General features: G+C 38.7%; 1 protein-coding gene across 2 annotated transcripts; it reads right to left on the bottom strand.

Annotated features, from left to right (window-relative positions):
- Positions 1–41,083: 41,083 nt before the first annotated feature.
- Positions 41,084–136,647, bottom strand: LOC134804103 (inhibitory POU protein). 2 transcript variants are annotated; one of them, XM_063777044.1, is made up of 4 exons: positions 136,321–136,647; positions 76,437–76,493; positions 57,454–57,633; positions 41,084–42,819 (listed from the first exon to the last, which is right to left on the bottom strand). In XM_063777044.1, the coding sequence occupies exons 1-4, from the start codon at positions 136,441–136,443 to the stop codon at positions 42,115–42,117; spliced, it is 1,065 nt and encodes a 354-aa protein (XP_063633114.1). In that variant the 5' UTR covers positions 136,444–136,647; the 3' UTR covers positions 41,084–42,114. The 2 variants fall into 2 exon arrangements, with proteins under 2 accessions (XP_063633114.1, XP_063633113.1); XM_063777043.1 differs by having other exon boundaries at positions 41,084–42,834; positions 136,321–136,646.
- Positions 136,648–142,631: the final 5,984 nt, after the last annotated feature.

Here is a 142,631-nt window from a genome sequence, read left to right as displayed (position 1 = left end):
CATTGAAGAATTTTCTTGGTCTAACTCTATTCATTCACCAGTCAAGCTAACATGTAGATACAGGGTCAACCAAAAATCCAACCAAAAACGCGAGCGCAGCGAGCGCGAAATTTTTTGTTAACAATATCGCAAGGCCGGGTACCGATCTTCACCTGGGCCTAAAAGTCCGAAGTGTCCCAGTGAGGCGAACTTTCATGCGAAGTCAAAGCCGTGCTTCAGGCTTCAGGATAAGTAGTTGAGCACAGATTTCAACCATTGTCCATTGTATTAAAAAGCGAGACCACAGGCCGAGCATGGCGCAGCGAGGCCAAAGGCTAAGCTGAAGTAGAGGACATGTGGAACATGACATACATACATACATACATCACTGGCTCAGTGACCCAAAGAGGATCTTGGCCTCTGACACAAGAGAGCGCCACTCTGCCCTATTCTGCGCCACTTCACGCCAGTTGGGTATTCCGAGGGCGGACAGGTCTTTTTGGGCTTCGTCACTCCAGCGGTATCTGGGACGCCCCGACGGACGTTTTCCGCCCGGGTGCCCCACATACGCTTTTCTCACAGCACGATCCTCCCCCATCCTCTCCAGGTGACCGAGCCAGCGGAGTCGTGTGGCTTTGATCTCGCCAATTATATTGGGCATCGCAACAAGCTCCTCTAGCTCCCTATTTTTCCTTCGCCTCCAAGTCCCATCTTCCTCTCTGGAACATGAACCAATGGTAATTTGAGGTAAAAAGTGAGGCTAAGGTCGAGCATTCGTATGAAAAACTGTACCTACTGGGGACACTTTTAAGGGTTTTTCTTCATTTTAATCAATAGTCAGCTGTTCAGCCTCGCAAAATATTAACTATTGAGAAAATCAACTTTGCGGCACTAGTTGAGCGTAGCCTTTAGCCTCGCTTTTAAAATTTGCCATTAGAGGTAGATAGGAAAATGACTGAATAAGTGAGTGAATAAGAGCGAAAAAGACATCGTTCGACTCGGGCCGAGCTGATACTCGGACAACTGCTACGTGCGACAGTGCTATCTCATTCACTCCGATACAATTAGACAGTGTGCGCGTTATAGGTGTTGACAGCCTCTTAAAACTGCGTCGACCGTCCAATGGCGCCCTCATTAGTGGAATTGTGTTTTATAATAAACTAATTAATTTCTGTACCTACATGTACCTACTGTACATGAATCAGTATATGCAGGTATTAATATTGGTGTCCTACTTATTCCCCAACTTTTGGTCTTTATCCGAAGTACCATTTCGTAGGTTTCGGCCCGGCCGAAAGGTTCGGACGTTTTTAGGCCGAAACCGAAACTACAGCCGAAACATGATTTTTTGGCCGAAACTGGCCGAAACCGAAACCGAAACCGAACCTTCGGTCGGACACTAATAAAGAGTAACCCCTTTATTCATAAACGCGCTACAAACCTCAATTAGCTAATAATCGTTTGTCTTTATCTGTCATTTTGACTTGTGTATTTGTAAGAAAGGGACAAAACATAATTTAACTAAATCAGGCCCGTGAAGTTTTATGAATAAGGAAGTAATATAATATGCTTAGCTTAGTGCTAGTAGCACTCTCACCTAATCTCGAAGTCACAAAGTCCCCCGCCGCGTCTGTCTGTTTGTGTGTTTGTATATTTGTTCGCGATAAACTCAAAAACTACTGAACGGATTTTCATGCGGTTGTCACCTATCGATAGAGTGATTCTTGAGGAAGGTTTAGTGTATAATTTGTTAACCCTTGCGAAGCCGGGGCGGGTCGCTAGTATTTGTATAAATGGAAGAAAAAACTCAGACAAAATCAAATAGTTAATTTTATTATACACCGTGTTTTTTTATTTCCGTTAATTTCAAGGGTGCATTCCTGAGCTTAAATCAAGTAACTTTTTCAAAGACACCGATATTCTAATTAACTCCATTTCGGAGATAATCAATATTTTTTTTCCTATAAGGCCTCTACAAGCTGGACACTTACCTTAGGACCGGTTTACATATTGATTAATGTTTAGAATGAGTTCATACATTTGCTACTAAACTTAAGTACAATCTCGGTCGATCGATGTTCGAAATAACATTGATATGTCACAGATTTCAATTGTTTGGTTGAGTTAAATGTAATGCTCGTGTCACAAACAATTTAATTACTTTTTAAACTAAATTTTTTTTTACAAAAAAAAGCAAAAAAACATAATTTTTTGAAAATTAACTATGCCATTTAGTTCTTTTAAACGTACTTAACCATACCCCGAAGTTAACGGAATTCAATAAACCCACGGTGTATTTAGTTACGTGTAGAAGTTGTAGATGATAGTTGTGCCTAGTGGACTATAGTCGGTGGTTATGAGTTAGCTAAAATCAAAACAGTCCGGCAAAACATCACAAAATACGTCACTAAATATCCATCCGGAAAAAGTGTTAAACCGACCGACGAACAACTAATTATTTACCACGCAAACAAATTTGTAACAACAAAATTAGCGAATATCTCACTGTCCAACACGGACCAGGGACTAGCAAATATTCACGACTAGCAACGGATAGAACACTGCGTTCCTTGTCTTTTTACTTCCATACTGTTTTTCCATTTTAACTTTCTACGTATACAATCTGTTACCTACTGCTTTGATGACTTTTAAACGTAAAATTTGACTGTCATATGGACACACGTATAATTAAAGCATAATAACGTTTAGTTTGACATCTTCTAACTACACTAATTAATGGCGCCATCTAGTTTTAAGATATTTAAAACTTTTCTGAGGGCTTAAAATGCTTTATTTAAGATTTAAATCTACTTTTGTGACTCCAATATAGTTAGTCAAATCCAATTTTATGTTTGGAAATTATAAATAGGTTGTTTTAATCAATTTAAGCAGGAGCGTAGAAGCTTTCATATTTTGATATTATGCAAATAATATAATAATAAAATAAAAAAATAATAATTATAATATAATTAATTTTATTATGTTAATTTATGTGTGTCAAACGTCCGAATTTTATAATGTAAATATGTAAGTGTGATATGAGCTTGAAATAAATGATTTATTATTATTTTATTATAACTAAAGTATAAAAATAACATCTACAACATTGACGATTTTTGCGTCACTACACTTTATCGACCGGGATATGAAGCGTGATTAGCTTTTGTATTGTTTTCGAGCTCCCGATATTTCGCCGCAGTTACATGCATCTTGTTTATGGGTAACTGAAGATAGCGGGTGGGTGTCAAAGTTGTGTGTCGAAAACAATACAAAAGATAAATCACAGTCCATATCCCAGTCGATATAATGTAGTAGTCCTTGTTTATAGGTAATAAGATTCAAGTATTCGTTAGAAGAGGCTGTTACAACTTAAAAGTGCAATTTAGAAAATGTATAAGTATTATAATATCGAAACCTAAGTATAAGTCAGTAGTAATAATAACCAAAACTGTGAAATTGTGAACCATCAATTTTTGCTACACCCTTTCTAGGGTCCAATGTATATAACATCTGTACTATGTATGCAAATAAAGATCTCTTAATCTCAAATAGAATCTTACATGGTACAATAAATGTATTGATAAAAGGAAATAACACCTTGCTGTATTATGATCATGACTACAATGAAATATAAGTATAGAATAGAATAGAATAGAAGAAATTTATTCAGAAAACGCTTAAATTTAGGTATTACATGAGACAACAGAACTTATTTATTATTAAACGTCACTGAAAAGGTCTCCACTCAGCGCAATGTCAAGATACCATCTAAGGATCTCGACGCTGGTCTTCCGTGGAAACCCTTCTGAGAGAGCGCAACTACATGCTAAAGTACAAATTTTATATAATGCAAAAATTTCAAATAAATTAATTAAAGCTCAAATTATTATTCAATTAAAAACTAAAGTAAAACTAAAATAACAACCTACGGTACCTAAACAGTCATTAATTTGGTTTATCTGGCATACAAGGTGAAATAAATTATTTAGCAGGCGTTCGTTCTAGTAGGGATGTCACAGGAGTAATAGGAGTATATATACCCAATAATTATATTTTTTGTAAGATTAAAATGTGTTTTTTGAATTTACATTTAAATGAACCAATTGATGGCGAGTTCCTTATAGGTGGAGGTATATTGTTCCAGCACTTCGTGGCAGAGTATTTAAAACTGCCACGAAATGCTGCAATGTCTAGGGCAAAGAAGACGTATGGCTCCCCTAATATGGCGTTGTGAAAAAGTTAACTTTTCATAGAGGTAGGGGGGCGTCATGGATTTTATAATGCCTAGTATAAAGTCTAGTGAAACTAACTGTGAATCATTCAAAACTGATTTTTGCGTCGTTGTATAGGGGTTCTCAGTCTTCTTTATTAACTAGACTCTGCCAAAACGAAACTAAAACTATCTCGCCGAAAAACCCATCCCAGTATTTCTACCAGTTTACTTTGACCTCGCGTTTAAGGGTAAAAAGGTCGCAGCAAAGTCCCACTTTGCTGGTCGTAGCGGAAAAACAGAGTGCTTAATCTAAAAGTTTGGTTAATTGAGGTAACGAAGTATCTCCCTCATCGTATTAAGGCTCGAATTGGGTGAAATCCGCGTGATTATGTATGCTCAAGGGGATTGCTGAAAAAAAAAGTGTAAATTTGGCTGTTAGGCTTTGCGCGTAAGTACGGTTACAGTACAAGTTTAAAAGTAATGACGAGATGAAGTAATCAAATATTAAAAATGACATTAAATTGGTTGTGAAATATTATTGTTGTTTGCAAGTGGCCTTGGTCACTTATATTGTCTATTTGAGTGTACATAATTAAAAAAATAAATGTTACATAAGAAGTATTTAAAAAAACATTGTAACATAAGTAACTAAGTAGGTACATAGGTAACAGGTATGTATAATTTGAACTGTCAAATGGAAAAACACCTAACATGAAATATGTAATTCTTGCTATTATTACAATTATTCTTTATCTTAACTATTCTTTAGTGCGACCGGTAGTAGGACGAACGGTCTGGCCTAGTGGGTAGTGACCCTGCCTGTGAAGCCGATGGTCCTGGGTTCGAATCCCAGTAAGGGCATTTATTTGTGTGATGACACAGATATTTGTTCCTGAGTCATGGTTGTTTTCTATGTATTTAAGTATTTATATATTATATATATATCGTACCCACACCACAAGCCTTCTTGAGCTTACTGTGGGACTTGGTCAATCTGTGTAAGAATGTCCTATAATATTGATTTATTTATTTATTTATTTATTCTTACAAATACGCTTAATCTTCATAGGTACCTACTTTAAGCTGACTATGTTGAAACAGTCATGTTGGCATTAAATGCTCCTACTAACCTATTAAAAAAATCGACTCATCGTAGGTATAATAATTTATCGTATCGACATATATTATCGGGCTAGGCAATACCACCACAAAGTTTATTAACTAAACCTTCTTGCACCCCCACTCAAAAAAACTTAAAATCCGTAAAAAAAAATCAAAATGGCGTCGATAGCGTTAAATAAATTACACGCCAATGCGACTAATTAAACTTAAAAAAGCCACTCAAAAAAGAAAAGTGATTAAAATCGTTGGACCAATCAAACTGGGCATAAATTGGTGAATTTTGTAAATTCTCGGCTCAGTGGAGTCGCCCGGGGTTTTTTTTTAAGTGAGTGAAGCGCGAACTGAGCGCGCGGCGGGACCCGCCATTTTTAAATAGGTATTTTTTTTTCGTCGGTGGCGTAGGCAAACACTAGGGGGCCTACTGCGAAAACCGAATCTGGCTGGGATCTTTCTCTTACTACAATGAAAACGTAATAAGAGTGACAGAGAAAGATGCCCACAATTTGCGAACTTCGATTTTCGCGGTTATAGCCCAGACCATGGTCTAATAAAACATGGTCTTCCATTCCCAGAGTGACACGGGCCTATATACGTCACAATAACATTGCCACTTTATTTCAACATAACATGTTACATGGGTACATTATACCTATGGTTAATAAGTTAAAATATTTCTTTATAATTTTATAATTTTCATTTAAGTATATGTATTTTAGCTTAAATTTTACAATAACACGTCATTTTTAATTACTCGTTAGCAATATCTTCCGATTCACGAAAGAAATTTCAGACTTTCGGGTAATTCTGTTTATACTACTGGCAACACAGGATAGCGCTGTGTACATTTGACAATTCGGATCTAGATAACTTCATGCCCTGACCGTCATCCTTGTCGAACGCGTGTTAATTGTTATTTCCTTCTCGCTCAGTGTCAGCAGTCGCAGTGTTTTCCAAACTTTTCACGCCGTAAGCTTGGTAATTAATGTGTAACTGTGAATTAGTTTTTCAAACGTTTGTCTTGTATAGATAAATAAAGTTTAATTTAATACATTAGATTTGTTTTATTTTACTATGTTTCTACATGAATAACTTAAAATTAATGCCGTTAAATAATTTTCACCGTTGGTTAAAATTCTCCCACATTTCAAAGTTCGAGAACCTGTAAACAGCATGATGACGTAGGCGCGTGTCAGTTAGGTCATACGCGAATCTCGGAATGGAGTACCAGGCGGAGTATATTATTATACCATGGCCCAGACCACATATCGCCTGTCAAATATCAAAGTGCGACCAAAATCGGAATTATATTATCTGTAATGGGGTTGGCCGGTGGAAGTTTTTAGCAGATGGCGCCATCATAGCTTGCCCTGTCAATCCCTAGAATTGTGTCAAATTTTTGTTTTTTTAATACCCTAGCTGGATGCCAGCCCTTTAAGCCAAATCTCATAGAAAAAGGGGCAAGCTATGATGGCGCCATCTATGCAAACCTTTGACAGTTGCCAACCCCATTGGAAATTGGAAGCGATCAATTCAGTAGTAACTAATAATGTGAGTGCGTAAATTATTTGATTATGTAACAGTAGGTACCTATATATGTTCCAAGAAATACTTACCTAATCACTTACCGTATCTCCTAATACCTATTACAACTTGGTATGTTCTAGTCCGCTAACCTTACGTGTTAATACATTCAAGTGGCCGTTACGTTAGCGCCGTTAGCGGCCGCTATGAAGCTCAAAAATGGACACGTTTTTCATTTGTAGTCTGCCTCTTCCGCACTCATTAAAATGTTCATATACGTGATGGCTTCCCTTTTGCACATTTCAATTTCTAACTTTAAGCGTAAGCGTCATTCCACCCCTGGGCACAGTTAAGTAATATACGGGTGTGTGGCCAGTACGGCTACCATAAGTTTGTCACTGACATAAACGCCGTCGAGAACGTAATTTACTTTCTATACATCCCGTTTGCACTAATATGCGAGTGCGAGCGAGATGTATAGAAAGTAAATTACGTTCTCGACGGCGTTTATGTCAGTGACAAACTTATGGTAACCGTACTGTAATGTAACACGAGCAAATAATTAAAACATAGATGGCACTCCTCAAACGGTGACACTTTTGTTCAACAACTTTTAAAAATTATGAAGTATTTTGACTCCCTATTTTTCATACAAAATAAATATTATCTGCAATGGACGCCATCGCCACGCCGTATCATTGTGATTGACGTTGCTTGTCACGCCTTAAACATAACAAAATTTGCAATACTTACATTGCGTCTTAGAATAAACTTTAAAGTGTATTAAAAATCAAACCACAAGTTATTTTTAAAAGTCGCTGAACAAATGTTGGTCAGTATGAGGAGTACAGCCTACAGTTTAATTTTTTGCTCATATTACAGGCCACACCCGGTATACCTATAGTACTACCGTACAGAAAGGACTTCCTACAAAACCGAAGTTTGACAGCGATTCAGGGTCGAATCATGATATCCCTTTCCAACTTATGGCACTATCCCTTTCGGATATTTGTCAAAAGGCAAGTCTTTATCTTATTTGTGGTCGAGGACGCAAAGGGACGTCAAGTTGTGTCAACCCTAATAATTGCTCGGAGCAATGCTGAGCCGAACCGAGTCAAGTTTACCCGAAGTCCGGAGTTTCTCCCCACTGCCCTGGGGGCTGTCCATAAATTACGTCATCGATTTTTGACCCCCCCCCCCTCCTAAAATCATCCAAATATCATGCTTCGAATGACCCCGTTTCCTCCTACGTCATGCTACCATCATCCGATGTCCAGACCCCCCCCCTAATTTGAAATTACGTAATTTATGAATAGCCCCCTGGGTGCGTAGACAAAATACAAATCGTCAATGCTACGTAGCGTAGCGTAGTCATATCTCTCTATCACTCTTCCATATTAGTGCGACAGTGACAGTTGCGTGTCGTCCGCTATGGAGCGTTAACGATTGCACAGAATAAATAATAGTACTAGGTACAGAAGACTCACTCTCTAACATAACGCGTCTGTTACGATCAGCACAGATATGGCCGCTGCGTTTGCACTAATATGCGAGTGCGAGCGAGATATATAGAAAGTAAATTACGTTCTCGACGGCGTTTATGTCAGTGACAAACTGATGGTAACCGTACTGTAGCAAAGCGACGAAATCGCGGAGTGAGCCACGCCGGCATCTTATTAGACGTATTATAACAAAATAAATTATTTATTGGGACATTGTTGCACCCAGTGGTACCTACCTATATTCAAAAGTGCGTGTTGCTAGGCATGACTAAAGAATTTTTGACTTTGACTTTTTAAATTGTTTTCAAACTTTGTCTGCCCGTCTGTCACAGGCAGTTTTTTTTTTACGGATCCCTAAAAATATAATTAGACCGCTACACCCTAATGAAATTATAAAAGAGGGGGCCAACTCCGTAAGTGTCGTAAAGATGGGAAAAAGAGCTTTTTTAATCCCCCCCTCAAGAAAAGTCTTATAATTGTGCGAGAGTTGAATGAAATCGTAACTTGTGCCATAAAAAATGTGTTGATGAAAAAAAATGCTTAAACCTTATTTTTGCGAGTTATCTAAACATTGAATAAATGAATCATCATCATCTTCCTCGCGTTGTCCCGGCATTTGCCACGCCATGAGCCTGGGGTCCACTTGGGAACTAATCCCGAAAATTGGCGTAGGCACTAGTTATTAAGAATGCGACTGACATCTGACCTACCAACAGGCTAAACTAGACCTTATTGGGATTAGTCCGGTTTCCTCACGATGTTTTCCTTCACCGAAAAGCGGGGCCTAGTAAACAACTAAACATCAAATGATATGCTGATAGTCATATGAAATGATAAGTTCCGAAAAACTCATTCGTTCGAACACTTTGAACCCGCGACCTCCGGATTGAATGTCGCACGCTCTTACCGCTAGGCCACCGGCGCTTATACCTATACCTATACGTCTAGTTATACATTGAATATGAATATGAATACAATACAATTTTATTTATCCAATTTTATTTATTTATCCAAATATGTAACTTAAAACCAATGCAATTTTATCAATCGTAGCTTTAGTCCTATAGGATTAATAGAATAGTAGAAAATATATTTATTTTATTACCCCTCGTGTTTTCATACAAAGAAGGTAAAATTTACAAGCCTCGATGGGGCGATTTTTATTTAGTTTTTATTAATGTTTCGATGAAATTTGATGGATATATAGAGTTCCCTATTCTGTACAATACAGATCAGAGCAATTTCACCGTATGTCCTTAAAAATCATCGTCTGAGTCACGGAAACGTATTATGGTTTTCATCTTGGGATTTAGTATTGATTCCGCCCAGAATTAGCTCTTCAAACCCACCAAATTGTATTCAAAATATCTGGGAGACCAAGCTTTGCTGGGAAAACATATAAAAACTCAAAAATGCGCGATTTCCTAAGATAAGACCTAGCTAGATCGATTTTTCGCTCTCGAAAACCCCCATATAGCAAATTTCATCGAAATCGTTAGAGCCGTTACCGAGATCCCCGAAAAAAATATATATACAAGAATTCTGTGTACTCGTCTAGCTAAGTCTTAAAAGTGTCTCCACTCAATAGGTCCTAAGATATATAACCACATAACCTTAGACATTAAAAGTGCGACTAGTAATAGAGGTTTCGTGAATAAACTTAAGGCTAAACTTATGTCTGAAGCGTACTACTCTGTTGGCGAATTTTTCTACGGCGTGCACTCTTTTAACTGGTTCACAACACAATTTAACCGTAGAGATCTTCACACTCTTTCTCTTCTCTTTAATGTTCTTTTTACACCTTCTTCTCCTTTATACCTCACTCAAAAATTTCAATTTCTGGCTGAAGGCAGTGGCCACCGTCTGCGTTCGAGCGCGAATTTATCACTTGCCATCCCTCCTCACAAATCTCGAGGATACAACAAGTCCTTCGCAGTGCGTCCAGTGAAGCTGTGGAATGAGCTGCCTGTTTCGCTCAGGCAGGCACAATCGGTTGCGTCGTTCAAGGAGAGGTTAAAGAAACTATGGTTATCTGATCTGACTGATTAATTTGTCTATATTTCTATTGTATAGTTGCTTTATATCGTTCTAATTCTTTCCAATTTTTTGTGTATTACCCCATTCCTTTTTGTGTAATATATGTATGTTTATCCTATAAATTTTGTATGTATTTATATCCTTTATCTTTCGGGTACCTTGTTGTACATTTTGCTGCATTTGTCACCCTCTTTTCACTTTCTCCTCTCATCTACTCAAAGGTTAACTGGAAGAGATCCCTCAAAGGGATAAGTTCGCCTTTGTACTTCTTACTAATTGTATGTTATTTTTAATATGTCTTTTTGTACAATAAAGAGTTTACTACTACTTAACTTGTACCCCACATTTATAATTTGAAAATGTATCATACCTTATACCTAATATTAAATATAGTGATGTGTTATGTTATGTAATTTAGATGTAAATAGTTGTAAATATGTAATACTGTAATTGACATGTAAAACTATGTTTTATAAAGGAATAAATGAATGAATTGCTCGTTGAAAGTTATAAGATGTAACGAATACACAAAATTTAATCGGCCCCAATACACCTCCTTGCGGGACTCCTCTAATCCTTTTCCGCCAATAAATAATCTGGTAAGATTCCGTGGTATCATTCAGTTGTGAGCTGAAAACCGGTTAACACAGGTTTATACCGGTTCACGCCGGTTTCTATAAAGCGGCTTACGGGAATCTAGATCTGGATATTGAGCCGGGATTTATTCGATACAGACCGTTTCCTGATTGAACAATTTTCTAAAGAGGAATCAAGTTTCAACAAGAGGCTCGGGTTTGTAAAAAGCCCGAGCAGAGTCGCCGGCAAATACCTTCACCTTCCCATACAAAAGTACATAATTATGTATATAAATATATCAGTAGGTACACCTTATAAAACAAAGTCCCCGGCCGCGTCTGTCTGTTTGTGCGTATATATGTTCGCGATAAACTCAAAAAAAAAAACCGGGCAAGTGCGAGTCGGACTCACGCACGAAGGGTTCCGTACCATAATGCAAAAAACGGCAAAAAAAAACGGTCACCCATCCAAGTAGGTACTGACCCCGCCCCACGTTGATTAACTTCGGTCAAAAATCACGTTTGTTGTATGGGAGCCCCACTTAAATCTTTATTTTATTCTGTTTTTAGTATTTGTTCTTATTGCGGCAACAGAAATGCATCATCTGTGAAAATTAATACAGCCTGGTGACAGACGGACGGACGGACGGACGGACGGACGGACGGACGGACAGCGGAGTCTTAGTAATAGGGTCCTGTTTTACCCTTTAGGTACGGAACCCTAAAAACTACTGAACGGATTTTCATGCGGTGTTCACCTATCAATAGAGTGATTCTTGAGGTTTAGGTGTATAATTTATTAAGGTTTTGTGTAACCCATGCGAAGCCGGGGCGGGTCGCTAGTTTAAACTTGTTTCCATAGTTTTTGCCTGGGGTGTAGGAACTATCATGTCCGTTAGCCGGACGTGTACGTACTTCTTTCACAATACCTAAAGTTTTGAAAGAAAAGAGCCGGCGCAGACAAGTTCCAAGTTGCAGTGGAAGAGATAGTGGTGGGACGCTGTCGATACGTTACGTAAGTTGTCGATACAGATGTTGTGCATAATTGTTTTCCATCGTATTTTCTCAGACACGTTCGTATTTGTCATGGTATATCAGTCAACCTCAATAATTTTTGTACCGAGACTGACTGAAATAGCAAGACACGGTCGGACGTTTCCGTGAAAATACGAAGGAAAATCATTATGCACTACATCTGTAGTTAGTTGCGAACGATAGAACAAACCCAAATAAGCCAGTTTCCCTCAGAGTTAAAGGTTTGATGGCAGTCGTTTTTGTAAAAACCAGTGCTTGCACCATTTTCTGGTTTAGACGGTCAGCTGGTTGTAAGATGCAAAGATAAAGACGTTTTTGGAACTCAGAGGTGAGATCCTAAGTTATAAAATATACAATGAAATTCACTCGGTATTTTTTTAGACTTAGGTTCATTCAAAGCGCATTTTCATTTTGCTTTTCACCACAACAAAATTAATAACCACCCAATTTTATTTATTTATATTTTATAAATATTAATTGCACAAAAGTAAGACTATTATATTAGGCGAACTTAACTCCATAAGGACGCCCTAGGGCGAAGCTCAAAAGCTTTTTTTTCTGTTATTGTATTCTGTGTTTTTTTTATTTTATTATTATAGTTTTTTTTTACGTAATTCGACATTAAGATACCATATACATCTCTAAGTATTTGTAATACGTTATATTGAAATGGTGGTTGCAGTTATGTAGGTAGTTGTATTTTGAATGAATGAAAACATTTATTTTCAGGCAACAATTGGCCCATATTGGCATATTGGCATCTTATAATTGTTGATGTATTATTATTATTGGGCAACGCTTAAGTGGCTCCTGTGATGTTGCTTATGTGTCCATGGGCGACGATGACTGCTTCCCATCAGGCGGCTCGTCTGCTCGTTTGCTGACTATTACATAAAAAAGAAAATCTATTTTTGCTTGTATTGGAGAAATTCGCCGGAGCAATTAGGAAATCGCTAATATCTACAAAACTTGAAGTATTTCATACTTTGACAACACTCAAGCTTTTGTAAAGCTTATCAATCTTATCATGGCATCCTGCTCATACTGTTGCTACAGTAGAAAGTGTCTCTAGTTTAGCAGAAATGTGAGATTTTCAAAATTACCCCGTTTTCGGCGTGCAAGGTGCATTGCAACCTGGAATAGGGTTCGAGGTACCGAAATGGGGTTAAAAATCCTCTAATTAGCATTTATCGATAGGTATACAACTGACCACTGCGTCCCCTCCCTATCTATGAAACTTTGATCGCTTCGCCTCATTACCAGTTTTTTCGAGTGAATTCTTCAGTAGGCTTGCCAGTGATTTTCTCGACGCTTTGCGGACTCCGTACCAACCTACAAATGCATCAACAAAACTTGTTAACACACCTTAAAACAAGTGAATAAAGACTAGTTTAGGTTACTTCGATCTTTAGCGAGCGCAAATGTAAAAGAATGGGCGCACATCACGCGATTGTAGTGCTTCAACTCTACAAAGTTATATTTGCGGGTGGTTACAACGATACTAATTCGGTTTGGTTGTTTCTTTGTTCTGTTAAGCGACCGCAGCGCCTTTGTGAGCCGCATTTTATAAGTTTGTAAATTTACGTTGAAACTCAACGGTTTTGTTATGGTCGTTTTGATGACAATAGGATTTCGATACATAATTTTTATTGATATAATTAGATAGTAATAGCTTCCTTCCGATAAGGTGCAGCGGCGCAATTTTGACTGAGGGATAATTTCAACTAATTGAAATATCTTCCATGTTTTCCATTTTTAACTAGAGTCACACACAACACATCTTTTTCGCTATCTGGACATATATTGGCACTCAGGTTAATAATGTAAAACATAGAAGATGGGTATTTCGATTAGTTGAAATTATCCCGCAGTCGAAATTTCGAGCAAACTCGGCTCCTTTCGGCTCAGCATTATTGCTTCGATCAATTATCAGGGTTCAGGGTTGGCACCACTTTGCGTGCACACCACAGATAAGATATCTCTTGAATTTTGACAACCCTAAATAGCCGAAAGGGATAGTACCATACATTAGAAAGAGACCGCATGGATCGTCCCTGAATCGCTGTCTAACTTCGGTTTTGTAGGAAGTGTCTTTTCTGTACGGTTAGTACCTACTAGAGATGCCACGAATATTCGGCAACTATTCGGTATTTGGCCTATTCGGGCACTTTGCCGAATATTCGGTATTCGGCTGAATCTTTTTACTATTCGGCCGAATACTGAATATCTGTTGCACCTACCTAAAAAGTAAATCTACGCAATAAAAATAACCAAAAACCGGTTATATTTAATATTTAAAATGTATTCTTGGAAAGTTGTTAAATACGAAGGCCCTTTTTTGAACACTTATTGATTACAAAATATTTTGTTTTTATCACGGGTCTGATTTGATTGACAATCATATAACTCATTAATTCTGTTCAACAAAAAATATATCATAGCAAACATTGTGCTTTGTTGGCGAACAGTTTTCATAATAATTGTGACTCAAAATGTTCGCATGTCATGCCGAATATTCGGCCAAAACCACTATTCGCATCTCTAGTTATTATTTATTCTGTGGTAACTGGTTACGTTATACTTTATATATGTCTGGTGCTACTTAGTTTCGTTATTTTGCTAGTTTCGTTGCTTATTATTAACAACGCCAAGTTCAAGCCAAGTGTCATCGTAATTTCTATATGAACTTTTTGGCAGCGGGTTCGTGTAACGTGAGGTGTGAGCACTACACCTTATAAAAGTTATAAAAACAAAGGCACACGCCGCGTCTGTCTGTTAGTCTGTATGTATGTTCGCGATACACTAAAAAACTACTGAACGGATTTTCATGTGGTTTTCACTTATCAATAGAGTGATTCTTGAGGAAGGTTTAAGTGTATAATTTGTGAAGGGTTTGTGTAACACGTGCGAAGCCGGGGCGGGTCGCTAGTTCTTAAATAAGTATTTGTATATTTACATAGCAACAATATACTTACACATATCACAGTGGACCAAAATATGGACGGAATGTTGGCCGCTTTCGGATGAAAGAAACGCCAAGCGTCCGTTGGTGGCCATTCGGAAGCTTGCTTGGCCATTCGATGGCACCCAATTGACCACTCCTAATAATAAGGTTTATATTGGATCTGATTATTAGGAGTGGCTACTTACTATTGAGTGGCCAATAACTATAGCAGTCACCGTAGCTCAGGACCGGGACAAGTGGCGTACTAGAAGAGAGGCCTACGCTCAGCAGTGGGCGATAAAGGGCGGTTTATGATGATGATGAAGATAATCAAATGACAGCGGACTCTTTGCGATGTCCGTTCTTTTTAGGGTTCCGTACCCAAAGGGTAAAACGGGACCCTATTACTAAGACTTCGCTGTCCGTCCGTCCGTCCGTCCGTCCGTCTGTCACCAGGCTGTATCTCACGAACCGTGATAGCTAGACAGTTGAAATTTTCACAGATGATGTATTTCTGTTGCCGCTATAACAACAAATACTAAAAACAGAATAAAATAAAGATTTAAATGGGGCTCCCATACAACAAACGTGATTTTTGACCAAAGTTAAGCAACGTCGGGAGTGGTCAGTACTTGGATGGGTGACCGTTTTTTTTGCTTTTTTTTTGTTTTTTTTTTTTTGCATTATGGTACGGAACCCTTCGTGCGCGAGTCCGACTCGCACTTGCCCGGTTTTTTAATAGATTATTCCAACATATTATAGATACACAATGTAACTTAAGTATACAACACACATGTATCCTCAATGTATTAATCAGGGTATGGCACAATGCGCGGGCAAACCCGGTGAGCAAACACTAGTGTTCCAATTAGGCTCTGTTAGATTAGCTAATATTGTTTGTTAGACAATAGGAGCCCAATCTGAATGCGAATAGTAGGGTAAAGAGGTGATACGCAGACGGGACACTACATATTAAGAGGGAACTAGGTATGAAGTAGTAGGTAGAGATGCCCCGAATTGTAGTTTTGGCCGAATACCAAATATTCGGACCCTCTCTCGGCCGAAGCGTTGAATATTCGGTCGCCGAATTTTTCTAGAATGTGCTGCAGGACATGTCCTGGTTTTACGCTCTTTTTAGAGACCTCCCACACTAGCGTCGGCGTCTAGTCAACTCTATGGCTGCTGCTCGACGCAACGTTGGCAGCAACGATATTTTCCATAGCGCTGACTAGAGTGCAGGGATGTTGCGAACATCCGCATCCGCATCCGCAACCGCGGAACATCGCCGCTAAAGACGTTCCTGCACCGACTTGGTCGACATCCGCATCCGCATAAGCTCTGCAACGATTTTATACGGATGCGGATGCAGATGCGGTTGTCAAAAAATCTGCATCCGCAACATCCCTGCTAGAGTGACTAGAAGCCGACGCTCCAAAGACGGTAGTGCGGGGACTGTGGTGTGGCAGTTAGGTAAATGGAATGTGTCCACAACTAGGATCCTGGGATTGTCCCTAATCAAATGTTGACGCGTCTCTCTGTTTCTAAATATTCTTACACGGATACGGAGCCAGGGTGCCCGCGGCTCGCAAACAGCCTCCGATATACGTCCGCCCGTCGTGGCCCGCAGGTATTAGGTATTTGGCTACTCGATACATATAAACGTAAATAAGTCTTCTTCTTAAAAAAAACGGACAAGTGCGAGTCGGACTCGCCCACCGAGAGTTCCGATATCATAGTTATGTTCTAGGTCAACGAGAAGTACGTTATACATCAATTTTGATTCCCTTGAGAGTGTCGAAATATACGTTTTCGGCATAAACGGCCGTATATATTTTTACGTTGACTTAATAGTTTTCTCTTTTTTACAGCTTCAAGGGACTGTAGACCTGAGTATATGGTTTTAATTTCAACTCGATACCTCCACGCGTTCCCGAGATACAGGGCCTTGACAGACAGACGGACGGACGGACGGACAACAAAGTGATCCTATAAGGGTTCCGTTTTTAGGGTTCCGTACCCAAAAGGTAAAACGGGACCCTATTACTAAGACTTCGCTGTCCGTCCGTCCGTTCATCCGTCCGGCTGTCTGTCACCAGGCTGTATCTCACGAACCGTGATATCTAAACAGTTGAAATTTTCACAGATGATGTATTTCTGTTGCCGCCTATAACAACAAATACTAAAAACAGAATAAAATAAAGATTTAAATGGGGCTCCCATACAACAAACGTGATTTTTGACCAAAGTTAAGCAACGTCGGGCGTGGTCAGTACTTGGATGGGTGACCGTTTTTTTTTTGCATTTTTTTCCGTTTTTTTTTCATTATGGTACGGAACCCTTCGTGCGCGAGTCCGACTCGCACTTGCCCGGTTTTTTATCTTTTCAGGTACGGAGCCCTAAAATGGCTTCCATCCATGATGACTTCGCCAATGCCAATAATGTGCTCATACGTGGGCCATACTGAAAGTTTCTGGATTCTGATATATGAGACAACGTTCCAGAAATTTTCAGTATGCCCTAAGTATAGCATGACATTGTTCGGTAGCTGATTTTGGTAAAGTGATGGCTGCGGCGGTAGCAGGGTCGCATTTTTATCGCTTGTCACCATGCCTGTCACGTTCTGACAAGTATGTAAGTGCGAAAGTGACGGGCATAGTGACAGGCGATAAAAATGGAACCATGCTGCGCCCGCTCGACTTTGGAAATGGCCACGATGGATTGCCGGGTGTCAACTAAAGCGCGCGATTGTTGTTATGCGATAAACAAAGATAAATAAAAAAAAGAGCGTACTCCCATCTTAAAGGCCGGCAACGCGTTTGCAACCCTTCAGGTGTTGCGGGTGTCCATGGGCGGCGGTAATCGCTTACCATCAGGTGATCCGTCTGCTCGTTTGCCTCCTATATCATGAAAAAAAAAAACGCAGCGTTGAACGCATGCGATCAACGGAATGTAGGAAAAATGATATTTTACGTTAGATAATAATATATATAATGACCCTATATCTCGGAGTCACTATATTATTTTACGCGGTAAACGCAGCGGTAAGCGCATTGTCGTTTTTAGGGTTCCCAAAGGGTAAAACGGGACCCTATTACTAAGACTCCACCGTCCGTCTGTCCGTCTGTCCGTCCGTCTGTCACCAGGCGGTATCTCAGTAACCGTGATAGCTAGACAGTTGAAATTTTCACAGATGATGTATTTCTGTTGCCGCTATAACAACAAGTACTAAAAACAGAATAAAATAAATATTTAATTGGGGCTCCCATACGACAAACGTGATTTTTTTGTCGTTTTTTGCGTAATGGTACGGAACCCTTCGTGCGCGAGTCCGACTCGCACTTGGCCGGTTTTCATACATTCCGTTAACGCAAGCGTCGAACGCTGCGTTTATCGCATAAAACAATCGCGCGCTTAAAAAATAGAAATGCGTTTCAAGATTGATTCTTCATTAACTGCACAATCCACGGCATAATATCATATTAAGGATGACTCACGTTAGACCGGGCCGTGTCCGGGCCGGAGCTTCCGGAGCTTACTTTTCTATGACATGACAGGCGATCACGTGATGTTTTCCATAGAAAACGATGCGCCGGAAGCTCCGGGCCGGACACGGCCCGGTCTAACGTGAGTCATCCTTTAGACCGGGCCGTGTCCGGGCCGGAGCTTCCGGCACTTACTTTTCTATGCTTTTATGACATGACAGGCAATCACGTGACGCTTTCCATAGTAAACGATGCACCGGACGCTCCGGCCCTGACACGGCCCGGTCTAACGTGAGTCATCCTTTATGCAGTACCCCTAGTGTAAATTTCATTCGATACCGTGATTGTATGAGATTTCTAAAACGTCCCGCTTGGCGCGCTGTTCAAAATCCCATATAAAAATATAATATCAATATTAAACAACATTCAAATATGAAACTTTTTCCTTTTTTCAGCTGCCAGCTCCATATCCAGCATCACATGAGAGAAAAATACTGTTTTCACTTCTCATGCTCAAAAAGTGCACCTTTACGTCGTGCGTAGACGACGCTATGCGACGTATGCTCTAGAGCATAAAAGTAAAGTTTTCTTCTAAGACTAAGGTAATCGGTCTCAACAGCCAAACAGTTAAAACATATTGCACAATTTTACTGAGCAATAAAATTGTGTAGATGACAAAACTTGTTATATTATTTTATTTTTGCTACAATTTATTTGAAATCCATATTTTCTGTCATTAAATTTAGTAGATCACATAAAATAGGAGTCGATTATCGTTCATAAATGCTCCGAAATGTTTGACTTGGCAGAAACAATTTCAAAATTTAATTTCACAATTTGAAAAGAAAAAAAAAAGTTAGTTGGCGGGAATTGGTTATGTATTATGTTCTTTCGCTTTACGACAATTTCGTGGTGTAAATTGCCGTGAAAAATATAATTATTTTCCTCGCAATCGAAGTGAAAAGCAGAGTGTACAACAAGGGCATAAATGTCCATTTTTACCCTCGTCTACTATTTTGATCTTCGCTTCGCTCAGACCAAAAAATTGCCTCGGGTAAAAATGGGTCACTTTATGCCCTTGTTGTACAATCTACTATTTTTCAATCAATACCTGATTGAACATGAAACTGGAGAAAGCGATAGAAATGCCTCGAAGACGACTGATTTTTCGGAAATAAACTCTACGCTTAGGTAAAAATAAGCCGCTTCCTAAGTCTACCCGTACATTTAGAAAAGTAGCGACCCTCCCCGACTTCGCACGGGTTAACCTAAACCTTCCTTAAGAATCACTCTATTGAAAGGTGAAAACCGCGTTTTCTTTTTTTTCGCGTATGACGATGTACGATTTTCATCTTGGCTATTACTGCTATTAGGATCCGCGGCAGGCGTGGCTTACTCCGCGATTTCGTCGCTTTGCTACAGGTAGCTATAAATAACTACATCCGTCCCACACCAATTTTGCTGGCTATTAGCCATAAGCCGCGCGTGGTGCTGTCGCCACCTAGCGGCCATATCTGTCCTGATTGTTACAGAAGCGTTTTGTTAGAGAGTGAGTCTTCTGTACCTAGTACTATTATTTATTCTGTGTACGTGGTGTTGTGACGGTACAAATAAGAAGCATCCAGCTATCGGCGCCTAAGTGCCATACCTGGTACCCGTAACACGGTATCGTATAAATCAACCAATCCCCAAATCTGAGACGCTACACTAAATCACGCTTATTCTGCCCTCTATTTGATTATACCGACTTTGGATGGGGGAGGTTATTGTATTGTATTTATTTAAATCAAGCAACATACAGGCACATAAAAGCTTGAAAACATACTTAAAATTACCTCTAATTCTTATTTACTTAACTCATTTTTATGCGTTTAGTTTGCATTTTCCTGCTAATATTATAAATAAGTATGTCTGTTTGTATGTTGCTTCTTCATGCTTTAAGACGAAAGGGGACGAAGTTACGTGACCTCTTCACGATACAAACGTAGTTCCCATTTTCCTCTCTGGATATTATCATTAAAGAAAAGATTTTTTTACGCATTCTGATTAATCACAACAGCTATGCCCTTTCATTGTTTTTTTTCCATTTTTTCAATTACCATTGAGTTCTGAGCTTTTATTTTAAGAATTTCGCTCCCAACTCTTATAATAATCAATAAAGTCAAACAAGGGGGCAAAGCTATGGTTAATATGCAATAAATTGTCTAAATTTTTATTCCATAATGTCAATATGCAGGGAGTAAAATGGAGACTACGTTGTTTGTATGGAGAAGTGATCGTAACAACTCTTGTGTTTACCTTGGTGCTGAACTGATTTTAACGAAATTTGGTATGTACACAGTTCGAGCCCCTTAAGGGAATAAAAAGGGGGTGGAAATTACTATGGAAGTGGTATAAGGATTAAGGAAGGAAGGAAGGAGGAAGGAAGGAGGAATTATTCTACACCATTGTTCACAGGAGAGAAAACTGTATAGTTCTGACGAACACACAAGTTTTCTCTCCTGTGGGCAATAGTTAACAGTTTGTGGGCATGTAGGTAATGATATTGTCAAGGGGCCCACTGATTAACAGTCCGCCTGACGGTATCGGCCTGTCAGTTGTTCGGAACTGTCAAAATTTTGTTCTAACTGACAGGCCGATACCGTCCGGCGGACTGTTAATCAGTGGGCCCCTTAAAGGAGTACCTTTATTCATGTGGATAAGGGTTAAATAACAAAATTGCCCTTAACTTTTGAGTATGTCTACAGAAGAGACGTGAACACACTATACTACAACAAATTGATGTAATTAAATTGACCAAACACCCTAATAAATAATACCAAGGGTTGATCAGGTACCTGCATAGATAACTTATGGATGCATTATTAAACTAGTACCTATAGTGGAAATAACTTGTAATATAGTGGAATTGCTTCTATCTTCTATTCTTAAGAAGGGGCGTAAAGAGGGAAATTTGCGACGGAGGATCCCATTCCGCGGGGTTTGACACAATAACTCTGAAAGTGTATTTCTGTTTAAAATTTTGCTCGTCAGTACCTAACGTTACGTTACCTACCTAACAATACGCTAACGTCAACGGTATTTTACTTTCTATACATCTGGTTTGCACTATTGCACTAATATGCAAGTACGAACGAGACGCATAGAAAGTAAGTTACGTTAGCTATAGCGTTTATGTCAGTGCAAAAATGGTAGTCACACTGATCTCTCTTAAATTATAAATTTAACGAGTATCTAAAATAAACGATCACGTAAATTAAAGATACTCGATGAACGCTATGTTAAGCATAAATAATAAGAATGCAGTAAGGTTGACTGCGACAGTTTCCAATAGGGAATATTACTGCAATGTTCTGCCGCCAGAGTGCAGCACTACCGACTCAGTAAATTCATAGACTAACTTATACATACTGTGCCTTAAACTGTTTATTGACAAGTTTTCACAGACAATAAAATATGACATTGATGCATCAAGGCGGTTTATTAACAAGGGCCGGCCGGTAAACGCGAAAATCGAAATTTAGTTATTGCCTCTTTATCGCTCGAATATGCAAGAGTGATAGAGATATTAGATAACGAAATTTCGATTTTCTTGTTGCGCGGTAGGCCATGTGATTGACGTGACGTGTGATGTGTCAATGTGGTTTGTTTACTGTATGTTCCACAAAGGTGCCACCTACGCAGAGCTTTGCCTAATATTCCCTATTCAAATCTGACTGCTGGTTCCACTCAGGATGCTCCCATTTGGGCTGTCTTCAGAATCAGCCAGGAACCAATCCATTAAACAGCTGTTCGAGTCATTCAAATAAAAGTCACTGTATCGCAGCCAAACATACTCAAGCATATAGTAGACCGGCCAGCGAACGAAAAGTCATCTAGAAATCGATTTTCGCTCATGTCGTCTTGGATATGGGTGAATATGGTATCGATGCATTCAGTGTAATGCCATGTACGGATATGATGGTCGTTCTTGTCTGCGTAACAGCGTGATAAAACGGTGTCCGTCACTTTCTATCCCATGGTGTTAAAAAGTGACTGTTATTTTATCAAGTGGATAAATATGGATAAATCCTCCTCCTCCTTATGATAAATGACTTACCGGACACAATCAGTGCTGCTAAATGTCTTCTTTTCGCTGATGACCTGAAGCTGTTCCTAGGCATTCGTAGTATTAGCGACAGCGCAGAGTTGCAAGCTGATATTGATGCTGCTGCCAGGTGGAGTGAGAGAAAGCGACTTCCCTTTAACGTAAAAAAGTGTAAGGCGATAACTTTCTCGCGTAAACGTTCTGCTCTTCAAACTGGGTACAGCTTAGCGGGTTCCTCCTTGGAGATAGTTAGCGAAATTCGAGACCTGGGTTTAATATTAGATAATAATAAATTTGACTTCCATTCGCATATCAATAGTATTTGCAAGCAGGCCAGTAAAACCTTAGGATTTGTAATGAGAATATCCAAGCAATTTCACGTTGGAGTGGCTAAGGTTCTCTATAACGCATACGTGCGCAGTAAGTTGGAATATGGTGCGGTTGTCTGGGATCCATATGAGGACAAGTATTCCCTAATGCTTGAAAAAAATACAACGAAAATTTGTACGTTGGTTGTATAAAAAAGCCTATGGATATTACCCTTACCTCTACCCTTCCATCTTTGTCTCGGGGATGGTTGGGCTAGACACGCTCGCATTGAGGCGGAAGTTGTTGCTCTCCTGGTGCACTATCTCTCAATCATTCACCACCAAGTTGATAGCCCTGAGGTGTTAGAGAAGATAGGGTTGTTGGTTACTAGGAGGATACCGCGGGATGTGGACGGGGCGGTCGCGCCGCGTCGCCGGCCGTGTGTGTTGCTGCGGCCGTCCGCTCGCACATGTTACGCGAGGCACGCACCTACCACGCGTGCTTTATCATTTCTACATATTATGCTCACTCAACACGTTGACGCTGACATGTTCGCCGATCGTTTAGCAAACTTGTGCAAAACTGCTAGACAATTTTTAAATTTTCATACTGCATGACATTGTATATGTGTGTATTGTAATCTGTTTTGACATTTAATTTACTTTATTTTTATTGTTTTACCCTATTTCTGATTTTAATTTTTTGTTTTCTTAGAGTGTACGTAAAATTATAATTATAATTTGTATGACATTTTTTGCGCATGTATTTATATTTTTGTGTTTTTAATGGTTACTATTTTGACAATGTATATGTTAGCGTGTAAGTGATTTGGTCTGTAACTGTAAGCTTACATTGTGTTCAATAAAAAAAAAAAAACATCCATAATACGCCGTCTGAACACATATATTTGATATGACAAGCGCGAAAGTGGTGGGGGTAGTTGCTGTGACGTCATAAAGTCGGCAGTACAAACTTTTTTACGGCCCTCTAATAGATTATTTCAATATCGTGTCGATGACTCTGTCGTGCCGGTCGTGACCTCCCTTTTGAATCAATTTCTCTCTCACGATCTTCCTCCGCCAGTTTCTGTCCTTTGCGCCTCCCCTCCTCCCCTAAATCCCTACCTAAATATAATAAATACGAAAGTAATTATGTGTCTGTCTGTTACCTGAAAATTGGTCAGTATTCGCAGGAGTAGGTTAGAATAGAAACGCTCTACGGCTACACCGCGAGATAATACCGTGTATATAGCTTATATAATTTAATTCTGGCGTGTCCTACAGTAAAATGTATAGTTTGCTGTCCGGGCCCCTACGACGAGTTTAACTCACTAGGAAAGTCGACACCAGCAAGCAGCTCACACGGATGAACTATGTATATAATTTACGAAATATAAGTAGTTTTGTATGTAAAACTTCTTCTCGCTCTAATTTCTTTGTAAAATGTAATACAGTTTCTAGCAAGAAAAACGAATATTACCTACTTATACCATATATAGAGAAATATAGTAAGCATAGAGTGCTTACTCCATACATCGGTTTTGTTATAAAAATGACTATTATTTTCGTAGACGACATCTAGCATCGAGTAGCGGAATTATCACAACTGATGTATGGAGTAAGCACTCTATGTACTTTTTTCTCTATGCTTATACATAGATATATGTATATTACTAGATTCTGCCCGCGTCTTCCTATGCGTGGAATGATGTGTGTGAACTATGTCTTTCCCGGGCTTCATGTTTTCTCCATATCAAATTTAATTTAATTCGGTTCAGCGGTTTAAGCGTGAAGAGCTAACATACAGACATATAGATTGAATACATTATTTTTCATCGTGTGAAAATTAAGGGGAGAGGCCTTTGCCCAGCAGTGGGACAATCAAATCGGCTAGTAAAAAAAAAAATTCTTTTTCCATCATGTATGAAATAAAGCACCGAAGATTAATAGAAAAACGTAGACAGCAGTTATTTTTAGACACTCTTTCTATTTTAAACCCCCTATAAAACTATAAAGAGTAGGTAATTTGATTGTGACGTTACGTCACAGTATGCTAGTGTTTCAGTATATAAATTCCGCCGTCCATAGTAGGGATGTTGCGGATGCAGATTTTTTTAACATCCGCGGATGCGGATTTTTAAAGCCTCACCGCGGATGCGGATATCAAGATTTGGTACTTAAAAAACGTCAAATATTAAATTTTTAGAATTTTTTATATAAAAAAAACGAAACGTTTAGTATTTAAGCAAGAATATAGGTGCGTTTTATTTAATAAACAGTACCTAACTTGCCCGACTTTTCGGGATCTTATCTAGACGATTTCGTTATATATAATGACGAAATTACCCAGCACTTACGCCGCCGGCGCCGCCGCTAATACGTTCCTACCGACTTGGTCGACAAGACATCCATCATGCGGATGCTCCGCATCGATTTTATGCGGATGCGGATGCAGATGCGGATGTTGAAAATAATGCGGATGTTCCGCGGATGCGGATGCGAATATCCGCAACATCCCTGGTCCATAGTTCTCAGCGAGCTGCGTTTGGAGGATCTTGGTAAGGGTCTACAACCCCAGCCCCTTGGGAGCCGTGACGTATGGCTGTAGCGGGTCCTAACTCACGGCCGCTAGTGGACACCGGCCTTTACCTGGCTAAATACCAAAGAACGGAACCGGTTTTTTTTAAATCCCAAAAAGCCCAATATATTTAATTATTTTATGGTCTTTACGTGGGACTGAATCATGTATTTAGATAACAACTTCGTATTATTAGATTGTCCCGTTAAAAATGAAATAATAAACCAAATAACGAAATAGAACGTAATAATACCGGTATTTTTGTATGAAGAAAAAACCGGTTCCGAGCCTTGCTAAATACAACGTATGTAACCTAACACGGCAAGGGCGGATTAGAACAGGCGTCTTGAGGTACTTACGTATTTGGTAGGTTGTTCCATAAGTCTTGCAAAAGTGTAATTTCTTACTAAGCTTTTTCAAAATAAAAACAATCACTGTTAATTTACTTATGCATGCGTTCAAACCATGTATCAAACATGATCTTCCACAGCTCCTTTGTGACACTGGCGCAGGCTTCATCCCATGCACTCAATAGCTCGTCATCAGCCGCAAACCGGCTTCCTTTTAACTGGCTCCTGGTCAGCGGGAAGAGACCAAAATCGCACGGTGCAAGGTCGGGGCTATAAGACGGGTGGTCCAGCACAGTAAGCCCTGATTGCTCCAAAAACTCCTGAGTTCTGATCGCTCGATGAGCAGGAGCGTTATCATGGTGGAAGTGCCAACTGCCCAGATGCGGGACCCAGTGACAACATAACTTTTTAACTTTTAGGTCATGGTGTAAAATTGAATTAAGTGTTGATGCACTAATGTGGAGAATCTCCTCGATCTGTCTGCACGTAATTCGCCTATTAATAGTTATCAGTTTTCTAACAGCGCCTATGTTTTCTTGGGTCCTATAGTTGCCTCTTTGAAATTCCTTGTGCCACCTGAATACGGTAGAAAGGGAAGATACTCTTTACCAAAGGCACCGAACATTTCCTCGTGGCACTCTTGGTAAGATAATCCACGTTTGAAATTATAATAGAAAATCACTCTGTACTCGCGCTTACCGAGAGTAGCCATTTTCACAATTGTTTCGATCTATTTACCGAATATCACTGCTGGCAGTCTGAACAAACACATCATGTAAGAACTTGTAATTAGTGGCAGATAACCATACGCTCAGTCATACATGTCAAAGCTTGTTAGATTCCTTCCATTGCAAGACTTAAGGAACAGCCTACGCCATGAACCATGAACCCCTAGAGGCCAAACCCCGTTACCAATGTTCCAGTTCATCGAAAATATGCCTTTAGTAACATTAATATCTGGGAGAACGAGCTTTGCTCGGAAAACATATATAAAAATACAAAAATACGCGTTTTCCTTGAGATAAGACCCAGCTAGATAGATTTACCGCCCCCGAAAACCCCCACAGCAAATTTCATCGAAATCGTTAGAGCCGTTTCCGAGATGCCCGAAATATTATGTATATAAATAAACAAGAATTGCTCGTTTAAATGTATAAGATAAGGTCCACCGATGTACAGTTAGGAATGTTGCTGTTTGTACCCTAAATTCGCCTGTGTTACAATGACATAACTTCGCCTTAACTATCATCATTAGGTAAATCATAATCTAATACCTTTAAACGAGCAATTCTTGTATATTTATATATTTCGGGCTCCTCAGAAACGGCTCTAACGATTTCGACGAAAATTTCTGTATGGGGGTTTTCGGGGGTGAAAAATCGATCTAAACTCTAAATAGCTAGTCTAGCATAGTCTTATGGGAAAATGCGCATTTTTGAGTTTTTATATGATTTCCGTGCAAAGCTCGGTTTCCCAGATATTTCCTCTATAACTTGTATCACGGGCGTTTAGTAATTCAAATTGGGATTTCGTATTAATACATTCATGTCCTGCACAAATTTAGAGAAACGCAGAAAGTTTAATTAGGTACTCATTTTGAAATTACTTTAGGTGCTGTAATCCAGAAATTAAACCCTTTTCTTGCGTTCCTCTATATTTGTCCATGAGTATATTATTATTTATTAGTTTTATTACCTACACAGAATGAGGAACCAAACCAGTCAAATGTTAGGCAGAAAAACGAAAAAAATAAATTCGGCATCATTATTAAAATCAGCCCCACTACGATAAGTTGGTAACGCGTGCGGGTACAAAACAAAATTAAATTAAAGGATTATAGTTCAATTAATGTGAAGTTTGTTTTAGTTTAAGCTGATGAGATGCCATGGGCTAAATTTACGATGAGGGCGATTGTGTAAATAGAAAAGGTATTGAGTCAAAACGTTGCGTGCCCCTCGCCTGATGCGGTTAGAGCTATTTACTACTGACGTCCAGTTTTTTGCGGGTACGGTTTTGCAGGATCCCGTTTTAGTAGTATAGGTGCTAATATAGTAACTTTTACACGAGGATTCTGTTTGCGGGATCCCGCATGCATACTACAGAAAATAGGATCCTGCAAAAAACCGTACCCGCAAAAAACTGGACGTCAGTGGGAAACAGCTCCAACATGGTGCGAGAACTGCCATGAAATATTCGACACATTGCTAGAGTGAGACCAAGACTAGTCCGGCAACCATTTTGATAGCACACGCAGTGCAAATGTTATTTTTAACGTCAAACTACTATGAAATTATGACGTATAAATAACACTTGCACTGCGCATTGCTATCAAAATCGCTGCAGACTTTTCTTGGTCTAACTCTAATTACAGGGTACAAATAAATCAGTCTATCGACCAAATGCCGCAGTGTAACGAAAATTATCACAAGCAAGTTTCTGATCCATTGAAAAGGGGCTTTACAACAAACGTATTTATCTTTACTTACCCAATCCAGTCAATAGGTGGCCAGTGGCCACCAAACGAAGGAAACGGGAGATATAATATGTGTAATCGCGTATTTTGGCATAGTTATAGGGTGGGGGTGAAGCTAGGGAGTTTGAAGGTCCCATTTTATAGGTTTTCGTAAATAATTCGTAAACGGTAGCCCATAGCAAAAAAATGTCTTATACGTAAATAAATTGTATAAAATTTCTTCGGGAAAGTTATCCCGCTTTAAAATCTTTTTTAAATATGGGTCCTAGTAGAACGTGTACGTGAACTTTTTTGTAGACAATTTTATGTAGATTATGTATGTAAAAAAACATTTTTTGGTACGGGCCACCGTTTACGAGTTATTTACGAAAAACAATAAAAAGGGACATTTAAATCCCCTCCTACCCGTTAGCTTCAGCCCCATCCTCCGGTACTGTTAGTATGTTGTTTAATACACCATTCCGCACACGAATTATTTCCGACGATTGGCAATTTTTGGTTTTCGTTTGGTGTACTAACTGTTACTATTAAAATAAAATAAAATAAAATAAAATAAAATATCTTTATTTCAGAACATTAAAAAATTCCATACAATATTGTTAGTATCATATCATTACAGCTACATGTTAGTAAGTACATTAAAATTAATCATTAACATTATAGGTACATACAGGCAAAGATACAGGTAAATAATTGACACAATGTTTTGACAATTGACAATGAGATCAAGATTTATAAATACATTAAAATTAATTGAAATCATTAATATATAATAAAATAAATAAGTAAAATAAAATTGACTAGAATTGAAAGGATGTCACAATATTGTTATTCAAATAAATAATGATTTCATGTCAAAAGTACAAATAAAAATAAACAAATGTCCTAAAAATATCAAAATATGGCGATATCTTATCAATTAATAATGTTGACCCAAGTGCACAGGATGGAACTATCTGGTCTGTCAGCGATTACCTTCAGTATCCTGTTGTCGCTGCGTCGGATGCGGTTTAGAAGAGATGCGACCCGCTTTCGCCTGATCGCATAAAAGTCGTCGGTACGTGCCTCGGCAAACATTCCTGACGCGCTACAGAACCGTGGCAACCTCAACAGGACTCTGAAGGCATCATTATACTGGATACGAAGGGCATTATAGGCTTTCAGCGTGTAGTTGACCCATAGGCTACCCGTGTAAAATACTTGGCAGAACGCCTTAAAAAGGGTGATTTTAACTTGTTTCGAGCAACGGGCAAACCTACGAGCCAACATATTGCTTCTGACCGCTAATGCCCTTCGTTCCCTCTCCAAATCGAGATCGTCTTTGAGGTCTTCAGTCACATAGTGCCCGAGGTATTTAAACTGTGACACCCTCTGTAGGTCATTACCATTCAAAGTTATAGCAGGCACGTGCTCAGGGTTCATTTTCTTTGACCTGAAGACCAAGACTTCGCTCTTTTTGGAGTTATATACAAGACCGTGAGTTTTCGCGTAGGCCTCACAGCCACTCAGCATTTTCCTGAGTGCACTGACAGAGGGGGACAGCAGCACCATATCGTCGGCGTAGCTTATGTTGTTCACACTAACGCCGTCGACATAACACCCCACCGGCATTCTGCTGAGCTCCTCTATCAGTCCGTTAACATATAAGTTGAAAAGCTTCGGTGAGGTTAAACCCCCCTGCCTCACTCCGCATTCCAACCTATATGCTTCCGACTGTGCTACCCCCCATCTAACCGTATTGGTCTGGTTGCCGTACCAATATTTAAAAATATCTATTATTTCACGCGGGACCCTACTTGCTGCTAGTTTCTCCCACAGAACACCATAGGACACCATGTCAAAGGCTTTAGACAGATCGAGGAAGCACGCATATACAGGCGTGCTCCTCTCTGTGTAATACTTGACGGTGTGCTTTAAACTTAAAATGGCGGTCGCGGTAGATAATCCTGCTCTAAAACCAAACTGCCCATCATGTAATTTTAGATATCTACCAAGTCGCAAGTCAAGCACACCGTCAAGTACTTTAGCTGTTATTGTAGCCAATGAGATGGGCCTATAGTTACCTGCGTCTGACAGGTCCCCGGTTTTATTTTTAACTATTGGTACGACAATTGTCCTCAACATTTCATCCGGCAAATAGGCATGACCAATACACAGCGAAAACAGCACGGTTAACACTCTGGGTAAGTGTACGCCAGCGGCCTGCAGATGCTCGATACTGAGCCCATCATGTCCCGGTGACTTTCCTCGCGTCATATGACGGATCACATCGGACACTTCCTTACATGTGAACACGGTGAACTCAGCACCGAACTCAGCATTGCATGACTGTACAGTGGAACCCAGAGGTGATTCTACCTTGAATTTATCTTTAAATAACCGTGCTATCTCCGCTGGCTCATTACATCCATTTACACTAACTGGCAGGCTAGGTCTTACATTAAGGGAATTAGTGTGCTTCCAGAAGGACCTAAAATCACCCTTTGAGCGATGGGAGGCCAAAACATCCATTTTAATTTGGTCCTGGTGGTTTTGGCACCACTTTAACCTACACTTAAACCTGCGCCTACTGTCACACATGTCATGGTATATACTTCCCGACCTAGGTTTACCACTAGCTACCCACTCCAGAAATTTCAGTCTCGCCTCCCTATGCACCGCACTCACATGTTTGTTCCATCCTGTAATATATCCTCCTTTCCGCTTTACAGACTTTTTACAGCTCAATACAGACGCCTCAACTAAAATACCTATTATTCTACTATACAGGTGGTTTATAATCATATGATGTCCCACATTGTCACAGTTCCTGCCACAACATTCTTTGAGCTCCTCAGGAAGGTCAATATCACGCAACCTGTTGTTGCAGGCGTCGTGATACTCACTTACCTGTTCTGAACTCCTCTCGCCCCATATTACATAATTACGCGGTCTATTACTCAAATTTACCTTACATCTCACAATGCTTATGTTAATTTCTAACACCATCGGAAAATGATCCGACCAATATACATCATTATTTATTTTAATATCAACAATAGATTTTAGCACTAACTCTGATACTAAACAGTGATCTAACCAACGTCTCGATCCGTGCGCCTCACTAAGATAAGTGTAACTATCAGAGTGTAAACCTAACCTAACAATATCAGCACAAGTTAAACCGTTCTCTAAACAAAAATCCAAAAGTTCCTTACCAAAGTTCTCGCTAGGATGCGCATTAAAGTCACCCAAAATTATCACAGATTCTACGTCAGCAGTTTCCACTATGGCACAAATTTCTCCAAGACACTGTGTAAATTCCAGCAAATTCTCACTTATGTCTACAGGCATATATACACTCATAATCAATAACTGCCGACCACCGGTGGTCACTTTAATACACACTAACCGCGGACTATCACACTCGATTATCGACACCGATTGACAAATATCCTTCCGCCACAAGAGGGCGACACCGCCGTGGGGTCGCCCGCGCAGGATCCCCGCCGCAGTGTCCACCGCCGACGTGCCTGCATGCCCAAATCCTTCATGTATGCTCCCCAAGTATGGTAGGTCGTGTGGTAGGAGCCACGTCTCCTGCAAGGCGATTATATCACACGTCTCACAACACGCCTTAATAAAGTCGACAGACCTTTTTATGGAAATTTATTAGTACTTAGCGAAAACTCAAGAAAATGTTGACGGAGTCTTTATTCAGAGGCTCGAGTTATTTTGAGTAGCGTTTAAACAAACTAAACAAAGACTCGACTCGAGATTTAAACCCCTTGCCTAAAATAGCTAACCCATCTGTGATTAAGGACCTTAGGCCAATTAGCATACTACCATGTATGTCTAAAATAATGGAGAAAGTTGTCGGTGCTCAGTTAACCACCTACCTAGAAACCAACAACATTTTGCCGGATGTCCAATCGGGTTTTCGGAAAGGACGTAGCACTACAACCGCTTTACTTGATGTTTCTGACAACATTTTGGATGCTCAGGATAAAGGCATGTGCACTCTTTTAGTGCTCCTTGATTTCTCGAGGGCTTTCGATTGCTTAAATATAAATCTGCTATTATCTAAGTTAACCTACTATGGTTTTGACCAGAAAACTATAAAGTGGTTCCAAAGTTACCTCAGCAATCGGTCACAGATAGTTAAAGTGCGCCTTGGTGATGGTTCCTCCCTTTTTTCAGAAAAAGCAGAGCTTACTAGAGGAGTCCCTCAAGGATCGGTACTTGGCCCGCTCCTTTTTATACTTTATTCTGCTGATATTGTGTCTCACATTAAGCATTGCAAATACCACATATATGCAGACGACATACAGGTCTACATATCATGTAAGCCATCGGAAGTTAACACTGCTATAGAGAAACTCAATCAAGACCTCACGAGTATAGCAACCTGGGCTACAGAAAATTGCCTACTGCTTAACCCAAATAAAACAAAGTACCTTGTCTTTGGCAGCAAGCACCAACTGGCTGGTGTCAGTACTTCAGTAGATGTTATGTTAATGAATGAACCAATTGAGAGGGTGTATGAAGCGCGAAATCTGGGCCTTTTAATGGATTGTGGACTTCGATATGAAAAGCATACCGCAGAGGCTGTAAGAAGTTGCTTCTATAAGCTTAAGGTGCTATATAAAATTCGGCCATACCTAAGCGAAACCTTGCGCATTCAACTGATCGAGTCACTTGTACTATCAAAACTTAATTATATGGATGTTGTAACTGGGCCTAGGCTACTTGCTAAAACAAAAAGACTCATACAACGTGTTCAAAATGCCTGTGCTCGCTTCTGTTTTGATATTCCTTTGAGAGCCCACGTCACTCCGTTTCTTAATAGTCATAAGATCCTCAAAATGCAGCACCGTCGTAAACTTCATTTGGCTTGTTTGCTCTTCGGAGTTCTGAAGTATAAAACCCCTGCATATCTTTGTAACAAGTTATCTTGCATCACGCTCCGCGACCGCCGTAAATGTGGGATTCAATTGTTGACGCCACGCCACGCTTCGGCAGCTTTCCGGGGCAGCTATCGCTATACTGCCTCAAAATGTTGGAATAACGTGCCACCGCCAATGAGGAACCTGCAAAGTATTCATACTTTTAAAACGAAGCTTAAACAGTACATGCTTAGCCACCAACTTAGCCAGGAAACCTGCTTACACGATACAAGCTGCCTGTAGTTTCTGCTTTTACTTACCACTTAGATTACGTTCCCTCTGCATTGCCATAGCACATTACTTTTAAAAATGTTATTCTCGCCCTCTTGTGACTCTCTATATGTAGTTAAATCTGTATGGTCGATAAAATATTGCTTAAACTGCTTTTGTTCGTAACAAATCGACCTGTTTTATTTGTCATTTTAGTTTAGTTTGCGCAGCTGCCGCATGGCGCTAGATGTAATGTCAGGCGTAATGTACGGCCAAGATGAGTTTGACCTGATAATGTAACAGCTGTATTGTACGTAGTAAAACTATACATAGTAATTTATTGTAATGTATTCTTGACTAATTGCTATCTTTGTCTTTTGTATTCTTATTACTATCTTTGTATTTTGTATGTATTAATTTTGTTGTTAATTCTCTTGTTATTCATGTTACCTGTCGTGATTGTTTCACCGGATGGTCTTATCGGAAGATCAGCGCTGGAAGTCGCCAGCAACATGCTGAGGTGAGACCATTTCGTGGCACTTTCTCTTCTTTATGTTTCTCTGTTTAGTATAAGTTTTTATTTTGTGTTTGTGCTTACGAATAAAATTATTTCTATTCTATTCTATTTCTATTCTATTTAAAAGAGACATGAAAGTTTTTGTAGCGCAGTCTCGTAAAATGAGTCGAGTTTTTTAAATTTAGACTCAAGAGACTCGAGAGACTATAGTGCCTACCAATACCATTTAGTTATAAGGGGCTGTCCATAAATTACGTCATCGATTTTTGACCTCCCCCCCTAAAATCAGCCAAAAATCATGCTTCGATGACCCCGTTCCTACGTCATGCTACCATCATCCGATGTCCAGACCCCCCCCCCCCCCTAATTTGAAATGACGTAATTTATGAATAGCCCCTAAGCAGATAACTTTTATACAAATATTTAGATATTAATTTGTATTTTCTGTATCCAATTTAGTGACACGAATGTTCTACCGTTTACTACCATTTCGTACCTTGTCACAGTGACAATCAATATGAAAGTCGCTAGACCTCATACTATTGTCACTGTGAGAAGGTACGAAATAGTATAGAAAATAATTCCTTTACTGTATCTAACTATCTACTTTACGCGTTTGTATAATTACCTCTCGGCCTATTATACCGTTTTTTAATTCGTTTACCTTTGTATCTCGAAACATACACAAAACAAAAAGAGATCAAGGTGTGCAAGATTTGTCTTTGACGTGTGTCATTTTCTACGAATATGTATTTGTGTCATCATTACAGACTGGATTTTATATGTATTGAGTGAGAAGTGCAACTGTGTATGGTAAGATTTGTACGGTAAGATATCGCTTGGGCTCCTCCCTTCCGACGTGTCAGTCAGTTAGCTACATATTAATAATCTGTGTGTCAGTCGCCGGTGTTGCTCGAAATGACAAGACGGCCACGGTGATAGACGATAAAGTGCAACCATATCCATGCAGGTTGAATAAAACCAGAGTTTACTAATATTTCTATTTTCAATTTTTTATTGGTTTCCGAAATAAGATTGTTTCCTTTTATTATCAATAACAATTAATTAATAATGATTGCAAGAATCTAGGCCCTACTTTAACTTATCATAGGAAATGACAATAATTTAAAATAATAAATCAGCTTAAAATAATCGCATATAGGCAATAATAAAAAAAAAACCAGTCTAATTCTTCACGCTACAAAAATCCATTAGTAGGTTTTTTTACACAACATAATGTTACACAAAAACTCCAAATGTTTTTGTTTATGTATAATATAACTATCATAAACCATTTTCTTGTATACCAGACCTCGCATTTCAGGGGAGTTCCTATATCGATAAATTCAACTATCGATTTGTACCTATCATAAAATTTTGCTTCCTAAAATCTGTTGCCTGTATGTAACCAATTTTGGAATGGAAACAGTTGTTTTTGGAAACTGTTTCCATTCGTAGGTATATGCTTTTCTGGAAATAATTTTACCTAAAAATCTTTGGTCAGGGGAGAGTAGGGCAATTACGAATGCTTGGGAGATATTTCTCTCAATGCAATGATTTTTTTCTATTCTTATTCTTATTCTAAATTTAATTAAACTTTAATAAAATTAATCTTCATAGACTGTATAAAACTGCCCTTCTACTAATGGATTTTTTTAGCGATTCACAGTCATAATATGCTAGAGAGGGATAGTACACAGTAAAGTTATACTCTAATTATAAACATTTTCGGTTTTATTAAAACATTATACACTATAGGTACAGTTCAATTAAATGTCCTACTAATAAACAACTGTCCTTAACAAAGTATAATAAATTAATAACTATTTATATCAAGTAATAAATAATCCAGTTTCAAAACTAGTCATTAAAGTTATACAAATACAAAATTATAAGTAAAAAATAATGAAAAGAATGACATATCCCCCTCTTAGAATAAAAAATAACGTAAATACAATAAAATAAATTTTGTCTAGAAATGCAATAACAAACTAACCATCGTCGAATCGAGTTATTTGACATGAGCTATGGCCAGGCGTGGCTGACTCCGCGATTTCGTCGTTTTGCAACAGGTAGCTACAAGTACATCCGTCCCACATCAATTTTGGTGGCTAGACTTAGCGGCTATATGTGTCCTAATCGTAACAGCGGCGTTTTGTTAGAGAGTGAATCTTCTGTACCTAGTAGTACTATTATTTACTCTGTGCCATATAGTTAATGAAGTAACGTAAATTACATGTATTTTTTTTAATCATCCACAGAGTTTTTTTAAGATGAAAGGGGTCGACCGGATGACTGCCTTTCCATACACAGTACTCATTTTCCTCTACGACGGATAATATTTAAACGCAAATTGATGTTTAGTTACCACAGCTATGCCTCTACATTTTTTCGACTTTTTAATTTTTATAAAAGTTTTGAAACAACTGGTTTTTCGCTACTAACTCATAAAATAATAAAAAAATCGAAAAAAGTCAAGCAAAGTGGCATAGATAATGGTAAATATACAATAAATTGTGTATACATATGGGGACCACGTTTGTTAGAAGTGGTGGTCCACTGTCGTCTTAAGTGGTTTGATGGTTTGAAATGAATTTTTTACCATGTATTTTTTGGCAGTGACAAAATTGTTTTATGTACAGGTTGTAAAATCAAATAACTCGTTCCGTTACATCGAAATCTTTAAAATATAATAAATAGTAAAAATAATATCACACTAAGTTTCTTAAAGCGTAAAAAAAAAAACAAAACAGGACTAGAATTGTTTCAGAATAAAGCGTTTTACAACTCATTTGTATACGAGACTAAATTTTTTGGTTCATTTAATTATACACCGATAAGGCGACGCCATGGCGACGCCTATAACACGTCAATTAAAAAATGCTATTATTTTATCGTTTTTTAATATTGACAGTGATAAACTGTAGGTAGATTGTTTTCTTTTAATCTGTAACAGCGAAGTAAGAACCCTATCCTGACAATATTTTATTTGGCACTAAATGTTTATTTTACTGATTAGCAGAGTTGACAACTGACGTTGAAAGTCATCTAATGTCACCAATGTAAATAAGAAGAAAAGTTAGTTTTATCATTCTAAATTACCGTTTCTTCTTTTTAATTTAATACATCGATATGACGCTGGCTACTTTAGTAAAAGCCATAAAAAAAGAAGAAAAGGTTTCACTATAGATGGTCAAGCAAATCTTGTCAGTAGAAAAAGGAGCGAAATTCAAATTTTCTATGGGACGATATCCTTTCGCGCCTACATTTTTCAAATTTGCCGCGTTTTTCTACTGACAAGATCTGGTTGACCCAGTATACTATAAACGGAAAAAAAATACCCAAAAATATTTCTAAAGAGGCAAGAAAATATATTTTGAATACAATAAAACATAAACATGAAATAAAAGGACAAAGGATCGCGTAGCATTAAAAAATGTTTTGAAATTATGTGTATTAATTGTGTCATAACCGGTACTGACATTTTATAGGGTTATTGCGTCATTTTACCGTCCAGTGTCAGTTTCCGTCCAGTTGACGGATTAGCAAATAATACATTTCATTTTTAATTTGCTACATGCGAAATATAATTTTTATGTAGTTGGACAAAGTCGAAATTTGTGCAGCAATGAAGGTTTATATTCAAATTTCGTCAAGTGGACGGAAACTATACTCTGTATCTTTAGGTATTTAAATAAAAGTAAACAAAATCTACCCTCAAATGGCTCCTTAAGCCAGTTGAGGGTAGATGGAAACATTACACGGTTAAATAATGTAGGTTAAAGTCAGGTTGTTCAGTGACTGATCTAGGCGATTTTGTAATTAGTCGGTTAGCCAATAAATGTTATAACTACCCGACAATTTACAAATTCTTTGTTTACTTTTATTTAAATACCTAAAGATACAGACTATAGAGCCGGATGAAAACTAGCGCAATGATCCTATGACATACGTACATTATTGCCATAATAATTATGTAAGCTGCTTGTAGCGACCCTATATCAGGGCCAAATATAATTTTGTCAGGCTTTTCATGAGATTCCCACTTTTGTGTAGAATTGAGGCTGAGATCATATTGTATTAGTAACATTTCTTTGGATTGGTTTATTTTATCTTTTTTGCCTAGTTTATCTATATATTTCAACACAAAGAATAAGGAAACATTCGACGTATATTTAGTTAGTTCGTCTCGTGTACAACTGCCTGACTTAAAATATTATTTGGTAGTTTCAGTAAGACGATATATTACTATCAGTTACAATAATTACTGATATCTAAATTGCACGTGTTGATTACTTATTTAGATTCTATATTTACAAAATATCTTTTAAAAATACTATTTATAATTCGCAAACTTTTTTACTTTTTTTTTTAATTTCTTAAGCTGTCTCGAACTGGATTCATGCTTATAATCTTTAAAGATACTTGATGGAAATTTTCTTTCTTAATAATATTTTGATTTCGAATATTCATTTATAATAAAAGCATTTTCTTTCTCATTTTGTGCGTCATCAAATATAAAACAACTTTTTGAACTGGAAAAAGCTTGAGCTATTTCGTGCCAAATAGTTTTTGGAAGAATGTACCATCAGCCGCAAAATTGCATGGCGACTTTATCAATTAATTCATTCATAAATTTCTCCATGCGATTTCGCAGCTCACTGTACAAAGACTACGTATTACCGCACTAACAGTTGCCTAGGGGCTATTCATAAATTACGTCATTTCAAATTAGGGGGGGGGGGTCTGGACATCGGATGATGGTAGCATGACGTAGGAGGAAACGGGGTCATTCGAAGCATGATTTTTGGATGATGTTAGGGGGGGGGGTCGAAAATCGTCAAAAATCGATGACGTAATTTATGGACAGCCCCCTAGCCAAAATGACAAACGCCAAACCAAAAGATAACATTTATTAGGACGTTGGCGTCGAGACACTCGGACCGTGGGGTAGAGGAGCGCGTGGGCTCCTTAAGGAGCTTGGTAAGCGGTTAAGGGAGGCAACAGGGGACTCACGCGCGGGCAGCTTTCACGCGCAAAGGATTGCCAGCGCTATACAGCGCGGGAATGCTGCCTGCGCGATGGGCACCTTGCCGAGGGGCCTAGGCATAGAAGGTAGGTTTTAGGGATTGTTATTTTTTTGTTAGGTTTAGTTTTAGTTATTTTATTTTATAAGGTACTTAAGTATTAAGTTTATATTATTTTCGTTAAATAAATGCATTTATCAGGATAACATGTTATGTTATGAAAAGTCACGTGACAGTAGGGATGTTGACATGAATCGCGAATATATAACATGTTATGTTTTTACCATAGCAGGTAATATTAGGATGCTGAAAATCATATTTCGCAAGTGTAAATATGCGTAACAAATTAATTAAAAATAATCATAAATATTTGAAATAATGTCCAATATCACGTGATTGCAAACGCCAATCGTAGCGCGTTACGTCACGCTGTGAGAAACACCAACAGACAAGTTTTCAAGCCTGACCGTAATCCATACGTGACCACCGAAGAATTTGGATGTTCAATAACGGTATTTATTTTTTATTTCGCCATTAGACATTTATTTCGTACAATAAATATTATAATACGATATAAATTATAATTATATTTGTTTATTATTCAATAAATAGTACGGCCTACGGCTCATAAAAGAGATCTCGGGACTCGTAAGTAATGAATGACACACTTTGCACTCGGCATGAAAATTAGGTACTATTTTAATCAAAGGGCGAATACGAATAACTACCTAGGCACTCTAGTGTCATGATTGTTGTTCTTTTACACATAGGCACTGCACAACACCTTTAAAACTTGTTGTTCATTATTATAGCTTCATATAATGTATGTACTTTAAAAAGGAAACTACATTTTTGATCTACGCTGACAGTTTGACAGCAGTTTGTTTATTTATCACATCGTGACTTCATCAAGATCGCTTGGAGCGTTTAGCCGCCAAATTTAAACACTAAACTAATTGAACTCTATTTTATATTTAAAATCAATAAATAAAAATTGTAAATATATTTTTTTGTAATAATTACGTGTCTATCTATAAAATGAAAACCGTTCTAAAAAAAAACCGGGCAAGTGCGAGTCGGACTCGCGCACGAAGGGTTCCGTACCATAATGCAAAAAAAAAAAAAAAGCAAAAAAAAAAACGGTCACCCATCCAAATACTGACCACTCCCGACGTTGCTTAACTTTGGTCAAAAATCACGTTTGTTGTATGGGAGCCCCATTTAAATCTTTATTTTATTCTGTTTTTAGTATTTGTTGTTATAGCGGCAACAGAAATACATCATCTGTGAAAATTTCAACTGTCTAGCTATCACGGTTCGTGAGATACAGCCTGGTGACAGACGGACGGACGGACGGACGGACGGACGGACGGACGGACGGACGGACAGCGAAGTCTTAGTAATAGGGTCCCGTTTTACCCTTTGGGTACGGAACCCTAAAAATGTCAACATCCCTATTTCCATACATTATTTAAGTTTCGATTTGCGTTTTCTATCAAAGATTGCCACATTGGCTAGGCTCCCACTAGTTACTTTAACATGAAGTATGGTGTCACAGATTTGCGCATGTCACGTAATTGCCCGAATTTACCCTAAATCTTGCCTCTTAAAAGGTGAATACAACGCCATATAACTGATATAACATAGGACATGTAAAAGAAAAAACTAAAAAATGAACCAAATCTTCGAAGGTCTGTCGTCTGTTACATGTCATTAACAAGTGTGCCATTATTATAGAAATATAATACCGTAAACTGGGGTTACTTTGATTCGTGGGGTTGATTGATCATTTTATGCATCATAAAATGTTTAAGTTTGAGTTCAGAAATCAACTCCCTATTCCTCAAAAATCGATGATCAATGTTACCCCGCGAATCAAAGTAACCCTATTCTACGGTATGGATAAGGCTTATGCCCATGGAGCTTTAAGCGGAGCGTTATGAGAAATAACTAAGATAATTTTTAACAATACCAATATTATTACATTTATTACATTAAGCTGTTAAATTTAAAGGGCCAAATACAAGTAAAGTTTCAATTGATATTCAATTTAATATTAACTTCATCACATTTTTATACTTTAGCCGCCCAGAGGCCTATAAAAAGGCATTCCATACAATTATAATTTGAATTTGTATTTTGACATATCAAAATTGCATGGCATGGTTTGATTCATAGGCGACAAGAGGTTATTAGCACTGCCTTAACAATTGGTTAAGAAAGAAAACTTCCATCAAATGTCCGGAGATTTGGCCTCAAAACTATCATACACTTATTTTTGGCATGCTTGAAATGCACAGCACGAATCCCGCCTTGTACTAATTCACTTGAATTATTTATATAACTATTCTAAATGCCTATTAGATCGAAATGTGTTATTTACAAATGAAATTTTAAAACTATTTTGGCTAAATGTCACTAGTAACTTCTTAAGCTAATTTAATTGTGCCTTTCGTGAAATGCTTTTAATATTAAATGATCGTTAAATCATGACTACTGGATACTAACAACTAAAATTGAAAGTATACCCTTAATTAAACTTTATACAGTTTTATAGTATCAGAACAGAACTAACGAATTGATCGAATTTAATCGAATTAGACAAGTAATATGAAGACTTTATAATAATAAAAACATTAACATTTCCTTCGTGTTTCTAATAGTTAATAAAGAAACTTTTTCTTAGGTACCACGTTGCGATTTTGTTAAATTTTGTTCATGCTTTTGATCGCATCTAATAAGGCTTCTTCTAACATTTTACTTGTCCAATCCACGTACGGCTCGAGCGAAGAGCGGATCGCTCCCGCCCCGCTACCGCCTGTGGCCGGCGCCACTGCCGACGCGACGCCACACGGCGTTCAAGTCACTTTAACATTAAACACAGAATATTGATATTTGCAAGGCACATTCTCTTTAAAATCCTGAATTTCAATTTTTCATGTACAAGATGTTGGTAAAACATCAAAACAGCAGAAATGATACGGTGAAGCGACCTCTAGTTACTGTAATGATATGTATATAATCGAATATATACCCTGTGTCTCGAAAAATATAATATGAGAATACAAAAGGAGCTACGCTACGAATTGAGATGTGTTAAAGGAATGAGATCGAAACTATTATTGCTTACGAGTGGTCGACCCCAGGGGGAGACCGGGTAAGGTGTCGCGGGCGGCTAGTACCCGTACCCGGTACCCGGGTAGAGCAGCGCCGCGCCGCCCCCCCCCGGTCAGTGCTGCGCGGCGAACTTCATCCGCTTCTGTTTCTGCCGCTGATTGCAAAACCACACCCTTACCACGTTCTTCTTCAAGTCAAGTTTCTCCGCGATCGCTGCTATTTTCTCTCCGGAAGGGCGTGGTTGGACAGCGAAGTACGCTTCGAGGCTCCTCTTCTCTGGTGCCGCTATGGATGTGCGTTTGCGTTTCTTCTCGCCAGCAGGAAGGACGCTGGGCGCGTCGGGGTCCCGTCTTTTGTTCTTCGCCTGGGCCTCTGCTTCTTCCAACCAAGCTTGTAAGATCGGTTTTAAAGCGATCATGTTGTTATGACTTAGAGTAAGGCTTTCAAAGCGGCAGATAGTACTTTGGGAGAGCGCTCCAACACCAGGTAGCTTCAGGTTCGCTAGTGCTTTCCCGACGTCTGCTTGAGTTACTCCCAATTTAATCCTTCTCTGTTTGAATCTCTCTGCAAAAGCTTCAAGCTCTCTTGGATCTGTGTCTGTATCTGGATGAAGAGCGGCTGACGGGTGAGCTAGATGAGCTGGTGGTGCGTGCCCTAAGGACCCTGCGTGGTGGTGATGATTCATGACATGGTTCATCCCGTAGCCGTGCAGCTGGTGGTGTGGGGGCGCGACCTCTCCCATGGGTGCTAGGGTGGTCATGGATGAGGAGCTGAGCGGGTCAAGCATGTCGAGACTCTCCATGCCGTGGTGGCCCATCTGTGAGAAGAAATGCTTTTTGTAATTCGTTTTATCGTACTGTCAATAGCTATGGCATTGGTTTGGAAGATGGCTTTATATTACTTATGGAGATGTGGTAAAAAATGATGGGGGTTTTTATAATTCGATGTGTATATTTGTTGTGACCGATGAATACGGAGTATATTTAAAACATTGCATACCCAAGAGTGTAGTTCAAGAGTCAAACTGTTAAAACAGTTTTCTATTAAGAATTTCTATGGGGTTTAGTTTTTTTTTTTACTATAATATGTAGTTATATAATAAATAGCCAGCAACGTGCATAACTCATAAGACACCTTCTTTGTAGCCGGAAGCCTCTAGAGTCTAGAGTCTACGCTGTTCGCTAACCATCGTCGGCCACAGCTAACACGTATGGGTCAAAATTCTTTTCTTAGTCTTGTTTTTTGTCCCCAAAAAATGTGACGTAGTGGAGCTTTTTGTATGAGGTGAAATTTAGTTTTTAAGAAGAGAGAGAGTTATAATCGACAGCTAAAGAACACAGAAAGACATCCAGTGGCAATCAACTTTTTTATTTATTTGATAAAACACATAAATAGAAGCGTGACAGAGTGGTCAAACAAGATAAGGAAAAGAATGTGCTAGGTATAAAAGAAGACAGATTGGCAACCGATGCTCCCTCAACTGATACTAACTCAGACATACAACCCCCTAGGGACGGGCACAAAATTACAGACTCACGGCTTGACGCGTGCAGTTACATGGTAACTAATGGCGGTTGGCAATTGTTTTCTTGCGGTTAAACCGTGGGGGCTAAAGAGGATAGTGGATGACCGCTTGTTCATACAAACGTAGTTCCCATTTTTATTGACATTATAAAAGCGCTGGTGGCCTAGCGGTAAGAGCATGCCACTTTCAATTCGGAGGTCGCGGGTTCAAACCCCGGCTCGTACCAATGAGTTTTTCGGAACTTATGTAAGAAATATCATTTGATATTTACCAGTCGCTTTTCGGCGAAAGAAAACGTCGTGAAGAAACCGGACTAATCCCGATGAGGCCTAGTTTACCCTCTGGGTTGGAAGGTCAGATGGCAGTCGATGTCGTAAAAACTAGTACCTACGCCAATTCTCGGGATTAGTTGTCAAGCTGACCCCAGGTGGCGTGAGCCATGGCAAAATGCGGGAGCAACGTGAGGAAAATGATGATTGACAATATTGAAATTATTTTAACACAATGTAAATGTTTGCCAGTAGATTACCTTCGTTTCTTTATTTTTAATTTTCTCATTATTATCAGTGTTGGAAGCTGAGAGTTGGGGGTTTTCCTAAAGTGCATCAGATTAGATCTATTCGTATAAATCTTTAAATATTAAGCATATAATCTTATTTAAATATTTAGCATATAATCTGATATGCTTAAATATTTATTGTTATTTAACATCATTTTTCTATTATCAAGATGTGGTGTACCAGTAGGTAACATAATCGGACCCCGTTATTAAAGTTACAGTTCATTGAAAATAAGGGTTAGCAAAAATACGTACCATAAATTCGCCTTTTGTAGGTACATAACTTTGCCTTAACTAGCTTTATAATCATAACTATCATAAGTCTACTGTAGCTCGTATCACGGACGTTAATAATGCCGTTATGCTGGACGTTAAGATTAGAATAAGTATAAATTATTATAGTTATCATTATAAAAAAAATGATTAGGCAAAGAACAAAATAAAACGGTAATTCTTTTATCGACAAAGATTATATACCTTAAATGAATTGTATATATAATAATATGCCTAACAAAAAATATAAACACAATACTATCAGAACAATTTTTTTGTTATTGAATATATTTTTGTCTTGTTTCAAGTAGAAACACTACTATATAAATTAATAAACGAAATTAATGTGAAATTGGTCACTTTTTCTTCGTATAACCCATTTATTTCCGTTTGCAATATAAACACAATTCCAATCAAGCCAACAACAAAAAAGCTCATTTCCACAAAAACCGTCCGTTACAATTCCCCATAAAACAATGCCGTACTCATCGCTCGACTAAACACAAGCATGATAGGCTTCAGAAAATCAGAGTTAATGGCATCCTCTCGACCCGATTGTCCAACATATGGGCACAAACACTCGAAAAATAGAACAATGTATACTTCCAGCGATCAACGTCACAATACTCCCCATACAAAATAAGTGTTTGCGCATAAGGGGAGGGTAATAGGACGAAAAATAATGCATTTTTTCTGCCGCGATAATCTGCTTTGATCTGGTATGATCCGGTTTTGGGCATAATTATTCATATAGTTCGTTTGTTTGGGGGAGGCGTTCTTGATGTAAATGTGAAATTGATAAAGGTTATGTTTTTCTGGACAAAAGGGTTAGTTTTTACGGTATGTCTAAGCTAATTTAGCACCGACTAGAACAGACGTCTTTGACGTCATATTATCATTAAAATCAAATAAAACAATAATAAATGATGACGTTTGAAGTAACACTTGCACATGCTGTGCTAACAAAGTTGCTGCCAGTTTAGCTTGGTCTAACTCTATGTAGAGATCATGCTACTTGCTACTAGTAAGAGTCACAATCGGATTATCGCTCTCTGAGAATGTCGTTTTAAAATGAGATATATGACCGGTCTGGCCAAGTGGTTAGTGACCCTGCCTGAGAAGCCCAGACCCAGAAACATCTGGGTACGAATCCCGGTCTTCTTCTTCATTCGGTCCCTCAATACTGAGGATCGTGACATCATATCGTTCTGAAGACCAGGTTCATCCATAGGGTTTAGTTCCCCGCCAAGCGCATGGCCTCTTGCAGCATCCCGGTACCTAATGGCATTTATTTGTGTGATGAGATGTGTGATCTTTTCGGCATTTAAAGCAGGCGATTATTTTTCTGTGCAAATCTTCAGAAAATTCGCGTTAGTACGGGATAAACGGTAGACAATTTCACGGAATGCTCCGTAGCTAGTTTAAAGTCGGAATGGGCGGGTCATATAGTACGTGAATCATGGAGTAAACGACTACTCGGATCATGGGGTCCCCAAAGTAGACCTCAGACGAGTTGGGACGACGACATCGAAACTGCGAGGAAGAAGTGGCTCCAGGTCGCACAGAACCGTGACGAGTGGCGTCAAATGAAGGAGGCCTACACCCAAAGGGAAGAGAAGGGCTATAGAGAGAGAGAGAGACATTTTCTATCAACAATAAAATGGTCACCTAGGCTAGACTGTTTTGAATTCAACGCAGATATATTCATGTGTCATCAATCCAATTGTACGGAATATTAATCCTTCATAAAAAGAACATCCCTTAAGCTCCGTGAAAAATGGTCCAAACCATACTCACAAATAATCAACTGGATCAAAGTCAAAATACAAATATCAATCATCAGAGCGGTCTCTCTAAGAATTAGAGGAACGAGAAGAAGGATAGAAAGATTTGGATCTGAAGACGGCTGTGGGATACCCATCCTTGAAGATTAGATTTCTCTTCTTTCTACCGTACAACTGTTTTTAATACGTTTAAAATTGTATTATTTAATGTAATAAATGTGTTATCATCAATCCAATTGTAGAACAGTACCTCCACATAGCCCCGGTAATAAAAGTACCATTTAAACGACACTTGCGGCTCGATGGTGAATCCTTGCCCTGCTGTCCCCGCGATGGGGTGCGTATGTCACCGGTGTACCCCACGCTCCCCCGTGGGTTGAGAGACGGGACACGTCGATAGTATCGATACCAGAAATTATAATTGTAGTACCAATTTTTTTAGGCTTAGCTAGAGTTAGACCAAGATAAGTCTGCAACAATTTTGATAGCATAATACGCAGTGCGTTATTTATACTTCATAACATAATTTCATAGAAGTTTGACGTTTAAAATAACACTTGCACTGCGTGTGCTATCAAATTCGTTGCAGACTTATTCGTGGTCTAAGTCTAGCTAAACCTAAAAAAAAATTGTTATTACAATTATAATTTCTGGTATCGATACTATCGACGTGTCCCGTCGCGAACGCTCGTCTCTACTCGGATTCTAACATTTATCGACTTTTCCCTTTCCATAAATTACCGACTCTTGTCCCTTCCCTACACCTGATCGCGAGTAGATATTAAATAAATTATATTCCGTTAATAGTGATTTGTATCACAACGTTATGATTTGGACAAGTGGCCGAATTTACAGAGGGTCGGGCCACGAAACAAGCGACTCACTAATGGATGAAGTGTCTGGGCCGATTTTTTAATTTAGAGCGCTCGATTACTTACGTCACTTGAAAATCTGTGGAAAACGGCGAATCAATATTTTTGAAATACAAATTGTGAATCTAGTGGTATTGACCACTCGTTTGCGATTCTATTGATATAATTTGAATGCCTAGTAGTGGAGATATATTAAAGGGAGCCACACGAAAACGAACGCTCGAATTAAAAACTCGGCCCCCTCTATTGAAAGGATATTGTGAAATATCATTTTTAGAACATCAATATATAAATTTCCTCATTTAGTTTAGATTTCTTTTGAACTTTTCAAACTAAATACATGTTGTAAATTTATAAAATAATTAACATTATTAACGGCCCCTAGCCTAGTCAGTGACCCGGCCTACGAAACTGGTGATTTTCATTTACAGTCCTTACACATGACAGGTTCACATAAAATTGTCAGTTATAAGTGTATCTGGCATTTGTGTATTTCTTATGTAAAGTATTTGTTTATACGTAGGTATACATATTGTCATCTAGAACCACAACCTAAACTTTTTTTTGCAAGGCTTTACCTACTGGTACAGACGGACTGCAACGTTTGCTACCCGACTGCAACTGGTATGGGTTCAGAAAGAAAGAAAGAAAGAAAATACATTTATTACGCGGACGTTGCAGTTGGCGTGCAGTCGGCGTACAGTTCCCATAGATTAGACTAAGTACGTATTATAATCGTCAAAATAAATAAATTATAAAATAAAATTTGCAATCGGGCTGCAGTCTGTGTGTGCTCTTAGACAAGGTTAATCAATAAATCGATTGCGTTTACAGCGGACAAGCTACCTTTAATCCTATAAGCGTCACTTGCACCATTCCACTAACCCTGGGTTAACCGGTTAAACCTGGAGTTACCATGGTTACCAGTACAATTAACCACTGGGTTAACGGTTTAACCGCTTAACCCCGTGTTAGTGGGATGGTGCATTTGGCCCTAAGACATAAATATATCCTAACAAGACCTCTTTACTTTAGAATAATGTTTATAGTAGCCACTACAGAAACCCTAAAGAGCAATAAAAGATGGCCATTTTAGAAAGATTGTGTTATTGTGAAGAGAGAAAGATTGTAGTTGTCATTTTATGCTGTAATCATAATGTATGTAGATGTAGATAATGCATGAAGAATGGGCCGCGCGCTGGTGTGCGACGCTACCTGCGCCGACACGTTGGCAGCGTCCTACAATCTAGCAACCAGCAGAAATGCCAGGGCAGCGGCGGACGCCCGAGAGCGGGCTAAGGCCTATAAATACAGCTGTCTCGGCGCCAACTACGAGTTCGTAGCGTTTGGCGTCGTGACACTGGGGCCGTGGAGTAGAGGAGCGCGTGGGCTCCTTAAGGAGCTTAGTAAGCGGTAAAGGGAGGCCACAGGGGACTCTCGCGCAAAGGATTGCAATCGCTATACAGCGCGGGAATGCTGCCTGCGCGATGGGCACCTAGCCGAGGGGCCTAGGCTTTGAAGGGTGGGTTTTAGGGATATTGATTTTTTAGCTAGGTTTAGTTTTAGTTATTTTATTTTATAAGAAACAGCGCAGAAATCTGTACGACGTTTTGAAAATGAGAAATAAACAAAATTTATTCTACATATTTAGATAATGCATAATGTGACCAATTTTATACTACTCGTGAATAAGGCAAACGATATTTAATTTAACAGGCATTAGGTAATATCTATACGTTGAAATAAAACGCATGAGAGTTGTATTTTGACATGAATAACACTGAACTTGGCTGTATAATGATCGCTAGTGAAACCGCTCATGGACCCGCTAGTTTCGCGGCCCCACGGCCCCTAGGGTTGACAAAAATGATGAGTGCGCTATTATTAGTGTGCGTGAAATAACGCATGCGATCCCTTATGTTAGGGTCCTGAGGGCCTACCGCGAACCACGTTCGACATGTTGTCTCCCTGTCATACTTACGTACGAATGTACAAGTGCGGCAGAGAGGGAACACGTCGAACGTGGTTCGCGGTAGGCCCTCTGAGCCTTCACGTAATGACACTTGTACATACATGTTGACGAACAAACATAAGCGTTTCGTGCAGTCTGAATACGGGGGCCTAGCCGCGACAATTGGTAAAAGAAAGATACCATCCGGCGGACTGTTAATCAGTGGGCCCCTTAAGAAAAAAAACGTGCCTCGGAAAATCAACAAAAAAATATGCTCCAAAAGATGGCGCCATACTTTTGGCCTATGCTCGCGACACCGTTTAGTATTTAATAATTAACAATTTTAGCACATATTAGTGAAAGAACATGGGTCAAAGTCATATGGCTTTCTAAAAGTTTTAATTACTTTTAATCCTGTGTCGAAAGATGGCAGTAAATTTACTGTGACCACAAAATTTACTTTGACAATATGCCTCTATCTACTCAATTCTCTTTGATTATTTTCCAAAAGTAAATTAAGTAATTATTCTTATTATGACTAAATTGCAAATACATTTTTCAAAATTATTAAAACAAGGTCACTACTAGTTTTTTTTTTATTACAAACAAATACAATTCACTCACGGTTCAAAAACGTTTCGACAAACTGGCATTTTTACGGTATAAAATTTTACTGTCATAATCCAGCTTTTAAAAACTAATACGCCTTTAAAGATTCAAGCGAGAAAATACGATTTTAGTCCATAATGTATCTACTACTAATATGTATTTGACCGACAGACAGACTCGCTTCTTTTGTAATATCACCCTTATCCAAATTTTGATAGCCATGTCAAAACACAACTCCATAAAACATATGAAAATGTACACACTTGTTCTGTATGCTTTTAACGGTCGACTAGCTCCCAACCGGCGCAATGCGTGACTACTGAGCCTCTCCTTTTGAACCAGAAACACACAAGTGTAACGCATTTATGGGGCTATAGGACCTTTTGGCGCGGCACAAGGGCTATTCGAAGTGCAAACACACAAAGGGTGGGCGCCCTAGGGACGAAAAAACGTGACAATTTGTGCTGGGGACATTTTTAGGGACGATAAGAGTGGGTTGTGATCTGAGTTATTAGTGTTAGGCTATCTAGTGCTTTAGTAACGTTGACTAAAAAAAATATGGTTGTCTGGTTGTCTGTAAAGTCGGTTTATAGTCTGGTTGTCTGTAAAGTCGGTATAAGTCGGATGAAAAATTGCCGTAACGTTACCATGGTGATCCGTTTACAACGCGACACTTTTTCGTGCATGCTACCGGTGTTCATCGATTTGGGTCAAAAAGATCACTGTGTTATGTCTTTCCTGTAGATATATACAAGAGTTAAGGGCTATAAAGGTTAATTTTCTTATTTAACCCTTATCCACGTGAAAAGGTCCTCCTTTTATTTAGAGAACTATGATAAAATCATTGCTTATATGCCCACAAGCTGTTAACTATTGCCCACAGGAGAGAAAACTAGTGTGTTCGCGCGAACAGTGCATTTTTCTGTGTAGTGCAAACAGATCTTTTTGACCCATTTATAAGACGTTATCACGCCAAAAATATTAAGATAAATGTTGGTTAAGACTCGAGTCCTCTGCTTTGAGACTCGACTTAGTTTTTCAGACTCTTATAATTAAATCGAACTTGTCATCATGTAAAATTCTTCTTTTTCTTCCTCGCGTTATCCCGGCGTTTGCCACGGCTCATGGGAGCCTGGGGTCCGCTTGACAACTAATCCCAAGATTTGACGTAGGCACTAATTTTTACGAAAGCGACTGCCATCTGACCTTCCAACCTAGAGGGGAAACTAGGCCTTATAGGGATTAGTCCGGTTTCCTCACGATGTTTTCCTTCACCCAAAAGCAACTGGTAAATATCAAATGATATTTCGTACATAAGTTCCGAAAAACTCATTGGTACAAACCGGGGTTTGAACCCGCGACCTTCGGATTGCAAGTCGCACGCTCTTCTCATATCATGTAAAATTCATGGGTTATTAATCATACAAATACACAAATCATACAATAACGTCTGTTTTCTTTATTTACTGTTAATTAGATAAAACCTATAAAATTGTTGATGGAGTCTTTATTCGGAGGCTCGAGTCCTTTTGAGTTGTGTTTAAAAAAGGCTCAATAAACGACTCGGCTCGGGACTTAAAAGAGTCGAAAGGTGTTTTAGCGCAGAATTACGTAAAACGAGTAGAGTTCTTCAAATTTAAGACGATAGTGGACCGGGCGCTAATCCATACAAACGTAGTCCCCATTATTCTCCCTGGATTTTTACATTACCGAAAATATTTTTACACAATTTATTTTATATTTAGCATAGCTAAATAAAATAAAAAAAATCATAAGATTTTTAAAAGATTTAAAAATTGAAAATACAAACAAATGTGTCAATACACATCAAATTGTGTAAAGAATGAGCACTATACGTTTGTATGGATAAGCGGCCTTCCACTATCATCTTAAAATTAAAAGACGCGCAATGCTTATTCCACCGTCCCCATTCTACCATCGGACTTTTAGACGCACGGCCGGTTTCCATCCTTACTTGGTAGATATTCCACCAATTCGCACGAAGCGCTTTGCTTCTACTTTCCTTATGCGCACTGCCAAGGAATGGAATTCCTTGCCGGCGTCTATATTTCCGTGTTCTTATAACCCGGCAACCTTCAAATCAAGAGTGAACAGGCACCTTCTGGGCGAGCTCGCTCCATCGTAGGCCACGTCTGCGCCTCGGCTAGTCTGTAGCCATGAGTAAGCCCATTCATAATAATAAAAAAAATGCAGCAAGTAGTTTAGTAGCCGGAGTCAGCTGAAGAAGTAAGTTATGTGGTTACTGGATATAACTAATTTGCTAGTAAGGTAAGTAAATAAACTTTATCTACACACATATCATAAACTCTCTATGATGCCTTCAAAATCCGTAAATAATGGCCCACATTATGATAAACTGTTTTGTTACAGCAAATTTCTTATCTGTGAAAATGTGGTAATAGCTTCATTACTATATCAAAATCAATTTGGTAATGAAATTCAAATTTCGAACATCTCTGAAAAAAAAAGGAATTTGATTTTGACCCCTATTCTAATATCAGTCGAGATGACGTTTTATTCGAAATCAAATGTCAATTGCATACAATATTGGCAAATCTCGCTTGTAAGTTGGTATCGGACGATATGGTAATCGACCCCGACTCTAGTTTGTCTCTGAATTTAAAAAAAAACTACGGATGCGTGACATGCGTGAAAAAAGTTTTCATTTGCCGCCATTTGACGTACAGTTTATCTTTTAATTAGTTTGTAGTAAAAAATAATTTGTTTTGTTGTTTTTAAAGTAACTAAACAAAAGTTTCGTGTAAAATGTGCGATAAAGATATTTCGGAGACGCCATCTCATATCCACGAGTTCCGAGAGAGGAAAGTGCCCCAATGTCGGTGGTAATATGAGGTTAGTGAATATATCATAGAAAGTGTATAATATGTGTGTAGATAAAGCAGTGTATGTAACTGTACATAATTAGGCATTAAAACACTCGCGTGATACTATTATGAAACTCATTTCATTCGTTTCATAAACCCACACTCGTATTTTAATGCCTTTCATTATGTAGCAGTCACATAAACTACTATTATTGCACCACAAAATAAAACAAATTTAACAACAGATTTACATTGTAAATAGAGGTAGCAATAGCCTGTCTTATCGCTGTAAGTAATTTCATCCAGACAACCTAAGCTAACCTAGCTAACCTGGGTAAGGACTTTTTTATTTTAAGCCACACACAATTTGATATTAAAATCACAGATTTCATAAAAATCTAAAACCATATCTAAAACTGTGTTCGGATTCCCACAAACTTCACCTTCCACCAAATCAGAAACGCATAAGTTTATTTATACTTATCCAACGACCCTTCAAATATAATTTTAAAGTAATAAAAAATCAAATACGACACCCCAAAAACATACCAATCATATCGATGGTACTGCAACTATAAAAATAAGGGTAGCCATAAAATTGTCGATGGTGCCCCTCGCAGTAAATAATCATAAAGTAAAATGCAGTCTGTCTGTGTCTATGGCGTCACTTTCGAAAGAGCATAGAAGCATTGGATTTTCCTCTACGATAAGACATTTGTATGAATGTAAAGAATATGCCTTCTTGGAAACATTTGGTGACTTTTTCATCTCATATTGAGAACGCAAATGTATTTTATGTGATTTTGTTAGCAGCAAAATTCCTACTACGTACATTTTACGACTACTTAGGTACTGAATTAGCGAATAGAATCGTATTGTGTTATTTACACTTCTGTTATTTTATTTGTTTTGTTTTAAATGTTGTAACTGGACGTATGATTTCTTAACTTATATTATAATAGTGCATATCTATATACATAATTTAGTTTTAGATCCCTACTTTCCTACTAATATTATAAAACGCGATAGTAACTCTGTCTGTCTGTTACCTCTTTACTAAAATTTCGTATGGATATCGTTTGAAGCCCGGGGAAGGACATGGGATAGTTTACATCAAACATCATCTTCATAATTTCACGCAGACGAAGTGGCGGGCAGAAGTTAGTATACAATAAATGGTTGTTTTTATTTAAAACCATAAAAATAATTAATATCAAATTTAACCAGAGGTAACCTAAAATTAAAACTACATAAAAAACTAAAACTAAGTCATACCTAAAAATACAATAAATTAGGTATCATTACCTATATAGGACCCTATCTGGTTATAAAATTAAAATTCCATTCCAAAAGATACAATCCCAAATTCCTTAAAAGCAAATTAAATTAACATTAATCTCTAAAGCGACACACCCTGTCAAACGCCTTTACTTAATCAATTACAACTTCAAACCGCGTTCATAGCAATCCCATCACACTATATCATTGTATCACTACCAATTATAAAGACTACAGTCAATATAGTCCCCTCGCATGGAACCCGTAACCTGTGCTTTATCGCCCCCGGGTCCAACAGTAGCAATTTCGGAACCCTAATTTGTAAATATGGTGCAGGGAGCGTACCCAGAATTGCTCCTTGCGGGACTCCGGTGCCGACTAGCACTAAAATTTGAACAAATTGAATTTAGATCTTATTAGAATTGGTTTTTTGTGCTTTACAGTGGTGTGATAAACTTGTATTGGGGTCATTTTATTTAAAGTGTACAATTTTTTTTATTTGTAAACTTCTACATCATTTCTAACTTTTCCACTCAAAATCAGGAGCTCTTTTGATTATTATAGGCGAAAAAAGTAATTGTAGTTTGATTCTAATTTGGGGATTTGAGGTGTTTCTTTGGTTATTTGAAAGTTTTTTTTAATGTGATTAATTCCATTTGGCTAACTTAGTGGACGATCTGTTTAAATTTAAGTGTTAAATGATAATTCGTACATAGAGGCCGTAGTTTAGGGCATTTCTAATTGCAGAGGTGTCACATGCACGTTGACAATTTATATGTACCTATTTGTAGGTCATTGTCAACCATAACTTTCGGTTGGAAACCTCCGGACGGAAGCCGTGGCCTCGGGCGCCCCGTGCACTCTTGGCAGCGGTCCGGCTCAAGTGAGCCACACGACCTACGAACGGTCGGGTTGAGCTGGAGCGAGGCCAGAAGGGAAGATAGGAAGGCCTGGCGCGAGCTTGTGAAGGCCCTTTGCACCTCTGGAGTGCCATAGGACAACAACATTTGTAGGTCGTTTAGATTTTATTTAAATGTATACTGTATTACATGATGATTCGGTATTAGGTACCACTTCATTTTGGGGATCTGAATTAATATTTACTTCAATTTTAAATGTTTTCCAAAGCTTCAACAACAAACCTAACCTAATAAAATCGATCGCAACACATCAAGAAAGCTTTTTAATTTTTAATTTTGTTTAAACATTATCAACATGAGGCATTAAGTACATCAAACATTGCATTACCAAAGAGCAAAAATCACCATCGCATTTGAATAAAAAACCGGGCAAGTGCGAGTCGGACTCGCGCACGAAGGGTTCCGTACCATAATGCAAAAAAAAAACTAAAAAAAAGCAAAAAAAAAACGGTCACCCATCCAAGTACTGACCACTCCCGACGTTGCTTAACTTTGGTCAAAAATCACGTTTGTTGTATGGGAGCCCCATTTAAATCTTTATTTTATTCTGTTTTTAGTATTTGTTGTTATAGCGGCAACAGAAATACATCATCTGTGAAAATTTCAACTGACTAGCTATCACGGTTCGTGAGATACAGCCTGGTGACAGACGGACGGACGGACGGACGGACGGACAGCGAAGTCTTAGTAATAGGGTCCCGTTTTACCCTTTGGGTACGGAACCCTAAAAACAGAATCGCAAGGGCGGAACACAATATTGTAGTGCATAAAATTATCTAATTTTTACTGTACTGTATCCCTTCCCCTACGTGCCTGAGTCCTCTGGGACTACGCCCCTACATATGCCTTGAGACTTGCATCTGGTTGGGCTAATGTCGGGGTGAAATATTTTCGCCAGTTAAGTGTTTTTTTTTCTTTTTGAAGATTACTCGGCTGATGGGTGATGTCGCTCTTATGAGGATCGATTTTTGGATTAACGGGGGTTCGATAAAAGCTGTCCTAGGGTAGCCAAGATGACAAACTATCGCCAAACGAAAAGAAAGTGTTTCAGGATGACAGATGCTAAGAAAAGTACCGTGATCATTTCCGTACATTACTTCACTTTCGATTGGCGTTTTTAGGCCAATCAAATTAGATCCAACAAGGCGTTTTGAGGAATTAATTCCCAGCAAGCTGGAAATCATCATACCTTCATTTGGTTCTAAATGCGTATAATCCGAGTTTGCTCCATCCCTTGTAGGTGTGGTTACATTTTGGGAGCCTTGCTAGATACATTTTACCTTGGATTGACAATACCACTCGATGTAGAAGGAACCCACCATCAATTACAATGTCACTACCAGCAAGGTTGTTGTGGATCAGACACTGGTGAATAAAATTTTCGGATTTAAACACGATTTTACCAAAAAAAAGTAATTCATAGTGGCGGCCATTTTTTACAATCTTTGACTACGAATTCATATTATGGTACTTTTCGGATTCTTCGGATTTTTATCATGATTAGAGCAAATTTTCCGTCGAACATACCGTTTTGGCACTAAGTACAAGCAAAAAACTGAAAAAGAGCAAATTTTTTTCCTCAACTCCTGAGATGGAGCAAACTCGGATTTCATTAATTTAGAACCAAATGAAGGTATTACGACGATTTCCAGCTTGCTGGGAATAAATTTCTGGAAAAAATCTAATTTGACTGGCCTATTTCTTTCATCGATTGCCACGGCTAGGCCCTCTGATAAGACAAGTTAGCTGTAGCCATGATGGCAATACTTTATCTACAAACGCCAAGCGAAAGGTAATATTCTATCGGGATGAAGGATGCTAACGAAATATGTTTTCTATAAACTACTATCACTTGGGTAGGCCCGTTTGGTTTGGGTTGACTCTTCTACCTACTACTATGTTAACCAATCTTCTAGTTATCTTCCTACTACTATTGCTTACTCTTGTGGCCATCATTTTAACCCACTTTACTCTTATTTTTAGGGTTCCGTACCCAAAGGGTAAAACGGGACCCTATTACTAAGACTTCGCTGTCCGTCCGTCCGTCCGTCCGTCCGTCTGTCACCAGGCTGTATCTCACGAACCGTGATAGCTAGACAGTTGAAATTTTCACAGATGATGTATTTCTGTTGCCGCTATAACAACAAATACTAAAAACAGAATAAAATAAAGATTTAAATGGGGCTCCCATACAACAAACGTGATTTTTGACCAAAGTTAAGCAACGTCGGGAGTGGTCAGTACTTGGATGGGTGACCGTTTTTTTTTTTGCTTTTTTTTCGTTTTTTTTTTGCATTATGGTACGGAACCCTTCGTGCGCGAGTCCGACTCGCACTTGCCCGGTTTTTTCTAAACCTGGCATATCCAATATTAGCATTTTATACAATGGGGAACAGTCCCGTGTTTGTGCTACGTAAGCTTGCTTAACTTTAGCTATGCTTTAGACCCACGTTCTATTCTTTCCTAAAACTTTTTTAAAACCATGTCAAAAGCAATAATACCCTGATGTGTTCTGGGGTTATGTTTAAGCTGCCCAAGGGTCTTTTCTGTGGTCTACTCTATTCCTTACCAATATATTGTGCCTATTTTTATACACACTTGTTTCAAAAACAATAATATCTGATGTGGTCTAGCGTTATGCGGAGGTGGTCCACCAACCCCATGGTGGTACACCATGTCATGTTTAAGTTGCGCAAGGGTCTCTTCTAGGGTCCACTCTATTCCTTACCAATATTTTGTGGCTATTATTATAACAACCTTTTCTTCTCTTTTTTTTGCCATATCAGAACTTATTGTCCTATTTTTTTTTTAAACTATATCAAAAGCAATAATACCTGATGTGGTCTAGCGTTATGCGGCGGTGGTCCGCCGACCCCATGGTGGTACACCATGTCATGTTTGAGCTGCGGCAAGGGTCCGGGCTGGGGTCCGCTCTGGTGTTTGCTGATGTCTACCGCCGCGAGGGCCTCTGCGCGGCTGAGGAGGCCGTCGTTTAGACCACCAAAGAGGTCACCCTGGAGAAAATAAGTGAAACTTTGTATAAATGCATATTGTGTACTCAGACTACTTATAAGTAAGTAGATACAATGGGGTTGACCGTTTGAAGCATTTTACAGAATTTGCCAATTACGGCCCCGACACTATCATTAGTAATGACATGACTTATCATGACGCTCCAGCGTTTGCTCCAGTCAGGTCATGACTTTCTTAAATCTCCCCACACACTTATCAGTATTTTTATCAGTATTTTAAATCATTACTTTTCACGGGGAATTTTAGGTTATTATTTTCCTAACCGTTCTTAGTTACCTATGTTGTAGTGTAGGCTAATGAACACTGTCAATCCTGCCAATAGTGTCAAATTCTTGTTTTATTTTTTTAATTTTTAACGCGGACGCCAAATCCCTTAGAACCAAACTAGAAACAAGGGAAAAAATAATATATGCTGCATAAAATCTTTGACAATTGCCAACACTATTACAGAAAAATTTAACAGTAAAGTTAAGGTCACTATAGTCGGTGTAAGTTAAGAAGTAGGTAAAATTTGACAGTTATGATTTGACCTTTATATATATGACACTAAGGCTTAAACGGTATAGTACGGTACGTTTAACTGTAAGCAATTAATGAAGTTGACTACAAGCTTAAACATTACTTAAATTTATTTGAAAACACTATGTTCTCGCGTATTTGAATTACTTTTACCTCCAAAAAACAATAATAAATTTGCTTATTTCCATGAATAAAGGTTCTTTCGATTTTTTTATATGAGGGAGATTTATAATTGTTTGTAATATTAATTAAGGAGGTACCTAGTACTATATATATATTTAAAAAAATATACGTAGGTTAATCGTTGTATTAGTTTATATTAAATTAAGTTTATATAAAATAAATACAGTGTGTAAATCCAATACGGGCAATAAATGAAACCAGATATAAATAATACCAATCCTAAATTAAGAAGCTTTTTTAAGTCAAATTTAATTATGATCCCGTAATTTATTTTTGTAAATTTTTAATTGGATTTACACACTGTATATATTACATTCGCATTAATTAAAAAAAAATTAAATGCTATCAATGTACCTATAAGTACGAGTAGTTTATAACAAAAAAACATCCAGTCATCACAAACAATTGGCGCCAAACTTAAAAAAGGCCTCAAATTTAAAAAGTCCACACCCGAGATCCCATCAAGAAGTCATGAGCGCTCAACCTTCGGTCGTGTATTACTCTAAATTATTTATGAGCACCCCTGGCCTGAGAGCTCCTCCTGACTCCCAAACACACGGTTTTATAGCCCACACCACTTTTAAAACGAATAGTTTTCTTTTCGATTTGCCCGAGATGTGGCATGAATTTGAATGGTGGATGTGTATAGGATCGCAGTTTAAATTTCGAACGATCCTTTCCAATTTTGACGGTTTACGAGCGGTGTTGTTTGTTTAAATGTCGAATGCGGTCAAGTACTGCTACCATGAGTTGACATTAAATTTGATCGCATCTGTACATCAGTGCGAGCGAGATGGACTGCGATCGAGTTCGCGCAGTCGCTAGCGTACTTAAACGCCAAATCAACTCATGGTAGCCGTATGGTGATTAAGTATCACTAGTTATCAATGTTGCAATTCATTGTAAACCAGGGCTAGCAAAAGTATTACCTGTAGGAAATCCTTGGCGCCGAATGTCTCTCAAGTAAAATATTAAAATAATATTTTACCAAAAATTTACCTATCCATTCAATTCACAATGAAAACAGCTGCGTAAAAAATTACTGGAACAAATATTTGTGATAAGCACACAAATAGATGCCCTTACCGGGATTCGAACCCGGAACCTCCTGCTTCGTAGGCACTATCGACTAGGCTAGGAGGCCGTGAAAGAAAATATAATGTTTGAAGTGAGAATTATTTAAAAGTGTATTGAATTATTTATGACTTTGTACGACCCTTCGCTACGCTCGCTCGCTACATGTGAAACGAATGTTTAAACATTCAGAAGCATAATAATATGTGATACGTTTGTGGATATGATATTTTGATTAACTTCAAAAATAGTACGTTAAGGCTTTTGGGTTAAGAGTCACAGGTACCGCTCTCATATAATCGATGTTACGTTTTATATAAAATAAAGTTTTATTCTATTCTCATTTTAAAACGACGTAGGTACATACATTATATGAATCTTTAACGTAACAGTCATTGCGCTAATTTCCGTCCATGCTCTAGTTTTCATCCACTTGACGGATTAGCAAATAATATATTTAAGTTTTAATTTGCTACTTGCGAAATATCATAATATGTAGATAGATATATTGTTTAGACATTAAGGATAGCAATAAGTCCAAATATGTGGAGCAATGTAGGTTCATATTCAACGAAAACTAGAGCTGTTATACTTTCAGTATTTCTACTCGCTCGAATTTCTTTGAAATATTTACCTACATTTCTAGCAACGAAAACTAGTATAGTGACTTAAATATGTATATTATTAATTATTATGTTCATGTCAAATCTGTTATTTCAGAACAGAGACTCTACCTTTGATTGTATGGCAGCGCCCAGGGTCGTGTGACTCTTAATTAGCCATATCGTTTTAAAATAAAAAGAAGTAAGACTGAAAAAGGCATTTTCTGAATGTTTCCCATCATATTTTTTAGTTTAATTAACGCAATATCACAAGTCTCAATTTGGTCCCCAATAAATTAAACACTCCGTATATTAAACAATCTCCCAAACACCATGTCGACCTTCTAAATGTAATTGCTGATTGCATTCTAACCCACTCTAACATATATTACAATAATCATAATTTATTTTCTGCCACCCCTGAAACTGTATACGATTGTACTCGCAAATTCATAATTGCTTTGCCAAAACTATTCTAAACTTTAATATCATACCGACAACGTTGCATTTTCAATGAACGCTAAAAGCTACATACGTCGTTTTTATCACTAATCATTATTACGAAATCGAGCGTTAGTTTTAGCAAACTCCTATTTGTAATTCATTCATATTTAAACCATATTCGCTTATAATAAGGTTCAGTTTGGAATGGGCAAATATTATCAGAGTGAAGATGAGAATGTGTAGGGATTAGCGAATTCAATATAGTCGAGTGTCTTTTTAACTACAATAGGGTTGTCACTCAGTAATTGTTAGTCGATTATGCGTTCACAGACGATTAAAGCGAGACCAAAGGGGTAACGTGATCGGTGTGACAGTGTGTCAACCCTACTAATCCCTACTAATATAATTATACGGAATTTGAATTTCTGTTTGTTCATTATTGTGAGACACTATTTAGACTTTTAGAGTGAGAGAAAGAATTAATTCAACACAAAAAATTATACTAATAAATACAATGTATCAAAGGCTGTCCAGTATTTTGGACGTTGTCGAATGAAGGGCTAAAACTGCTGGTAGGTGTCACAAAAACCTGGCCCCTGTTCCACAAAGACAATTGTTGCTTCACATTGACAATTCACTGTGCAAACCTTCGTTACTTGCCGACATAGAAATACCGGGTGTGGCCTGTAACACGAGCAAAGAATTAAAACATAGATTGTACTCCTCAAACCGTGACACTTTGTTCAACAACTTTTAAAAATTATGAAGTATTTAGACTCCCTATTTTTCATACATAATAAATATTATCTTCAATGGACGCCATCGCCACGCCATATCATTGTGATTGACGTTGCTTGTCACGCCTTAAACATAACAAAATTCCCAATACATTGCGTCTTAGAATAAACTTTAAAGTGTATTAAAAATCAAACCACAAGTTACTTTTAAAAGTCGCTGAACAAATGTTGGTCAGTATGAGAAGTACAGCCTACAGTTTTATTTTTTGCTCATGTTACAGGCCACACCCGGTATACGTGAAAAACTGTGTCATGTGCACAGTTTTTCACTAACCACCATAATATTATAAATGCGAAAGTAAAGTCAGTCTGTCTGTCTTTTAGTACCATCGAGATAGTTGAGGACCGAGGTAGGACTTAGGATAATTTTTACCAATCATCATCATCGTCATCCCACGCAAATGGCGAGCAGAAACTAGAAAGGTATATTTTTTAGGGCTAAGAGTATAATAGTACATTGTGCAACATGGGGCGTAAGTTGAATATTGCAAACGAGAGTAAGTTAAATCGCGACGGCTTGCCGGAGCGATTTATAGAATCGAGTTTGCAATATTATTACGCCCCGAGTTACACACAATGTTTTTCATCAGACTTTGCGATACAAAAAGTAAGTATAAAGACAAAAAACTGTTAATTATGGCACTAGAAACTTCGTAACTCCCTAGGGAGAACGCTTTTTCTATAACTCCCGCTTAACCTGCGTGAAATTCCACATTTACTGAGCGAGTGTGATGAAAAATCATTTATTTGACACGAGTCAGACTGTATTGAGCTGGTGGGGGAACTAGTACGTCTGTACGTTCCTTCACGGACCAGAGGGTCTACCGCGAACCACGTTCGACGTGTTGCCTCTCTGTCCCACTTATAAATTCGTACGTAAGAGTGACAGGGAGGCAACACGTCGAACGTGGTTGGCGATAGACCCTCAGAATCGAGGTCTCCTGGCAGTCCCGGCTTCGCGTACTGTATCACGTAGGAATTCCCCTCTGGTTCGTTCTTTGCTCCTTTTGAATGCGCTCCTCGCATCAGCCTCTCAGTGTGATTTGTTTGCCGGCGGACAGGTGTAATTGTATGTATGTATGTATACACTTTATTGTACATAAAAACACGAGAAACAGTTACAGAGTGAATTAAATACAACAAAGGCGAACTTATCCCTGTATGGGATCTCTTCCAGTTAACCTTTGAAGAAATGAGTAGGACAGAAGGTAACGATGAATGACAAACAAAAATGAAAGTTTTGAATACACATTACTACAAATATACATAAATAGAAATCTAACAATACAGGAATGCATACATATATAGACATAACATAATTAAATACATAAGAATTACTCAATACATAATAATAATAATAATCATTATTTTTATGAAAAATATAACCCAAGACTGCTGCGTACTATTACTATTATTAAGGGTTATAATTGGCCATAGAATATGATGTCCTAACATGTACGACAAAACTCCCTGTGAAAGAAAATGCAAACGAGAAGCAAAACACGAGCTCAACTAGCGTCTCCACGAAACGCACGCCCACCACCCCCGTCCGCATCATCCGTCTCCTCGCAATCGTCGTCGAGCGATGAATTCGCCACCGCGCCCGACACCAGCGAGTCGAGCGATGAGTGCGGGCCGCCGCCACCGCCGTCACGACCACCTGCGCGGCGCGGGCGGCCACCGCTGTCGGCACGCTTGGGGCCTGCGGGACATCCTGCCCCGCCCACGGCTCCCGCTGCCGGTGGTGTAGTGCGTCGCATGCGATGGTCTCAAACCATTAATGAGAACGTCATGCGCGCCTACTATGGGGCTACAGAGGGGGGAACCAACTTATGCGCGTACCGTGTCCGAATGCTTCCACTGTTTCAGGCCCTCGAACCGACCATCGACGTGACTGCGCAACGACTATCGGATCAGGTGCGAGTCATCCAGCGGCAAAAGCGGTTGGATGACTCGACACTTGATCGGCTTCGCCTGGAGGCTCTCTCTGCTCGCGCAGCTTCTACCTCGGCGCGGGATCCGCCCGCCACGTCGCCGGATCCGGTGCCGGCACCCGACCAGGCACCGGGGGCGCCGCGGGTAGATCTCAGTGCCGACGAGGAGGAGTTCGCGCAGAGTGTGGGTAGTACAGCCAATGAGCAACTGAGGAGGACTCTGGACGAGGCGATTACGCGGTACCGCTCCACACCCGATACTAGGCCACGATTACCACGTTTGCCTATGAATAGACACAATCTAGCGCTAATGGGAGCCCTAAACGCCTTACTAGAGCCATATTTGCGGACTAGTAAAGATTTAGATGATACGCACGCGATCATGTATTGCGGAGCCATCGCGGCGTGCCGTGTTGCACGAGTCAAGTTTCCGGACTCTGAACGTGCACCTAGGACCGCCGGAGGTGCCCCCGCATGGCAAATACGGATCGAGCGACGTATCAGCTCTTTTAGGACTCTTATCGCAAAGCTGATCTGCTTCAGGGGGGGCAACAATCGCCCCCGAGTAATGCGCTTTGTAAACCAGGCATTCGTGGGGACGGATATCAGGCCCCGCGACTACATGGCCAACGTTACGGAGCGCATCGACTTTCTAAAGCAGAAAGTCTATGCATGGGCAAACCGTATTCGCCGCTACAGAGAGCGTGTGGACCGATTCCAGCAGAATCGTCTTTTCCAGAGTGACCAAAGGATGATGTACCGAAAGTGGGAGGAAACCAACCTTCGTGCATCCGACTCGCGGCCACCGGATGCTACTGTCATGAATGACTTCTGGCGTAGCATCTGGTCGGTGCCTGTCGGACACACCGAGGGGAGTTGGATGAGTGTTGTCGAGCGTGAGTGCGAGTCCATTGAACCTATGGGGGCAGTCACCATCAGCCCCGATGACGTAAGTTGTGCCATCCGCACGGCCCAGAACTGGAAAAGTCCTGGGCCGGATGGATTGCACAACTTCTGGCTAAAATGGTTCCGATGCTCGCACTCCTACTTAGCAGCACAATTTCAACAAGCCCTCGAACTTGGTTCTCTCCCACCTTCCTTAACAACTGGTGTCACCTTCCTGCTCTATAAGTCCGGTAGTACCACGGAAGCGAAGAACTACAGACCCATCACATGCTTGCCTACACTCTACAAGCTCCTTACATCCATTTTGAGAGCAAAAATCAACGCGCACATTGTCGCAAACAATATTTTGGCCTCTGCTCAAAATGGATGTAGGGTTGGGTCCCGTGGTACTAAAGAGCTCCTCCTCATAGACATGACCATCTGCCAACAAATCCGGCGGACCAAGGGGGCCCTCTCAGCCGCTTGGATTGACTACAAGAAGGCCTATGATTCGGTGCCTCATTCATGGCTGGGGAGGGTCTTAGAGCTGTACAAAGTTGATGCAGCTTTGAGAGCCTTCCTAAGCGCGTGTATGGGGCAGTGGACCACAGTCCTTCGTCAACCAGGAGGCGGGGATGACCGACCTGGCCCACAGGATTTTATAAGGATTGAGCGAGGAATATTTCAGGGCGACAGTCTGAGTCCGCTATGGTTCTGCCTAGCTCTGAATCCCCTCAGCACCTTGCTGAAGGATTTGGGACTAGGTTGCCGGCTTCGGAGAGAGGGTGAAGTTATTTCTCACCTTCTGTACATGGATGACCTCAAATTATTTGCACCAAATACCCAAGGCTTGTTGGAGCTACTGAAAACCACCGAAGTCTTCAGTAGTGCCATCAACATGGAGTTTGGTGTCGATAAATGTGCGGTTATGCATGTACAGCGGGGGAAGGTTGTAAATTCAACAAATTTACAACTTTCTGAGACAATGTCTTTCAGGTCTATCTCTGAATCAGAGACCTATAAATACCTTGGTATGTCACAGTCGTTGGGTATTGAGGACGAGGGTATTAGACGGTCGGTGAAGGAGCGCTTTTTCAGTCGGCTCACAAAAGTCCTTAACAGTCTTTTGTCAGGAGGCAACAAAGTGCGCGCCTTCAACGCCTGGGTAATGCCTCTTCTCACATACTCCTTTGGCATACTAAGGTGGACTCAGACCGAGCTGGACGCCCTGGATCGGAGGGTCCGGTCACTGCTCACCACACATCGCATGCTACACCCACGCTCGTCAGTTATGAGATTGTACATCCCACGGAAGTGTGGAGGCCGAGGCTTCCTAAACGCCAAGGATCTCCACAACCGCGAGGTGTACAATCTCAGGAATTATTTCCTTAACAACGAGTGTGGGATGCATCGTGATGTGGTGGCAGTAGACAGGAACCTCACGCCGCTCTCCTTGGCAAACGAGAACTGGCGCAAACCTGTGGTACTAAGTACTGCGGATCGCAAGGCGGCATGGGAGAGTAAGGCGCTACACGGGCGGTTCTACAAGGCCCTCACGGGACCCGATGTGGACCTGCTCGCGTCGGTGAACTGGTTACGATTCGGGGACCTCTTCGGAGAAACCGAGGGTTTTGCCTGTGCAATTGCGGACGAAGTGATGATGACGAACAACTATCGGAAATATATCCTGAAGGACGGTACGGTCGACATTTGTCGGGCATGCCGCCGTCCCGGAGAGTCACTCAGGCATATCATTTCCGGTTGTTCTCATCTTGCTAACGGTGAGTACTTGCACAGACATAATCTCGTAGCCAGGATTATTCACCAGCAACTTGCTCTTCTATACGGCCTTGTGGACCGCGAAGTACCGTACTACAAGTACTTACCTGCGCCTGTTCTCGAGAATGGTCGTGCCACGCTCTATTGGGATCGATCTATCATCACTGACAGGACTATTGTCGCCAATAAGCCTGACATCGTGCTGATAGACCGATCGCAGCGCCGGGCCGTGCTCGCCGACGTCACCATCCCCCATGATGAGAATCTCGTGAAGGCCGAGAAGGACAAGTCCAGCAAGTACCTAGACTTAGCTCACGAGATTACCGCCATGTGGGATGTTGACTCGACGATCATTGTTCCGATAGTTGTGTCAGCGAACGGTCTCATAGCGAAGAGTCTCGACCAACACCTAGAGAGACTCTCGCTGGGTGGTTGGATCAAGGGTCAGATGCAGAAGGCGGTAATATTGGACACGGCGCGTATAGTACGTCGGTTCCTCACTCTGCGGCCCTGACCACCGGCAGCTTGGGCCAAGCCCCGCTGCCGGCGGCACCCTAGGTTAGGTTTTTTATAATGTGTTTATATGTATTTTTTATTGTTTTGTAAGTGTTTTTATATTTTACTTTTATATTCATATTATAACAAACCTAACTTAAGACGAAAAATAAATAAAGGAAATAATAATCAGCCTAAATACGTCACACTGCTGGGCACAGGCCTCCTTTCATGCGCGAGAGGGCTTGGGCTATAGTCCCCACGCTAGCCCAATGCGGATTGGGGACTTCACATACACCTTTGAATTTCTTCGCAGATGTATGCAGGTTTCCTCACGATGTTTTTCCTTCACCGAAAAGCTAGTGGTAAATATCAAATGATATTTCGTACATACGTTCCGAAAAACTCATTGGTACGAGCCAGGATTTGAACCCGCGACCTCCGGATCGAAAGTCGGAAGTCATATCCACTCGGCCACCACCGCTTAAATACATTAGGCAAGTTACAAATAAGAAAAATATACATACTCATACCTACATGTTTTTTGGTTGGAAATATTAAATTTATAAATATAAATATATTTATATGCTAATAATGAGTTGCGACTTTAGTCAACACTGCTAGTGGTAGGTTTTAATAATAAGTATAGTAGCAGAAATCTCATATGTGACAGAGTCCAGTTAAGTGCGATGACGAGCGAAGCGAGGAGGAGCGTGTTAGGTTAACCGTGAGCAAACCGGAACCGACTTTTTATGTTATAAAAAACAAATAGAACATAAGTCTTATAAAAAACTAAAAGGTAGGTATTACAAAAAATACTCACTAAAACATATTTTGGTAAACAATAAACAACTAAGTGTATATTATGCCAACTAAAATATTCTACAACATGAAAGGTGGCATTTTGAAAATTGACATTATAAAACACAGACCAAATGTTTAGTTGGTAACCGTGAGGTTGGCAAATAAAAAAAAACAAATTTGATAAGTTGGGAAATGAAAGTTCGGCGAAATAAAATTACGCGAAACGTGAGTTGGGAAGTGATAATCGGCCATACCATTTTCGGCGATAAATAAGAGAACCCATAATGACCATGTTGTAGTTCCCACGCCATTTTATAAGTGAGATTAGTGTGACATAGTCTGCCAGGGGTCGTGAGGACTTTTCAATTGTAAGTGGTTTGGGGTCATGCACATATTACGTCACAGCAACAGGGAGAGGGGGTCTGTCGAGCCAAAGATATATATGTTATAGGTAGAGAGATATATAGATAGGAAATAATCTTGGAAGGGTATAATTCGTATCACTATACTTCCTGTTTTCCAGAACTCGATTTTCGCTCATGTCGTCTCAGATATATATTAGGTATCGTAGACCGGGGTGACTTTGGAAAATTTGGGGTTACTTTGATAGATTTAAAACGGCCATAGAATTACTATTATTCATTATTTACTGAAAATGTACCTGTCACTAGTTAGATTATTATATATTCATATTCACCTACTGTAAAAAATCTCGCATATATATATATTATGGCTTAAAATTAGAATTTTAAAGTCGCCCCTGCATTTGAAAGTCACCCCGGTCAATGGTATGGTACCCCACACGTACCCCACATGGTATATTTAAAAGAAAATAAAAAAAAGTTTGTACTGCCGACTTTATGACGTCACAGGAACTACCCCCACCACTTTCGCGCTTGTCATCTCATATATTTGTGTTCAGGGCATTACACTAAATGTATTGATACCATATTCACCCATATCCGAGACGACATGAACGAAAAGTAACTCTATTAAATTAAAGCCTGTGCGTGGGTGTGTGCTAATATATATACGACGTTATCAAACAAAGTCCATCTCAATATCGAACAAATTATAAAACAAAGTCCCTCGCCGCGTCTGTCTGTGTGTCTGTATGTTCGCGATAAACTCAAAAACTACTCAACGGATTTTCATGCAGTTTTCACCTATCAATGCAGTGGTTCTTGAGGAAGGTTTGTGTATAATTTGTAAGGTTTTGTGTAACCCGTGCGAAGCCGGGGCGGGTCGTTATACTTATAACAATACGGAGGGGAGCGTAGTGGGGTTGTATCATGTCATGAACTAAATGCACGCTTGATGGGTACTGTCGCGTACGCCAGTGCTCATTGATATAGCACTATTGCTATAAATGTATTTTATGGTACCCATCATGGTGTATGGTAATCATCATGTGATGATTACCGCGTTGGTTGATTTTTACCGCAGGGAACAGTTATTCATACTACAGTTCTGCAGTGCGAGTTCAATATCACGATTTTCTAATTTGAGTCTTAAGTGTTCTCTCTTAAGTCTTAACTTTGCGATGTCTACAGGAAAGACGAACGAGTTAAGCAATTTAAGCATACAAAGAAATATCTATGAACCATTCGTAGGTATCCCTCGCTTGAATTTTCCTTGACGACATGGGAGACTTATATCAATTTAGGAAATAAGTAACCACATTCGTTTCACCGGACCCCACATCCCAGGCAACTGTAAAACTCCACTTATGAAATGACAGAACTATCCTTAGTGGTCCCGGTGGCCGTTTTTATTATCGCTGTCGTAAAGTAGCCGCCGGTTATTGCGGTATTAATAAATGTTACCTTTGCCCGGGTATTTTCGGGGTTTTTAAAAGATATTTATATCTCTAGGGGCCTATTTTGATTTAGGCCTATCCTAGGGTACCTAGATCCCATTGTATAGTTAATTATGACCTATATACCGGGTGTGGCCTGTAACACGAACAAATAATTAAAACATAGATTGTACTCCTCAAACTCTAACACCAATACTCCTGACACTTTTGTTCAACAACTTGTAAAAATTATGAAGTATTTAGACTCCCTATTTTTCATACAAAATAAATATTATCTTCAATGGACGCCATCTCCACGCCATATTATTGCGATTGACGTTGCTTGTCACGCCTTAAACATAACAAAATTCGCAATACATTGCGTCTTAGAATAAACTTTAAAGTGTATTAAAAATTAACCGACAAGTTATTTTTAAAAGTTGCTGAACAAATGTTGGTCAGTATGAGGAGTACAGCCTACAGTTTAATTTTTTGCTGGTATTACAGGCCACAGGCTGTATATACTCTGGGCATTTCAAACACCCGGTAATCAAAGCTAAACAGCCTTTACTTTAATACCGAATTCATAATTAGCACTAAATCCCGCCTAGGCTTAATCCTCGCTTAGCAAAATCCTACCTTATATAGGAAATTATATTATAATCCGTAACGCTTGTGTGCGCGACTGTAGCTGGATTAGCATGATGTGCCGTTACCTACAGGCACATTACGGTACTAATCCTAAGTTTAACTTCAAAGGCCTATGTACTATCTAATACCTTTAAACGAGCAATTCTTGTTTATATATTTACACACACACATATATATATATATATAACGATTTAGATGAAATTTGCTCTATGGGGCTTTTCGGGGGCGATCAATCGATCTGGCTAGGTCTTATATCTGGGTCTCCCAGATATTGTACTAGGTAGGTATATAAAGGACATAAGTAAAAATGTATCTTATATAGCTAGAGTTAGACCAAGAAAAGTCTGCAGCGAGTTTGATAGCCCACGCAATGCAAATGTTATTTATACGTCATAATTTAATAGAAGTTTGACGTTTAAAATAACACGAACTGCGTGGGCTATCAAAATCTCTGCAGACTTTTCTTGGTCTAACTCTAGTTTAATAGTTTGTAATATGAACTTTTATTTTCTTTTAATTACCTGTCTACCTGTTAAGAGCGCTCTTACAAGAAAAGTCGAAATAATGCAAAATTGATGATACTAGTCGACGAAATTCAGGACTTTGTGCTCATTATTAGAAACAATGAGTACTTGTTCCAGTAAAAGCGTCTTCTTATCTTTTTAAATATCGTTGTAAATATTAGAAAAAGGACTTATTAAATTAGTAATGATTTTTTTTCTGATGGTCGTTTCCGAAAAACCCCGTGAAGCACTGAATGGCGAGCTCTGATTTGGAAATGTTGAGAAGTTTACTCTGCTAAACCTGGCTATTTTGTATTATTAATACCCTGTACTTTAGGCATATCAAACGATATTTTTCCTACATACCTTTGAGAAAGAGAAAATCAAAGTAAAACGAACTCAATTTTCTCTCCGAAACAAGTGTCAATTCCTACGAAAATCTACTTAATATCGAAGTCATTTTCATACTCAAGCAATCTGCAACGTTTGCTTATACTGTTGGTATACATTAGTGTTTATGAAATTCTATTATAATTTTTTGGCAATTTTTTGAAAACTACTCTATATTACCGATGACGCGCGCTGCGCCAGCTCAGTGCCGCGGCAGAGCTTGTAGAGGCAGGACGTGTGTCGGTCGGCTCCGCACATTTTCAACGGCGACGACGAGGTTTTTTATCATTGTGTGCGGCGGGCGCCGTGTAAAACGCTATACTGTGTGCGTGTAAACCGCAACGAGAGACTTTGATCCTAGCACTGTTTTTATAGTATTATAATTTATAATGGTACAGTTTAATAAACTACCGGACAGGATTAAAAATATTTGAAACGACCTGACATTCTTTATGTATTTATTTGACTCAAGATAGTACTCAGGGTCTGATGATGGAGCTGGAAGGTGGTCACCGGTACCAATCAACCATGCAACTAAACCACTTCGTGTTTAGACTCGTTTTATTCATCTCAACAAGATCTTTGACACAAGATAGTACTCAGGGTCTGATGATGGAGCCGGAAGGTGGTCACCGGTACCAATCAACCATGCAACTAAACCACTTCGTGTTTAGGCTCGTTTTATTCATCTCAACAAGATCTTTGACACAAGATAGTACTCAGGGTCTGATGATGGAGCCGGAAGGTGGTCACCGGTACCAGTCTATCATGTAACTAAACCACTTCGTGTTTGGGCTCGTTTGATTCGTCTCAACAAGATCTTTGACACAAGGTAGTACTCAGGGTCTGATGATGGAGCTCGAAGGTGGCGACGGGTACCTGTCTATCATGTAACTGAACCACTTCATGTTTGGGCTCGTTTGATTCGTCTCAACAAGACCTTGGACACAAGGTAGTACTCAGGATCTGATGATGGAGCTGGAAGGTGGCCACGGGTACCAGTCTACCATGTAACTGAACCACTTCGTGTTTGGGCTCGTTTGATTCGTCGCGACAAGATCTTTGACACAAGATACTACTCAGGCTCTGATGATGGAGCTCGAAGGTGGCGACGGGTACCAGTCTATCACGTAACTGAACCACTTCGTGTTTGGGCTTCGTGTTTGGTTTATCACCTAGTGTCAAAGATCTTGTTGAGACGAATCAATCGAGCCTAAACACGAAGTGGTTTAGTTGCATGGTTGATTGGTACCGGTGACCACCTTCCAGCTCCATCATCAAACTCTGAGTATCACCTGATGCAAAGATCTTGTTGAGACTAATCAAACGAGCCTAAACACGATATGGTTTAGTTGCATGGTTGATTGGTACCGGTGACCACCTTCCAGCTCCATCATCAGACTCTGAGTATCACCTAGTGTCAAAGATCTTGTTGAGACGAATCAAACGAGCCTAAACACGAAGTGGTTTAGTTGCATGGTTGATTGGTACCGGTGACCACCTTCCAGCTCCATCATCAAACTCTGAGTATCACCTGATGCAAAGATCTTGTTGAGACTAATCAAACGAGCCTAAACACGATATGGTTTAGTTGCATGGTTGATTGGTACCGGTGACCACCTTCCAGCTCCATCATCAGACTCTGAGTATCACCTAGTGTCAAAGATCTTGTTGAGACGAATCAAACGAGCCTAAACACGATGTGGTTTAGTTGCATGGTTGATTGGTAATGGTGACCACCTTCCAGCTCCATCATCAGACCCTGAGTACTGTCTTGTGTCAAAGATCTTGTTGAGACGAATCAAACGAGCCCAAACACGAAGTGGTTTAGTTACATGATAGACTGGTACCCGTGGCCACCTTCCAGCTTCATCATCAGACCCTGTGTATCTCCAGTGTCAAAGATCTTGTTGAGAAGAATCAAACGAGCCCAAACACGAAGTGGTTTAGTTACATGATAGACTGGTACCCGTGGCCACCTTCCAGCTCCATCATCAGACCCTGTGTATCTTCAGTGTCAAAGATCTTGTTGAGACGAATCAAACGAGCCTAATCATGTTACTACATGGTTGATTGGTATCCGTGACCACCTTAATCATCATCATTATCATCAGATCCTCAGTACCAGTTCGTTTTTAAACCCTCGTTGATACAAACTTTACAACCTATAGGTACCAAATGCAATGACGAAACATGTAAATAAGCGAGTACCTATAATTTCTTTCGAGTAATATACCTTCATAAGTACGAGTATGGGGCTATTCATAAATTACGTCGTTTCAAATGGGAGGGGGGGGGGGGGGTCTGGACATCGGATGATGGTAGCATGACGTAGGAGGAAACAGAGTCATCCGAAGCATGATTTTTGGATGATTTGAGGGGTGGGGGGGTCAAAAATCGTCAAAAATAGATGACGTAATTTATGAACAGCCCCTATGTACATTTGCACTGCATTTAGTATTTTCGTACCTACCAAATAACAGTTTTAGGACTTTAAAAGTTAAGTACAGTTAGTGTTGTTATGGTTGATTTCAATATGCTTCGCGAAGGATCAAGAATGTTTAATCCATCATTGTAGTGCGAGTGTGGCAGAAGGGATCGTAATACAGAGCTCGCACGGCCTGCCGCAGCGCGTAAAATACCTAAACTCGCTCAACGCCGAAATGTAATAGCGCTCTTAACATAGAAACGTAACTAAAAAAACCGTCCAAGTGCGAGTCAGACTCGCGCACGAAGGTTTCCGTACCATTAAGCAAAATACGGCAAAAAAAATCAATATTTATTTTATTTTGTTTTTAGTATTTGTTGTTATACCGGCAACAAAAATGTTAAAATTTCAACTGTCTAGCTATTACGGTCCACGAGTTATAGCCTGGTGACAGACAGACAGACGGACGCACAGCGGAGTCTTAGTAATAATGTCCCGTTTTTACCCTTTGGGTACGGATCCCTAAAAACTTGTGTGGTAAATAAGACACTGACATTTCATAAAAAAACCCATCGCCGGGAAGTTAATTGGAAACAGCTGTGTCGTGATATGTCAATCGCTATGTACAGTCGCAGTCAGATATATCGGAGCGGCCAAGGTGTTCACAATATCTGAACACGCACTCTAACGCTTTGACAATATACCTTCGCGTGTTCAGATATTTATGAGCGCCTTGGCCGCTTCGATATATATATTACATATCTGACGGCGACTATACCTATTAGGGCATCCAATCCAATACCGGACGATTCTCAATACCGGTAGTGAAATCCGGTATTTGCCCTCGATATCGGAATTCTGAATCAATATAACACTTTAAACTCTCGCATTTTGTACACATATTTAATTACACAAACGGGTCTACCGCGATATAATTTCATTGTTTTTACCTTAAATTCCGTGTCTTTCCGTGTGTGTCCACAGCTGGTGCAACTCAGCTGAAACGTCGGAATTTAAGGTAAAAACACTAAAAACAACGAAATTATATCGCGGTAGACCCGTTTGTGTAACTAAATATCTGAATCAATAGATTATTAAATGATTCAAAAATCTTTTTTAAAGTGAAATCAATAAAATAGTCAAAGAAAATGGTTAAATTTAATTTTGATTTCCATACAAAAATAAGAGAAGTTTCAGAAATATTATCACGTGGATATTTCGCATCTCTAAAAACTTTCCGATGACTCATCGGTAATTTAGATACTATAGAATCTATAGTATAGATTATTTACTTACTTACGTCAATAATTAGGTTTCATTTCATGTTATTTGTATGACCGGGCATGTTATGTATACCAAAAATATACTTTTAGGGTTCCGTACCCAAAGGGTAAAAACGGGACCCTATTACTAAGATTCCACTGTCCGTCTGTCACCAGGTTGTATCTCATGGATCGTGATAGCTAGACAGTTGAAATTTACACAGATGATGTATTTCTGTTTCCTCTATAACAACAAATACTAAAAAGTACGGAACCCTCGGTGGGCGAGTCTGACTTGCAATTGTCCGGTTTTTTATTACGATCAGCTATAATATAAAACAATGATTAAAACCTGTCGAATGGAGCTCGTCAGGCATTTAATTGGAGAGAATCGAATATTATTTCAGTATCACTATAATATTGACAGTCTGTCTTATAATATAATTTAATTATTACGCTTATTCTATTTTAACACTCAATTTTCGTCATAATTAAAACATTTTCCAATCAACATAACTTTAAATACTTATAACAATTTTAAACTCTATCACTCACAGACTAAAGTTCAAAATAAAACACGGTTCAGTTACATATGGAACACGAAAATTTATACAAATAGGCATCTAGACGTCACCAATTATTAATTTCAATTTGAACTTTAATCATACCGGGACAGGGTTCATTATGCAACCGTCCATTCTGCAATGCACTTTAGCTTCATTTGCCGATGTCAAACACGATGACGATATTAATTTGGCCGTTATACTCGTATTCGAAATCCGAATCGTGTTTTTTAACAAGTCGTATCCCAGATACACAGTGTAGGTATTTTGAATTTTAATGTGAGCGTCATAAGGACCACTGTTTGGTTGCAATTTTAATTGGGATATAGTTTCATACATAGTTCTGATTTTAAGTGATTTTGACAAAAGAATGACAGACACTAATGTTAATAAATGCATTCAAAAACTATTTATTGAATCTTTAATATTTAAAATTATAAGTAAGTACCTACTTAAAATTATAAGAATTCGATTAAAAATTAAAAAAAACCCCAAGACTACGCGAACTATTAGGTACTTATGAAAGAAAAAGAATGTAAATAATCGTATATGATTCATAATTGTTACATATTTGCCGTGACTTTTTTTCAAAAGAGATTGTTCAAAATTCAATAAAGATTGTTTACTTTTTTTCTTTTAATGCTAAAAAAACGAACTATAATCATTATATTTTAAACCATTTTATGCCAATAATGCCTTAGGAATTTAGAATTCATTGTATTGGAATATTGGGCCTATCGCAATTTCACCGTTCGTCCTAAAAAATCTGCTTATGGGATGCGAAAACGTATATTATTTTCAAAAATTACATACATTTTTTGGGACAAGTTGTGACATTTATTCCGATCAGAATGAGCTGCAGCTAAAACCAGCCAAATTATATCAAAATGTACCGAATAGAAAAATAAACAACAAAATAAAATTCGGGCCGCGTCTGATTAGTAATGAATAAAAAAAGGCTTGAACTTTGAGATCCCTCACAGGAATAAGTTCGCCTTTCTACTTCTTACTTATTGTATGTTATTTTACTACTACTACTACTACTACCTACCTACGGCATGCCGGGAATTTTATAGTGTCAAAAGAACCGGTACTGAAGACCCGGTACCGGTACTTCCCGGTTCTCATCATATGACTATTTATTCCCATTTCAATAGTAGTAATGTTTTAGTACTTTAGCTCGGGACATTATATAACATTTAATAATGGTGCTATGAAACGGGGGACTCAAATAACCCGACAAACTACCCTAGTAAAGTAGACATTCGTGCAGGCAGGCCGTGCCGTCGTAGTGCTGAGTGCATCGACTACGCTACGGGCTACGGCCGGGCCGAGCCGTGTGTCTCAGCCCAGGCGGAGGCAGTGTGCCGGTTAATTTGGTAAAATAGGTTGGAACGCCAATTAAGTGTTTGTTTACAATAAAATAAGTCATTTATTAATTCTTATGCAATTATTTATATGAAAATAAGTCATTCATAAAGATTGTACGCTAACACAAACAATTTCTTAAAAGTAATCAAAAGATGCCTTGAGAGCCGGGATGAACCGGGAATCCCGGTTCCGGCCATGCTCAGAACCGGGAAATGAAATTCTTGGTACCGGGACCGGTAGGTACTGCATGCCCTATACCTACCTACTACTACTTCTAGGTATTGCTACTAGATACTACTTACATTGTGTCTCGGAGACCAGGAGTTACACATCAGTGACGCATCTTCCAGTATCCGGCTCTGTAATAGAAATCACAGTTTGTACAGATAATTATGGATATGCGTGCACTAAACAAAGTGACCGCTAAAGGATGACTCACGCTAGACCGTTGACCATTTTCTATGACGGCTGATCGGTGATCACGTGGTATTTTTAGAAAACGAAGCGCCGGAAGCTCCGGCCCGGCTCCGGCCTAGCGTGAGTCAACCGGCGCGCCCCCGCAGCCTGACTACGGGTACGGGGATGTAGGATCTTACATCCGATATCGGATCGGACGGTGTGAAAACGCTCTTACACGTATTAACTTGGGGGTACATGAAAGGAGCCTCCCCGCAAGACGCACTCGAAGCCTCTACGATTGTACACAGCGTCTGGCGTACCCCGGGCAACGTTCGGTATTCATTTACCGAGCGGTTAATCCTTTCACCACGATGGTTCCACCAAGTTATACATGCGATCAACAAGAAAAGAAACCTCGACACGAAAAGAAGAAGAAGACGTATTAACTTTTCGTTTTAAAACCAAATTACAAGAACTGAAAAACTTACAAACTTCAATGTTCAACCAATTTAACTAATTTGCTCCAATTTTCTTTAATTAACCGTATAACGTTAACCACCGTTTTTAAACTTGGGTTTAAAGATGGCGGAAAAACGATACAGCAGAGGCTAGCAAATGTTAGACTGACAACTCCGCCCATCATTGTTACCTATAGATGGCGCTGTAGTGTATTCCTACAAATATGGTGGGATTGGTGGCCTTACGAGGTTAAACACATTTCCTTATTATTCGTTCCAAAATTCAACAGTTATGGAGTTATTTGAGGCCCGGGGAAGAACATACGATAGTTTGTATCAATCATCATCATTCCACGCAGACAAGGTTGCGCAGCTAGTAACAAATTAATGTTATACTCACTAAGGCAGAGGGTATACCGCGAGCATCGAAAATAAAAATTTCTATATCTGCTTCCCTATTGCTTTCGTATATTTGAGTGAAGAGGCATATAACGATATTAAACTTTTAATGGCCACGGTAGGTCCTCTGACAAGGCCAGTCGAACGATGGTGATAAACACAATGAAGGCCCATGTGGCGAAGATCGGCATGTAAAGTTTTTGTTTGGGAAGACCGTTATAAGGCAAGAACTCTCGTATGTATTTTTTTGGCATTAACGGCTTTATTGAATGTTACTGAAACTCCTTGAAATTTTATCCCGTCCTGTATTTGTATAGGGCCGTGCGCGTTGGAGGGTCTGTCATATTGTGTGCACATATACATTGATATGCAAGTGCTACCATCTACCGTTCTCGTCGGTACGTTTCCTTGTGCTCTGACGTCTCCTATGCTGCCTTCTATAGTTCATACACTGCACGGGGCCTAGACGTATTTCGCTCAGACACAGTCAAAAAGGAAGAGCTTCGCTCCTTCTGCTCTATGCTCTATCTACCTTCTGTAAGTTAAGTACCTATGCGTACAAGTGCAAGAGTTAGAAGCGACGAAAGAGCTAGTAGACAAGACCGTCCACATTGACTTTACAATACAAATTAGGCTTAAATTAATTGAAATTTATGAATCAGTGCCATCTAGTGAGCTCTTCGAGAGGGTTAATGGAGGTATTTAATAGTTTGTATGCTTATAATGCTTTTATTTAGCTTTTATAGCACTTTAGCGTGACTAATCAGGCAAGTCCATTGTTAAGTTTTCAAGTAGGAGGCAAATGAGCAGACGAATCGCCTGAGGGCAAACAATTACCGTCGTCCATGGACACCAGAGGAACACTTGGCGTTGCCAGCCTTTAAGATACGCTCTTGAAGGTTTGTCGTTTCACGCAAAATAATAATTTCTAACCATTTGGGGAAAATGTCCAGTATACCTAGGTAACTAGGTAAGGTATCAGTTTTAATACGCACAAAGATTATTTGCAAAAATCTACACCAGAGCCATCTACAATTGCGTCTAAACACTTTGCGTTAAACGGAGGTTAATACTCTTCATGTAATCATTACTCCCTGGCCGTTTAAAGACGGCGGTATAACTGTCTTACGTATTACGGTTTAATTCATTTGATGATACGTTCATTTAATATATTATTCAAGTATGGGACGAAGCGTGGCTACGTTAAAAAACACGCAAAGGGCATCGGTTATGTCATTACTACTATGTTTGTATGGCTTTGGGGTATATTCTACTTGACATAGTGACAAGTCATGACGTAGGAGTTAGCGGTGAAGATCGCTAGGTCACCATAGCGTCTTTACCAAACCTTGGAGTTTAAGGTGCGGAAATTATTTTGAGTATATATAACTTTGTTTATTGTAAAATAGTTACCCAACTATGAAATAATATTTCTTTGGCAAAAAAATCAGTTTTTGTACAAGCTTTTATCGCTGACTGTACGTTTCATTCCACAGGCAACTAATACTCATCGAGATAATTCTAAAAACCGCAAACACAATTAGGTTGCGTTTGCTTTATTATCACAGAGTTCCTATGGCCACCTGTCTCCATCATCAGATCAGCTCGATGGTACCATAATATTGCATTGTCATCCGATATTGTATGGTCAGCTTCTACTCAATAGCCTCGTACACCATTTTACACTACTTTTTAACGAACTTCAAAATCTCAAAAGGAGGAGGGTATCAAGTCGGTTGTATTATTTTTTATTATTATTGACATTTTGAATGGACATGCGCAAACTACGTTGCCTAAACACGGTACTTGACTGAAAAACGATTGAATAAAATACAATTTAATTTAGTATAGCGCTTTTAATATATTTCTACACTTATAGGATTTCAACTCTTTCTCCGCCTTATATCATTAATTTTACCCGCATTATCTGCCACTCATTTATCACCCCAGTGTCATTCATTTTGTCAAATTTATCTTACGTTTATCACATTATGTCAGTTAAACTGTTAAAAGTTTAAATTAGTTTAATGGTGACAGATGCGCCAAAGTTAAACAAAATCTTACTTAGTATCAAATTTGATATAATCTTTTTGTTGTGAAAAATTCACTTGTCGCTAGGAACGTTGGTATAATAAGTAAGCTAGTTTCATAACCAATCGAATGAACATTTTATGAAACGTCAATATGGTATGTTACTGTAGGTATAGTCGTTCGATTTGTAGCTGGCCCGAACGGCCAAACCCACCGCTGCCACCATGTACTATTCAATGAAACACCACGAGTCCTTGACACCAACTGATTTATTAAAACAAGAGGGTACAACCCTAATCTTACAGATACCTAAAAGTTACAACACCTTTGTCCATTCTTAGGTAAAACGGCTCATGCTACTAGGTACCTGCATCGGTCACTTTAACTGGTTATTGAATTACAACTCCTATGGATATTGCAATAAGATTCAAAATTAACAAATGGACAAATAATTTGCCACTACTACGGTTACTGAGTGTCGGCGAGTCGAGCGCTACAGAACCAGTCTATGTATGTACAAAATGCGAGAGCTTAAAGTGTTACTTTATCTATTTCTTACAAAGAGTATGAAATTACTTAAGAAACTGGAGCTCAAAGCTCAAGCAATACTGGAACAGAACAGGAAATTTGTGAATAAATGAGTCCAATAGAGAACAAACATGGCGTGTTAGTCCAAGACATTTTCCGTAATCTATCGTACGGTAATTTTTATTCGATTAACCGTGCAAAAGAAACATTACTGTACCTAATAGCTGAGTTTGTTTCCATTGGCTACTATGCTATGATACCAACTTATAACAATAAGCGTTCCAAATTTGAAGCGAAACTTGTGACAAATTGTACAAGTTGTCTTTAGTCGCACCTAAGCAAGCGAGAAATGTGCACGTGCTCACCGAAAGAGAAAGAGACCAACAAGATGAATCGAATGCGAAAATTAATCAAAAATGACAGATTTCTTCGTAGGTACTTATAGAAATAAATATGGATGTATTTTTGTACTCCTCCTATATAGTTAACAGTAACTTTTTAAAGTTTTTTAATCAACATGCCATAATTAAATAACAATAAAGTCAGTGTTAAATACATATATAAATATAGGTAAGTAACTATTAAATTAAAGTAATTAAACAATTAAAAACCCCTACGCTCCTATGCCAAAAAAACATTTTTTGGCAAAAATGCCTTTCATCTCTTTTCCAATATTCCAATATATTATATTTTCCAATAAGGCATTAAGGTTATTCTTCACTTGGATCAATTTTTATCAAACATAGCTAAGAACCACCGCCAGGAAACTCGCTTTTACGTAAAAAACCCGCATCGAAATCAGTCCATCCGTTAGAGAGCTACGATGCCACAGACAGACATTGGCGTCAAACGTATAAATAACCCCTTTGCGTCGGGGGTTAAAAATATGAAAACTTATGGCTTGTATATATGTATAAATATTTAATATGGGCATATCCAAATTATACGGACCGATTCGAACTTTACATTGGTCAAATATTACGTCTAGATACGAGATGGAGTAGATATGTCAGTGTCAAAAGTGACGTTTCTTCAAACAAGAACGTCACTTTTGATACTGACATATCTAATCCATATCGCATCTAGACGCAATATTTGACGTATCTTAAAGTTCGAATCGGGCCGATAGTCATTGATAGATCCGTATAGCAAGCTTTGATCATACTTACTTCCTTTTAGCAACACAAAATGCAGATATATAGCCGTCGGGCTCTATTAGAAACCTACAAACTATACCTAGTATGAATTATCTCAAATGATTTTTTCGGGCTGGGTTGTTAATCCGTTAAAAAAAACCTTTGTTTCTTTTAAGAGCGGTCTACAGCACGTGCCAATGCAAACATGTCGTGTAAAAAGCAACTACCGTGATAGTATTAAGGTTCAAATTCATATGACAGCTCGATCGGAGTACAATCAGGGTGGTCTTGTTTTTGATGGAGATAACAAAACGTGTTATCTCCGAATGGGCTGTTTCATGAATTTGAACCTAATAATTATAATGGTAAATTTGCTTTTTAAACGGACTTGTTCCCGTTACTTATGTCGGGAGCATTGTAACCACTGCATAAAGAAAACAATACCTTTTGTTCAACAAATTAGGGTCCGAACCCGAAAAAATCACCTGAGATAATCCATAAAGTAAAACTTTACTTAAAATCTATTTGCCATCCACCCAAACGCAAAAGCCTTTTTTGCCATTTGACATTTACGCCGATCTTCAAAAGCACGCCTCACAGTTTCACTGACAGACAGGCAGATAGAGTTAGACCAAGAAAAGTCTGCAGCGATTTTGATAGCCCACGCAGTGCAAGTGTTATTTATACGTCATTATTTCATAGAAGTTTGACGTTTAAAATAACACTTGCACTGCGTGGGCTATCAAAATCGCTGCAGACTTTCCTTGGTCTAACTCTATACGAGCTGGTGTGGTAAAAACTTGTTTTTTGGCTTATTGTGAGCCTTACTGCGAAGACATAAGGTTCAACAAAGGGCACTCAGTGTTGTTAGTGGTATTAATTGAATCTTCGGTCTATTGGAAGTGTTTGTTCAGCCATTAAGGCCTTTCTGTTGTGAAAAATTCATGCGTCGTTAGGGACGTTGGGTGTAATAGCCAGTAATAGGCTAGTTTCATAATCATAACCGATCGAATGGACTTTTTATGAAATGTCAATATGGTTTGTTACTGTGGGTACTATGTACTATAATATATGATGATGATGTGATTTTGTGCTTATAATGATTTTATTATAATAGCATAGTCATTCTTACGCAACGCACAAAATCATTCGTATCTTATCATCTAATATTCTAGTACAAACAGCAACACTCCTAACTGTACATATGTGGACTTTATTACAAGAGGCATAAGGTCTGCCGATGTACAGTTAACAGTGTGGGCGGTAGTATAGTTGTTCGATTTGTAGCTGGCCCCGAACGGCTAATCCTTTGCCTATTGTTAAGTAAAACCGCACGTGCCACTACCTGCAAAAGAAGGGTCGTATGTGATTCTAATTGGCACTGAGCGCGGGTTAGTCCAACGCTCAAAAAAACCAGTGTAGGTGCGCTCTCCGATAACGCACCTTTGTTACGCATCTCGATGACACATTTTATGTATAGTACAAGGGCGAAGGCGAACTCATCCCTAAGAGGGATCTCTTCCAGTTAACCTAAAGGTACCTAAGGAGTAATATAGACATACATACAGATATAGTAGCTAAGTATATATTAAGTAGTATTAGCGATTACTCCAATACACCTAATTTAAGAATAAATAATTTCTATATCCAGCCGGGCTAGCTCATGATTGGCGTGACAGTGTCTCGTCCGCGGTTTTTTTTCCGCTAAAGGATTGACGGAGCTACCGGCGCTGCGTTTTCTATGGAAAGCACCATGTGATCACCGATCAGCCGTCATAGAATGACATGTCGTACGCCTCGGCCCGGGCCCATCCCGGTCGTGTGGTAATTCAATGATTTGATATAATTATAAGACTGAGCGAAGAACTTGAATCCCCACGGCGTCTCAGTGCTTTACTGGAGTTCTATGTCACATGTTGCCACGGCTCATGGGAATCTGTGGTCCGCTTGGCAACTAATCCCGAGAATTGGCGTAGGCACTAGTTTTTACGAAAGCGAACTGCCATTTGACCTTCCAACCCAGAGGGTAAACTAGACCTTATTGGGATTAGTTCGGTTTCCTCACGATGCTTCCCTTCACCGAAAAGCGACTGGTAAATATCAAATGATATTTCGTACATAAGTTCCGTAAAACTCATTGGTACGAGCCGGGGTTTTAACAGTTCTATGTACAGTGGTTATTTAATAACAGGGTCGCTAATCGCCTTGTTGTCCAGCAAATAAAAGAGCATTTTGACGTATTGAAGGAATGATTAACACGGCCATTATTGCCTTACGGGCGCCATTTTGAATTATAGGCCTCGCGGCCATATCGTTCCAAGGTGGGTGACTTATGGCGCACTTCTGTTATTAATCTAATACATTTAAACTAGTGGCTCTGTGAGCTGTAGACCTCGCGAGCAGAGTTTAAAACTGAATAAATGTATGGTTCCGTTGTTTTGAAGAATTTAGAGAATCTAATTTGACCATAAAAACTTAACTATCAATTGCTTACAAAATTCGGGAATTGGTTTAGATATGTGACCTGTAGAGTAGAACATATATGGACATACGAAACAATTTTTGGCTAACAGGCCAATTCAAACTTACACTGATATCAGAAAGACATCTAACTGATGTCATTTAGTTATCGTGCACTTCACTCGTTCTTGTCCGTACATGTATTGGCGCAAGCGAGACGCACGATGACTACTAAATAACATGATAAAAATATCATCCCGATGTCAGTGTACGGTCGATGCCCCTTAAGTATACACGTCGCCATACTAATTGTATAGAAAAGTGGATAGAGTTAGACCAAGAAAAGTCTGCAGAGATTTTGACAGCACACGCAGTGCCAATGTTATTTGTGCCAGTGTCAAAATCTCTGCAGACTTTTCTTGGTCTAACTCTACTTATGTTAGGAAACCAACATTACCTTTGAATTAACCTGTAAACTGCAACTAAGAAGCTTCGTGCGCGAGTGTGGCCCATAATCATGAGCGCTGGAGGACCTACCACAAACCGGTCACCATAGGGTCGGGGCGATACGCCCCTTGGGCTAGTTAATATTAAGTTTTAATTTGTATTTAGGTATTATTTATAGACGTGAATATTTTAATTTTATTGTACAGTCGAATAGTTTAATTTTAATTTAATTTTATTGTAATTCTATTGAAGTTTTCTGGAATAAAACAATTTCATTTCATTTTCATTTCATTTCATTTCATAATTTCCGAAAATCATTTTTTCTTCGAGGCAATTACCTACTCCGTTCTCATATTTTGCGTTGCCCATAATTTCCCGAAATCATTCATTCTCGGTAGCAATTACTCCGTTCCCATATTTTCCCAATGGTTTTCTTCCGCAATCGCCTATTTTTAATATTTTTAAATTAATATTTTCGTTCTTTTAAATATCTAGGATAATATTTTCTTGTTACTGTATGTTAATAGTGTAGTAATTATATTTGTTACTTGTAGGTATTTCACATACTTACAACAAATATCAAAAAGACTAAAATTAAAGCATAATCTAAAAAACTACAAGTAAAAAACCAAACGCTGTCAGCCAATAACTCTAACCTACCTCTGGGAGCAGATTCGTTTTTAGGGTCATCAAAAAAAAAATAACCCTAACCTACCTATCTCTGGGAGCAGTTTCGTTTTTAGGGTCATCAAAAAAAAATAACCCTAACCTACCTATCTCTGGGAGCAGTTACGTTTTTAGGGTCATCAAAAAAAATAACCCTAACCTACCTATTTGAAAAAAACCTGGTTATTTTTACCACTAGCATTAAAAAAAAGAGAAAATATAGAGATAGAGAATATTTAGTTAGTGAAAAAAAAAACCTACTGGTTATTTTAACTACTAGGATTAAAAATAAAAGGGAATAAATTGAGAAAAGGAAAATTTAGTTTATGAAAAAATGTACACGAAAAATTAAATAAAGCGAAGAAATTCCACTGGGAAAAAATGAGAACGGAGTAATTGCCTCGAAGAAAGATGATTTCCGGAAATTATGGGCCATTTTAGCGAGGCGATCCAAATTAAAAGGCTCAAAGTCTAACTAACATTATTGTTAGTTAGACTTTGAGCCCGGGAAAGCGCAACGTACGAGCAACCTACAGCTAGTTCCCTGAGCCCAAGGTCGACCACTACCCTAGGCCATGTTAACCCCTGCGATTTATGGATGGTGACCGCCCATGCTATAAACGTAAGTGGAAATTGACTCCTGGAACAGCCATGCCCTTGAACTAAAACCGCTAAAAAAATGTTCAAACAAAAACTCAAACGAATACGCTTACCTCGCGCTTCGCGCTCGCTTGATCAATCAGCAATACGATGTTTAAGTGCAAAAATAAATAAAAAAAATTGCATTTACTGGGGACCGAACCGGGTACCTATCCCATATCCTTGCTTGTAAGCGTCTTTCCAACTGCGCTATGATAGCATTTAGATGAGCTGACGAAATTTGGTTACTTATTCTCGAGTATGAATTTAAATATCTAATCTAAAGAGAATAAAGTGTATAGGGAACGTGCATGAACTATAGGGGGCAGCACAGGAGCCGTCAGATCTTTGGCGCGAAGCGTAGATGAGTAGTTTATGATTCCGATGTAGCCCGCGAGATGGCAGAACCTACTATGCACAAGGAAACGTACTTACGAGAACGGTAGATGGTAGCACTTGCTTTGGCAATGTACATGTGCACATATGTTTCCGATTCAGGCCACAAGATGGCAGGCCCTCCAACGCGCACGGTCCCTATAGTGGGCGCGCGTGAACTATAGGGGGTAGCATAGGAGCCGTCAGATTTTTGGCGTGAGGCGTAAATGTGACGTTCATGCTTCCGATGTAGCCCACAAGATGACAGAACCTACTATGCATAAGGAAACGTACTACAAGAACGGTAGATGGTAGAACTTGTTTTGGCAATGTACCTACATGTTTCCGATTCAGGCCACAAGATGGCAGACCCTCCAACGCGCATGGTCCCTATATGTAGTAGAGGGTTATTGTCATACTAAATTTTGTAGTCACAGTAAATTTACTGCCATCTTTCGATACAGGATTAAAATGAAAATGAAAAAAAATATCAATAAATGTATATATGTATGGATAAATGATTTTTTTTATTTTTAGAACGCCATATGATTTTGACCCATGTTCTTTTACTGATATGAGTAAAAATTGTTAAATATAAAATGGTGTCGCCATCTAGACGAGCATAGGCCAAAGGTATGGCGCCGTATATTCAAGAATCAAATTTTCTTTAAAGCGCAAAAAGTCATCATCTCTTGCAAAAAATAAACGAAAGCGCTTAGCCCGCGCTTGATAAATAAAAAATACGATTTTTTTCATTTTTTCAAAATAAAAAATAAAATAAAAAACAACAATTGATACGAAATTTAAGTATAAAAAAATACAAAAAGTTATGTAGCAGCATACAATTACTGGGGATGGAACCAGGGACCTCCCTATGCAAACAAAAAAGCGAACGTTTGCAAAATGCGCCATGATAGTTCTTACTAAAGCTGACGAAATTTAGCTACTCATTCTCAAGTAAAAACTAAATATCTAAATACCGCAGAAACCAGCGATACAAATTTTCTGAATTTTTGGCCATTTAATCTATAAACATATATCAAAAAGAAAAAACTCTTATGATATCGATACGACTATTTGTTTAGGCGACAGGTATCACGACTCCGCCATTTTTTAAAATTTCCAAAAACCGGATTGACAAAAAAATTTTATTTAGTCATAGAATCTGGTCACAAAATTTCATGAGAATCGGTTAAGAATTGCGACCTGTAGAGGAGAACATCCGGACATACGAAAGCAAAATGCCCGAGTCAAAACGTAGACCTTCGCTTCGCTTCGGTCAACTAGCAATTCTTGTTTATTTTTATATATGTATGTCGGCGGCCGATCGTAAGATCAGGCATATCGTGAAATTCCTAGGCATATCGTGAAACGTGAAAATCTTTGACTCGTTCCCTGTCATTACGATCTGCCTGATCTTACGATCGGCCTACGACATATATATTTCGGGGACCTCGGAAAGGGCTCTAACGATTTCGGTGAAACTTGCTATATGGGGGTTTTCGAGGGCAAAAATCGATCTAGGTCTTGAAACTGTGTCTGAGAAACCGCGCATTTTTGAGTTTTTATATGTTTTCGGTCTCCCAGATATTAGAGTTCAGGAACAAGCTAGTTACGAATGGACATTGCGGCTGCAGTCAGCATCAAAAGTACTAACTTAACAAAAATAAAAATATCTCTATACTAGCGACCCGGCGGCTTCGCACTGGTTAACAAATTATGTACCTAAACCTTCCTCAAGAATTCACTTCATTGATAGGTGAAAAAAATTGGCAAAGGTCGGGCCATGCTAAGTGTAGGGTTCTGTAGTTACCATTCTGTCAGAATAGGCTAAACGGGGCTATTAGTACACTGAGAGAAAAAACTAACAAAAACACACTTAGAATTACAAAAATAAAACTTAATCCGGGGACAAGGAGAGTCAACTAATAGGAACAAATTGACTTTTGCAATTTCCATTTAGTAGGAAATACAACTTCTATATTTGTAATTTGAAGTATGCTAGAGTAATTTCAGAAATTTGGTTTTGTTATTCCGAGAGGTGCTTTAGCAATATCGGAGGTGATGACGTCATGGGTGAAAACTAACCGTTTTGTAATTCTAAGCGTGCTTTAGCAATATCGGAGACGATGACGTCATAGGTTTTACTAAACTGTACTGCGATTCCAAGCTAGCTGTTGTTATTCTAGAGATAATGACGTCACAGGCATAAACTAAACTGTTTGCAATTCCTCCGCCCCTAGCAAACGGGCGCCGCGAGAGCATGTCGCGCGCGTGGTAGCTACCCGTCTCTATTTCTGTCTGTATGAATAAAAAAGCATTTGGTAGTATATCTCTGTACTAAAGAGGCACTATAAAAGCCTGTCGAGATATTCTACCCATTCCTTTCTTATTCATACAGTCAGAAAGAGACTAGTAGTTATTACGCGCGCAACATGCTCTCGCGGCGCACCTGTGCTAGGGAGGTTGGAATTGCAAACAGTTTAGATTTACCTTTGATGTCATTATCACTAGAATAACAACAGCTAGCTCGAAGTTGCAGAACAATATATTCCTGTAGACCCCAACTACACAGTAGGTCGCGGGTTAATATGTCCATGGCCCACAATATATCCTAAATTTATTATTTAACTTAAGTATGTTTTAAACAAAGAAGACACGAGACACGCCCGCCCGACATCCGACACAATACTAACTCTAACCAAATGAACGTAGCAAGTAGCTGTGTTGGTATTACAAAACTCGTTTAGTGATTGGTACAACAATGAACATAAACACAACAAGTCTATCTACTAAATACCAGTAAACTTTGTAATGTGGCTATAGTAACAACTGAATTGTTATTTTAAATGGGGTAATGTTATTCCCGCGAACTCGTTTTTTAGATATTACAAAACTATGTAAGTGAGACATTTACTAAAATCATAACTTGAAATCACAGATGCTTTTTTCCAAAAATCACAAACTTTAGTAATAAAAATGGATTGTAACAAATACTGAACTTTGTTTAATGCTCCATTTACTAAAGTCTGTTTGCTGAAATTAGATTTAGTATTACTGAGCTGTTTGTAGAAATAAATAAATTTTACAGAAATAGTGAAACTTCCATGATTACTACTAAAACTTCATTTTTTCCCCCAGTACAGAACTGTTTATTAATTCCTGGTGGTGATTTTTCTCTCAGTGTAAGTATCATGTACATTACAAGCGGTAGTACATTCGCAGCGCTTTGTACATGTACGTACGAGTATTATTACTAAGAAGAGAATACTTTATGTAAAAACAGTTGGACAGATTATGTTCGCTATAGTTTTCGTTGAAAGTATTTATTGAGTTATTTTTTTTTTCATATTTTTTAGTTTTACGATTTTTTTCATATTTTTTTGGACGTATTTTTCAAAAGTTAGAGGCAGGGGCGGGGGGAACAATTTATTTTTCTTTCCGAGCGATTATTTCTGACTTTATCAAAAAATACTTGTTGAAGACCCCTACTCGTATTCGTTTAAAAAGGCCTGTCCAACGATACCCCTTACTATAGGGTTCAAGAAAAAAAAAACACCTCCGCTTTACGTGTTGGGGAAGTACCCTAATATTTTTTTCTCCGGGCCTCAAACTATGTTCATACCAAATTTCATATAAAACGGTTCAGTAGTTTAAGCGTGATAACTGTGATAAGATAACAAGGAGACAGACAGAGCTTCGCATTTATAATATTAGTAGGGATAAAAAAAGACCTGCGAACTCCATAATAGTATTTTATATAATCGAGGTATAATAGAGAGCTTTTTAGTCGAGTACCGTGATTAGACAATGAAGCTTGCTGAGATGCCTAAGTGAGGTACGAGATTGAAAAGCTTGATTATATATCACTATTGTATGTATACTTACAATATTTTTTCTGCGAGTCAACATAAATCTAATTTTCAATGTACCGTAAAACGGGGTGAGTAGGTTTCGCGGGGAGAGGTGGGTTATGAATGGGGAGAGAAGGTTTGAGAGGGGGATGAGAAGGGATTTTAAGGCTACTGCTACAAAAATAATGTATTCCAATTTGAAATGGAGCTATAGTAAAAACGATCCAACAATCTTCCAAAATCACCTTTGTATGAAAACCCCTCTCACTCCAAATACGAGGCACTACGGGGTGAGGTGGGTTTTCCTCTTTATCGTCAAAGTTATGAAATGAAACTACCCAAAAAAAAAAAAATCTAAAATACAAACGTCCGGAACACTTATTATATACACCATTCAGTTTTCATATGTAAAAATAAAATGTTATCGAGGTTTGAATTTCAGTTTTGATCCTACTCACCCCATTTTACGGTAAGTATTAAATAATAATAAAAATAATGACTTGGCCTCGATAAACATTGTTTTTGTTTGTATATAAACATTTTTGTTTCATAAGAAAAAGAGCAAATGAGCATACATTCAATTCAAAAACTCGATGACAGGTTAAGATGCCACTATTTTGAGAATTACTCTTAAACTAGTAGAATCATATAGGTAAACAAACCAAAAGTATACAGCTAAGATACTCGAGCAGCCGCGATACCTTCATACTCGTACGCGCCCGGCCGCCGCGGCCCGGCGGGTTGTTCAACGTCACCTTCTCGTAACTCATGAGAGTCATGAGGCCCTGGTACTTGCTCCGCGCTAAATTCAATTTTTAGACAGTTTTTTCTCGATATTGGCCACCGTAGCCTTTGGAAACTAACAAGTAACGCTAAGCGGTTTTCGTAGTCTATGGATATTCCTATATTAAGGGTGTCACATGCGCGTTTCTGACGTATGAAGCAATTGTTTCTACTATACAACCTAAAATAAATAATTAATTTGAGGTATGGTTTTGTTTCGTCCTCTCGACGGCGGCGAGCTGTGAATGGTCAATTTCATTATAGTTGACAAAACCGTTTCGAAATGAATAATTTAGTTGAGTTGGGAGCCCATACATTAAAAGTACCAAATTGGAGTTTGGTATACGAAATCTTAATTCAAGAATTACAGTCGACGAGTAGAACAACACGGACTTACCTACGTTGAAACCCTTCTTTAAAATACCATAATTTACCATAAAATCGATATAATTACTTAGCAGATACAGGTCTCAGTCTAAAACCCACTCTAATCTGAACACACAAAGTCTTGAGTACCTACAAAGTGGGCTAGCTTACCTAATAGTTCTAGTTTACTTTGACAGTTAAAAATACTTTAATGAGGAGAAAACAAGGCAGCCATCTTGGATTGATTTAGAAGCTACGTAATCCGACATGGGGCAGTGACAGCTAGTGACACTAATTTAATTTATTTTCATCACACTTGCTCGAAAAAGATCTCATTTCATGCAGGTGTACTGAAGGACAAAGGCCTATATTGTTCCCGCGGGAGTTATAGATTCTGAAAAAAAAAGCTATAACTCACGAGTGAGTTATGGCTTTTTTTTTATTATGTCACTAATTTATACGAAAAAAGTAGTTTTAAATGAGGTTTACATTGAAAATACTGACGTTTATAAATTATTTTTTATGTGTATGTTAAAAATATTTAATTTGATTAATTTAATGATAATAGCCGTTTAAATTATTTTTTACACAATTTTCGATTATGGCTGAATCCGGGTGGGTCTGTGTCTTCGAATCCTAACCTGCCAAAACAAGACAATATGGCGGACGAATGTTTGAAATGTCACCGTATTTAAGAATTTTAAGTTTAGAAATTTAGTTTTTTCTTCGCAAGTGTGATGAAAAACATTGTGTGTAACTCCGGGGGTAAGCATATTGTAAACTCGAGTCTTTAACTCCCTTCAGCCTGCGGCTGTCGGGAGTTATAGACCTCGTTTACAAAATCTCGCTTACCCCCCACGTTGCACAATGTACTATTATACATCGTTAAAGTAGAGTTCAATGGAAGTGGCAAATAATGTAAACGAATATGAGTAATATTTAATATGGTTTTATAAAATTAAACTGTAGGCTGTACTCCTCATACCGACCAACAATGTTCAGCGACTTTTAAAAATAACTTGTGGTTTGATTTTTGATATACTTTAAAGTTTATTCTAAGACGCAATGTATTGCGAATTTTGTTATGTTTAAGGCGTGACAAGCAACGTCAATCACAATGATATGGCGTGGCGATGGCGTCCATTGAAGATAATATTAATTTTGTATGAAAAATAGTGAGTCTAAATAATTCATAATTTTTAAAAGTTGTTGAACAAAAGTGTCACCGTTTGAGGAGTATGAGTACAATCCATGTTTTAATTATTTGCTCGTGTTACAGTCCACACCCGGTATATGTCAGCATTTGACGTATTACCGAAAAGTTTTACGGTGGTTGTTTTCATTTGAATATTAATAGAGTGTGACTTAGATACCATTACTCAATAGCACACGCAGTGCAAGTGTTATTTTAAACGCAAACTTCTGTGAAATTATGACGTATTAATAACACTTGCACTGCGTGTGTTATCATAATCGTTGCAGAATTATCTTGGTCTAACTTTAATTAAAGTAACATATATAAATAGTAATAATTATAATAACTACTAACTATAGTTTGTCAAACCAATTTGTCAGTCAGTAAGAACCAGGAAAACTATACTCATCCTTTTCTTTTGGGTGCTAGTACTAGTGTAAGACAAAGATAGTATGATTCTCTCTGTCTATGATTGAAATGAGACAGTCCTTTGACAAACTATAGTAATGGTATGTTGATACAATCACGGTTGTCCCCAAAAAGTGCCAAAATAAAGAGAAAAAAAATGTGCAAGATTACGAAGAAATTATGGTAATTTGGTTTGGTTACAGTATTTTCAATTTCTATTAAATCACTTTATGTATGCTAATCAACTTTTAGACACACAATTTTCATGTCTCTGGCGTTACCAAAACTGTGTCGGAGGTTACCAAGAACTTTCTCACTTTTCTCAATTAAATATTTGTCTAAAATTTAGGACTATCAGAGAGCTAATCGCTTGTTTTAACATATAACTTTCAAAAACAACCAAATAGGGAATATTACGCGAAAGTCTGCGTAGAGGGCGCCACTACGACAATCCATCACAATCTGAGGGTCTACCGCAAAACAAGAAAATTTAAATTTTGTAATCTAACCTCTCCATCACTCTTTTATATTCGAGCGATAAAGAGGCAGATAACTAAATTTCGATTTTCGCGTTTCCCGGTAGGCCCCTTGTAAACAAATCGCCTTGATGCATCAATGTCACATTTTATTGTCTGTGAAAACTTGTCAAAAATCAGTTTAAGGCACAGTATGTATAAGTTACTCTATGGTTTACTAGAGGCGGTAGAGCTGCACTCTGGCGCCTAAACATTGCAGTAATACCCCCTATTGAAAACCTTCTGGAGACCGTCGCAAACAACGACAAATATCCGCCTAAAAAGCACATTTTGATTAAACTACCTAAACTTCCAAGTATTAAAATTTGCCAACCCTCCTTCCCCGGGCCGGGCCATAATGCCCCTTATTGCTGTACAGTAAGGGTGGAAGGGAAAGGGTGGGAGGGTATTTAGTCGCGCCATTTAGGCCCTCCAAAGGGCTCAGTTAATTATTTATGCAGCCCTGAGATGTCACAGTCAGTCTGCGGGGGTTTTACAAAACAATGTTATACGTAGACGTATAGTTGGATATACAGGGTGGATAATGGATGGATGTTTTCAGCGGGAACGGCTAGTTGCAGAGCGTTTTAAACGCCCCATTTAAGTGGCTACGTAAATTATATTTTAGTTATTTTTAAGGTCAGGTGGTGTTCGATCCGATATGGAATAGGTATGTTTAGTTTGTTGTTCAAATTACCTCAAAGATACTATTAGAACAAATTAAATTATTTTCAGAAAATATTTTAATTTGTTTTTTATCAAGTAGAAACACGTCTACTATATAAATTATAAACTGAAATAAATGTCATATACAAAGAAAAAGTGAGTGAGTGAGTGAAGTGAGTGGAGTGAGTGAGTAAGTGAATTGAAGTAAGTGAGTGAGTGAGTTTGTGAGTGAGTGAGTTTGTGAGTGAGTGAGTGATGTGAGTTAGTGAGTCAGTGAGTGAGTGAAAAGTGAAGTGAAGTGAGTGAAGTGAGTGAGTGAGTATGAGTGAGTGACTGGGTGTACTGAGATGATCCAGTTAGAACTGTTCTACCTTAGGGATGGCCAGGGAGCGCCATACGCCTTCATTTATTTCAGTTTATACCTCAAAGATGTCACTGTTCCCGATGAAAACTAGATAGCGTTAGTTTTTGATACAGCCTATATAACACATGGGTGACGTAATTGGTGACTGAAGAGCTGGCGGCTTCCTCGCACGACGTATCAGCATTGCGATACAGCGAGGAAATGCCGCCAGCATCCTTGGTACAATGCCTCTAAAGCCTATTTTAGATTTAATTTAAGCTAGTTATCAATTTCGTTTACATATAACCTAATTTTCGGTCCGGTTTCTTATATAACACAATTTACACATTGTCATGTAAGGTAAGTAACAGCATAAATTATTGGTAATGTTGCAACTTGTTTTTACAGGTAGATTAAGAAAAATATAAGTAGTTTATTTTGCTCGGGGCAAGGAAAATCATATGAGGAAAGAAAGTCCTTCTACGTGTGTATTTTTAAGTTAGTTTTATTTTTAGTATTATCCTTTAATTTAGTTTCCAATAATTATCTTTAATTATCTCTGTTTATTTTCCCTACAAGTGTTTCTTTTGCCCCAGAGTTTTTCTTACCCCGCCTAACTTTAATATTTTTTACTCCGCAGTGCGACTTGCAATCCGGAGGTCGTGGGTTCAAACCCCGGCTCGTACCAATGAGTTTTTCGGAACTTATGTACGAAATATCATTTGATATTTACCAGTCGCTTTTCGGTGAAGGAACACATCGTGAGGAAACCGGACTAATCCCAATAAGGCCTAGTTTACCCTCTGGGTTAGAAGGTCAGATGGCAGTCGCTTTCGTAAAAACTAGTGTCTACGCCAATTCCTGGGATTAGTTGCCAAGCGGACCCCAGGCTCCCATGAGCCGTGGCAATACGTTAGAGCATGTGAAGCAGTATAATGTCATCAATATTAAAGATAAGATAAAAACCTACGTATCCTCACGGAACATTTATAAGTACTCGGCATTAAAAGGGTTAACAATTTCTACCTGTTAAATTAAACCCTTCTATTGAATGAAACATAAGAAAATTATAATAGCTGTTGTCTAAAACACCTTTTTTAATACATGTCAATTAAAAACACTTGCTATTAACTAATATGCACTTTATAATCAACCTTGTTGCTTAGGAATAAAGTCTATTTCGTTTTGATACTATCACGACTTACGATTTTATGAAATTGAGTGCCTAAAGTGTTATTAGGAACTAAATTTAGAAAACAATGCGGTAGAAGAAAACACTGGCAATGCGTCTCTTTCTCACAGGTTGTGTTAGAGAGAGAGAATGAAATGCTATTACGGTATAGGTATAGGCTGTAATAATTATGTTGACTTAAGTATAAATTTTCTAGTATAAACCATTCAATTATAAGCCATTCAACTATGGCTAGGAAATTAGCAAACAACAAGAAATGCGTGGAATTTACAGTATTTAAACGTTCAATAATACACCTAGAAATTAGAGTTATTTGGTTCGCTTTCCATACAAAAAACAAATAAGTAATTACACACTATTACTACATAAATATGTGCGCATCTGACTACTTTCAAATGTTTATTGGCGCTAAATTCATAGTAAAACTTTGTTTTATACAGAATTCACGCAAATTTTGGTATTGCATTGATAAATAAAATATAAGTTCAAAAACTAAAACCCGACTACTGCAAATCGCGCTCTAAAAAGTATGATTTTGTGACGTCATATAGCCTATAACCAGCGGACGATAGACGATTCGAATGACATGTCGTTTGTCAAATTATAATGAGAACGTTAGAAGTTATGAGGGAACAAATGAACATACATACATACATACCCACATACATACCGGTCAAAATCATAACCCTCCTTTTGCGTTGCCGTAGTCGGGTGAAAATAAAACGTCAATCTAGCGCAAATAAACATTTGCAATTAGACAGATGCGCACATATTTATGTATTAATACTTAATAGTGTGTAAATTACTTTATATAACGCAATTGTTTTTAGTATGGAAAGCGAACCACTTTAAGCCAGGGGCGTCCGCTAGGTGGCGCGGGTCCACGGAGCGGGCGCACGCACGCGGGTACCATTATTCATAGGGTATAATATGAATACCTATCTCAGATGATTTTTTGACGGGTCGGGCCCTAATCTGTAAACAAAAGATATTAATTGTTTCCATTATGCAGTGTTTACACTGCTTACTGCTAATAACCCCGACATGCGCTAGAACAAGCGCATATCAAGTTCCTATTAGGGCGCAAGAGCAAGTATTAGGGCGGGAATAAGCCCGTTTAAAAAGTAAATTTAGCATCCTATTTATATGGTTCAAATTCATGAAACAACCCATTCGGGGATAACACGTTTTGTTATCCTCCAAAGAAAAGATTGTTGATTGTTCTGACAAGATTGACTGTTGAAGATTGAGATAATTCATACTACTATCACACCTCAGCTGCATTTCGCTGCACCTCGGACACTGGCGATCAAATGTATGAAACAACCGTGTTCCTGCGCACACAGTCTAAGCTTGTGTAGTCGTGTAGGTGAACGCGTACCATGCTTGTGTGAGTGAGATAAGACGTGCTAGGGTTCCTGTCATTTTGTTGTCAAGTTCCATGACCTCAATGACTCAAAACTCATTGCGCGTATTAGGAAGAAATAAGAATCGTATTATGCTGTAAGCTCGATACCCAATCTAAGCTCGATTTATGCAATAGTTTCCTATTTTGAATCAGTATAAACGAAGTAACAAAATGTTTGTAAGGAAATTCAGGCCACCAAAATATTACGTAAGTTGAAAACATGATTTTATGTGTTGTTTTCAGTGTGATCTGATAGGTTTTGTTTAATATTTGAATATTTTACGTGGCCTCCGCTCTGCGCACCGTGTCGTAGCGTCCTTGCCAGCCGGTAACTGAGAGGTAACCGAGAGCGGGTGGGCGGCACTTTCAACGGGAGGCAGGGAGTGTCCATACTGTACGTTAGTAATCTTTATTATACTGTGCTACTATATAGGTATATAGTAGTATGAATTATCTCAATCTATCTAGGTAGGTACCTAAACATCCGACGCACGCGCCCGCGCCAGTTATCATTTCTTAGGGCCACTTGCATCATTCACTAAACCGCTGTTAACCGGTTAAACCTGGAGTTACCATGGTTACCAGCACAATTTGACCCAGGGTTAGTGGGATTATGCAAATGGCGCTTATACTATTTTTCGCTAACCCGCTCTAAGCAACCGCTTCAGCATCTACAGTAGAGTCCGGTTAGTACGACTTCGCATAAAACAACCAACCGCTTATAGCGACGTATGTATAGGCACTTGCTTGGTTTTAGTATGAGCTACTATGAAAGTACAACCGTTTATTACGCCTCCGCTTATAACGACCGATCGCTTTTAACGACGGAAATTGACTCAAAATCCGTCCGTCAAGTCCGGTCCGTACTTATATACTGGAGAAATTGAGACGGATACCGCCGTAGCCTGGTAGCCTAGAGGTCTAGAGCGTTAGCCGCGTAACTTGAAGACGCTAGTTCGAATGCGGCCTATGCCACTGGAAGGTTATTTCTTAAGTAAGTATTTTTATGACATTAATTTCAGTTTACACCTAAAATTATCTTTTTTAATGCAGAAGTAAACTGAAAGCATATATTTGTTACAACAAGCATCTTAAGGCACTGTACAAGTGTACAGTCACGTGTAAAAATGTAAGTGCACTCATCAAGTCAACATACTAAACGGATGAATCGACATTTAGCGGTGTTTTACATCACTACCACATTCCGGTTATGAATGATACATCACTAATCGTCCATTTTAGATTGTTTCTGCGCGAGAGCGTCGTCGCATATTATTGTCAGACCTATACTCTCATATTTGTGATTCCCTAAGGGGCCCACTGATTAACAGTCCGCCGGACGGTATCGGCCTGTCAGTTGCTCGGATCTGTCAAAATGTTGTTCTAACTGACAGGCCGATACCGTCCGGCGGACTGTTAATCAGTGGGCCCCTTAATAAATGTCGTTAAAAGTGGTGAACTGGTGTTTTTACTCTTACAACACTCAAAAATATGTCCCATAGCTCATATAACAGAGAATTAAGAACTATGGGACATATTTTTGAGTAAGTTGTATGCACCCATATTTTTACTTAAAGGTTTTCGGTATACACAATCCACACATTTAAACCTAAATGAAAAACCGGCCAAGTGCGAGTCGGACTCGTGCACTAAGGGATCCGTACCATTACGCTGAAAACGGCAAATCACGTTTGTTGTATGGGGGCCCCACTTAAATTATTATTATATCCTGTTTTTAGTATTTGTTGTTATAGTGGCAAAAATTTCAACTGCCTAGCTGTCGCGGTTCACGAGATACAGCCAGGTGACAGACAGACGGACGGACAGCGGAGTCTTAGGGTCAGTTGCACCAAACTGTTCGTACCGTTAAAGAGTTCGCTAATTTTTGATGTATGGAAAGTTTCATAGTAAGGCGCCGGGGCGCGCCGGCTGACGTTGATCAGTCTGTCAAATGTGGTTGGTGCAACTGGCCCTTAGTAATAGGGTCAAGTTTTTACCCTTAGGGTACGGAACCCTAACAACCCTACTACCCCAAACATCGCTCACACCTGAACCCTCCAAAGTTGAACGTTAAAAAAAATTACAAAGCACTCAACGTACAATTATACCGACATAATCACTCTTAAGGAGTTTCCCGTCTAATTCCCCCTTAAATTTAAGAGTTTAGCCCTTTAAGGGAGAGGGCTTATGGAAATTTCGTATATAAAAATAGCCAATGGGAACGGTTGGGGGAGATGGGGATCTTTGGAATAGATAATTATGTTTTACAGTTTGGATCGGTGGATGGGAGGCTTTTAATTCGTGTAGGGTTTAGTGTACGGAATAGACAAGAGGTGAATATTATTATAAATAATTAAAAAATGTATTATTTTGGAAATTTTTAGTTTTTGCTAAAGAATAACACTTTTACATAGATTTTAGTACATTGACCCGAATGTTGCTATCTCTATTGCACGCGCATTATTATATTGCTGTCGCAGCTCGCACAATGACATTGACATCTGCCATATTTAAGGTGCAATGTACCATAGCGCTGGTGGCCTAGCGGTAAGAGCGTGCGACTTTCAATCCGGAGGTCGCGGGTTCAAACCCCGGCTCGTACGAATTAGTTTTTCGAAACTTATGTACGAAATATCATTTGATATTTACCAGTTGCTTTTCGGTAAAGGAAAACATCGTGAGGAAACTGGACTAATCCCAATAAGGCGTATTTTCCCGTCTGGTTTGGAATGCCAGATGGCAGTCGCTTTCGTAAAAACTAGTGCCTACGACAATTCTTGGGATTAGTTGTGCTGGACCCCAGGCTCCCATGAGCCGTGGCAAAATGCCCGGATAACGTGAGGAAGAAGAAGGGGTTAAGGTACCTTTACCCGTGAAACGTCACAAATATATTGTTCTTGACTTGTCTCAAATCTCCTACTCTATGTACAGTCACCAGCAATAATATGTTACTATCCGAAGGCCGCAAAAATATGTGACACGCTCTTATGACTCTACAAATAAGATCCTGCCGTATTCGAACTTCAAGATATTCACAAGAGACGACACGTACTAGATCCATTCTAGATACGTTATAGTTTAGATATCAACTAGTTCTCTTTTGCAGCGCAATTCGGGCAACCAATGTCACTTTTACGTTAGATAGAGTAAGATATCTATTAGATGTGAATTGGATCTCTAAGTCATATCCTGTGGAAATCGTTCAACAGTATCTCCAGAATCGCGCAAATGTCAAATTTGACAGGTTAGATCTTAAACATATCGTTATCGTATCTTGGTGATGTCTAAAAGATGTCTAATAGATGTCTATTTCAGAATCCGAATCGGGCCCCTAGTGTCAGATATTTTTGCGGCCTTCATTGTGTAACATATTAGTACAGGTGACTGTACAAGTATATATAGCCAGGTATATTTACAGTAAGGGGCGTTTGCCATAACAATTACGCGTTAACGATTACTGTTATACGCCCGTAATGGTGGGCCCGGTAAGAGGCAATCTCGACTCGTTATCGCAGATGGGTGCTGTCTTAGGTATACCTATACCGTCGGCTGAGAATACGTTTGTGCCATATCCATTGGTGAAAAATCGTTTATTAATGATTCCTAATATAACAAAAAATATGCTATAATTGACACTAATCGGCTTAAAAAAAAATTAAAAATGTTGTGCCATATCCGCAATTTACTATAGAAAATTATCACAAAAGTGTGACATATCCACAACTTTTGTGTCATGTCATATATTATACGTTTAACATTTACTCATCAAAAACGGATATGGCAAAAATAAAAAGCATTTATTTTATGATTACTACTGTATTCACAATATTTGTTTGGTACTATAAACAGTAGGGATGTACCGACTAGTCGTCGACTAGTCGGGAAAGCCGACTATCCGGCCACATTTGTAGTCGGCGATTAGTCGGCGACTAGTCGGCAAAAATGGCCGATTAGTCGGCACTTTATTAGTGAAAGAAAAACAGAAAAAAAAAGAAATCAACAGTCAATATTTACCATATTTTTGTTTTTGTTTTTTTTTTTAATGGAGCCATGAGGAACTATTAATGTTAACTATTGCAAAATTTAGAGACTGAGTCAGGGCACATTGCTCGTAAAGACGCTGACCACAGGGGATAGGTTCTTAACTGGCGACTACGTACGGGAAATAGAGCCTTGGAAATACCTCCTACAAGCTGTACTGACGGTCGGCTCAGGATCGCAAAATAAAAGAACTAGAGACAGAAATTGAACGAGGATTCTTGTGGTAGAGAACAACTTTTAGCCAAGCTAAATTATGATGAATAGCGCAACCAAAGGAGCAAAACTATTGTTTTTCACCTGAACTTATACGAAACTAATGATCTGGCCGACTAGCCGACTAGTCGGCCGACTAATCGGCGATTCGAGCGCCGATTAGTCGGCTAGCCGGCTAGTCGGCCAAATCAATAGTCGGTACATCACTAATAAACAGTAAACATATATGCCGAAATGATATACACATTCAATTTTTCCTAAATGTAAAACTTTCCAAAATATATTTTTTTTTGCTTCTTTTCGCTCTCCTGCAAACCATTGTAAATGGCGTATGGCACAAACGAATTCTCACCCGACGATATTTTAGACAGGTTAAGACTCACGTTAGACCGGGCCGTGTCCGGGCCGGAGTTTCCAGCACATAGTTTTCGATGGAAACCATCACCCGTCATGTCATAGAAAAGTAAGCGCCGGAAGCTCCGGCTCGGACACGGCGCGGTCTAACGTGAGTCATCCTTTATAGGAGAGTTTTCTATAATTTATTTCTCATGCTCTGAAAGAGCATTCTTGTGCAGAAAGTCCTGCATTAGAGCATTTTACTTTCCAAGTGCGGTTGTTTTAATTTTTTTTATGTTAAACAATTGAAATTTGGTTTAAAATGGATTTGTTATACAATCTCCATTCTGACATTTGCCTAACTAGTATTCCATAAATATAATGACTTTTCCCTAAATTGATAGTTGAAAGTACTAAGACATAGATTTCAAAAATCATACCTAGTCATGTTTTTAATAAACACGTGTATTTTACTTTCCTCGTATTCGAAATGGCATCATTTCAGGTTCGGACTACCTCGGCAGAAATGAGTGCCTTTCATCCCTTGGTTAACAATCCACTATTCCTGGTTTTACGACAGTTTTCTAGTTTGAGTTAATATTTTATTATATGTTCCTTTTATTCATCTGATTCTGTATTCTGACCGCGATTTTGTTTGCATACTTAGAATTATGCGTGGGTAGACCCCCCACAAGGTGGACTGACGACCTGGTTAAGGTCGCAGGAGTCCGCTGGATGCGGGTGGCGCAAGACCGGTCATTGTGGCACTCTTTGGGGGAGGCCTATGTCCAGCAGTGGACGTCCTCTGGCTGATATAATGATGATGACTTAGAATTATTACTTCAAACTATTACCTATAAGGGCCGATACAGCTGGCCTGCAACTCGACTGCAATTTGTATGAGAACTGCACGCCGACTGTACCCCAACTGCACCGTCGGCGTGCAGTTCCCATACAAGATACAAGTTGCAGTCGGGTTGTATCGGCCCTTAGGTAGGTATAGCAAAGACATATGGTACTTCGTATAAGATGAATAAAGTCTAAGGAAAAAACGTACCTCGGAAATCAAGAAAAAGTCATTCTCGGATAGATGGCGCACACACCTTTAGCCTATGCTCGGCTAGATGGCGTGACGACACCGTTTCATATTTAACGATTTTAACACATAGATATCAGTGAATGAACATGCGTCAAAATGATATAAAAATAATAAAATCATTTATCCATATATATACATTTTTTTGATAATTATATACGATTTCATTTTGAGTTTTAGTCGTGTGTCGATAGATGGCAGTAAATTTACTGTGACTACAAAATTTACTATGACAGGGACCCCTCTAACTATACTATCTATTCTTGGTATAGGTAATAGTTTGAAGTAATGAGTGAGGTAGGTAAGTGCGGGCAGATTTCACATTTATGGCGAGTTCTTACGTTTGGTACTAGCTACTTGGATTTAGTGGCAAATGAATGACCTCGCAATAAACACTAATCAATGTGTAAACAGACCCATGTGAAGGCCAACCCCACTTATCCAGTAACACACATAACTAGGTAACCCCCGATAGTCGAATAAAATTCATAAAATGCAGCCTTAAACACGAACGGTATATCAGAGGGCCTACCGCAAACCTCGGTAGACGTGTTGCCTCTCTGTCGCACGTGTAAATTCGTACGTAAGTGTGACAGGGAGGCAACACGTCGAACGTGGTTCGCGGTAGGCCCTCAGGTCAATGGCCGCACAGAACTCAAGTGTAACGTCTATTCTATGTTGACTTGAGTATATCTGTATGTTGTATTCCAAATTTAATATTCAAAACTTCAACAGTGCACATTCAAGGACCATCTACTCGTACCTATGTATGAATGTAAGATATCTACACATAGGTATACTTGGTCAAGCAAATCTTGTCAGTAGCAAAAGGCGGCAAATTTGAAAAACCGGGTAAGTGCGAGTCGGACTCGCGCACGAAGGGTTCCGTACCATAATGCAAAAAACGGCAAAAAAAAAACGGTCACCCATCCAAGTACTGGCCCCGCCCGACGTTGCTTAACTTCGGTCAAAAATCACGTTTGTTGTATGGGAGCCCCACTTAAATCTTTATTACACGACTGCCCAAAAAAAAGAGTGTATTGTTTTCAGCGTTCATGTTTGTATGTATGTGAGTTTCTTTATTCCACCTTAACTTCTGATAGCCTTAACCGATTTAGACGTATGTTACATCATTAGAATCCTTACGTCATCCCGGGTGACATAGGCTATGTGACGTCATTATAAAAACAATATGGCGGACTTAATACGCCATATTACGCAACCTTTAGAAAAAAATATCGTGCAAACCTATCGAGTAGGGTATCAAAATGAAGGGCTGTGAAAGCCGATTAATAATATATACGCAACATGTGGGTTTAAGTTTAAGTTTGAGAAAGTAAGAATTGACAAAATATGTTAAGAAAAGCTTATCTCATAAAACCAAATATTATTATTGAATGGGACATTAAAAAGAAGGGGTTTGACCGCTGATCATAAAAAAATATAATTTTATTATATTAGGTACAGTATACTACTCATAGTTTTTAATACACCTTCTAAATTGCGCTAATGGAATCGAAAAGTTTAAAATATAGCTTCTATTTATTAATCGATATGATGCAGTCTCTCTAAGCTAACTCTGCACCAACTTTGGTAGAACAAATTGTGAAAGTATCATAATAACCGTATGTTTTTATTTAATTTTAACATTTATGATGATGATATTTTCACACTTTGTCTTAGCGAATGCTATGCAAAGTCAGCTTGGTATTTTCTGGATAAATGATTTCTTCTAAAAAAAATTGTAGATTCTTTCCTAGGACGCCCGACGTACGTGGCGCGCTGTACGCGTTCCAAAACCGGGCGCCTTCGGTGTCCTCATACTAAAAGCGTCGGGCGTAGCCCGACGTACGTGACACGCTGTACGCTTACCAAAGCCGGGCGCCTTTCTGCGTCCTCATACTCAAAGCGTCGGGCGTAGCCCGACGTACGTGGCGCGCTGTACGCGTTCCAAAACCGGGCGCTCGCATACTAATAGAGTCGGGCGTAGGTAGCCCGACGTACGTGGCGCGCTGCGCGCGGTCCAAAGCCAGGCGCCTTCGACCTTCTCATACTAAAAGTGTCGGGCGTAGCCCGACGTACGTGACACGCTGTACGCTTGCCAAAGCCGGGCGCCTTCAGCGTTCTCATACTCAAAGCGTCGGGCATAGCCCGACGTACGTGGCGCGCTACGCGCGGTCCAAAGCCAGGCGCCTTCGACCTTCTCATACTAAAAGTGTCGGGCGTAGCCCTACGTACGTGACACGTTGTACGCTTACTAAAGCTGGGCGCCTTTGGCGCCCTCATACTCAAAGCGTCGGGCATAGCCCGACGTACGTGGCGCGCTGCGCGCGGTCCAAAGCCAGGCGCCTTCGACCTTCTCATACTAAAAATGTCGGGCGTAGCCCTACGTACGTGACACGTTGTACGCTTACTAAAGCTGGGCGCCTTTGGCGCCCTCATACTAAAGCGTCGGGCGTAGCGCGACGTACGTGGCGCGTTGTACGCTTACCGAACCCGGGCGCCTTCGGCGCCCTCACACTTAAAGCGACGTACGTGGCGCGCTGTACGCGTTCCAAAGCCAGGCGCCTTCGACCTTCTCATACTAAAAGAGTCGGGCGCAGCCCGACGTACGAGACACGCTGCACGCTTACCAAAACCAGGCGCCTTCGGCGTTCTCATACTCAAAGCGTCGGGCATAGCCCGACGTACGTGGCGCGCTGCGCGCGGTCCAAAGCCAGGCGCCTTCGACCTTCTCATACTAAAAGTGTCGGGCGTAGCCCTACGTACGTGACACGTTGTACGCTTACCAAAGCTGGGCGCCTTTGGCGCCCTCATACTAAAGCGTCGGGCGTAGCGCGACGTACGTGGCGCGCTGAACGCTTACCAAACCCGGGTGCCTTCGGCGCCCTCATACTTAAAGCGTTGGGTGTACCCCGACGTACGTGGCGCGCTGCACTCGTTCCAAAGCCAGGCGCCTTCGGCGCCCTCATACTAAAAGAGTCGACGTACGTGACACGTTGTACGCTTACCAAATCTGGGTGCTGGAGGCGCCCTCATACTAAAGGAGTCGGGCGTAGCCCGACGTATGTGACGCGCTGCACGCGGTCCAAAGCCAGGTGCAAATCATAAAACATATGGTTGGTTTAAAAAATCTAAAAAGTATAAAATAAAATAAATTAATTAAAAATTAAAAAACACGACTGCGAAAAAGCGAACTGAAAAGACAAAAATAATTTATAGTTGTGTTAGTTACCCAGTCACATGATTGATATTTTTCATTGACTGTACCTGTGTATTTTATTTCGATTGCAGTCGGGGACCTTTTAAATGGGAAAATGTCAATACATCAAGGTCCCCGACTGCAATTGAAATAAAATACACAGGTACAGTCAATGAAAAATATCAATCATGTGACTGGGTAACTAACACAACAATAAATTATTTTTGTCTTTTCAGTTCGCTTTTTCGCAGTCGTGTTTTTTAATTTTTAATTAATTTATTTTTTTATTCTGTTTTTAGTATTTGTTGTTATAGCGGCAACAGAAATACATCATCTGTGAAAATTTCAACTGTCTAGCTATCACGGTTCGTGAGATACAGCCTGGTGACAGACGGACGGACGGACGGACAGACGGACGGACGGACGGACGGACTGACGGACGGACAGCGGAGTCTTAGTAATAGGGTCCCGTTTTACCCTTTGGGTACGGAACCCTAAAAATCGCGGGTTAGCAACACTGTTTTCGAATAATTCCAAAATCGCGTGTCATCTGTGTTTTATCTGTGGAGTGTGGATCGTGAATGACAGCCATCTTGTTTGTTTACATTCTAAATCGTTGTTATTTCAAGAGAAATTTCTGCTGTCACCATTAAATATCAGTAAGTAGGTGTATTAAATAATATTGTGCATGAACTTAAGCAAAGTTAACAATCATGCTCGTTGATTGTAAATATTTGTAAAATTTGAGGTTATGATAATTACATGTTTTGGTTCGATGTACATTGCTGCTTTTCTTAGCGCAATACTGCCTTTGAGTGTTGCCCTACTTCACTTTGCTTTACATTGCTACTGACATACTTTGTTTGACAGACATATGAGACTTATTCTAATGTAAACAAAACGAGTAGGTATAATATTTTGATTTTAGTGCATCAAGCACTTAGTTATATTAGATATATTACTGACAGTTAAAAATAACTTAATTATAGATTTAAATTAATATAAACGCTTTTGATTTATTGACAGTGACTTTTGATTTAGTGGTAGTACTGTTCCAAATTTTAGGCATCTACGTCAAACGGTCTCTGACAAAAAACTTAGAGGTTTTAATAACTAAGAGTAACTAAGAGTAACTTTAAGAGCTTACCTACCCCTCTGCCGAAAATCTTGCACAATTGTGCAAACTTTTGTATGGAATGACGTTTATCTGACATGGCTATTTGTAAGTACGTTTCAAATAGCCATACATTTGACGTGCCCCTCCCCCGCAAAAATCTGTTTAAGACACAGTATGTATAAGTTACTCTATGGTTTACTAGGTAGCTTAGTGCTGCACTCTGGCGGCAGAACATTGCAGTGATACCCCCTATTTATATACCTACATGCGCAATTAAGTAACATGATTAATGTGAGGTACTTACTTACTTAGTTTTCATTGCTAGAAGTTGCAATACAAAGAAATGAGAGCGAATAGAAGTTTTACACACAAACCTTCTATTTTTGGCAACGGAAAATAGTACTTCTTCTTCCTTCTTCCTCGCGTTATCCTGCCATTTTTGCCACGGCTCATGGGAACCTGGGGTACGCTTGACAACTAATCCCATGATTTGACGTAGGCACTAGTTTTTACGACAGAGATTGCCATCTGACCTTCCAACTCAGAAGGAAAACTAGGCCTTATTGGGATTAGTCCGGTTTCTCACGATGTTTTCCTTCACCGAAAAGCGACTGGTAAATATCAAATAAGTTCCGAAAAACTCGTTGGTACGAGCCGGGGTTTGAACCCGCGACCTCCGGATTGAAAGTCGCACGCTCTTACCGCTAGGCCACCAGCGCTTTTTTTTAGCGCAACGGAAACTTTACTAGTACCAGACACAAATATATGTTATGTTAATGTTTACGCCAAGTTTCATGTAGAGCGTAACTTCCAACGAGTGCGGCTTTTTTGTGAATCATTTTCAAAAATTCACATATCTCCGTACATTCAACTTTCGACATGCACTTCAATCAAAGTATTGGCAATGGTGGCAACCGTTTGATCAAACACACCAAAAGCGGAGAGCATAGTGCGATAGCTACACGAAAATTCCCGCTAGGGGGCGGGGCGGATCAATAAAAGGCGTGGCCTCAGATTTGAGGCTGCGTACCGTACTCACAAAACTCTACAATATACCCTGTATACACATTATAGACCTTATGGCAGTAAAGTTAAGGTTTTAAATACAGCTGTGTGTAAGCATGTAATAAATTGATTGACAACGATGGACCGACAGACGTCTGGCCCGAGTTTTGGCTTTTTATTGTAGCGGTGATTTAATTTCGATTAATTGACCACAAAATGTTGCGCTAAAACAGTTGTGCTGTTGTTTGCCGATTCGATTCATTTGAAAATCGAAATATAGTTGGATCACGATAAGTTTTCATTATTCTGTAGGGATTGCCAAGAGACTGGAGGTGAAGGATTCCACACACAGATACTATGGGTCGGTTGCACCAAACCGTCTGTCACCGTTAAAGCGTTCGCTAAATTTATTTGTATGGGAAATTTCATACATGACCGTATATATGCGCATATATGCACCGCAGGTCCAACGCCAAAGACGGATTAATCGGTCACAGACCACAGAGCAACATAGACCTACGTGCATATGCATAAAGTTCAATTTCAGTTTTGACACTTCGGTGACGTGGCGTCCGAGTGACAACTTTTGTGTTTGACATGGCGTCGAAAAGGTTAATGGAACCAGCTCGTTGAAGCTAACACATCAAATACCGGTCTATAATAAAATTAATAAATCATAATATATATGAATGTAAAATGTAATGTAATCAAACGAAATGTATTTACTTTGGTAGGTAAGTATATTTAGTATTTGCAACCTCCTACGACTATATGTTGTTAAGATTTTTTAATACATAATTACTTTGACCTAAGTGTAATAATTTATGAAATGTCTGAAACAGGGGGTTGCACCGAGCGGGAGAGCGGGTTACCCATAGACTAGGAATCCTCTAGACCGAGTTTAGAGCAATTATTTCATGCAACCGATGATGCCAAAAATGCGGGGGTGCGCGGGACGAGGTGAGCGAAATCCCGTGCCGTGATTGGTCCGTTCAAATACACGGACGTCACACAAAGACACTTTCGACTCGAACATATGGAGTAAAATTACCGTATGCGTGGCAAAGGGGGGTAGCGCGACTATGCTCAGTCTGGAGGATGTTTTGTCTGTGGTTTCAGATAAGTGTCAGTCACATAGTCCGTTCGACTAAGTCAAAAAGTGTACTGAGAGCTACGTCGAATAATATTTATTATATTCCGTTTCCCTATTAAGTGGCCCACTGTATAACAGTCCGCCGGACGGTATCGGCCTGTCAGTTAGAACAAAATTTTACAGTTCCGAACAACTGACAGGCCGATGGCCGATACAGTCCGGCGGACTGTTAATCAGTGGGCCCCTTTAGATGTAAACTATTGTGGCATGCACTAATTAATAATAATCTAATAGGAATATCAATTTGGCGTAATCCAGACCAAACACTAGGTTATATAGAGGATGCCTAAGTTCTAAGACCATTACATTTGCCGAGTCTTGGTCTTACACTAAGCTTAGCTTTAAAACCTAGCTAGGTTACAAGTTACAAGGCGATTGCACTCAATTAATATTCGAAGTTAGACAGGAAACAGATGTAGAGCATAATTGTTTTCCATCGTAAGTATTTCTTCGGAAACTTTCGTATTTGTCATGCTACTTCAGTCAACCTCAGTACTTTTTGTACCGAGACTAACACCACACACACACACACACACACACACACACACACACACACACACACACACACACACACACACACACACACACACACACACACACGCACGCACACACACACACACACACACACACACACACACACATACACACACACACACACGCACACACACACGACGACGTGGGCGACGGTGGCCAAAACCGAGAAAAAAACTGTCTAAAAATTGAATTTTGCGCGGATTGAAGTACTAGGGCCTCATGAGTTACGAGAAGGTGTCGTTGACCAACCCGCCGGGCCGCAGCGACTCGGGCGCGTACGAGTGTGAAGTCGCGGCTGCTCACGTATCTTAGATGTATACTTTTGGCTATAAGATTCTACTAGTTTAAAATATTATTTTTGTTGACTCGTAGAAAAAGTATTGTATACAATAGAGAAATAATCAATCTTTACAATCTCGTACCTCACTTAGGCAACTCAGCAAACTTCGTTGCCTAAACACGGTACTCGACTGAAAAGCTCTCTATTATATCACGATTGTATAAAATTAAAATACTAATGCACTACAGCTGTAATTTAAGCATATGTCGTTTATAAACTGATAAGATAAACTTTGACTGTAAGGGAGAGGACTTTTGGCGGCGGGTTCGTGTCACTCTTCAAATAAGTTTTTGGACAAAATTTCATTTTTGGTACCAGCTTTTATCGCTGACTGTACTTTTCTTACGACAGACAACTAATACTCATCGAGACAATTCTAAAAACTCCTAACACAATTAGGTTGCGTTGTTTCATCACAGAGTTCCTATGGCCACCTCCTGTCTCCATCATCAGATCAGCTCGATGGTACCATAATATTGCATTGTCATCCGATTTATACGAGTACATGCATGCAAAATTTCAGCTCAATCGGAAACCGGGAAGTGGATCAAATTTAACTTGCAAGATTTGATTACAGACCGACAGACAGACAGACAACGGTCAGGTGAAATAAAAGCTTGTAAAAAAAGGTATGTCTCGTCCGATTTATGGCTAAGTAGTCTATTTATATTACTATTCAATGTCAACCAACGACCAGTACGGTTACCATCAGTTTGTCACTGACATAAACGCCGTCGAGAAAGTAATTTACTTTCTATACATCTCGCTCGCACTCGCATATTAGTGCAAACGGGATGTATAGAAAGTAAATTACGTTCTCGACGGCGTTTATGTCAGTGACAAACTGATGGTAACCGTACTGAAACAAGAACCTACAGATAATTTTTCAATAAAAACCGGCCAAGTGCGAGTCGGACTCACGCACGAAGGTTTCCGTACCATTACGCAATAAACGGCAAAAAATCACGTTTATTGTAAGGGAGCCCCACTTAAATATTTATTATATTCTTTTTAGTATTTTTTTTTGTTATAGCGGCAAAGAAATACATCATCTGTTAAAATTTCAAACGCCTAGCTATCACGGTTCATGAGACAGCTTGTTGACAGACAGACAGACAGACGGACAGTGGAGCCTTAATAATAGGGTCCCGTTTTTACCCTTTGGGTACGGAACCCTATAAACTATCACTCCCTTTTTCAAACCCGGTAAACTATCACCTTCACAATGAATCACAACCACAAAATGACGGGTACTCGAAACACTCATAATGTCAAGCTTGCTTATAAAAATCACCCCCAATCATAACAGATGGCAAGCCAATAAATAGGGGGTAGGCACGAAAATGCGGACGAAATAGAAACTAAAAACTCCCATACAAATAGTATGAAGCCCGCGACGCTAGCGCCGCGGGCAGGGGTCCACATAACCTGGTCGTAATTATAAAACCCTATGCACTTGATGTTACGAACGGATGTTTGGGTGGATCCGCCATCTTGCCTAACTACACGCTTCCGGGCAGGGATTGACAACCACCCGGATATGGGTTTTCGCATTCTAATGGAAATGCGGCTTTAAGCTGTGTAATACGCGCGTTTAGATTATTAATATTTTATAAAGGATACTGTAATTTTGGACCGTGCGAGCGTTGTCCGGTGTATTAATGTGTTAGTGAGGATTTTACTGCGTATTACGCTTTACGTTGTTTTGCATTTAGATACTTAGGGAGGTTTTGCTGGGTTTCACTTATTACAATTTTATAGCAGTTTGTGATTTTTGTATGTTAATAAAATGATTAATTTATTTTATCCCTTAATTGCATGTAAATTTAGATGAAACTTATTAAAATAAAACTTAATGATAGTTTTTGCTATTTTTATTATTAAATAAAAAAGTACGTATTAAATTATATTAAAAAAACACAAACCTGACTGAACTAATCTTTTTACTTGTAAATCTTGTAATTAGAAAAAAGAAATGTAGGTATATTATTTTGAAACATAAAACACTTTTGATTGATTTTGCAAAAATATTTGTACCAAAACCTTTATTCCCATATAAGTGACCAAAATATTAGTGTCTTTCTGTCCGACACCCACGTTTTTTCTCTAATCTCCCTCAAATATCAAAGCCCCGACTTTATCCCATTAATCAATCTAATTCAGCAAACCCAACAAACAATTGTTTTATTCAGTCCCAACTTCAGACATGTCAAGCTACCAATAAAGTCATCCGAACTGCTAAGGATCTCGAACACACTTTATCGATTTAAGGCCCGCACGTCAGTTTACAGGGGATATTGATAGCTGGTGACAACCCTAACGTTTCCTACACGCCTATAAAAACGTATATACCTAAAACCATGCGATAAACGGTCGTATGTGCACGTTATAGAGTTGCGCTAGCATTTTCAGAGCGGCAAACGTTTGCTTGTTTTGTAAAGACGCTAACTTTACGTGTGGCAGCTGTAAAAAAGCGTGCTACAGTACAAAGTGTCTTATGCGGTTGACTTAGGGTGTTAAGGTTGGTAAGTGGACGGTAAATGTTAAATTCGTAGGCAAGGAAAACTTACTTGGTGTAAGAAAATATTTTTCTAGGGGAGGCTTAGGCGGATTGTGTTTTGAGCCGAGCCTTTTTATAACTGTCTCATCGATCTGGTCAAGATTTCTTTGGGTTGAGTGGATTTGGATAAGCCGTTTGGCGCCGTGAACTCCATTCGGGTTTGGTATAGTGATTTTGACGTTGATCAGTTCTTAACTTTTACGGATAAATCGAGAGTTTTGTAGAAGTGTCTTGAGTTTCTAAACATTTTTTACGTCGGAATGAGACGACTATACTTTTGTGTGGAAACAACAGCAAGTACCTAATTGAGTTTTATGACATATAAAAAAAAAAAAAAAAAAAAAGTTTATTCACAAGCTTACTTACATTTAGATACATTATATTCTTCTGCCAAACCACATAGCGGTTTGTTGGCAGACGAGGCTCCTATTATAATTAGCTCCATTATTGTCCATTATTTTGTCATGGACTACTAGTAGACCAATTTGACATGTTTTGGTGTTAAGTTTTGTTTGATAACGTAGTCAAATTCAGGTTATTTGGAGTGTAATCATTAAAGAACAGAATAAAGGCTAATTTAGAACATATAGTAGTAGCCATTATTTGCAATGTCATAAAACATGCTCCTATTTGAATTTATTATAAATTCAAAAGCTATAAACGCTTTATCTTTATCGCCAACAACAGCACTTTACAACTTTAAAGCCACACAAAGCATAATAAATACATGTAATGAAAAAGACCAACGCTTGCCAACCCCTGGGCATTGCGTGCCGGAAGTGCTGTCCCCGACGCCTGACCACCGCACGTGCTTCTAATTATTGTCAGAAAATGTTCTCTACCCCTGCTCAGGTGCGGTACTGGCCAATTTTAAAAATGTAGGAACATTGTGTGGCGTATGGTGGTTGGTTTGAAACAACTCTTTTTCCTATTTTTTAACTATGGAAATATTTAAAAAAGTTGTTTTAAAGTAGTCTGTTAGGATTGAGACTGCACCAGCAGTATTGCAGTGCGACATTACTGCCAACGTGATAATAAAATAAAATATCTGGGAGACCGAGGTTTGCTCGGAAAACATATAAAAACTCTAAAACGCGCGTTTTCCTAGGGATAAGACCTAGCTAGATCGATTTAAGTCGTGGCTTCGAGCAACACCAGAAAGGGAGACGTCATTTGTACTATTTCCCCTCTGCCGGACCATAGGCACAACTGTACTTAGGGCCTGCGATTCCGACGTGTCGGAAGGCGGTGTTGCTCGAAGTCGTGGTGTATAAATGGATTAGTGACATTTAAAATCAAAGGACACCACCTCCAGCCGTTGTTCCATTTACGATAATTCTATTTACTATAGCGTGTCGGGCCGTGGGAGTCGGCATGTGCGTATGACCCAAATAACAGGCATTTTGCATCGATCCAGGGACGCGGAGAGGCTAGGGTTATAACCCCCTATGTGCACAGGGTACTTTACGGTTTTTTTTTATTTGACTTAATTAGCCTAGCGTCCGAACACCCAACATACAATAAAAACCGGCCAAGTGCGAGCCGGACTCGTGCACTAAGGGTTCCGTAACATTAGGCAAAAAAATTATGTTTGTTGTATGGGAGCCCCAATTAAATATTTATTTTATTCTGTTTTTAGTATTTGTTGTTACAGTGGCAACAGAAATACATCATCTGTGAAAATGTCAACTGTCTAGTTATCACGGTTCATGAGATTCAGTCTGGTGACAGACAAACGGACAGTAGTCTTAGTAAAAGGGTCCCTTTTTTTACCCTTTGGGTACGGAACCCTAAAAAGGGCCTTCCCGAAATGCCACAGTAAAATCGCCCCTATTTGGAAACGAAACATAATAAAAAGGATTTAGAGCATAATATTCAGTAAAATCATATCTAATTATCATACAATAAGGGTTTCCGCGATCGAGATTTTCACTAGATGGCAGCACCGTGACGAGAGGTCTTTTTGACAGCTGCTGTGAAAATCGACCAATAAAAAAAACATGGTTAAACATGATTGGGGATTATGACAGCTAGACCTCTCGCCACGGTGCTGTCATCTAGTGAAAAACTTGATCGCGGAAAGCCTCATTAAAATGTGTACAAGATAGTATTTTATACAATCGTGATATAATAGAGAGTTTTTCAGTCGAGTACCATGTTTAGACAACGAAGCTTGCTGAGTTGTCTAAGTAAGGTACGAGATTGAAAAGCTTGATTATATCACTATTGTATACAATACTTTTTCTACGCGTCAATAAAATAGTACTCTAGTAGAATCATACAAACAAACCAAACCAAAAGCTAAGATACTCCAGCAGCCGCGATACCTTCATACTGGTACGCTCCCCGGCCGGCTCGGCCCGGCGGGCTGGTCAACGACACCTTCTTGTAACTCATGAGGCCCTGGTACTTGCTCCGCGCTAAATTCAATTTTTAGACATTTGTTTTCTCGATTTCGGCCACCGTAGCCTATGGAGACTAACAAGCAACGCTAAGTGGTTTTCGTAGTCTATGGATGTTGCTATATTAAGGGTGTCACATGCGCGTTTCTGACTTATGAAGCAATTGTTTCTACTATATAACCTAAAATAAATAATTATTTTGAGCTATGGTTTTGTTTCGTCCTCTTGATCGCGGCGAGCTGTGATTGGTCAATTTCATTATAGTTGACTAAACTGTATCGAAATGAATATTATAGTTGAGTTGGGAGCCTATACATTAAAAATACCCAATTGCAATTTGGTATAAGAAATCTTAATTCAAGAATTACAGTCGACGAGTAGAAAAAGGATATTTCATGTTCAGCCAGGGAGAATTCTACCGTGGTCTCCATACCTCTAGTGTAAATTTCATTCGATGGCGTGACGTGACGTACGAGTTTGCGTCTGATTTTGTATGGGATGAACAGCGCCCAAAGCGGGACGTTTTGGATACTCAATAATACGCTATCGAACGAAAAGTACACTAGGGTTCAGTAACCCAGCATAATCTTGGTCCGACTCTATTAGCCCCCTACGAGTAAGACCCACGGTCCGAATTACAATGACTATAAAAGTCTGACTCGAGCTCAAATATGACCCTACAGGAATTGTGGCATGAGCGACTCAAATGTACCGCGCACAGCTTGAAGTATCAAATGTATAGATGTACTGCATAATTGTTTACCATCGTATTTTCTCAGAAACGTTCGTATTTGTCATGCTACTTCAGTCAACTTCAGTACCTTTGAAGTAACTTCAGTACCTTCAGTAATTGGAGTAATCCAGACCAAACACTAGGTTATAGAGGATGCCTAAGTTCTAAGACCATTACATTTGCCGAGTTTTGGTCTTACACTAAGTAAGCTTAGCTTTAAAACTAGGTTACAAGGCGATTGCACTCAATTAATATTCGAAGTTAGACAGGAAACAGATGTAGTGCATAATTGTTTTCCATCGTATTTTCACGGAAACGTACGAACGTGTCTTGCTATTTCAGTCAGTCTCGGTACAAAAGGTACTGAAGTTGACTGAAGTAGCATGACAAATACGAACGTTTCTGAGAAAATGCGATGGAAAACAATTATGTAGTACATCTATACATTTGATACTTCAAGCTGCGCGCGGTACAGTTGAGTCGCTCATGCCACAATTCCTGTAGGGTCATTATTGAGCTCAAGTCAGACTTATAGTCATTCTAATTCGTTGATAAGACTGAATGAGCGCTGGTGGCTTAGCTGAAAGAGCGTGCGACTTTCAATCCGGAGGTCGCGGTTTCCAACCCCGGCTCGTACCAATCAGTTTTTCGGAACATTGTACGAAATGTCATTTAATATTTACCTACCAGTCGGTTTTCGGTGAAGGAAAACATCGTGAGGAAACCGGACTAATCCCAATAAGGCTTAGTTTACCCTAGGTTGGAAGGTCAGATCGTTTTCGTAAAAGACTGGTGCCTACGCCAATTCTTGGGAATATTTGTCATTGTTGCCAAGCGGACCCCAGGCTCCCATAATCGTCGCAAAAGGCCGGGAAAACGCGAGAAAGATGATGTTGATAACACTGAATGAACCCAAAAAGAAAACGGTTTAAAATTGGTGCCGTGAGCAGGATTAAAAATCCGCATTCTACGTCTAAAGTAAAACCTAGGTCTTAAGCTATAACCAAGATTACACAGGCATAACATAATCTGAGTACAATGGACCATTCAAGCGAGGTTCCCCAGGGTCCCAACTTAATTCTAAGTTTGCAAACCCACTCATTTATTTAAGCGTCGCGGGTAAGGTTGTGCAAGTTGGCTCCTGTTTCCTCGTCGGCCATGAATTTTAAGATGGAACATTGCAAAGGGCTCTGGGGATAGGAATTCAGTCATTGTCAAAAATTGAGGGGTGCAATGACAATTTTTCATTTGTTGTCGATTTTTCCTAATTTATTTTAGATATAACTTAGTGGATAAAGAGTTGATAATCCCTACTAATATTAAAATGCAAAAGTAATTATGTATGTCTGTCTGTTACCTCTTCATGCTTAAACCGCTGAAATTTGAGGCCCGGGGAGGGATAGTTGTAATAAATTATTTTTATTTATTTTCCTTCATAAGTTAGGCTCTTTATAACATGAATATAAAAATAAAATACAAAAACACATAAAAAAAACATATAAACACATTATAAAAAACCTAACCTAGGGTGCCGCCAGCAGCAGGGCAGGGCCCAAGCTACTGGTGGTCAGGGCCGCAGAGAGAGGAACCGGCGGACTATCCGCGCCGTGTCCAAGATCACCGCCTTCTGCATCTGACCCTTGATCCAACCACCTAGCGAGAGTCTCTCAAGATGTTGGTCGAGACTCTTCGCTATTAGACCGTTCACTGAAACGACTATCGGGACAATGATCGTTGAATCAACATCCCACATGGCGGTTATCTCGTGAGCCAAGTCTAGGTACTTACTGGACTTGTCCTTCTCGGCTTTCACGAGATTCTCATCATGGGGGATGGTGATGTCAACGAGCACGGCCCGACGTTGCGATCGATCTATTATCACGATGTCAGGCTTATTGGCCTTGGCTTTGGATAAATTATTATCATTATTCCACGCAGACGAAGTCATGAGCTCATGATGTAAGTAGAAATATGGTGGCCATGGCCCGACCCGTCCCTGTGTAGTCGAACATTCTCCACAGCATTGTATGAAATTCTTCAACCTAAATTACCATTATCAAACCATGTGCTTTGATTAATCACATCAAACTAGCCTTTAACAGTCAAAAGTCCCAAAAACAGTTTTAAAAAAAGCTTTACGAGTCAAAAATCTAAAAACACTTATTCAAAAAAAAAATCGTTCCAAGCAACCGTCACAGAACATTTTCAGGCAGAGCATCCACTCTATACTAATTGCTGCATTAGCCATTCCATTTGTTGGTCCAAATTTACGATGACGAGCGCTCTGTCACTCTGTTAAAGCACGTCAGTGGAAACGGGGAATATGGGGCCATAACTAGATGTAGTGTACTGACGACCTATATTTCTTTTTTGAGAATTTTTATAGGTTACCTATATTTAAAGGTCAAAACAAACTTTCGTGAGACAGGTTTTAAAATATTTAGATCACAACGGTTGCATTTTTGTTTATTTTTTATAAACACCCCATATAACCATTCCAGTCGCAGAATCACAAAGTGGTAACTAAATGTCAGATGTGTCGTAACAGAGTCCACACAATGTGTCTAGAATTGTTTCGAAACAAAGTGTCGTCGCCGTGTCTACACTTTTCCGTAACAAGGTGTCGACACATTTGTGTGCACTTTGCGTGCGGTTTGCGACTAAATCTGACAGCAAATTTGTGACAGCAAATGTCAATATAAAATACCTCTTGAAAACCAAGGTTTGTCAAACTACTATTAGTGTCTCGTGTGCTCGTAATTCTAGTAAGTCATCATGGGCAATGCAAATGATAATAATCGACCGAAACCATATAAACACCCAACACCCGTCAACCTTTTACAGAAAAGTTTTTAAAGAAATTCAATAAGCTACTTAGGTCAGGCAACGAATGCTCCAAAAGTTGTAGAGGGAAATGCTCGGAACACAATTTTTGACTCCGTAACTCGGTTTGACAAGTTAGGAGGTGAACATATCAAAAGTCCCCGGCCGTAGCCCTTGAGCGGGGGGGAGAGAGGGGGCTTTGAAGGTCCCATTTTCCCGTTTTTCGATTATATCTCGGAAACTATGCATCTCAGCGACATGGCCACTTATACAAAATGAAAGTTAATTTAATTTGTTACAAGTTTATTCCGTCAATTTTTTCGATATGTTGAATAGTTTTTGAGATATCCGATCTTGAAAGTTTATTTAGGGCTCTCAATTTTATCTTGATATAACTATATCAGTGAAGGTGCTAGGCCGTGTTTGGTATCGTTTTCGTATAAATCTGGGGTGCTGAATCCATTTAAGATATCACATTGACACCATTCCACAAAATAAAAATAAATCTTTTTAGGGTTCCGTACCTCAAAAGGAAAAAACGGAACCCTTATAGGATCACTCGTGCGTCTGTATGTATGTCCGTCTGAATACACAAAATAGTTCTTTACCTATAGATGACAGGAAAACCTATTAGAAATGTGCAGTCAAGCGCGAGTCGGACTTAATGTACGGAACCCTTAATACGCGAGTCCGACTCGCACTTGGCCGGTTTTTTTGAAACTCTTCTTGACGCTTAACCGCTGAACCGGTTTCGTTGAAATTTGGTATAGAAATAGTTTGCGTCCCGGAACAGGACATAGGATAGATCTTATAACCAAAATCTTTTGAAGGTGTGAAAAGTGGCGTGGAAATTTGTACGGGAAATCAATAACCGCTGAACCGATTTATATGAAATTTGTCAAATTTGGGATGGTCTACATCTTTGATTTAGTTAAAAATGATGAAAAAACATGACTTCAAACCTAAACTTAAACAGTATTAACTTCAAGAAGTCAATTCTGAATTCCCCCCTACACCTCATTTCACACCTTTAAAGGATGATTTTTGAGATAACTTATTATATCCTGTCTCGGGACTCAAAATATATGTGTACCAAATTTAAATTAAAACTGTTCAGCAGTTTAAGCGTGAAGAGGAGTTTAAAAGAAAGTATTTTAATAAGTTTATATGTTTTTACTTCGGAATGGTGTCAATGTGATACCTTAACTAAATTTGGTACTGCGAATTTATACGAAAACGATACCAAACATGGCCTCGTAGCTTTACTGTTGTAGAAGTCAAAATAAAATTGAGAGCCCTAAATTCTTATTACTTGGCCAAACTTGTGTAGAAGGAAAAGGTAAAATAAAAGTCTTCGGCAGGAATATAAGACACAAATATATTTTTTTTTGCGTTACTATTTCATTCATCAAATATAAACATACCTTGATTATACTATTCTAGTGAGATCCTCATAGATAAACAAAAACATTTACTTAAAAAATTACAAGGTCGAAATGTCACGGAACTTGTGAGAGTAATATGTGAAAAATATAAACTTTTATGACAAAAAAAATCTGGACACAATTTAAGAATCACCCAATTGCGTCGAGGAATCATCTGTATTTTTGCTTGTTTCATTACCTCCTCGCTTCTTTTTTGTCCTTTGTATTCTGTAGCAATTTGTTAGATCTGAAAATAAAGATAACTTGCGTCGTCACGGATGTCGATTTATAGGTTTTAGGGAGTGCAGAATTCGAAAACGATGATCATTTTATAATCCAAGATGGCGGCTACGTATTTTGTCATAAAAGTGGAATCCAAAATAGTCATCATTTTCGAAATCTGCGCCCCCTAAAACCTATAAAACGACATCCATGACGACTTTTATGACATAGTGCATGGCCGCCATCTTGGAATCCAAAATAGTCATCATTTTCGAAATCTGCGCCCCCTAAAACCTATAAAACGATATCCATGACGACTTTTTGACATAGTGCATTGCCGCCATTTTTAAATTGAAAATGTTATCATTTTCGAAATCTGCGCCCCCCAAAACCTATAAAACGACACCCATGACGACTTTTATGACATAGTACATGGCCGCCATTTTGGATTCCAAAATGGTCATCATTTTAGAAAGCGGGGCCCCCTAAAACCTATAAAACGACATACATGACGACTTTTATGACATAGTGCATGGCCGCCATCTTGGAATCCAAAATGGTTATCATTTTCGAAATCTGCGCCCCCTAAAACCTATAAAACGACACCCATGACGACTTTTATGGCATAGTGCATGGCCGCCATTTTGGATTCCAAAATGGTCATCATTTTCAAAATTGGGGCCCCCTAAAACGTATAAAACGACATCCATGACGACTTTTATGACACAGTGCATGGCCGCCATTTCGGATTCCAAAATGGTCATTATTTTCGAAATCGGCACTCCCTAAAACCTATATATCGACACCCATCTCGACTTTTATGACAAAGTGTTTTGCTACCATCTGCATGCAAGACATTTCTATTATTTTTACGTACAAAAATGGCCCCCTGTCAACTTTCAATCGAGATTTAATCGATAATTTATCCGATTAATATTCAGATTAATTCAATTTCAATCTATGTTAGGTCGACTAAACTAATCGCGATTAAAATTTGAGAATTAACTTTTTTTATTCCATTAATTAGTCGAATAAACAGTTAATCGATTAATGCCCATCTCTGACCACGGCATTTTTACACTTTGAGAATATCTGAAAACAAATCAACACAAGGAGCCATTTTGCAAATCCAGTAACATACCAGTAACTTTGTTATTACTTTTGACAGCGCGTGTCATGTGTCAACACAGAGTCGACACAAAGTCGAAACATTGCAACTACTTTGTGACTGCAATATTTCTCAGCCTTAAACCATATTTATACATCATAATTAACAAGTTTCGTAGTATGTAAAGCGTTATTTCTGTTATTTAAGTATAGTATACGCATCGAAGTACTAAAAATGCTTCAAATAATATAGTTATGAACATAGGCACTGAGAAGTAAACAATTTCATTTCCGGCTAAACTAAAACAATGTGGTGGCGCGTTGATTATATTACACTTAGTTTATCAAATCACTCGAGCAGTTTAATTCCCCATAATAATTTAAGTCATATTGTAATATAAATGCAAACAATATATAATTACGTCTTGTAATCCGTTTTAGAGATGGCGTATTAATGTCACTTATTTTTATTTAAGTATTTTTCCATCTGACAGTTTCCATTTGACAGGAACAAAATGAACGAATGAACGAATGATTTTGGCATAAAGTAGTCGCAAACCCGAAACAATGTGTGCACACGGCGACCACACTTTATGTCACTTTGTGTCATGTGTCGACCCTTCCCCATTTCTGGTAACTGTGTCGACACGGCGACGACTCTGCGACTGGAATTGTGACCGAAACAGACGGTGTCGACACAAGATGTGTCAACACCGCGTCGTAACGGCGACTGGAAATGGTTGTATGGGACGCTACAAGCCTCAATTAGCTAATAATCGTTCTGTCATTTTGACTTATGTATTTGTAAGAAAGGGATAAAACATAATTTAAATCAGGCCCGTAAAGTTTTATGAATAAGGGTGTAAAAATACAAGTGAGTGTATCCGTTTTGATCTAAATATATTTAAAGTGGTATTAGGTAATTATAGTTCGTTTTTTTAGCATTAGAAAGACCTTGAAAGAAGGTAAGCGATCTTGACATGTCTTTTAATTGAAAAACGCTTTTTAAAAATCAGTAACTATTACTTATGAAAGCAGAAGAATATAAATGATCGTATAAGATTCATATTTGTTACATATTTGCCGTAACTTATTTTTAAAATGTGTTTTTTAATTAAAAGACACATCAAGATTGTTTACCTTATTTATAATGCTAAAAAAACGAACTATACACTTTTTTAAAACTACGGATTTTTTTATGTTCTTTCTACGCAGAATCACGAGCTTTTTCGATACTTAGGAGAAAGGTGTTAAAAAATCCAAATAGGAGAAAAAGTGTCCCTAGATTTTTATTTTGGCTTTGTATGACGGTTTGAACGGCAGAAAAAAAATGTAAGGCAACAACATTTTTTTTTTCGCCGATTTGGATCGGAAGAGCTCGAGATTCTGGGTAGAAATAACTATTACACAAATGCAATTTTAAATAATTTCCCATAAATAAGATTTTATTTATCCTAGCCGAAAACATAATAGTTTTTTTTTTGTACGCCAGTTGTTATTTTTGAGTACTGTATAGATACACTAAGGGCCACTTGGATTGCACCATCCCACTAACCCGGGGTTAACCGGTTAAACTGGAGTTACCATGGTTAGCAGTACATTATGACACAGGGTTAACGGTTTAACCGATTAACCCCGGGTTAGTGGGATGGTGGAAGTGGAGCAAATACTTTTTTCTATATCACTAATTCAACATTATTAAAAAATATGTGTACCTAAGTACATACTTAAGTAACTAGGTAGGTACATCTTTTATTAGCCGCCTTCAAAAAAAAAGGAGGTTCTAAGTTTGACCCGTATGTTTGTATGTATGTATGTTTGTCCGCGATTATCTCGCGTTTGGCTGAACCGATTTTGATGCGGCTTTCGGCAAAGTGTTTGTTACATTCTGGAGAAGGTTATACGGACTAGAATCGACCACAGTTTTGTGATGTAAACTAAACTTAACTATTATCAGTAAAATAATAAGTACTAAAATAACACTTGGCCACAACCGGAATTTTATTTATGATCCCTCTATAAACTTTACCCACAAAATCTGATACCGCGAACGGGTGCGTATCATCATACATTTTATGCCGATACAACCATGTAACATAAATATGACGTATCTCCCTAAACTTGATTGTGTACATACGACCTTACGTAACAAGACGGTTGTATATGCCATGTTTACGATTTGGGATACCGATATGTTCTCAGTTCGTTGGTATGAGTTTATATGGTAATATGTTTTTATGTAGGGTGATAGCCCCTTTGAATTGGAATCGGAACAGATACAGCCTAAGCTGTGGCAGCGGTATTTACTTACAGCCGTATTCGAACAATGAGATACGTCAAATACTAGATTCATTCATTCTTTTAAAATCATGGCTTCAGCCCATTGGGGCTATTTCGCCAGTGTCAAGGTCGTAGTAGCAGGGTAAAACGATTGAAATTGTACGGTTAGTACAAGACAGTGTACGGTGATTTAGCTCTTGTAAAGCGATAGCGGGCTTTACAAGAAACACGTGGACAACCGGCCGTTGGCTCCAAAATGGTGGATAAACGAGCTTCAAGATAAATTCTCCATTCACTGCACACTACCACATTAGTTTACTGTATAATAGGCTATCGATATTACACTTTAAACAATATTAATGAGCAAAAAACGAATCAATTAATCTCGTCGCGTGCCATCAAGATGGCGCTCGAACCGGAAGTCCCAAAATACTAGATATTGAGACGATATGGATCGGATATGTCAGTGTCAAACAAGTGGCAAAATTGACGTTTCTTCAAACAGAAACGTCACTTTTGACACTTGTTATATACAAGGGGGCAAAGTTGTTGTTTAACCGTTCGTGCTAATATTGATACCCGAGCAAGCGAAAGATTCCAAAATTGAACCCCGAGCGTAGCGAGTGGTTCGAAAAATAGAATTTTGAGCGTTGCGAGGGTTTCAAAGCACGAGGGTTCAACAAAATGTGCCCCCGAGTGAATCACAAAATTTATCACCACACCAGCCAGAACAAAATATTACCTAACTGTAAGATATCTAACAAAAACAAACCAAATCAAATCCAAATGAATGTTATTAAATATTTATCATCCAAAATTATCATTGAAAAGTCAATTCTACTAGCAAACATAAGAAAACAACTCAAACTTTGCATTTGATTACTTTGCCTCACATGTGAATAAAATGCAACTTTGCTATCAGTTTTTGACGTGCAAAGTGAGCCTTTCCGAGTTGGTGTAGTGAAAAATAATATTCTCGAGGCGACTTCGCCATTTTGAAGATCAACCGGAAAAATTTGGTAGCTGGTTTGACCTAAGACAAGTAGGTACCTACTTCCCCGTCACGTCAAAATTCAAATTTCGAAGCATTTCTACAACGGCTGAAAGCGTACTTCAAAAGCTGTACGAATATATCCAGGCATGCTTCTAAGTCGAATTTTCTCTTAGCAGAACTAAGAATTCATAAATTATTTATAAGACACGTCCTTTCATACAAATATTTTTATTATTCCCCCTCTCTGGCTGTTAAGGGTCACAATCGTGTGCATGCATTTCGTGTATAGTAAGTCGGTGTCGTACTTACCGTACATGCAAAACTAGCCCTTAACGGCCTGACACAATAGTGAACACTACACAAAGCCTCTTTTGTTTGAGAGTGTTCTTGCTAATGTAATTCTGGGTTCTATTTCTTGGATCATACGGTTTGTTTTACAGTGGTCGGTGCAAGAACGCTCGTTGTGAGGTTGTCGTCCAATCAATTTGTGACTTTATGCTTCTGATGTAAGGTCTGGTTTTCATTTGAGCGGGTGAGTATGAAATTGATTCTTGTTCTGAGCGTGTCTGATAAGGCTGTGTATTTCAAAGGCTCTTCATACTAAAAAACCGGACAAGTGCGAGTCGGACTGGCCCACCGAGGGTTCCGTACTTTTTAGTATTTGTTGTTATAACGGCAACAGAAATACGTCATCTGGGAAAATTTCAAATGTCTAGCTATCACGGTTCATGAGATACAGCCTGGTGAAAGACAGACAAACGGACAGACGGACAGCGGGGTCTTAGTAATAGGGTCCCGTTTTTACCCTTTGGGTACGGAACCCTAAAAACGAGTACTGCATAACCAAAATTTAAAGACACATATAGAGTGAAACGGTATGTTATGAAATTCTGTTTCGGTTTTATGAAAATGAAGGTTATAAATATCACATAAAATACCTTATACTATAATAATACACCTAAAGAAACCTTCCTCAAGAATCACTCTACTGACAGGTGAAAACCGCATGAAAACCCGTTCAGTAGTTTTTGAGTTTATCGCGAACATACATACACACAGACAGACGAGGCGGATGACTTTGTTTTATAAGGTGTATTGATAGAGTTGGGAGGTTTTATAAATTTCGATGTCAAACGAAGGGGCATACATATCTATATTATTATATGTATAATATATATCTATGTTTCTAAAATAAATCGTGTAAAAATATTTTAGTAACCACCAGGGAGGAAAATTGTGACTGCGGTTGTATGAAAAAGCGGTCGTGCATCTTAACCTTTTGGACGACAATGACCGATATATGCGCACCACAGGTCCAACGCCAAAGACCGATTAATCGGTCACAGACCACAGAGCAACATAGATCTACGTGCATATATGCATTAAGTTCAATTTCAGCTTTGACACTTCGGTGACGTGGCGTCTGACAGCTTTTGTGTTTGACACGGCATCGAAAAGGTTAAAACCAAAATTTCCCGTATCTACATATCATACCTTATAAAACAAAGTCCCCCGCCTCGTCTGGCTGTTTGTGTGTATGTATGTTCGCGATAAACTCAAAAACTACTGAACGAATTTTCATGCGGTGTTCACCTAATATCAATAGAGATTAGAGTGATTCTTGAGGAAGGTTTAGATGTATAATTTGTTAACCCGTGCGAAACCGTGGCGGGTCACTTACATCTTATAAAACTAAGGCCCTGCCGCGTCTGTCTGTATGTATGTATGTTCGCGATAAACTCAAAAACTACTGAACGGATTTTCATGCGGTTTTCACCTATCAATAGAGTCATTCTTGAGGAAGGTTTAGATGTATGATTTGTTAAGGTATACCCGTGCAAAGCAGGGGCAGGTCGCTAGTAAATTATAAATGCACATATACGTACTTACGTATAAATTCTATCTACAAAATTATCACTATAGTTCCATTCCCGTTCATTCGATAATGCATCTATTTCGGTACCTGTCATTAAATATAATATATGTAGGTATATGGATTATACTAAAATTTGCCGTAAACTTTAGACTTACATGATTAAATAATGATATACATTATAGAGAAATAACCTGACAAGTGCGAGTCGGACTCACCCACTGAGGGTTCCGTACTTTTTAGTATTTGTTGTTATAGTAACAACAGAAATATATCATCTATGAAAATTTAAACTGTCTACCTATCGCGGTTCATGTGATTCAGCCTGGTGACAGACAGACGGACAGTGGAGTCTTAGTAATAGGGTCCCGTTTTTTATTCTTTGGGCACGGAACCCTAAAAAACCAACAAACCTACTAAAATCAATTTTGCCTTTATCACAGAATACCTACGTAATAAGCACTAGAATCCCCATTATTATCCCAAAAATACTCTAATAAAATAAATAAACTAAGACTCCGCTGTCCGTCTGTCTGTCACCAGACTGTATCGCACGAACCGCGATACTTAGCTAGGCAGTTGAAATTTTCACAGATGAGGTATTTCTGTTGCCGCTATAACAACAAATACTTAAAAGTATGGAACCCTCGGTGGGCGAGTCCCACGCTAGTCCGGTTTTTATTCTACTGCCGCTGACTAAAGTTGTATGCCAGACTATAACTGAAAGTTTAAGAAGTTAAACCTGAACTTCCGGATTCACCGGCAGATGTCATATTATCCGTCTGCTCGGAGTTTAAAAGTTTTTTGGGTTTCCGGTTGAACTTAAAATGGCGAAGTTGGTACCTATATATTTTTTTGATTTTACTCATTAATGTTGAGTAAAGTGTTATAGCCTATTATGCTTTGTTAGCAACCTGGCGGCTTCGCACGGGTTAATAACAATGACCTAAACCTTCCTCTATCGAATCACTCTTGACAGGTGAAAACCGCATGAAATCCGTTCAGTAGTTTTTGAGTTTATCGCGAACAAACATACAAACACACAAACAGACAGACGCGGCGCGGGACTTTGTTTTATAAGGTGTAGTGATGTTAGCTTATTGTGTGGCGGACTAATCCCAATAAGGCCTAGTTTGCCCTCTGGGTTGGAAGGTCAGATGGGTCTCAATTCTTGGGATTAGTTGCCAAGCGGAAACGCGAACTCTCGTCGCGCTATCGTATCGAATGGAATTTGCACTAGGTTCAGATATACCTACGTATATCGTACTTATATCGATAACTGAGAAGTTACTATGACGACTAATGACAATTCAATAATGCCACACAAATTCCGGCTTGTGGCACAGAATAAATAATAGTACTAGGTACAGAAGACACACTCTAACAAAACGCGTCTGTTACGATCAGGACAGATATGGCCGCTAGGTGGCGACAGCGCCACGCGCGGCTTATAGGCACCAAAATTGGTGCGGAACGGACGTACTTTTAGCTACCTGTAGCAAAGCGACGAAATCGCGGAGTGAGCCACGCCCGCTTCTGGTAATTAGTGAGCTTTCATAAACCCGTGCTGTAAAAGCCTCTGAGCGAAGTGAAAGCGTTCGTTTACAGCCAGTACATCACATTACAACTTATAACCAAAAACCTTACACTTTCGTTAATCCAAAACGTATTTAAAACTGGCTGAAAAGCTTAAAATCCGCGTTCTACTTTTTTACCACCAAATGAAATAAGCAACGTCATTACCCAAAATTAAAAGGAAATTATCACGTGGATACTGGCTGAAATAATACCAACATGAACACAAAAATATAGGCGTAGGTATATATAGCTCTCCCTTTCGCGCTCATCGCCGCCCGAGGGGCCGTAAGCGGGACGGCTAGCTAGCGGGCGTCTTATATTATTCATGGGACGCGGACGTCGAGCGAGACCGCTATACGAATGGGTCCATGAGAGCGAAAGGATAAGACAGTGGTTCTCAAGGCCCCCGTCAAATGAAACGGTAGGTTGGGGTGTACGATTGTTCTAGTTAAGTATATATAGGTAGGGTAATATTATGTTGATAATAAAATGCATTTATTGCAGAGATGTTTGGATATGGTTATTTGTAATATTTGGAGTTGTGAAAATGTTATGGGTCAAAAATGTTTTATACATTATGAAGTAAACGAACTTACAGCCTAAATTTCGTACTTTATCATTATAAGCATGTTAAAACCTACTTGGAGTTAGACCAAGATAACTCTGCAACGATTTTGATAGCACACGCAGTGCAAGTGTTATTTATACCTAGGTCATAATTTCATAGAAGTTTGACGTTTAAAATAACATTTACAGTATATATATGCACTTTCCGTACATATGTCAAAAGTTTAAAGGGCCACATGTACCTACTGTAAAACGTTGAACGATACACGTGCGAATAGGTAATTCGCAACTCGTGTCGATTAAAAACACTCTTCGGTCGTGTTTTAATTTATCGCCAAACGTTTCGAAAGCCCCTTTTCCGCACTTGTATCGTAAATAACTATTGCACTGCGCGTGCTATCGAAATCGTTGCAACATAATCTTAGTCTGACTCTATTAAAATTTGTAATATTAGATTTTCAGAAAAATGTATGTAAATCGGTAACTTTTGTAATGTCTACAGAAAAGATGTGTTTCAAGTTTATAGTGCTTCATTTAGGTACATATCGGTAGCAATTTTAAACTTGGATAGGTATACCTATACATTTTATATCCATCTTTTTTTTAGAATATGAAATGATAATATTATAACGGATTTTCCATTCCGTCTCGCGGAAGTTAATACTTTATTTGTCTTTTGCCTTTGCCTTTGCACGTGGGGATATAGATCCAACACGTAGAGGCCCCTTGGAGAGCTTTAATGTCATGTAGAACGCCTGCTGGAACCCGGTCTCAGCAGGCATTAGGACTATTGTAGAAATTAACAAAAAAAAATAACCGCCGAAAAAAAACTAAAAGGAAATAAAAAAACCGACACTAACACGAAACGAGTCGACCAACAAAAACAATAGCACACTGAAAAGAAAAAAATAATTATTTTGTCTTCAATAACGCAAGTGAATACCTATGAACTATGTATATACATACTTCTGAAATCAATCACACAAATCTGCGTATTTATATATTTACAATCTGTTATTTTTGGAGTCGGTGCCAGCCTCAAACAAACTTGAGCACCTTAGTGAAGCAACTGCACCGACTCCAAAAATAACAGATTGTAAATATATAAATACGCAGATTTGTGTGATTGATTTCAGAAGTATGTATATACATAGTTCATAGGTATTCACTTGCGTTATTGAAGACAAAATAATTATTTTTTTCTTTTCAGTGTGCTATTGTTTTTGTTGGTCGACTCGTTTCGTGTTAGTGTCGGTTTTTTTATTTCCTTTTAGTTTTTTTTCGGCGGTTATTTTTTTTTGTTAAAAAGTTTTTATTTTATAATTTTCTGTGGCTATAATTTATACAAATTATTACATGCTTAATTTTTGATTACTTTTAAAATAGCTACCTACCTTGCTTTAGCTATTAACTGTTATATTAATAATCCTACTTTAACTATTATGTTCTGTAATATAAATAAATTACCCCTATTTTCCCACCCTTAGGGTAGGATTTTTTTCCAAATTTTTATTATTATTACGACTACTCTGTAAAAGGTTATGCGTGGTCATACGTTACAATGGGTGAGTGAAAAAATCAATCATCCCCTATTTTCCTACCCTTAAGGTTGAATTTTTTTTTCCAAATTTATATGGGACCAACTTCGGGGTATACCCTTTCCAATAAAAAAATAATTATCAAAATCGAACACCTCTGTAAAAAGTTATGCGTGGTCATACATAAAAAAAAAAAAAAAAAAAATATACGCGTCGACTTGAGAACCTCCTCCGTTTTTTTTTTCGTCGGTTGAAAAATAACAGTATACCGGTCTATAGATTGAAATTATACTGAAGAGTGAAGATCCCTCAAGAAATATATATATATATATATCTATATTCTTTATGTAACTCCTACTGTCTCCTCCATATAATGGTATATAGTTTACGTCGAAAAAAAAATGATTGAAATTTGGGTGTGTGAGACTGGGCTAGGTATTGTATTATTATTAAAATATACCGGGTGTGGCCTGTAACACGAGCAAATAATTTAAACATAGATTGTACTCCTCAAACGGTGACACATTTGTTCAACAACTTTTAAAAATTATGAAGTATTTAGACTCGCTATTTTTCATACAAAATAAATATTATCTTCAATGGACGCCATCGCCACGCCATATCATTGTGATTGACGTTGCTTGTCACGCCTTAAACATAACAAAATTCGCAATACATTGCCTCTTAGAATAAACTTTAAAGTGTATTAAAAACCAAACCACAAGATATTTTTAAAAGTTGCTGAACAAATGTTGGTCAGTATGAGGAGTACAGCCTACAGTTTCATTTTTTGCTCATGTTACAGGCCACACCCGGTATTGTCTGGGAATTAATGTACTTTAATTAATTTTAGGTGCACATTATTTTTTATGTAATAAGATACTAATCAGCCATTTAATCATATTTGAATTAAGTAATTTAAGTACCTATGACTAAATGGCGCTGGTGGCCTAGCGGGGAGAGCGTGCGACTTGCAATCCGGAGGACGCGACCGATAGGGGTGACTCATGTTAGACCGGGCCGTGTCCGGGCCGGAGCTTCCGGCGCATCGTTTTCTATGGAAAGCACCACGTGATCACCTGTCATGTCATAGAAAAGTAAGCCCCGGGAGCTCCGGCCCGGACACGGCCCGGTCTATGTGAGTCATCCTTAGCGGCCATCTCCATACAAAATACTACTCCATCCATACATTTTGTATGGAGCCGGTCGCTATATAACGGCTAGGAAAACGGGCCTTACACCATTTCCGAACTAGGTAATAAGAATTTATATTTTTATCTTTTAGGAACTATTTATTTTTGTAAACGAACAAAATTATTATCCACGATATTGTTAAGTACAGTCGCCGTCAGATATATCGGAGCGGCCGAGGTGCTAAAAAATATCTGAACACGCACTCTAACGCCTTGACAATAGAGGCGTGTTCAGATATTTGTGAGCGCCTTGGCCGCTCCGATATATCTGATGGCGACAGATGTAGTGCATATTGTTATCCATCGTATTTTCTCGGAAACGTTCGTATTTGTCATGCTACTTCAGTAAACGTCAGTACTTTTTGTACCGAGACTGACTGAAATAGCAAGACACGTTCGTGCGTTTCCGTGAAAATACGATGGAATAAAAATGCGCTACATCTGTATCACTTTTTGTATAATATTTAAAAGATTTTTTTCGTTATTTTATTTTGTATCAATTATTAAATTGCACTTCACTTTTTATAAGCAGACACTCCGTTGGGTAACTGGATCCCTGTAATAATATATATCATAACTTAGGTACAAAAATATATATAAGTATATAATAACTACGGCCCGTAATACATACTTAATGCGAAATTATTTGTTATGTAAATAAATAAACATTATTAATAGGTTCCAGTGGAAATTTAATTATTAAAAAAAAAAAAAAAAAAATTACTCTAGTAGTCGTTGGGTTGAATTAATTGTTAAGTATTTATTTTAAACAAACAGTCAAAACCATCCTCTAATATTATTATATCTAGACTATAATAAAACAAAGTCCCCCGCCGCGTCTGTCTGTTTGTGTGATTGTATGTTCGCGATTAACTCGAAAACTACTGAACGGATTTTCATGCGGTTTTTACCTATCAATACAGTGATTCTAGAGGAAGGTTTAAGTGTGTAATTTGTTACCCGTGCGAAGCCGTGGCAGGTCGCTAGTTAAAATATATTTTAATCGTTGTTTTTATAGCTTACAATGATTAGTGGTCAATTTGTGGCGAATATCTATAAATCCCGGTCTTTTGATAGGCTAGCGTGGGGATATAGATCCAACACGTAGAGGCCCCTCGGAGAGCTTCAATGTCATGTAGAACGCCTGCTGGAACCCGTTCACAGGCGCAACAATAGACACCCATGAACCGGTCGCAGCAGGCATTGGGACTATTGTAGTTTTTTTTTGTACTTAAACACCAAAAATTAGTTTCAACATATAGTAGATATATACCTACATGAAATGAGAGACTTACGTAACTTATGCCAAGAAATTCACTTAAAATACATAAGTGATCTGCTTTGAATATTAGGTATAAGTATGATTAAAAGAGACCTTTATTTTGTTACGTTGATTGTAAAAATTTAATTGTATTCGTAGATACGTCCGGTTGTTGGTGCGCTGAGGAAAAACTTTCCTTAGGGAAGTAGGTCGCCACATGCAAGAAAGGGGCCTTGACCCGCGCTCCGGGTTTTTCCTGGTGGTGCAAAGGCTGCCCATCGCAATTCAACGCGGTAACGCAGCGAGTGTGATGGGCACCTTTGCGCCGGGAGTTGCGCGGAGGAACCTCTTTCAGTAGCTTTTAATTTTTTTTGTTTAATTTTAGATATATTCAGGGTTCTTAGTTTTAATTTAGTTTTTCATTTATATATTTAGTTCATAAGTTACTTATTTGTCTTGTTATTGTATAATTCATACGGAATTCATTGTACATATTTGTATTATATATACACACGTATTTGTTTACATATATGTGAGTATTTTTGTTTTATACGCACTATTTAGGTTATCTTTTTTTATCATACGAATAATATTTTCCATCTTCCAAACAAAACTAGAAAAGAATTAAAAATATTTAATTTATTGTTTTTTCTCAGTAATTATATATGCATCTTTAATATTTACAATATGTATTAATTAAAATCATTATTTATCAACCTATCGAAATAATACAGTTAAATGTCGACCAATCAAAATAATATCTTTAAATTTACAAAAGACATGAGTTAATATTTTTTATTAAAAAAAATACAAACTATATAGTCTAATCTCAAATAATACAAACATTTAGTCCGTCGCCTAGTACTGGGTCAAACAGATCACTGTGTTATGTCTTTCCTGTAGACATACACAAGAGTTAAGGGCTATAAAGGTTAATTTTCTTATTTAACCCTTATCCACGTGAAAAGGTCCTCCTTTTATTTAGAGAACTATGATAAAATCATTGCTTACATGCCCACAAGCTGTTAACTATTGCCCACAGGAGAGAAAAATGTACTGGTCGCGCGAACACACTAGTTTTCTCTCCTGTGGGCAATAGTTAACAGCTTGTGGGCATGTAAGTAATGATTTTATCATAGTTCTTTAAATAAAAGGAGGACCATTTCACGTGGATAAGGGTTAAATAAGAAAATTAACCTTTATAGCCCTTAACTCTTGTGTATGTCTACAGGAAAGACATAACACAGTGATCTGTTTGACCCTACTATAGTTTGTAACCCGTAGCTACACAGAGCTACGACGCGTAGCCGTCGGCGTAGCGCCGCCCCGGGCGTAGCGCCGCCCCGTCGGCTGAAATACCTAATGTGCTACGACAATTTACGTGTACGAGAAAATGCCTACGTTTACTTTTTTATTTTTCTTTGGTTTTTATTTTTGATCGGCCGAGAATGTAAAACATTGGTTACAAAATTACAAATCATCTATAAATCATTATAAATAATTTATACATTTTTTTTTAAGAAAATAATATTATGTGTAACATCATTTTATTAATTTTTATATAGCCATAAGAGGGTGTCACATATTTTTGCGGCCTAACAACATATTATTGCAGGTGACTGTACAAAACCCTAAAAAAATCATAAAATTGTTTAATTTAATGATCGTAACAAAAACGTATATTTTTTAAGAGAGCGTCACATTTATAGTCGCATTATTTAATTTATTTAAAAACCATTAACATGTAATAATTTCGTTTTATCTCATTATGAAAAACATTTTTTTATACGTCGCTATTATTAGTAATGAAAATATAGTATTATACATGATTTTACTTATGCTTTTATTTTTGAAGTAAACTGACGTTTCAGATAGTAAATAATACTTAAAAAAGAATTCATTAATTGAATATTTAACTGAATGTAACAGTATAACAAAAAGGACTTATATTAATATCAAAAATAAATGTTTCATGTGATTTGAATGATTTTAAACCTATTTGGTTAATGTATTTCCGTGTAAAAATATCTTACCAAGAAAAAAGCTGTAAAATACAAACTTAAATTTTAGAACGTCGAATAAAATAATATAACATTTCTCTACCACCTGGCCACGTTCGCAGGTTCTATTTTCGTTTAAAAAATATAAAAACATTACCAAAAAATTTTTACAACACGCCCCGCACCGTACCTTAATTGAATGTATTATTTATTATTGATAAGTAAATACTAAAACCTTCATTTATTTTAAATTTTTAAACAACTGTAAAAACCGAAAAAATCTTATTCCATTCGCTGTTAAGTACGTTGCTGTTCAAATTCATTTAATCCTTCAAAAACACATACTTTTTAACTTACAATAAAGCTATTTTATGAATAAAATCCTTAGGTCTTAGGCTAAGCGCGCACTACGATTTTAATTTTTGTGACACGATTTTAGAATCGCGCTGTTATAGGTACATATTTTTTGTCGTATAATATAAACACACACGTTGCATTTCTGTGACAAAATTATCGCGCGACAAAAATTATCGTAGTGCGCGCCTGGCCTTAATCAAAATTTTATAGCTTCTTCTTCAGGTTGTATTCTGTTTTTTAACATGTCGTATGCCATACGATTAAATAAATAAAATAAACACTTTAATTTATTTCATTTTTTCCAAATATTACCAGGACTGTGGTAATAATTATCACTTTCCATAAAAATTAACATCCCGACGCGAAAACAATTTGTTTCCCGGCCCTTCAGACAAACGGGCGCCGGCAATAAGCTCGAACAAATGGCGGCGCTAATAAAAACCCCGTGAAACAATCCAACTGCAATGAGCGCAGATTACGCCGGGAAACTTGTAATTCCTGCTCTGTAATTTATGATGTGTAATCCGGTTTGGTACTTTGGAGTTTTTTTTTTGTTGGTTTGGTGAGATAAATAATGTTTAATTTGACTCAGATATTTGTTATTTTTTCACGTTTTTAATATTAAATGTAATACAAATGGATTTATGTTTAGTTTTATTTTATAAATACATAATAGTAGTAGTTAATTAGCTAGTAAGTAAATAATTGTGTATATTATATTATAGATACTAACATTAGCCTTAAGATAAAAACTGTCACTAACACTATTGATCCAAGTTGGTCGCGAATAAATGAATTTATTATTATTATTTATTATAATTCTATTCACAGTTATCTTGTTTATAAATTTTACGTTTCAGAAGTGGTACCTACATAATAAATCTGATAATTATAAACAATTATTCTAAAATATTTTTACAATATTGTTACACTAAAGTTATTCTCCTATATTTCTTCCATTTAATTTGGTTGATTTGTTTTTTTTTACACGATTATTTTTTAATACAATAAACAAAAAAAATATGTTATTTATTAATGGCATATTTAATGGTATAACGGATGTATTTTTCTAAATACCTATACTTAAAATACATCCGATTTTTTTTGTGCCTTATTTATATAATTTAATATGCCATGTTTGGTCTACGGGTTTAATAAATGAATGGTACATTTATTTAACGGTTTTATTATTTGTATCTCCTTGGATTTCACGGGCCTATAAACCCCGGTCTTTTGATAGGCTTGCATGGCGATATAGATCCAACACGTAGAGGCCCTTTGGAGAGCTTTAAGGTGATGTATTTAGAACGCATGCTGGAACCCGTTCATAGGTGCAACAATAAACACCCATGAACTAACGGTTTTATTATTATTACGGTCTATCAATAAATTGTAATCTAGCCTACATGTATATGTATACTAGGTATTAGCTATACGAATTCAACAAATACCTACATAAATAATTGATGAAAAGTTAATATGTCCGTTTGAGATAGTTGAGATTTATTCCCAGCTTTTTATATTTAAGCAAAATATATATGTATTAAATTATATCGTTTGTAATAAATGGCTTTATTATTATTATAAATTATATTTTTGGCGTCATCATGTAGAACATGTATTATGTATGTTAGAGCCTATTTGTTTGTATTGTACAAACATTTAGTTTGTATGAAAAGCTTTAACAACCTTGTATTCACTAAATTTCAAAATCAATATATAATAAAACCATCCTAAATATATCCAACACAAGTACCTATGTATTACGGACCGTGTTAAAAATTCGCACAAATATATATATAAAAAATGGAGCTCCATTTATTCGCCATTGCAATCGCTAGCATAAAACCATCGCTCAGCATATATACATAAAAATACATACCTGAAAAAAATGGATTAGTAGTTTTTGTTAGTTTTTTTTCCACCCTGAAAAAAAAATTTTTTTTGGCACCTGAAAATGGGTACTCACAGAAGGATTGGGCACGCAGCGCCTCGGATCCGGGCTCCGATACGTCGGGCTGTACCGGCCCGGGAAGCAGCCGGGGGGCCCCATGAGCCCCCCGCCCGACTTCATCTTGTCCGGGGAGTACATGGCACATGACCCCCAAGGGTCGTCCTCCAACTTTAACACCTTGGAGGGTGAGTGGTATTGCCGGTCGAAAATCTTGGCGGCTTTGAGTACGCACGGGGTGAAACGCGGCACGACCGCTCTCGACGCCGGATAGTGACCGACTGGCGACTGCCACGCCCCGCTGTGGGCATGTTTACGGTGGCCCCACAAATGAGTGAATTATTCAATTCGTTCATTCACTCATGTGACTGCCTTTTCACGCGTCTCTGAATCGATACGTTAATGTTAATGCGTTTTTCATAATCTTAGATATAATGTAACTGCAACAAAGAAGGCCCAGGTCTTAAGCTCGCTTACTTTCAAAATGTCGTACTTTTATTAGTATGAATGGGTTAAAATTTCAGTACCATAGACAAAACTGCATGCTCGTATTTATATAAGTATAAAAAAATTGAAATAACCATGAACAGAGCGTTAAGCGGGACGTTTTGGAAACTCAAAATCCCATACAAAATTACACTTAACGCAAACGCGTCACGACACGCTACCAAATGTAATTTACACTCTACAGCAGCGGTCGGCAACCTTTTTGCAGCCAAGGGCCACATAGTAGTTAACGAAGATGACGCGGGCCGCACTTTGGTAATATTTGTGACTTTAGAAGACATTGTCGTTCGTCAATATTACATACAAAATAGCCAGGGAGCCTCGCGGGCCGTATTGTCTCTATTGTATAAGATGTCACTGTAAAGGTTGTAAGTAGTGACTTGTAAAAGAGCCCTTGAGAATACATTTTTGAATTTTTCATTTTTACCTTCTTTCGGCAATGTCCAAAATACTGGACCATTACCTTTGACCCGCTTTTTGTATTTTTTTTGACGACATGTCTATAGTGTCTAGCCAAGCGGGTAGTGACCTTGCCTATGAAACGAGTGGTCCCGGGTTTAAACCCAAAATTAATTCGTGTGATGAGCACAGATATTTGTTCCTTTGTGTTTTTTTCACTTATATACATAATGTCCTATAATATTTGTAGGCCAGTCAAATAACATTTTTTCAGGAATTAATTCACACTAAGCTGGAAATCGTTTTAATACCTACATTTGGTTCTAAGTTAGTGTAATCCGAGTTTGCTCCATTCCAGGAGTTTTTTTTGCTTTTTTTCAGTTTTTTGCTTGTAGTTCAGAAACGATACGTCCGCGGAAAACTTGCTCTAATAATGATAAATGTTGACATCTGAGCATCCGAAAGGTACCTTAATATGAATTCGTAGTCAATGATTGTAAAAACCGGGCAAGTGCGAGTCGGACTCGCGCACGAAGGGTTCCGTACCATAATGAAAAAAAAACGGAAAATAATGCAAAAAATAAAAACGGTCACCCATCCAAGTACTGACCACGCCCGAAGTTGCTTAACTTTGGTCAAAAATCACGTTTGTTGTATGGGAGCCCCATTTAAATCTTTATTTTATTCTGTTTTTAGTATTTGTTGTTATAGCGGCAACAGAAATACATCATCTGTGAAAATTTCAACTGTCTAGCTATCACGGTTCGTGAGATACAGCCTGGTGACAGACAGACGGACGGACGGACGGACGGACGGACAGCGAAGTCTTAGTAATAGGGTCCCGTTTTACCTTTTGGGTACGCAACCCTAAAAATGACCGCCACTTTGAATTTCTTGTTTTTGGTATAATAGTGTTAAAATCCGAATATTTTTTTCACCAGTGTCTGATCCACAACAACCTATTGCTGCTGGTGACATTGTAATTGATGGTGGGTTCCTTCATCGAGTGCTTTTGTCAATCCTAGGTAAATACACAGTTTAAGGATCTGTTATTAGTCAAAAATTTTTGGATTCCATTGTGTTACGACATTTCTTTTTAAGTTATTTAGTGTGTTAGCGTATGCTTTGATTTATTTGGTACCAACAATGCAATACCATTTACATTTTTTTTTATTATTAATTTACACAACATATTCCACATTATCATACAGAGCTGGTATCTACACTAGGGCTTGCCTGTGTCGTAGGTAACCAATACAAGAGAAAAAATTACACATAATGCGCGAAAATATAAATTAGCCTAAAAGGTTACATAAACGATAGAACAGAATAAAACTAAAAATTGAAGCTAATAATAAGAATACAAAAATAAGAATACATGGTTAATTAGGGTTCCGTACATCAAAAGGAAATAACGGAACCCGTATAGGATCACTCGTGCGTCTGTCTGTCCGTCTGTCACAGCCCATTTTCTCCAAAAGTACTAGAGCAATTAAGTTGAAATTTGGTACACATATGTAAATTCGTGACCCAAAGACGGACATCTTACGTAAACAAATGAATTTTCAACATGGATCCCCTTTTGGGGGGGTAAATGAGAAAAATAAAAAATAATGTTTTTAAACTGTATCTTGTTACATATCAAATGAAAGAGCTCATTTTGAGAATCTCAAGTATATAGTTTTTGTAATTTTATAATAAACAATTAAATAGTTTAGAAGTTATTTAAGAAAATAGCCAAAAAAATTCCATTCCCCCCCCTTTATCTCCGAAACTACTGGGTCTAAAATTTTGAAATAATACCTATAGATGACAGGAAAACCTATTAGAAATATGCAGTCAAGCGTGAATTGGACTAATTACTTAGTTTTTGATCCGACCCCTACGGGTTTTTTAAAGGCAATTCACTCACGTTTCACTAATAGTAATAACAAATACATTGTTAAAAATTGTGTAATGTACGGAACCCTTGGAACGCGAGTGCGACTCTCACTTGGCCGGTTTTTTTCGTAACAGAATTGAATCACTTAAATTAACACTAATTACTGCTTCTTAACTGCGCTTATTTATCTAAAAAAAATCTGTAAATCACTCTAAGCGCCCCTTGTACATACCATTCCACTAACCCGCGTTAACCGGTTAAACCTGGAGTTACCATGGTTACCAGTACAATTTTACACTGGGTCAACGGTTTAACGGGTTAACTCCAGGTTAGTGGGGTGGTGCAAGTGTCTCTTAAGGGTTATTTTGGAGAAGCTATCCACTTTCCCCTTAACACCCCTTTGCATTTACGCTCGTCCGGCGGCAGATGGCGTTGTTTTTAATTTTTCGATTTCGGCCGTCGTCCATTATGTATGAGGCTTTTATCGCTCGCGTGGCTCCTTCGGGAATGTGTGGATGCGGGCCTAAGGATAGGCGGCGGCGATTTGTAGGTAATGTTTTCCTCTACACCAGTACGGATATGATGGTCGTTCTTGTCTACGTGAAAGCGTTATAAAATGGTATCCGGCACTTGTTAAAAAGTGAGCGTTATTTTATCACGCGGATAAAGATGGATAAAGCTATCCATAATACGCCGGCAGCTCGTAAAGGTCTACTTATACTTCGAAAGCTTACTTATCAGAAAGTTGGATTGTATTCACAAGAGTGTCAAAGTAAAGAAGATGCAAAATTTTTAATGATAAATATTTAACAACTTTAATTTTAACTTGATTTGTAACGCTTTACAGTTAATATTTTCCTCGCGGTAGTGTAGTGAAAATAGAAATGCTAAAATCTGCGGCAAGGTTCGTTAAACCGTCGTGCCTCGAAACCCTCGCAACACTCAATATTCCACTTTTTAAACCACTCGGTACGTTAGTGATTTGATTTTGGAATTTTAAGCTTGCTCCCGTGTCAGTATTAGTACGAGGAGTTAAACAATAACTTTGCCCCCTTGTAAAACAAATATCTATTCATTGGCTTGTCTTTTACTAACGTTTCTCCACTGATATCGAAAAAAAGCGAATTAAACAATCTCCGACGTTTCCACGATGTTTGAAAATGATTGAGGCCTTTAGGCCGGAGCCCCACTGCTGCGCACGCTACATCCATGGCCCACGGTTTAATACAAACCGTGGGCAAGCCCACGAAATTTTGTATAGGAACGTGGGTCGTGTACATAGCGTGCGCAGCAGTGGGGCTCCGGCCTTAGAGTCCAACTTTGACCAAGAATGCTCCATCTTGTGACTTGCCCCCTATAGCATACTGACCCTTTTAGCCCGTGCATGGCATGCAACCCCACGTCATCGTGACGCCGTGACGCTACGGGAAACGTCACGTAACTGAGTTACGAAAGTTACGAAATTAGAAATCAATCAACTGTAGTTGTACACACAATTTGTTAACGTTTTAGTTTATGAAACACAAACATTTGATTGGTTTGAGTTTATGAAACGCAAACATGTTTGAAAATGTGTGACGCTCCGCCTTTGGTATCGTAACTCAAAAACGCTCCATCTTGTGACTTGCCCCCCTAATGCATACTGACCCTTTTAGCCCGTGCATGGCTTGCAACCCCCACGTCACCGTGACGCCGTGACGCTACGGGAAACGTCACGTAACTGAGTTACGAAAGTTACGAAATTAGAAGTCAATCAACTGTACACACAATTTTCATTATTTTTGGCAATAGAAAAATGCCAAATGAAGTAGGATGGCCTAGCTGTCTAATGCCTGTTTCTAGTTACTAATCTCCTTAGGCTACTTCTTCCATTTATTATCTTGCAATGGTGTGTTGCCCATAGAGCTTGATTGCAACAGGCTTCCCTATTTTATCTGAGAACGTTACGTTACCATAAGGATTACGGGCACTAAGAATGGTGCTAGTTCAGCGGTGTCACTCACAGATTTGAGCCAATCGTACAGCTTAACGCAACTAGCTGCGACCAATCGCGCACGTGATGAGAACTCATATGTCAATGGACGGAATATACGAAGATCTTCAGACTTGAAAACACGGTCCACACGACTGACACGTGTCATTTACAGTTATTTATTAATTTAAAGTTTATTGCACAAAATATATACAATAATGTACAAATGGCAGACTTAATGCCAAATGGCATTCTCTACCAGTCAACCCCTCCCAGTCAGATATATTCATTTCCTATAAATATACGTAAGTGAACAACTCGCGAAAGCGACGCGGCGTGGCGCGGCGCGGCGGGCCCAAGGCGTTCGCGTTCGCAACGAGATCGCCCACGCAGGACACTTCTATAGGTATCAAAGGATTGATTCACCCCGCGCCGCATCGCTTCGCTTCGCGTTCGCGTGTTGTTCGCCTGCGTAGTACGCTGCGTTATGATCTCTCTATACGATTCTGTAACAGGTAACACATTTTTCACAACAACAGCAGACAACAGGGCCGTATCGGTCCGCTCTGAACCGAGCAAAATGGCGTGCTCTTGTTGGAGGCCAAGACTCATTTTGGGTCACAGGTCCAGCGTCAGCCAAGTACCTAAGTAAGTATGCAAACGTTTCTTTCAGTGTGACTTTCAACTTGTCATTCCCATGTCGCTTTTGTCCCACCAAATACGTTATGTTATAAATACGTATTATTATACATATTTGGCAAGGGGATGCGTTTGCCGGGTTATGATCTCTCTATACGATTCTGTAACAGGTAACACATTATTCGCAGGTCCCTATTTGTGTTACTAGCAATAAATTATTTTGTTACTGTTAGGCAAACATTCACGCCAGTTTTTGCCGACGCCGAGCTCACGGAGATCTGCCCCCACTCTATCCGCCCAACGATATTTAGGATGACGACACAACAACAACAACAACAACAACAATAATAGTCAACAACAGCAGACAACAGGGCGGTATCGGTCCGCACTGGACTGAGCAAAGTGGCGTGCTCTTGTATGGAGGTCTGGGAGCCAATTTTTGAATTTCGACCGTTCGATTTCGTGTATTTCGTTCAATAATATCTCCACTACTAGGCATTTAAATTCTACAAATAGAATTGAAAACGAGTGGTGAATACCACTCGATTCCCAATTTCTATCGCTCGTATTTCTATAAAAAATAAGTTCAAAAACTAAAACCCGACTACTACTGCAAATCGCGCTCTAAAAAGTATGAAACAAGATAGAATTCTTATCTGAAATTATCATATAGGAAAATAATAAGAGTTATCATTTTTTTATAAATATATTTACAGATATATTCAAAGGATCGCCGTGGACGTATGCCACGATTATAAACTTTAAGGTAAAGTGGCATACGACCACGGCTATCTTCTGAATCTCTGTAAATATATAAAAAAATGATAACTCTTATAATTTTCCTATATGATAATTTCAGATAAGAATTCTATCTTGTTTCATACTTTTTAGAGCGCGATTTGCAGTAGTCGGGTTTTAGTTTTTGAACTT

This window comes from Cydia splendana, chromosome Z (genome assembly GCF_910591565.1).
Source record: "Cydia splendana chromosome Z, ilCydSple1.2, whole genome shotgun sequence".
In the NCBI taxonomy this organism is placed as follows: Eukaryota; Metazoa; Arthropoda; class Insecta; order Lepidoptera; family Tortricidae; genus Cydia; species Cydia splendana.
The sequence above is the reverse complement of the archived record's forward strand: the minus strand, read 5'-3'. Positions and strand labels throughout refer to the sequence as shown.

Excerpts from the sequence above, each read along its gene's own strand:
- LOC134804103 (XM_063777043.1), bottom strand. The coding sequence starts at position 136,443 with ATGTACTCCCCGGACAAGATGAAGTCGGGCGGGGGGCTCATGGGGCCC. Across the intron at positions 76,494-136,320 it reads GCTGCGTGCCCAATCCTTCT|AGCCGGATACTGGAAGATGC; the intron begins GTGAGTACCCAT and ends TTTCTATTACAG. Across the intron at positions 57,634-76,436 it reads CCTGGTCTCCGAGACACAAT|GGTGACCTCTTTGGTGGTCT; the intron begins GTAAGTAGTATC and ends TATTTTCTCCAG.